Genomic DNA, 144,179 nt, shown 5'->3' on the forward strand with positions numbered 1-144,179 from the left:
GGATCATGTTTTGGTATATTTATAGAGAATTGTTGTGTGGGAACATGGGTGACGTAGACTTGTGGGCAGAGTCTAACAGCTAAATGTAAGAAGTGTTGGAATAGAGCCCAGGAGAGATTGCTAAATTACTCAAAGATGCATGGATGACATCTAAAACTTCTTCAGACATGTTTTTGATGAGGGAACAACAATATAACACGGTAGAAAGCTCCGAAAGCTCTATTTTGTACGATGCCCCCTCTTTAAAGATTAGCTGTGATGTTTAGTTACTAATAAATGATGCTATAGATCTACATAGGAGGCAGCAGAACATGCAAACTCCACACAAGTGCCTCACCTGGTCCTGGATTTAAACCCAGGACCTTCTTTCTGTGAGGTGAGAGTCTAACTCACCATGGTACAGGGTCTCATTATGGATCCCCATGCTCCACCAACCAGACAAACCACTAGTCTACTGTTAGCATTCACAACTCCGGCAGTTTAGTAAACAGCTGCTCCAGTCATCAGGCCTCTGTTAGACATGTCTCGAGAGCAACTAGCATAACAAAGAACTGAAAAACATGCCACATTTGTCACTATAAGAGTATGTTATGGCTACTGTTTTATATAGAAATACAGCTGTGCTACAACATTAAAGGGCCTATGTCTGTTTTTACCCATGTATTTGAACAAATTGTGTCTTTCCCCTGTACAGATATATGTATAAGTATCTCTTGATGTCAGGTGTACTATCTGCATCTAATTATAATGCATTTTATTCTTTGATAACCAGGAAGTCCACAATAGCATGCTAGTTGTTGTTAGCTTTACCGTGATGACAATGAAGACAGGGGTGGGATTTAATAAGTTTTCTTCTTTCACTCCTTTTTGAGCCTATATAAGGATTAATTTGTGAAATGTACTTTAAGTGTGCCCGATACACACTTATAAACTTGGCTGACAAGAATGCTGAGAATATATAAGGTAAGTGATGAATAACTTTGAGCCACTGGAAACTGTTTAAAATGAACTAGTTTTGTTTTTCACATTTTTAAGACTGTAAAAAACAGGTACAGCACATTTAACTAAAAGGATCTTCACACTTTTTAATATAAGTGTGTGGCAAGTGTGCAAACTCACCATTGTAGTACTCAGACTACACCGGTTGTCCAATTATAGTCTGATTTCTCCAGAGAGCACTTGTCACAGTCTATGCAGGGCAAAAAGCCAAAAGCCTAAAAGACATTCAGGGGCGAGTTGTAATTTACCATTAGTGTTATGACTTTGTAGTTCTTATAAAAGCAGATTCAAGGTCTTAAAGGTCTTATATTACGCAAAATTTACTCTTGTGAGTTATAAGCCATGTTATAATGTTTTGTTTAATTCACACATGTTTGAGTAACACTTTATTATCAATTTGTCTACACCTCCAAAGCTCAAAATGCTCTGTTCCCCCTTGTGATGTTGTAGCAATTTAACAGGTGCCTTTAACGTTTTGTTCAGTAGACTTTGGCAATTCCAGGGCTGAAATTATCCAAATGTGTCTAGTGAAGCTGTATGGAGTTTAAAAACACAGTGGAGCACTTCCTGTATTACCATATGACATCTCTAAGTGGAACAAGTGTGAATTGTATGTTTCCATGTATGTTTTTGATGAGGAAACACCATTATAACATCGATCAGAAATAGGGTAATATGGGCCCTTTAAAATCCTGTCACATTTCTGAGAACTTTAAATGACCTGATTTATGACCTGGTTTTGTTTTGGAGCAGTTCCCACAGCTTCATATGAACTCAGCAGTGTCGTAACAGGGTTATAACATGTGAAAGTGTCAAAAACAGACAGGATAGCAGTATTTATGTAAAGCAAAGGGGAGTCAAGTTCACATATGTGTTTATGAAGCTCTGTGGGGAGTCAATGGCCTTGTGTTCAGTTTGAGAGGTTTCTTCTACTTGACCTACTCCAGAACTGAGCATCAGGATCTAAATATTACTGGGACTATTACTTTAAATTTGTTTATAGTGTAAGATTATCTAAACTGTATAAAACCGTGCATTATAAAAGTAGCGCTTATAAACACCTAAACGTGGGGTGGACACTGGGAAATTAGAAGAACGTTGACAGTTTATAAATTGTGAAAGCTTTCTGTTTAAATATGTAACAGCACTTCCATGTCACACCGTTACAATTTCAGTTTAAGTGCTCACATCTCTGCCACTGATCTGAAAGAATTTGGAGGAGCATGTTGCATAACTTGTGACCTGTTTCTCTCATTTGGATGACTGACGATATCCACAGACAATGATCATTAGGATGCGTTCACACTTGCCTTTGTTTGGTCTCGGTTTAGTCCTGAGGTAGACTTGCTTTTTGACTAGTCCAAGTTTAGTCCTAGTCTAGTCCTGGTCTAGTTCTGTGTTGTTTAGTTCAAATATTGATTTAGTGTGTATGCAAGTATAAACATAGGTTTATTTCTCTTCTTCTAAGAGGCTTTTAAGGTCATCTAAACAGTAAAACAGTGTGCCTAGTATGTCTACAGTTCAGAATATTCTTTATACAGCTCCAAGCCAAAATGAGTAATAGACAAATGGACCATGAGAATGAATAGTCTAGACTTAGTTCCCATATTGATACTCACATGAGGTCAGCCATGTCATATATACTGCACTAATTAATTAATGTATTCGTCAGTGAGATGCAAAGTAATATAGTTTTAATACTGAAATTAAAACAGAAGCGCAAACGACGCGTTAATACACTGAAACTAAAGCATGTACCTCTTTAAATGTGGCCACACAGAGCAATCAATATTCCTGCAGACCACTTGCATAATAATTAAGGACTGCAATCACACAGCTACATGTTTAAACTACTACCGCCATGTACAGAAACGACATGGTTGTCAGTACTAAAACTAAATACTCCTTTGAGCAGGTATCGATACTAAAAAAGTCACATTTGCAAGACAGAAATGAACCTTTCCTGAATAGGTTTAGACTGCACTTGAGCTGTATCAGAAGTATAAAACCACACAGAGTAGTACACGCTCATGGATGGCTGAGGGATAAGACCACATGGTAATATGAAAGAAAGTAGTATTATTTAATGTCTATTCCTTAGTATCGCAATCGAGTGTGAAATTTAGTATCATTACAACACTAACAGAAACTAGTTAGATTTAGGATATACAGTAGTTCTTACTTATTATTATAGGGCAGTGCAGTTAATGTTAATCTTAATTAGTCAGCCAGTCAATCCTGCATTAGTAAAAACATGTGATTTGGAGCAGAATTTGAACTTCAGAAATTGGCTTTTTTTTTTAAATTAACCTTATTATTAATTGCCATATTAATTTGTGTAGAAATAACTATGATAATATCAGTTTAATCAATATGAAGGGGGAAAGTGTTTCTTAGTGATGTCACGATAGAAAAAATTCTCAATTTCAACTCAGTACTGATTCTGATACCACAATGATAATAATTCAGTTCAATTTATTTTTGTAAAGCCTGAAATCACAGCAGCAGTTGCCTCTTAGGGCTTATAAACACACCCTCTGCACAATAGAATCTGATTTTCAATATTAAATCGTAGCACTTTCTTTTATATTACCATGTGGTTTTATAATCCTTCAGTCTTCCAGGTAGGTTCCATAGTGGTCCATGGGTGTATATAGTTATATGTCTTATACTTGTTCTGATACAGCTCAAGATCACTCTGAAGCTATCCAGGAGAAGTTAATTTCTTTCCTGTGAATTTATCCTTTTTAGTATCAATACTTGTTCAAATGAGTATCTAGTTTCGATACTACTTATACACCGTTGATGTCAAAACATTACTTCATAAATTATTCACTGATTATTTTCCTTTTTTCTGAGTGAGTGAAAGAAGTGCGAGTTGAGCGTTTTACAGACAGACCTAATGCCGTCAATCACAACATTGAACGAGCTGATTCATGCATCGCTGCATGAGTCTTTAAAGTGAGATGTCACAGAGTTCAGTCTGTGTGAGCACAACACAAAGAGACAGAATATGGTGTTTTTATTCAATATGAGGCTTTATAAACCAGTTTGAATAAAGCAATAAAGCAGGTGATGCGGCTGTGCTCCTGTCAGCAACTCCCCGTATAGATAGACCTTTATTTTAAGATAATGGTGAACGGATTCAGAATCAACAGTGCTAAAGTTTATCAATTTAAAAAAGACAGGACACCTGTGGAACATTATGTTATAATTTGCACATTCTGAATCGCAATATTCATTTAAATCGACTTCATACAATTTTAAATTTCATTTATACCAAAATGTCTATACGACACTGTCAAATCCTACATGTATCAGCGAATATGAATTAAAACTGGAGCAAGTAGAGAGCAGTGGATGTATGCTGGTTGCAATGAAAACTGGGATTGATCTGCAATATAACGTGAAACCTTGAAAACTTGAAAAAAAAAAAAAATTATTATAATTATTATTATATATATTATATATATATATATATATATATATATATAATAATTATATATATATATATAATAATTATATATATATATAATAATTATATATATATATATATATATATATATATATATATATATATATATATATATATATATATATATATATATATATATATATATATATATAATTATGTCTCATGCTCCCTAAATATAAATATATGGGCTATGAAATTAGCCACAAAAGTGCCAAAAAATGCTATTCAAGAATCTTACTTTCTTTTATTGACAATTTCTTTAGGATGAATTTCCCCAGTTAGCTCTTTTATCAGCCTAAAAATTGTTTATACTTGATATTCTAATTTTGCACTACTATAAATCAATTGTTACAATATCTCCCACTGCAAATGCATGCCTTCTATTATATGTTTATTACTATTCATTGTTATATATTTGCAAAGTTTTTGTTTGGGAATTTTTATTCACTGACAATGCTGACACAATCCATTCCATTTATTCATCCAGGGCACAAAACGTACTTTGGCTTGTGACTCATTGTACCTTGTTATAGATGCAGTCCACCCTCATCACCTGATTATTTCCCCAAATCAAACCATCTGCAAATCAAAACAACACATAATACAAGACACAGATCTGATGTAATTATTTGCTGCTGTATAAAAACTGATTTGGCCCAATATGAGGAGTTCAAGGTCTAACCAGAGACAGCAAGGATTCTCCACCATCTGCTATGGATCTGCAGGAGGGAACCCTTACTATGGATTTTATTTTTAGCTTTCTTTCTATCTTTCTTTCTTTCTTTCTTTCTCCCTATCTCCTTTGACTATCTAGGATGCCACCCAGACAAGACAACCACTCATCGGATTACCACAGAGACGGATTGCGGTGAAGAGTCCACAGGGATGCATTTTATAGCAGGTGTGGAGGTGATGCTGGTTGAGAACAGGCCTTGTATTTAATAGTATGGAATCCATGGATCGATATGGCATTTCAGTCTTGCATTACGCATGGCCATATAGCGCGCGGTGCGTAATGTGCTGGCACGCTTTTGCCTTTAGCCTGGTGTCTCCTCTCATCTCTTTGAATGTGATTGGGGAATGTGTTTGCATGAATGGGCACTAGACACAGACCACGCAACGGGCCAAACGCTACGGCTTTGGAGGTTTGTAGACAGCGCACTCCGCTTGTCTCTTTGTCCACGTCGGTTGCTTTGGACATGCAGTTCTAGCTCACTGCTGCAACTAATTACATTTATCCATTTGAGAAAGTGGACCAAAATGTAGCTTGTGTGATAAGACGGTCGCGTTAGTCTACTCTGGGCAGCTCTCCACCTAAAACAACTCAATTTTTACTTGTTGTTAGTTGTTATTTCAAGTCTAACCCACATGCGCGTTATAGCTTACAAATCTGATGTTTTGGCAGCAAATTTGGATTTAATCATGTCATTAAAGTGTCAGGGAGTTTGTAATTAGCATGCTATCCAAGTCTGCACGCGAGTCATCTGCATATGGTTTGAATATGTGCGTCTTGTGCAGGAAATGTCTTTTTTTGAAACGTGTTAAAAATAAACTCGCCTAATTCTGTCATTCCCGTATCCAAGATGTCGTTTGGATAATAAGAACTAGCATACACGCTACTCCACAGGTTTTATGGAGGTTATGCAAAGCAGTGATGGCATTATGAGCTCCAGGAGTATCGCGACGCTTACCTCCTCCAAGCGGGCAGCAGCGGTTCTTGTATCCGAGCGCAGAGCGTCAGAGGCCGGGGAGATGCTGCTGCTGCTTCCACCGCCGCCGCTAGCTCCCCTCCCGGATGAATTCACACGCAAAAGGCACGCTTATCCTCCACGTTTTCTTCTCATTAAACGACAGGGATGAGAGAAGGAAAGGCGAGTAATGAACTAGCCTTTTAGCCCCCGAAGAGAAGCGGGCAGAGCATACGGCGTGTTGCTCCGTGGAAATGGCTATCCCAGCGCCTCTCTCTCCCTCTCTCCCCCGCTTACAAACCCCCCACCAACTCACCGCCTGCCCACCCTCCTCCCTGACCCTTTTCTCTCGCTTTCTTTCACACTTTCTTTAGCTTATTCAATGCAAAGCTCCCACGCGTTATGAATCCAAGTCTAGGCAGTGCAGTAGTCTAGTGTGGTAAGTGGAATTTCGCTGTTGGTTTTACGCGCGGTTAAAACGTGGATTTTTGCGGTAATTCAGGGCGTTCACGTGCTTGAAGATTTTCAGTAGAGAGTCATTCATTTATTCCACAGAGGAAACACGCTAGTATTTTACGTAACCAGCCGCAGTCGGTGTAATGTATACATAATCCACGGTAGTACGCGCACTCCTCCCCAGAAACAGCTGGAGCAGCGCCGGGGAAAAGGACGTCACATCTGGGGCTTAGGTTTGACAGTGTCTCAGCTGGAGCGACGGGCTTGGACAGGCCAAAGGTAGAGTTTAAGGCAAAACAAACGCTTTGGCACAATAACAAATCATATTTTCCAAACAAATGCATTATGGGCAGTAATGCATTTCTGTCTGTTATGAAGTTGTGAAAATTCGATTATAGGTCTTTACATTGTGGAATGTAGAGAGATGCTGGTTACATAATAACATAACAAGAGACAATTGAATTGTAGTTGTAAACTGATTTAAACTGAACTTTAAACGTTTAATAGCATCCGCATCACCAAGTAGCCAAATGTGCCATGGGGCTGAGTGACCAAAATGTGGCTGCATATCTGTGCCAGTGGCCTCAGGAACCACACACACTCACATAGAAAATTCAAGTGGAGTGAGGTGTCTTGCCCAAGGACAAAACAAGCTTGTGATCTTTAGATCCAGTGAGCAGTGTGACCAGAGGCAGTGAGGGAAGATGGTATCATCCTCACAGAAAAAGCTTTAGTCAGGCTGTCTCTTCTCCTCTCCAAAAGCTGCTCTGCTTTGTGAGCACTGATTTACATAATTGTATAAAGTCTCCGAACTGTCAGTTTACCATTTCATCTGTAAAGTGTTCATCTTGATTTTAAAATATAAACATAGAATCACGGTTGCAATGGCAGAATCAATTAGACATCACAAGTCACATTACAGCCAGTCCCCTGGTACAGCATGGGCGTGTCTGTGTGTTTTGGTATGGGGTGCGCTGGAGGTGGACTGGGGGCACATGGTCTGGCCTTTATTCATGATAATCCAGGTTCCTCTTCATCGAACACTGACTGCAGCCGCAGAGGATTATGGGAGATTTAATCAAACAGCAGCAATTGGTGACACACGGCACAGATGTCAGCAAACAGAGGGTAAAGGTCAATGAGAGAATATATCAATTATAAGAGTGTTTTTCTTTAGACTAAAAACGATGCTGCATGTAAAGGTACCAGCAACACAGGTCCAGCCAGACACAAATGGGCCAAACTGCACATTTGATGTCCTGCAAATAGATCCCTCCATAAATTTGTAACAAAATTGCTAATACAAAACTTGATTTAGTTAAAGAGTACCTTATTTTGTTTGGGGTGTAATCAAGTTAAACTAATGTAACAGTATACAGTAACGATCCTGTGACCAACGGCCTTTCTTACCACCAGCAATGGCACACTCATGGCAGGTGAAATGTCTTGCCCAAGAACACAACAATATAGGATATACATTGGTCATATCTGGGATTGATCCTGTACTTTTGAGGGATCTAAATAATCCAAATTTCAAGGTTTAATGTAATATATATAGGACAGAGAATATTAACTTTTATTGTTGTTGTATTAAAATCCCCATAAGTTATAATGGGTGCTAGTCTCTGTGGGGTTCTCTTGTTAATTTGAGTGAATCACACATTTTGTTTAGTTTTTACAATTCCAAAGCACTGATTTCCCACTGTCTATGTTAATGTCAAACATCCTTCATTTTCACTATGAACTGTTTGACCATTAGCTTTTAGTTTAACAGGAGAGCTCTGTCTCAGCTACTCAACACCTGAGACAAAAGCGACAGTGACCGACATTTTGATATTACACATCTTAAGTGAAGTTTTGTATCAAAGCAACCACTCAGATGAATTAAAACAATAGTTAAACCTTACAAAAACAATGAACTAACCCCAATGGAAAATCTTTTGCTGTACACCTATTATTAGACTGTGCATTTTTATTAATAGCTTCATATTTATCTGATTAACTTAACCACATGTTCCAATTTCCAGGATTTTTTTTTATGGCTTTGGATTCACTATTTTGTCCAAGCTTGTGGTGCCATCTAGTGGAACTCACTGCCAAACCTCCTCATAACTCACTTAATCCCTGTAATTGAATTGAAGATGTCAAAGAGGATCCATGCATTTGGGTCTCATCCTGACGGTCCAGTGTCTCGTGGGAGTGTTTATTTGCCAATAGACTCCAGCGGTTCACTAAAACTAGGTCAGTGGGTTAAAACGAAGCTGGTTCAATGTCCATTTAGACTTAGCGGGCCATAGAAAAAGCAGTAACAGGTTTAAACAAGGTTATTAAGTGAAATGCAGGCAGGCTATAGAGACAAATGGATACTGAGGTTTTCTATTTAAAATGAATGCATATACTGGAATGACTAAAGCAACAGTAATGCTGAAAAAGCATGCTGTAACGTTTCAATAAAATTAAAGTTTAGGGTTATGAGGTGAAATCTGTGAAATGGACTATATTGGCATAGTATTACCATATAAAGATTCGCTGCAGTGGACTAACGGAAGCAGAGATTAGAGTAGGCAAACAAAAATTAAAAATTACACAATGCTTTTTAGTATTTTAGTAATTAAGTTTAGGCTTGGAGAACTTAAATTACCAACAATAAAAATCTAATATTGGTCAAAAGAGATAACTTAAACTTATATAACCAACATTTACAAAGCAAAAGTTATATTTTTTTCCTACATATTGATCATAATATATTATCTTATTTTGTCTTATTAAAACATAAAAATGTATTTCAATATTAATTTCCTGAATATAAACAATCCAGACTTTTAATCATTGCCATTTAATAAAAAACAGTCGATATTATTTGGACCACATGCTTTTACCCTCTTCTTGATTCTTTGCATAACCCTAAGTAAACTATATAAAACATTAGCCTGTGCTGCATATCGCATATTCTAACCTTTTGTCACAAAATACAATTTGTTTTCTGATCCCAAAGCAAAAGAATGACATAAATTGGAGAGATAGGACATTTATTTGCAATGGAAAGTGATGACAGTGAATCATTATTTACTATACAAATGTACACGGGTTGAAGAGTTACTGGCCCTCTCCTGTGTGGCATGGAGGAGGCTTGTAGGTGCCTTCCTTGATCATCTTGTCTCGCTGCTGACGGATTGTGTTCAGCCTTTGTTGCTGCAGAGAAGAAGAAAGGGACATTATCTAAAACCTGTAATGCGGCAGAGAGGCTGTGTCGCCTTTAAGTAAGAAAGTCCTGGGGTCTATCTGAGTGGAGTTTGCAAATTTTCCCTACAGTACACAACTTGCATGTAATGACACTTGAATGACATTTGATTGACTCTCTGGGCATGTACAGTGGAAAGAGTGAATAAAAACGGGTAAAAGGATGCTGAGGTTAGAGCTGCTACAATACAGGAAGCCGAGAGGATGATCAACAAGGAGATTTATAGATGTAGCAAAGGGGGGTACAAAGTTATGCTCCAAAACATGTCATATGGAACATTTGAGTTCCAGCTGGTCAAATAATCATTAATAACTAAACTGTGTAACTAGTGACACACTGTCAAGAGCTTCAGGCCTCTGATACAATACATAATGCGGGGACATTGATTTTCCCCATCAATAAAGTTCCATATATGGTTGTAATCAATACCACAGAATAGAGAGCATATTAAAGAGGGGGTGTTTTACTTCTATGGAGTATTAACTGCTAACACATAATATATTTTGATCACCATCTTACCTTTTATTTTTATTTACTCATTTAAATGCCATATTTGCTGAAAACAAAGTATTAACATTATAAAATTAACTTTGTTTTTGAATCTTCCCTTCCTTTGCTCCCTGCGCAGTCACCCGCCCTTCAGAGAGCTATCATAATACAATCAGCGTAATAATAATAATAATAATAATAATAATAATAATAATAATAATACATTTATTTGAGGCACCTTTCAAGACACTCAAGGTCATGGTACAAATTAAACACAAAATACTATTTAAAAAAAAAACGTAGAAAAAAATACTGTAAAATATACCATGTTAAAATATTCAAAGATAAAGATACATAGGCAAATGAGGGGGCAGTATAAGATTGTCTGAACAAGTGGGTTTTGAGCAAAGATTTGAACTGGGTTAAGGACTAATGGTTTGAATGTTGAGTGGAAGGAGTTCCAGAGTCAAGAGCGGTGTAAGTGAAAGCTCTGTGGCTCATGGTGGCTAAGTGAGCAGGAGCAGAGTGCGGAGAAGGTCCTGGGAAGAGGAACGGAGCTGTCAAGAAGGAGTGTAGAATGTGAGGACGTCACAAAGGTGAACTTGAGCAAGGCTATGTAAAGCTTTGTAAGTGAGCAAGAGACTTTTCATGTGAATTCTGGTTTGAATAGGCAGCGCAGTTGGTATAGGATTATGGTGATATGAGCAGCAGATGGGGTCTGGGTTATAATTCGTGCAGCATTGCTTAAAAAAGTATCAATATTAAACTTTTTACAATAATTTGGCAGCTGGATGAGATAATGGGAATTGACAAAAAAATAAATGAACAACATGTAATTTACTCAATTGTGGTACAATTCAAATAACTGCAATACTCAGGTGGTAACTTTAAGTTCAGATTAAAAAAAAAACCAAAACATCCTTTTCGACTATCCTAGTTAATAGTTTAAAATAATAAACAACAACATAATATTTTGAGGTACTTTGAAGGGTTAGTTAGGGTCAGAAACACCCAGAATTTATAATTCACAGCAGAATTTATAATTACATTCTGGGCATATTTTGTTTCACGTGGACAGAAATTAATGAAAGCTCCAAAAAACACAAAGGAATGTTATCACTTTCAGATCTGCCCTAAATTTTAAATAATACAAGTATTTTGAACAAACTGCCTCAATTTTATGACGGCTGATGAATTATGGTGCATTGGCCTACCGTCTTTTGCCTGTGCATGCACTCGTAGAAGTCTTCAAACTCGAGCTGACACTCCTTCTTGGCGCGCGTCTGTCCGATGCCGTGAGCACATTCGATCCACTCCTTCTCAAAGGCATGGCAACGTGCGGCGCGTTTGTTTGGCTGAGGTCCACTCTGCTGCAAGATCCACTGGTCCATGTTTAGGCCCAGCCGAGACTGGAGGTCTATGAACGGCATGGTGCTGAGGAAAGCAAGATAGATTATTTATGAGAGGATCTGTCCAAAAGGCTAATTAAGATAGCCTTCTTCTACAGAGTAAACCACTTAAAAGCATCAGTTTGTTTCAATCTTTGAAGTTTAAGTGTTGAACTTGTTACTTTAAACATTCCATTATGAGGTTTTGTTTATACAGAAATGTACTCAAAAATGCAATTTGAGTTGGCATGATTATCAAAATGCAAAGAATCTAATAATCAAAATGAGGGAATTCATGTATGTATTAATCAGTTTTAGTCTATTTCAGTTTAGTCTATTTAAGTTCATATTAAAATTTCAGTCTTCTCTAAAAAAAAAATAATTCTCCTTGAGTTGTTTACAGTGTGCACTCTGAACTTAATCTTTCTTTTCAAACAAAAATTGCGAAGTTAATCGCAATACTTGTCAGAAAACTATTAACAATTAAATACACAAAAACGAACCATAACAAAAACTAAAGATTAAAAAGTTGAGATATTTTGGCTAATAATTAACTATCTCAAGACAGTATACACTTTAACAGCTTTACCAATAATAAGACAACTTCAAGTCCTAGTGTCTTATTAATGGACATAAAATAAACGTAACATAATGATCTGGGTTTCGCATGCTGACAAGACACGAGTGAATGGTAATTTACTCATTTTTGAATATATAAGAGTCTTTTTTACCATAACAGCCGCAATACAGATGACCCAAAATCATTAAGTATTAGAATAACATAAATGTCACCAGAAGATATGTGAACATTGATAAACAACAAATTATTTCATGTCCCCATCACTTGGCTAGCCGCTAATGCTAACGTCAATCCAGCAAACAGATTACAATCGTCCAAAAGTACTGTTGCTTTATTTTATTTGATGTAGTACAGTTTTAGATTCGCATATCTATCAGTCATAAATCTACCCCAAAGTAAAAAAATACCTGCACAATACGTCAATTTATTTACCGTGTTCGATTAAAGTCACTTTAACCTTCTCCCAATCCGTGCGTCCTTCTTTACGGCAGACCAAAACACGGCCGTAAAGCAGTGGATACAGCCGTAAAGCTTTTCTACAGAATTATACTGCCCTCTGCTTTTGTGTCGTAGATCTACATAGAAAACGCATTTATTTTGTTTTATTCACAGACAATCTATAACGTGAGCTGTTTTGTTTTATGTCCTATCTGTGACTATGTAATATTTATATGTTTTAATTATGTATACATTTTGTAGCTGAATGTTCGTTAACGTGCTGTAATAGGGTAAACTTACTTACTTGTTTTATTTGAATGTAAGGTTCTAAATACTGAGTGTTTTTGTTTTATGGGCATCTTACTGAATCTAATGTATGTAGGCTGTAAAGAGCTATACATTGACCAAACACTAAATAAATTAAATCAAAATACTATTAAGACAAATGGTATAAAACTTTGGAAGTTTGAAATCTGCTGTTAAACTTTTTTTTTTTCAATTCTGTCGCACACATTTTTTTCTATTTTTTTTTTACATTTTTTAAATAAAAGAAAAGAAAATTGGGTTGATTCTTGATTTATGTAATATTTTACTCATACGCTGCAGTTTCGGTTGAACGTAGAGCTATAAAAGCCCAGTAGAGGACAGTAACAGCCATCAAGTCCTTTTTATCCCGAGGAAGAAGAGTCAAAATCGGAAACTGACCACTGCTGCACATGCGCAGAACAAATTAGGCCGCTAGCACAGATCTGGTACCGAATTAGCCATGGATACTTTTACTTTTTATCGTTATTTACAATATTATCAATTACATGGCAAAATGCATGCAAACTTGGACCGCAGATTTAGGAGCAAAGTGAGAAGATCATCGCCAAATTTTGTTCTTAAAGGTAAATGGCACAAAACTTTTAGAGTAACCAGATTTTGCTACTAAACTGGAACTCCTTATTTACATTTGATAAATTAGACTTTAGAAATAACAACATTGTTTACAAACTCAATTATAATTTGAACATTGATTGGGTAAGCATATTTTAAATAAAATTATTTTTTAGTCAAACTAGTATTTGTATACATTTCTGTAAGCAAAAATTTGTATTTTGTTAAAACATTTGGGACATATTTGTGTTTTTGCATATAGAACTGGGCATGAGACTAAAAGCTTAAAAATAAATTAATAAATAAAAAGTTGATGGCTCCCAGGATCCTAGGTAGATTGGTCCAAAGGAGGGCTATAATTTATAATACTGTAATACTACTTTATAAATTTGACCAACCAACAAAATTAAATTTAAAGTTGCACTTTGTAACCTTTCCAGTGGAGTGTCCGCCACCTCCTTGTCTCCATTGAGATGTTTTTGCTTTGCCTGAAATGTTCCACTATATGTGATTAAACTCATTTATCTCCAGATAAGCAGATTATACCACTAGAGCAAGTTACAGATCAGATTTGTGGAGAGGCAACGCAACTCTGTGTAAGAATACATGTTTTCTAAAGTATTTTGAGCGATTAATCAATAAATGCAACTTAAAACCCTATACTGTGGAACATTCCAGGCAGTGCTATAGCATCTTGAAGGACACAAGCAGGTAGTGGACTGTAATTAAAAAAGTTACATAATGCACCTTTTTTGTGTTTTTATCCCTTGTTTCAAACAGATCACAGACTGTTCTACACGGGGCCGAGCCAACAATTCATGCGGCTGGTCGTGTTGTCAGAGGACGAGCGGCGGTCCGCCCTGAACGAGTGCCACATTGACCCCGGCACAGGGACTCACATGGGCAACCGGAGCACCAGGGACCGCGTTGTGTCCGGATACTACTGGAACTCTATCAATAAAGATGTGAATGAATGGGTAATGATTGACTGACTTATAACGATATTTGTTCACTCAGATAACCCTTTTAGACCTGCCATAGAGCAAGTCGGCCTAAGCATTATTTTACATTTTGTAGTAGCTGTAGTGTCATTTTAGGACTATTGAGTTATGTTATTCACTTATAAAATCCTTGCATTTCAAATTCAATCAATACTTTACAATTAAAACCATGTTTAAATCTCAGGTAACTAAAATTGTCCCTCTAGAACACATCTGTGAAACTTAAGGCCCGGGGGCCAAATGCGGCCCGCCATATCATTTTATGTGGCCCACGACAAAGTAAATTTAAATGTATGACTTAAACTGTCATTTTTTCAGGAGTTACACATTTACACAGACATATTTTTTATATCTTTGCAAATTTGAGACGAACCATTTTGCTGATGCGACCCTCGGTGAAATTGAGTTTGACACCCCTGCTCTCGTAGGTCACAAAGCGTTAAAGAAATTACATTATTTCATAGAATTTTTGTCTGACATAATTGCAAGTTATATAAGGAGTGAATTCTAACACTTCAGTAGCATACAATGTCTTGTGAGTTAATGTGACCTTTAAAACTTCCCTATCACAATTTGGCTAATAGAGTAGATAAATATTACTACTTTATTCTCCAGGTGAAATCGTGTCACCAGTGTCAACTAAGGAACGCTGTCAAGACTGTACGACCAGTTCTACCTGTGATTAAGGTAGTGTTTCATGTACCATCAGTGTCTTTTGGCATAAATTATTTCTTAAACAGATTTTGGGATGGGGTTTTTGCTCTAGTCTTATTTAAGTCTTTGCTTTTGTTATAATAATAATCTGGATAGTATTGTTTTCTAGTTGAATCTATATACTCATGTTTACGACTTGTACATTTACGATATGTACTTTATTATGTATTAAGAACTGAATTAAATAATTTTATCAATGAAGGTTAGAATATTTTGATTGCAGTAAAATCTTTGGCTTTTGAAAACATTACAATACAAATACACTTTTTAAAATGGCACTTTTTACGTTTTGTGAACTTTTTTCAGGTGAAAGAGGCCTGGGAAGTGCTAGGCTTGTATCTGATTGGTCCTCTCCCAGAAACAGTTCGACAAAACAAATTTGCTCTGACGCTCACAGATCTACACACTAAATATGTCATCGCCGAGCCTCTGCAAACCAAGACAGCGCCTGAAGTATCTGCCGCCATAATCAACAAACTGTACACATTTGGACTGGTCCGAAAAATTATCACAGACCAAACGCAAGATTTCGTGAACCAGGTAATAATAATAAGAGACATTTAAGGGCAAGTTAAATTGTTAAAACGTGAGAGGAGTATCCAAATTCAGCAGTTGTGCAACAATATTGTGTTTTACTAATGTGTATAGCAGTGTTGTAACAATATGAAAAAATCAAACTCGATTCTGATACTAAAGAATAGACCAATACTTAGAAAGCCCTTTTTGGTACTACTACTGCTACTACTAATCTTGTAGCAGATACTGCCACTTTGATTTCTATTAATACCACATCTCCACATATTATTTTTACTGTATAGTTTTATGAACTACTGCAAAACCTCTGCTCTCTTTTTCCATAAATGACAGCAGAATTGCAGTATAAGTACTAGAGCCACTACTACTACTACTACTGCTGCTACTACTTTTACCAATCAAGTATAACAAGACCATCTACCCCTTGGACACATAAGATATTTTAAAACATACTTAGGCTTGACATTTTCATACAAAGATATACAACACTCATCATATTATTTACAGTTGAATGAAGGCATCTCGTCAACTTTGAACATCAAGAACGCGGTCTCCATCGCTCACCCAAACCAGACAAAAAGACAGGTAACACCCGGCTCATTTGAATACTGTGTATGGTATGAATATTGTAAATATTTTGTGATATATTTAAAAATAATTTGTGTTTTTAGGATGAGAGGACGTGTAAAAACATTAAGCGAGCCATCAGGAGTTACATAAAGGAGGGACACTCAGACTGGGATCTGTACCTCCCAGCTGTGGTGTACGGACACAACATCACAAAACAGGTTGGATTTACACTGGCTACGAAGATTTTATTTTAAAAGTCAAATAAATTATGAAATGTACAAGACTTAGACTAAGAGTCTTAGTGTAATAGTAAAGCAGGTAAACAAGTAAGCAAAAACAATGAAAAATCTTAGTAAATACAATTTTTACAAACCAGAATAACTGACATATTAAAGAGTCTATATTATGCTATTTTCTAATCGATATTCTAATGTTTCCTCATCACAAACAAACCTGGGAGTTGTTTTTTATTGTATCATTCACACATGTTTAACACACAAACCCTGTATATTTAGGCTGAGTTCTTCTCTCAAACTGAAAACAAAACACAGCTCCAGGTATGTTTTAGAGCAGATAACAATGTTCTAACACGGTTGCCTGACACAATATAGGACCTTTTTAAACTAACACAGTGGCTTGGTTTAGTATAATTTGATTTCTTACTGTAAAAATCCATTCATGACCTGTCACATACACCCAAACACACACTAATGATTTGATCTAAGTATTGGGATTTCAGATTACTCTAATTGTATAATCTTTGGATATTTAGTCACTGAACAATTACCCATTATTTTTCTATCTTTAGCGTTCAACGAGACACACTCCGTACTTCCTCTTGTTCAATCGAAACCCTCGTCAGCCTGAGGTCATGAATGCCTGTCCAATGGGAGATGACTTCGTGGTGGCCGGATCTGAGGACGAGGAGGAGAAGGTAAACACCGCAAACAATATATTGCTATCAATATATTCTCCTTTTATTTAATGTTAAATCATTTCTGTATGTTGATATTTGTATTTTTTTGTTATATTTTTGTAGGGTGAGAAGGCAGAAGCGTTACAACTATCAATCTCTGAAGACCACGATTACTGCATGAGTACGGGAGGAGAGAACCTGACTTTGGTTATTTTCTGAACTCAAAATGCTTTAAAAAGTGATACCTTAGCAAGAGACAATGATACTCTCCAATTTACTTTTTTATCTGGTCTGCGAAACAAAAACAGAACTAGAAATGTTAAATTTTATTGGAATATCTAAATAATATCGTATGGTTAAGTTTAAGTGCCGGGGAAGAAGAGGATGACCCAAGATATGTTTTCATGTCTGTGAATTAATGGGGTCATTTTATGCTGTTTTCTGATCTATGTTATACTGTTGTTGTTGTTTTTTTGTTTTTTTGTTTCATTCACACATATTTAACACACTTTACAAGAATCATTTGTATGATTTTGGCCCTGGAATTGCAAAAGTCTACTGAACTAAAGCTAAAAGGTAACTTAAAAACTACCACTGTATGACAATGTGTGAATGAAACAAAACACAACAGGTATGTACATTCAGTCAGTATTGTGCAATATATGACCTTTTAAATCTGAACACTGCATTACGTAACTCTCTGGTGAAGGGTTTTGCACATATTTGTCTCCATGGTTATGTTATTTCTTGCCAGTACAGTATGAAATTATTTGCAGCAGGTGTTTTCATTGCTCAAAAATACCTTGAAAACACCACCTGCATGTTTCCATTGATATAGATAAGTTTAATGCCATACTGTGGAATATTCCTGGCAAAGCAATAACATCTCCATGGAGTCAAGCTTGGATCAGAAAAGTTACATTGTCCACCTTTAATTTAACGGGCAGTTCCAAAGCATGAATATGAATGTTTTGAGTACATGTAAGTTAAAAATACAGTAAAATGTATACCTTTTTGAGGCTGTTGTGGTCTAGATAGATAGTATTATATATTAGATATTTTCATTTCAAACTTGTCTATTTTACTGACAAAGTTACATAGTGTTGCCTTTGTTTAAGAAAGGTTTTTCTTACATATTTTTGAAGGTGACAGATTACAGGCTAACTAATTAAATAACATAAATTTTATGTTGACAATAGTTAGACCAGAGGTGTCAAACACATTTTCACTGAGGGCCACATCAGCAAAATGGCTGCCCTCAAAGGGCCAGATGTAAAATAAATAACTACTTGTTAATTAACTGTTTCTGTATTTACGACTTATTCAAGGTACAAATATTGCATATGCATTTTCCTAGATGTAAAAATATGGCTATGTAACTGTGTATCTCCTGATAAAATGACATTTTAAGACCATCATATCTTTAAATTTACCACATCGAGGGCCACATAAAATGATGTGGAGGGCCACATTTGGCCCACAGGCCTTGAGTTTCACACATGTGGTCTAGTGGTTCAGTCTAACTTGTAATAATAACACAGATTTGAAGTATTTACATATTGGTGACCAGTCTATAGCCCTCAATCGGCCCTGAGCTTTGTCTGTGTTTTTATGTATGGCTCTAAATGAGAAAAGTTTGGACAACCCGGATCTACGCAATTTACCTTGGTATATAACTTATTAAAAGGTTTAGTTTGTTTTTATTCCTGACTACTGTTTGACTGCTTACCAGCGGTCTTCCTCAGAGTGGTCATGTGATGGTCCTGTGACGTGTCCGGTCAGCTGTCCAGTGAAGACAGGACAATAGCACCATCTGCAGTCTGACTTCTTCAGGACAGTATCCCAGGTGTGTGAGAATAAAAAAGCCATCTATGGATTGCCCATGGGACTTTAAACCAGGACAAGGGGGACTTTTTACTCTCACACACCTGGAATACTGTCCTGAAGAAGTCACACTGCAGATGGTGCTGTCGTCCTGCCTCCACAGGTAGGAAGACATCACAGCATCATGTGACTACTCTGAGGAAGACTGCTAATGAGCAGTTGAAACTGTCATGTATGAATACAAACTAACTAACTTTTTTGTTACACTCCAGTAAAATTTTCAGATACATGGAAAACAAATACATAATACAACTATAAACATAATCATAATGCACAAAAATGTTTAAATAATTATCTTCTAAACCGTAATTAATGGGTTTGAACTTAAGGTTTTAAAGGCTAATGAAGGTGTAGTTATTGAAAGTGGCACCCATCTATGTGTAGACTATATGAGGTCCACGGCACTGGCAGGAGTGGGCACTGAATACGCAGTGGGATGCTGTCCCAAAATGTGTATTATCTTTCATTGTGGTGGACACTAAAATCATAGTCTCACACACAGAATATGTTTGACAGCAGTGGAGCACTTTATTGCTGGATGTTAATGCTGCAGTTTTGATTAAAGCAGAGACTTGGACACTTTTGTCATCTCTTTTTGCCAACTTCCACCATCCTGTATTTAAACCCAACCAGGCCCCTAGAATATACCAATTTATTGTATTTTTGTTAATGTTGGAATCTGAGGTTCAACATAGGGTTCTTTCATGAAAAAAACAAAGGTATTAGTATATGATGATTTGCTTCTATGAATGTTTGGGAAAAAATAGGCTAAAAGAACACTCCACATATACTTTTCAACATATAACAAAGTCTGAAATAAACTAAAATAAATACTTTAAATGTAAAAGCCACACAAAGCATTCAAGGAAACATTTGTGAAAGTGAAATTATGATGTAAGAAAATTGTAGCAACATTGGTTTTGCTCCCTGGACCTCAGAAAACTGTGATGTATAAATGAGAGGTGAAATGTTTATTTATTTATTTATTTATTTATTTATTCAATGTTTAACCAGGTGGGTCAATTGAGAACAACTTCTCATTTACAATGACGACCTGGATAGGCAGCAACAATAAAACACATAAAACACAAACACAATTCACAAATCAAAGAATAAAACATTAAAAGGGGAAGGTAAAATAGTGGTTAAAAACATGTGCAATGATCTTTTAAAATTAAACAAATTGAGCTTTTAAAAACAGAGAGCAAAACAAAAGAACCAAGTTTTAAATCCTGCTGTAGATAGTTCCAGTCACTTGCTGCAGAGAACTGAAACGAGCTTTGGCCTAAGGCTGTGCGAGCTTTCAGTACTGACAGCTGTATGTATCTGTTGGAGCGGAGTGCACGACTGGACCTGTGGATATTTAGCAGTGAACTGAGATATGAGGGGGTCATACCCACTGAAGCTTTGTAAATGAAAATGAACCAGTGAGTTTGTCTGCGGGTGTGAAGAGATGGCCACTTGAGCAGAGAGTAAAGCCTACAGTGGTGAGTGTTAAACGCTGCACCAGTAACAAAACGAATGGCTGAATGATAAAGAACATCCAGCTTGTGGAGCAAAGTTTTTGATGCTGATCTATAAAGTATGTCACCATAGTCTAAAATAGGAAGGACTGTAGCTTTAACTACAGCTCTTTAACAGAGTGTGTGAAGGATGCTTTGTTACGGTATGAGAAGCCTATTCGTGATTTCACTTTAGTAAGCAGACTATTGATGTGCATTTCAAAATTTAGGGACGAGTCTAGCCATACACCAAGGTACTTATAATGCTTGACAAATTCTATTTCTGCACCGTCCAGGGTCACAATATTTAGACAGATATTCTGAGGCAGTTTTCTGCCAAAGATCATGCCTTTTGTTTTTTGCACATTTAGAGTTAAGTGAAGTTCAGAAAAAGCATGCTGCAGGAGAGTGAAGCTATTTTGAAGCAGAGATAAACTAGTGTTAAGACAAGGGCTGTGCGTATAAAGGATTGTGTCATCCGCGTACAAGTGTACGTGAGATTCCCCCACAGCATGAATAATATTGTTTATATAAATATTGAATAGGGTGGGTCCGAGAATGGATTCTTGCGGAAGACCTTTAACGAGAGGTAAAGGTCCCGATAAGAGCCCCTCCATTCTCACGGATTGTACATGCCCAGAGCAGTAGCCTTTAAACCAGGCTATAGCACTGTCTGAGAAACCAGTCTCTTTCAGTCTGTCCAGTAAGATGCCTTGGTCCACTGAATCAAAAGCTTTGTAATGGGTTTGGTCCTGTGGGCCATTCCTTTAGGCTTTACAAGCAATTATGATAATTCTGCAGTTGTAGAGCTGTTTCCCTGTTTGGTTCAAACAGGAAGAGATGTACAGTATATACAAAGGGGAAATGTAAGAAGGAAAAGTATAGGCTTACATGATTTCGAATTTATTAATGCAATGATTTACAAAATGCAGTATAAAAAAGTATAAAAAATGGCTATAAAATTTGATTACAAAAATAAATAAAATAAATAATATCATAAAATAAATATATCATAATATAAATATAAAACTTTGAATTGTCATATTGTCTAAAAAAGTAATTTGAATAAAATCATTGCCTAAAACTATATAAAAGTAGGAGCTTCTGTCTCCACTTGTTTACAAGAGCCAAGGGTGACGCAGAAGTTGCTCAAACGAGGGCCTGTCATCAGGGTCTTCGGCCAGGCAGGATTTAAGGAAATGCCGACATTCTGGAACACAAAAAAGGGAAAAGTTTAGGAAATAAATATAAACCCAGTTTTTCATCTCAAAACATTCAACACATGACATGTTTATGTTGTAATATGTAAATGTAATATCTTACTCTCTGACAGGCGCCAGCTGAAGCCCTTATTCCTCCACAGGTAGGAGAGTGTATTAAAGGAGTTTTGATGGAGGAGGCTGTAGAGGAGCGCGCCCAGATGAAACACTGTGGTGGGCTCAGCGCTGTATCCTTTAGAGGAATGCCACTCAGGAGGAGCTTTACCGATTGTCCCTGAAATCACACAACATCAGTTATGGCACTTACTGTACTTGTTACACTTTATTACTCATTACTGTTAAAAATAGTACTTAAGAGGAGATGAAATACCTGAATAGTAATTATAGGGGCCTTCTTTGACCAGACATCCACAGCCAAAGTCAATGACCCGGACTTTAGGGTAGCTGTGGTCCGTCTCCACTAGGATGTTCTTTAGTTTAAGGTCGCGGTGGAACACACCGCTGTTGTGCATCTGGCTGGAGGCTTCCACCATCTGCCTCAGAATGACTTTTGCTTCAGCTTCCTCCAGCACTCCTCCGTTGAACTCTTTGTAGTCATACAGGTCCATTGAGGGAACGGGCCATTCCATCACCAGGATGACCTCCTCTGGAAGCTCGTAGCAATCCAGCAAAGAGATCATGGCAGGGCAGTTCCCCTGGGACACTTTGACTATCATAGCCACCTCATTGATCAGGTTATATTCCACGCCATCCTGAACCTGAACACAAAAGCATTTTACTCATAATGCTTAATGCTTTAATCTTTTTGTTTAAAGGTGTATAATGTGACTTACCACTTTTTTATAGGACACTTTCTCCCGTGGAATGTGCTTGATTGCTACCTGTAACAGATGTACAAATGTTAGTGCTTAATATTTTGGGATATTTTGGTGTAATTTTCAAAGTTATAATAGTCATTTTTGTAAAACCTTAGGTCTTAGCTAAAGATCTATTACGTTGCTCATCTAAAATGGCATAGGCCTTGACTGCCTTTTCTTAGCTAAGACCGAATTCTTTAACACCTGTCCAACAGGATAAATTTTTACCAGACAGATTTTTGAGCAGGAACGTGAACTGTTCCCCTTGCCGCAGATCTCCGAGCTGGCTGCTGTGTCTGGACCTGTTGTTTTGCACGGTACTGGTCTGGGATGCAGAGTTGTGACATGCTGGTTGTTTTTACATACTGTAACACAAACATACAATGTTTGTGTTACAGTCCTTTGCTCTGTGGCTGGCAGAGGAACAGCATTTGTAACAAATGTTCATTTCTTTGAGGATTGCTTTTCTCTCATCTAGAGTCTTGGCTCTGAAACCACGACACTTGCGAAGGGAGTGTGGTTTGTTGTGGAGTGGGCATTGGTTGTCTGGGTCGACCATCTTGTTAGGGAGGTCGCAACTGTTGTCTGGAGTAGTCGTGTCAGTTTTGCAGACAGACACTGCAGGTTTGAAGTTTGCTTTCTTCAGTCTCTCTGGCTTAGAAACATTTGGATAACTAGTAAAGAGTAGCAGAGTCCATATAGCGCGGCTGTGGCATGAATCTGGCATTTTCAAATGATCTTCGGGCATGGGAATAGTTTGCTACATTGTACGAGTTGTATTTTGGAGATTTTTCTATTGGTAACTCTTTGAACTCATATTCATGACCTCACTGACTGGTGTGTTTTTTAGCTTAATTTTGAGCAAACTCACCACTGTCTTTTGTTTGCTGGCATGCTGGTGGAGCTTGTGGGACATGAGCATTAGAAAGTTGGTAACCAACTGGTGGATCAGTTACCAGGTGCTGCATGGCTTCTTGTTTGGAAAACAGACGTCACAGTTTCATCCTCAGCAGCAGCTTCCAGTACCTCAGCTTTGGCGATGGCTGCTGCAGCAGCACCTTTTAGTCATAGTGTGTGGAGGTAAGCACTGATCTCTGCTTTCTTTTTAATAGCTTTGGCTTCAATGTGTACTTGCTCCTTAATCATCTCTGCTTCTTTTTCAGCAGATGATGCTTGTGCTGCTTCTGCTTTGGTGCTGGTTTTTGCTGTGAGAACACTTGTATTGGAACTCTGGCTGGACCATGAAGCACTGGAACAATGTGATCTGGTTTCCCACTGTTCGTCCATGTTCCTTTCTTAAGTTGCAGTGTTGTCTTGCGGTGTGAAAATGAAAGTAGCGTGTCCTGCGTGGTCCTTTGACTTCCTGTCGAGCATGTCTTTTTACTATTCTGCCTCCACTAGTGTTTAAGAACTAGTTCCACAGATGGCGAACAATTTCTCCAATAATGCCCAGGAAGCCTGTTGCTGTATTAGACATTTAACATATATATATATATATATATATATATATATATATATATATATATATATATATATATATATATATATTTACCATATTTAATAATGCCATTGGTGGCGATTAAAGAAAAAGCCTCATACATTTATATGCAGATGATGCATTTTCAAACTGCAGCAAGATTTTAAGCAGAACTGAGTACCTTTTGCAGTAGTGCTCCTCCTACAGGTGGCTTGTGAGAATGCTCTTTTGTAAACTACGCTCTCCACCTCCCAAACACTGTACACAACAAAATGTCTCAGGCGGATCATATTATTTTACTTCTTCTTATACGCAAGCTACCTTAAATGAATTGTGTACGTGCTCCATGAGGCTTGAAACTGATAATGACGGTGGTGTAAATGCACTTTGGGTTTATAAATGTTGTAAATGGGCTGACTTTACATCAGTGATAAAGTTGCTTGTTCCTACGTTTACAGCCTGACTGACAATGCTAATGGCCAACAAAGAACACATCCAGCTGCTAAAATATATAATATTATTGCATACAGATGAAACATCAGTCTGTCAATTACAGAAGTAACCGAGATGTGACAAATGGTTTGATCACACGCAAATGAATTACCCTGTTTGCATGAAGTTAGCCATAGCCAGATATCACATCAGGGGTAAATTTGCACATCGCTCATTTCCAGCATGAATTCACTTCAAACAATGTTCACATTTACACATATACAGTACATTTTGTATGTTTCAACACCAGTACTATTTTTATGTATACATTTAACTGGCTGAGAAAGCAAAACAAGAGACAGATGATTTGTCTTGTGCATCATCCATCTGTTTTATTCTGCAGCTTTACTTCCCCTTCGTGTTTTAACTCCTTTCACTATATCTGATTGTTTCGTCTTATATAGTCTTTACTAAACATTCTTGGCGTTATTGTGACATTTTAGAGCAAACTTGTTTTAATATGGACTCAAGTGTCTAAAATGGCGCCTGTACCGCCTCTCTGACATTTCTGTAGACAGCACATATGAATTTTGCTGTTGAAAGTTTGCATCCACCTCACGGAATTTTGACCAAGACGATGTCACAGCTTTGGAGGAGAAGGACGGCCACCAGCAAACACGACCACGCCTTTCCTGTGGTAGTTTTCATGATCCCTCCTCAGTTACAGGTGTGGACTCAACAACAGACACTATATGTGCTAAAAGCTAAATAATTTCACTGACATGACACGTTATTAGTGAGAAATGCTCTTTGATAGCACAATATGGTAAAGTGCTTCTTTGATAAAAGTTGTGTTACTGTTACTACATTGAAAGAGACATAAATCGTATCTTATCGACTGAACCGGGAAAGAAACCGTAGTGTTCAATAGTGTAATATTATGCTTGATAAGGCCTGCAGAACACTTCAGAACTATACACTATAAAGCTACAGACCCGAGGCTCAAGCACTGCTCCTGAAACTGTGGGTTTTCTCTCTCTCTGGGCTATAATACTACGTCATAATGCTGTGCCATAATACTGTGCCATCCTCCACTGGGTTTTGGCTGGGGAAAGGACATAGGGTCGAGAGGACAACAAAATGTTATTGATTTTGTTTGACGAATCTTAAATGTAATGAAAACGTTACATATTTACCTTATACATTTACACTTACTTGATAAAACTATCAAACTACACTGTCAAGAATTGCAAAGGTGTGTTGAGAAGCTGCCATGAATTTCATTTAATATTCATATTTAATTAATTTTGCTGCAATATTTGTTCATTGTTTAGCTCTTGTAAATATATTTTGCAAATAAAAATTCTATCCAAAATAAACACACAGTATTTTGGTGCAACATTGGATTGTTTTTATTTTTCTTTCAAAAAATCCACAACTTTTCATTCACATTTCCCACCTGGTTCACATAACAGTGATCACACAGACCGTACAGTAACACTTTAATATTGCTATCTAAATACTCCTTTGAAAGTAAGACAGGACCAGTCATGTTTTCAGTGGACATTTCCCAACAGAGTTCAACATTTTTAGGTTTAAGTTTGTCTCATTTGTGATACATTCAGGTGTTATAGGCAAAATTAAGCAGTGGAGTTACATCAAGGCCCCCTGTAGATAGTTTAACGTAGATCTAAAGATGCACTAGAGACCTTTTCTGGTGAGATAATGCCATACGGTGGAACACTCCAATTCTTCTTTAACTACAATTACAATAACCATTCTCAACATTTCATAGTGCAAACCTCTGTTGTGTCACTGGGCAACTCACGTTTAAAGCCACATAATTCCTAGTTGCCACATGAAACCAAAAATATCCACTATTATTAATGTTTACCTAATTTACTACACTCTCAAATGTCGATTTGTTGCATGTACCAGTTATGATCTATAGGGGGCACTAACCTGGTGAAACCTGCTGAACAGAAGCACAGAGGTGATAGAAGCTGAGAGCCATTTTTGTTTGTTTTTTTAAATAATTGTCTCGCTTTACAGAAGACTCTGCAGCTGCGTTCACACTTGCAAATGCACATAGAAACTGGGTCTAAACTGGTACCAAAACCGGAATTAAACCTGGACTAGAACAAGACAAAACCAGGTCTACAACTGGACTAAACTGGACTCAAACCAGGTCTTGACAACTGTGAACGCAGCCTAATCGCATGGTAACTAAAGAGGCATGAACACATTTAGCTGCCCTGTTTCTATATCATAAACAAGAGAATACTAATCATTTTTCTGTTCATTTTCAGTCTCACTGGTTAGAATTAATCATATTATCATTACGCAATAGAATCGAAGTAACAGACAGTAATTACCATGTAAGTATTTTGATTGTAATACAGAGATATTAAACTGCTACCAAGTTAATGCGAGATGTAGGCAGTGCCAGTTTGTGTAATGTCGTAAAATGGCAAGGCGTTTCAAACTAAAAATCGTATATATTTTCATAGTTTGTACAAGGCTTGTGACGGTGATTGTTTTTGGTTGTACCACAGAAATGTTCAGACGAAGCAACATCACAGCAGCAACATAAAGATTCAAGATACATTTGATAAAGTGCAACGAGTGCTCATTTGAAAACTAAACTGGGACAATAATACATTCAAGACAACTACTACGTTTATAAGCACACGGGCAAAGCTGACATACTCTGACTGTAACAGGATTTCCAACTAGAAATCTGAAATCTAATTATAATCGGACAGTGAGCGTACTTGGAGTACTCTCTGTGTGTAAATGTAGTCACTGGCTGGTTACATGCATACTCAAAATCTGATTAATATTGCAGTTTTTCAGGTTTTTTTTAGAGATTATTCATTCGTTTTATTCTGGAAGTTGCCGTGGGCGCTGCCATCGTCATTTGGGTTGTATTATTTTGTATGGGGTGGACAATTTTGACAGCAAATAAGTTCTATTCAGCCCACAGAGCTGTTTTAGCTCCCCAGAGAATGAATGAGGTGTTGGCTTGACTCGTTGGCACACATGAACATTTTGCACAAATCAAGACTATTTTATATCATATTTTTAAGGCAAAACTTTTCCCAGATTCACCATTGAAAAGAATGGGAGTCCCTCTTAATCGGACACAACAAAGAAAGTGTTTATGGGGCAGGGTGGGCGGGGCCAAATAAGGTCAATATAAAAAGCAATCATCATCATCAAAATCATATCTTTCTGATCATCGAGTAATCTTAAAGGTCCAGAAATCAGATTACAATCAGATTTCGGTGTGCACGTAAACAAGGCCAATGACAACCTTTTTTCTCCACTTATTGGTAACACTTCATAATAACCACACCTTAATTACCCTTAATAAAGCATGAAGAAACAGTTAATTCATAATGGACATCTTAATTTAGTGGTTAGGGTTTGAGTATTAATTAAACAGTTATCAAGTCTTACACTATTTATCTTGTCTTACTTCCTTACAAGCGTCATTAAGGTGTAGTTTTTATAGTAAACGGATTATAACCAGGCAACGAGCATAGCCGGAGTACTCTGTGCATGTAAACGTAGTGAAAGACAACCATTTTCTCCATTTGTTTTAAAGTGACTTGCATCCACACACTGCAAACATCCCATAATTTGATTTAAAGCACAAGTCGATAATATAAACACTATGGTTTGACTAGAAACACATGTCTTTGTAAACAGAGATGTCCCCCAAAAACAAAGGAAATTGCACATTCAACATATAATTACAGTGAGATTATTATGTTCAAATTAAAAGTTAGGGGCTTTGTAAAATACTGGTCTGGTCACATGACAAGCCAGAGCCAATCAGAGATGAGAGATTTGACAATGACCAGGATTGGATATAAATTATGTCAAATGTAATGGGTTATACTTACATTTTCTTTTTTTTTTTTACATCTTACAAGTTGAAGGTAAACTTTCAGGTTATTTTGGTAAGCTTTACATTTAATTATTTATCTCTAGATTACATAAATCATAATCTTTTAAGTACAATTTTTTTTTTTTCAAATTTAGAGCTTGATAGTAAAATTGAGGCATAAAATGTATTAATATACTCAAAATCTGTAGTAGTTATTATAAAAACTACAATGCAAACTTTAAAATTAAATGTACAAATATAAGTATATACTAAAAAGTTAAATATAAATTACTTTTCATCCAGCAGGAGCTTCTGTTAGCATCTGTCTAGGCAAGTACTTTTTTAATAGCAACACTAAATATATTTGCCTGAAATGTTTCACAGCAGGGAATTAAATCTCTCAATGGAGACAATCACTATTACAAGTTACAAGTCGGATCTGTGGAAGCCAACCCCGCTCTCAATAAGAATGCATTAGACTGAATTTATCTTTTAGCAAGTACTTTAGACTAGTACTTACTGTATAGCAATAGTAAATATATTAAGAACAATAGCTATTACATTATATAAAGTCTCATTGTAGCTGTTTTTCTGGTCATTATCAAAGCCCGTCTCTTCTCGTTTAAAATCTATTGGTCCGTTTAATTCAAGTGCACCTCATCGTAACAACAGTCTCTCTGTTCTCTGGTCATTCATGCAAACATGCTTGCAGCTAAACACATCGTCAAGGTCATTTTTAAACATAAAAACAAGAAAATAAGAAACTAAAGCGTGTCCAAATCCACTCTCGCGCATTTCATCTCATCCATTTTCTTCAACCATTACTGTGCTTGGTGGCAATTCACCAGAAATTACAAATTCATCTCTATCGTGGAAAATATGTTCCTCTTTTTTGCTTAAAGAGCCAAGGCATTTTTGCACCGAGAAGTAAACTTAGAAACTTCAGAGGTAGAGGCAATTTTTTGACAAGTAAACAATTTAAGTTGTCTTGTTTTTTTTTCTAAATAAAGCAGTTCCCAAAAATGAAAAGCTTGAAAGGGGTAAGTAGACACTGTGGTGAGTGGGCACTGCAAAAAACAAATGTCTAACTAATTAGTTTTAAAGTGCTTTTGACAGGTTACACTGCTCTTTTTACTAAAACACAGTTAAGGTCATTACATAGAAAAAAAATCAGCTTCAGTTCGGTAAATTTTCAGGTTAAAAATTCTACTTCCTGGTTGAAAATTGTGACATCACACTAGGAAATTTCATAACTGATACTTAGCAACCATGTTATACACTCCTCTAATGTACACGCAAAATGTGATTTCACAAATAAGAATACGACAAATCCCTTTATTTTGAAATGATGTCTGCCTAACTTGGATAAAATTCTCCCTAGTGTGATGCCATCCATATATTTTATAACATCTTTCTTCCTATAATTCTCAAAACGCAAATTGCTTATTGAAAAAACTATTGACTAAATTACTGAGAGGATCATAAAAACCCACCACACGCACTTTAATGACTTGAAATCAGATAATTGCAATAATAATCTATTTCTGACAGATTGTTGTCCCTAAATTAAATAGGCAGCATATGCAGTAGGTGGATATGTAGATTTCAGTTTTATCTATGACCTTTCTATATTGGCAAGCATAACATTTGCAGATGATACTTGTAATTTAGACGTTTTTTTATTTATGACTCCACTGGCAGAGAATTAAAGGTGCTATATTTAACTTTTCTGGCTGAGGGTCGTCTACTCCATGGAGACAGTGCGTTGCTAAAAGGTCCCACACCAACAAGTGACTCCACTAGGCCAGTTTATAGGTCAGATTTGTGTGTATATAGAGTTATAAATAGACGTAACTGAACAAATCCAAGATCTAAATACAGAACATTTAATGACATACAGTGGAGTATTCCAGTCAAAATAATATCTTCAAGGTGGACCCTCTGTCAGAAAAGTTACATAGTGTACCTTTAAGCTTAAAATGTATCAGCAGTCAAATATATTCCAAAATAAGTCAAATAATTTTACATAAATTAATCTAAATTAGTAAAAACTATTCAAATAACGTGTTTTAAATTCAAGTAATTTAAGCTTGTGTAGACATTTGTTTTTGCAGTGTGCAGACTCCTCACACGTACAGGATTACATTGTCGGGACAGTGTTGAAGGCCTTCTGTGGGGGGGTGCGTGGCGCGGCAGGACGGGGGGCAGGTTTTGGGTCTGGGCGAGTCGCAGTCGTCAGAGGTAAGTTCTGCGATATCGTCCGACTGAGTGTCTGACATTTCCAAATCGCTCCGGATGCTTTCGGGTTGGGCCAGGGTCACGTCTCGGAGCCCGTCCCGAACCGAGGCGCCAGGGGAGAGGCTGAGGGCTCCCCCCCGTCGAGAGCTGCAGTCCTGGGGCTCGTCTGGCGCGGAGGGGGGGTGTGGGGCGGGCGGGGGCGCGGAGCCGGCCGGAGGGGTCAGGTCCTCTTCACTGGTTAGACACAAGTGACTCGGTTTGGTCTCGATGTCCACCTGGATCTCGAGGTTTGTGCACTCCCTACAGAGAAAGAGAGATGGAGGGAGAGAGGGAGGGAGAGAGAGAGGGAGGGAGAGAGAAGGGGGCAAAGAGAAGGGGCAAAGAGAGACAGAGGGGATCAAAGGGAAAGGCGGGGGAGAGAGGAGGGGAGTCAAGAGAGAGATGGAAGGAGAGGAAAAGAAGGAAGAGGAAAAAGTAGAAGGAGAGAGTGAGAGGAAGAGAGAACAAGAGGGGAGAGAGAGAAAGAGGGGGAGAAAGAGCAAAGAGAAGAAGAAATAAAGACACAGGCAAAGACAGAGAGTGAGACAAAAGGATGAGAGGGATGAGAGAGAGAGAAGGAGAAAGATGTTTTAAAAAAGGTAAATAAACTAATGCCGTCATAAAAGCACATCACATTTATACATTTATCATGTTCAAATTTGTTTTATTTTAACCAGATATGACAACTGGATGATGATAACATTGGATATTAAAATAACATTAAAAAAACCAAAAAAACATTGAACACTAAAGACAACTTTATAATGGACAAAACTGGTTTAAAGGTCCTGTAGTGAAGCTGTAGTTTTCAAGTTAACGGCTGCCTGTGGTTTCTATTTGAGAGACTAAATATGCAGGATTTCTGTGTAAAATGTGTGTGTGTGTGTGTGTGCGTGAACGAAACAAAACACAACTCCGGGTATGTTTGTGATGAGGAAACAACATTATAGCATAGAAAATGAAATAATATGGGCCCTTTAAATGAAGTTAGAGCTAAATATATTATAGACTTGTTTCTTACTTCGCTCATTGAACGATTACACTTTGCAGTGTTATTCCAGAAAGATTTAATTCATAAACAGCTGATCTACACAACTTGTTTTACAACTTTTACATCTCAAGTTGTCAGATGTACGTTTTGAGGTAATTTAACATGACATGTCTCTAGTGTCCTGTGGTGTTACCTGTCGGGCAGTGTGTAGGAGGAGATGATGGACCCAGCCATGCCCCTGGTGCTGGCACAGTCACTGCCTGCACCCAGGCTCCCAGTCTCCCTCTGAGGCTGCTCCTTCAGCTCCCCAGCCTGGACCTCCAGCCTGGAACACACGTTATGATCAAGTTACTTCTTTTTACTATGTGATTTTTTACTGTGATGTACTTTGTATATCACTTTCTATATCACTATGAAAAGTTAAATTCAATCACTGACTGCAGTCACACGCACAATCAATCAACTATTAACAGATTTTTTGAGTTTTAATAATCATAAAAAGTCATAAACAGAGGTGAAGTAACGGTACTCTCACTTGAGTACAGTTTTTGGCTACTCTACCCACCTCTGCATATAAATGGTCAAATCTGAAGCCAAGTGATTACTTGGCTTCAGATTTGACCATAATTTCATTCTGATCATGGTCCATCTGATTACTCACATGACATTTAAAGGTTAAAGGTCCAGAAATCTGATAATAATCAGATTTTGGTGTGCAGGTGAACACAGCCACTGTTCATAGCATATGTTGGGTTTCAATGCTTCTTGGGGACATTACATTGACTTTCATTCATTTCCTGGAGACTGATCCTAACCTTAACCATAGTCACTACTTGCCAAACCTTAACCTAAACTAAACTATTTAAACCCATATCTGAACTTTAAGTCATGTTGTTGATCTAATAATAATGGCTAAGCACATACCATATATAGCTTAAGACTTAATTACATTTTGTTTTATATTTATCAAATTTTAAAACATACTAAACAGAAATAGAACAAAACAATAAGATACAATATCCAAAGAATTAACTACACTTGGGACTTAACACAGAACTAAATGAAGACTGGATCAGGACTAAAGCAGGACTTGAAAGAGGACCAAACCAGGTCTACACTGAGACTAAAGTGGACTTGGACCATATGGTTGTACCTACTTTATTTTTATTATATCAGTAATATCAGAGTGTGTACCTGCTGTATTTGCCAGTGCGTGTGCCGAGAGCGCCCCCTGCCAGTGTGTTGAAGTGCGGCGTCTCATTGAGTGCTCCGGGGGCCACAGACACGGCCTCACTCGGGGTCGTGGTGCTCAGACCGCTCACTGCTCCGTCCAGGCTGCTCTCCCCCAGGCTGGGCGACTTCAGTGCCCTCCATGCATCTGCCACTGAACAGGTACAAGTGTTATTTAAACAGGGGGTACTTTAGTTGTATGGGGCATTAACTGCTATATTATAAAAGTACTTAAGAAATCACTGACTAATCACATAAACATTATTTCTGACGAGTCATCTATTAAAAATCATGATTGGCAGGCTTATAGATAATCTACTTCCACAGTCCTCTGTGTATCCTGACCTGTAATTGGTCCATCGTCTTCGTCAAAGTCAATCCGGACGCCCCGCCCCTTTCCACGGCTCACTCCACAGCCCCCTCCTCTGCACAGAGAGATGGGCACCACCCCATACACATAGGCCAGCATGATCGGGACCCCAATACCTGTGCACAGAAAAGGTACTTTCAAAACACAGTAAAGATTATATGAAAGAACTGTATAATTTCAATATATACAAAATTTGATTGGACATTGTATTATATCAGTGAAGAAAATATAGATGATAAATTATACTATTGAAACTAATTTGTAAAAAAAGTTTCTAATGGCTAAAAAATATGAGCTGCGATAAATAAACAGCAGAATGAAACAGTTTAGTGGCTGTAATGAGTCATAGAAGTTACTTATTCAACCCCCTACAGCTCAAATCTTATTTTAGTACAGAAAAATAATCTCTAAGGGTGTAGTGTTAAGCAGCGTGCACTGGTCTGGAGCAGAGACGTACCCACACTGACGGCTGCGATGACTGGGGCCGTCACGATCGACAGGGCCACGCCTCCTGTGATCGCCAGGTTTCTACGGTGACGGGATGATTTCTTCAGTTCGTAATGAGCATGGATCTGCACAGAGAGAGGGTAAGAGAAACGTATTAGAATTAGCAATAACAAAGCAGTTTAGATTGCATTTGACACAGTCCTGTATAGCTATAGACTTTTAGTCATTTGGTACTGTATGACAACTATTCCTTTTATCAGTTTTATTTATATTACAAGGATTTGTCTGGGACATCAATAGAAAAGAGAAGTTACTGAGTGAGTGAGTAACATGAAGATTTGCTATTTTCTGGTGTTTATATGTAAAAAGGCAGATTCAACTCACAGTTAACATGTCTTTAAAGGGTGCATATTACGCTATTTTCTGATCTGTTATAATGTTTTTTTCTCATCAAAAACATACTCGGAGTTGTGTTTTGTTTCATTCACATGTTAAACACACAAACTCTGCATATTTAGGCTGTGTTCTTCTCTCAAACAGAAAACACTCTTCTGATGTCATGTGGAAAAACAGGAAGTGCTCCACTATGTAAACTCCATACACCTTCACTGGAAACATTTGGTAAAAGGTAGTTAACTTCAAAATTACCACTTCATGACAGGTGGAACAGAGCATTTTGATTTTAGGGGATGCAGACCAACAATCCAGAAAGACTCACACATGTGCAAATGAAACAAAACACAACTCCAGGTCTGTTTTTGATGACGTAAACAACGTTATAACAAGGTTTAAAGCTCAAAACGGTAAATTTTGCTTAATAAAGAACCTTTACATTGTTTTGTAGTACCTTTTTTTTTGGCAAAAATTGTTTTTGCATGAATACCCGGGCAGGTGTAGTCTTGTGGGTGCAGTTTGGATCAGATAAAGATATCTGATATTTGAGAGCTTGGCACAGGCAAAGTAGTCTTGCCTGAATCATTCCTCCTAAAGTGTAGTTATTATAAAGGGGCAACCTATTTTCTAATGGTACATTGGTACAATGGTATTTAACTAAAACAGGCCAAAACTTGTCTTCAAGGAGGAAGAACAGACCTTGGCTCCAATCGTTAGACAGTTTTAAAGTATTAATCATTGATTGAGAACAACAGATCCTTGGAACATTTGGAGAGATTAGGACTAATGCAGACAAACAGTGAGTGGGCAGCCGCCTGAATCAGAGGCTCAAGGAAAATCCATAAAAAAACAAACAATAAACACAACACAGCCAGATGAATGGTGCAGTATGGACATCAACCAGCAGAGGGCACCACTATGTATTGAGTTTTGTAGTGACTGAGTGTTTTTATTGGTCTCACGAAGCACTAGTAAAAAAAAAGTAAAGATAACAAAGTTATTAAAATTATTCAAAGACTGTATGTGTAAACTGTATGTAAAGTTGGCTTGCACTGGTTTGTTAAAGTTGGATTGTTAAACTTTCTGGCAGAGGTCCATCACCTGCTTGTTAAACATTAATTAAAGGCCCTGTACCTGATTTGAATCTATTCTTGTAAAGATAAATGCTCTTTACAGCATACATCGTAAAACCGAGACTATACAATATAAACTATTCACTTAACAAGACGGCTCTTTTGAACGATTCGTTATTGTGAACAGCTGGAACCAGATCTTATTTAAAAAAATAACTAGATCTTTCTCTTTCTAATTTGTATACATTTGTATACACTTATTAATTTTGAATCAACACAAAAATCAGCACAGAAGCAGAGTGGGCAACACACGTGAGAGCTTTGTGGACAAAAACATATTTGCACTACAATAATAAGAAATTAAAAACTAGCTCTTATTATGATGCCACAGTATTATTTTGGAAATGCATAATTCCAATGGCTAGACGCACTCCCACTCTCAGTTTGAAACATTTGACTAAAATCTGAGCCTTGGTCATTTTTCTCTGTAATTAGTTTGTGGATAAAATTAGTTCTCACATTGGCTTCTGTCATATAAACAAATGGTAAAAGAGCCAGTCTTTTGAACAGCTCTTTGAAATGAACTTCATAAACTGCTGGGATATCTCACCTGCTTGTTAATCATTGATACAGGAACATTTAATACCAGATCACATGAGGCTAAGGACCAGCTGCACCAGAAATGAGAAAAAAGGCTTTGGCCATTTTGCCTCACAAAAATGGAATACATTTTAAGATCATGCAAAACTTAATAATCTGGTAATGAACACACCTGTACCTGTTTGTAAGGTTTTATATAGACTTACAGACGTACTTGTTTAGTTAGTTTTTTGTGTGTATTGTATTTTAAACAGGGCACCCATGAAAAAGAGTTGGGGAGTTCTCATTGGGTTCCCCTGTATAGATAAAGATCAAGAAAGAAAGAAAGAACAGATCCAAAAGATTCGGATCCCATAAAAGAGCCAAGTAGTGATGTGACGTTCATGAAAGAGTCGGCTATTTTGAGCGGTTCCTTAACGTGTGCAGATGGAACAGGAACGTTTTTTTTTTTTTTAAAGAGCCAAATTGTTTTCTAGTTTTTATTCTTTTTTATTCCTTATTAACATCATCAGCATCATAATAACCCTGCACTTTATTATTGTAGTGCAACATTTTATGCATAATTTCAAAAGGTAAACACTCTCCCACTCTCTGTTTGAACCATTTTCAACAGATCTGAGCCTTGGTCATTTTTCTTTGGTTAGTTTGTTGTTAAATTGAGTTCTCACATTGGCTTATGTCATATAAATAAATAAATAGAGAGCCAGTCTTTTGAATGGCTCTTTTATGTGAATGGATCCAAAAGATTCAGATCCCATAAAAGAGCCAAAAGTCCCTTCACTAGCATTTTCTCAGGTAATAACTAATACTGAAGGGGTACTGTTTTTCATGCAATCAGGCACATTGTTACTAAGAATCATGGGAAACTAACTGCCTGACACTATCCCAGACATTTGAGTCTCTGTCATGGTGCATTTTCAAGAGTGACAAAAAGCAAACAGTAGGAATCAATTGAAGAACTAAAAGGAAACAACGAAATGACACTAAGTCTAATATGTTTCTTCCATGTAATAATAAATGCTTCTCTTTCCTTTCCTTCCGTTCTTTGTGGTTAAGTGTTTCTGTTCTTTGTGGTTAGGCGTTTCTACTTTCTGTATCACTGTTACAGATAAACTTCCGTGGACCAAAAAAATGTAGAACCAAAACTGGATTAGACCTTATCTGAGTGTGATAAGGTGAAAGTATCTTGTGTTTATGAACTCACACAAAGATATCGATGTGTAAACCATAAACTATTAGTACCATTTCATTCATGTTATCAGTTTGTTTAGTTCTCATATAGGAGAAGCTAGATCAAAATACTTAAAATAACTTGCTTTAAATAAAAAATAAAAAAAACACAGAAAACACAAAACTTTGAATTAAACGTTGTGTCCAAACCTTTGACTGGTTGCTTTCTACATAACAACATTTCAAATTAAAGGTTCACCATTAACTTTTCTGGTGAAGGATCTACAAGCTGCTCGTCTCCATAGTGATGTTTGCATGCCTGGAAGGATCCACAGTATGGCATTTAATTTACCTATGTCCATGGATAACAATAAGGTGATGCCATTAGGCCAAGGATTTTTTAGCTATAAAACACCTTAAATTCAACACATGCAAGATACATAAGTTTAATGCCATATTGTGAGGCATTCCAGGAAAAGCAATGACATCATTATAGTGGCATGGATAACCCACAAAGTGTTACATATTTCTGTGTGCAGATATTTATTTTAACCAGTTTTAGAGTACATTTGATGGGCCGCTCTCACCTTTCGTCCCACATAGACTGGAATTCCGATGACCATGGCGGGAACCGCAATCCCAGCAATGAGCGTGATCCCGACCGGAGCTCCAATCAGGGTCCCCAACTGCCACAGGATCTTCTTCTTCCTGCTCCAAGGCTTCTTCCCCCAAAACGTGCACCCAGAAGGACTGAAGGGGGTGCAAGAGGGTGTGATAGATGAATTTGTTAATTTACTGACTTACATTTTTCTTTGACAAATTTAAAATGCTATACTTTTTGTTTGTTGTTGGGCAATTTTATTTTGAATTAAACATAAATGCACAGATAACCACCGACAAATCATTTTCTTTGAATCTTTTGTTGGAGTTAATTTTGCATACAGTATGTCCCCTTTAAAGTGGAACTAAACACTAAAGCCACCTTTTCCGCTACTAACCTGTGTTATAAACAGCATTATCTATCATTCCTCAAACATTGTACCAATGTACCAATGTATGAGGAAAGCGCTTTACATAAGGGAACCACTCAGCTATTCACACACATATTCATACAAGAGTGTACGGAGACAGTCAGGGGATGAGGTGGGTTAAGTACAAAACAACAGCATTTGTTGAAATCGCAACCTACTCTACCAACGGTAAATGATATCTTTATGTTGAGAGTGGGATTGGAACCGCCAACCTTCAGATCAGTGCACAAACAGTCTAGTACTAGCTACTGTCGCCCCAAAATATAGCAGTAGACACATATGACATTGCTCACCTGAGGTAGTGCAGGTCAGAGATCTCCTTCATACAGAGCCAGCAGAACTCACAGCCACAGACGGCGCAGGTCATGTGATTACAGCTACCGTCGTTCATTTTGATGATGTAAGCGCCACAACGAGGGCATGGTTTGATGTCATCAGCTGAGGATGAGAGACACATGTCAACAACGATCCAGTATTATAAGAAAACCATCCACTTGACCAACAATTCTAAAGCTGTTCTTGAAAGTATAAATGTTTAGGTGATCTCGTAAATTTTTGTTCAATTAAAAACAGGTTTTGAGCTTGGAGTTATGTGTTGAGTGGACGTACGGAATAATTTTGTCACCAGAATAGCCCACCTAAGACTAACTAAGAATATTGTAGTGACATTTAAAAGTGCTGCAGACAGGATACAAAGTGCTGTTGTCATGACAAAAAGGACAAGAAAAAACACAGTATCAGAAAAGAAGGTAAAAATAGATCTTTGTGCTTCGCTGGTCGAGGTTTTCCCTGCGGTGACTCTGGTAAAACGATGCGAGACGTTCTGAGTTGGCAGACGACAGGTGAAGAGAGGGAGGAGGGAAGGGAGAGAGGGAAGAGAGAGAAAGAGGGGATGCGAAGGGATGAGAGATACAGAGAGAGGGAGGACAAGACGGGGGGAGACAGAGATATGAGAAGAGAGGGAGGTGGAGAGACAAAGAGAAGCAGGGTTGAAGGGGAGAGGGAGAAGAAGAAACAGACTGAAAGAGACAGACCAGGGACAGAAAGTAAGAGATGAGACAGGGAGAGATAGGAAGAGAGACAAGAGAACAGAGAGAGAGAGAGGAGAGTGAGATGGGGATATTGTGAAGAGGAAAAAAAAGAAGGCAAGAACTAGGAGAGTGTGACCCGTGTCTGGGGCTGTTTCAGACTGCAGTCAATATAAATAATCCATAGTGCTTTAAGCTATATATAAGCTCTGCCCATATAAACTACTAAAGCGAAAGTACTCTACCCTTTATAATATTGACTAAATATTGACACATTATTATGCAGCATATTGAGCTGTCTAGTTGAGGACATTTAGTTTATTATTATTATCTATATTGATAGCAGTAGTTACTATGGTGACGCAATGCACACATTATCAAAAGCTGCCAAAAAGTTTGAAGATCTGAAAACTGAAGAAAAAAATACAAGCACATCTTCAGGGGCCTTTGTTCAAATGTTCGTAAACCCGTTTAACACTAGCTAGGTTGTAAGCTAGCTTGTGACTTGTAATTTTATGCGTGTGAGTTTTATTGTTTAACAGCACAAATCAGTTCCTGCTAAGTCAGTTCTTTATGGTCAGATTGTGCTAAAACAAAGCTCAGATTAAAGTCTAATTTCTAGACTAGAGTGTTTACTGACTGATTAGATGGAGTTTGTTGTGTCTTACCCGGCCCCTGTTCCTGGGTATAACTGGGCGAGTGGTTGCTGTGCGTGTGTAGAGACTGCGCCCTCTGCTGGCGGGCAGAGTCGCAGGTCTGGTTGGGGTGCCAGGCTTGTTTACAGTGGTAACAGAACTCCGCTCCACAACCCTCTCTGCGACACACCAGCCGTGGACAGCTTGCACATCCAGACGCTATCACCGCAAACCTAAAATATAGAGGAAAAGATTAAAGGTCCTGTACCAGATTTTTTTTGTATCTGAGGAAAATCTGTCTAGCTCCAGTACAGGTATATTATATAAGCTAAGGTCCAAATAAGTCTGCAGTGTACTGTCTGTATTCAATTATAAAACATTTTATTTTTCGATAATCAGAACGTGTGTGTTAGCATGCTAATTGTTGTTAGCTTTACGGTCACAGCAAAACTCTGCTCTGGCCTTTGACAGTTGTGAAAAGTGTCTATAAATAATTAGGTCTATAAATTAATTAAGTGGAGAATAATTAGGAATAATTTTGGACCACTGGAAACTGTTTAAAACGCACTAGTTCTGTTTTTCACATTTTTAAGATGTTAAGTTAAAAATAGAGTCTTTTGTGGTCTCCTAATGTTTTGCATGTCAGTCCTGGGGTTTTTTGAATGTCAGTATGAACCAAACAAGTGATAAAATGAGGTTAGTGGTCTAAACTGTCTAAATGGGTTTTAAAACTTAAGTCTCAAAAGTCCAACCAATAAAGAATAAAAAAAAAAACAGTTTTATAAAATTCAGCTGTGCACTTAGAACATAATTTTGCTGCATCATGAGCCATAGCGGCACATATATATCTCAGATAACGGGAAGCTGAAACCCACGAATAACTGGAAGATTAGCCTAGTCCGGTTCATTGCAGACTAGAAGCTCACCCTCCACAGTTTGAGAAGCAGTAGACCAGACAATGAAAGCCTGCATGGGTCAAAGCTCTGTAATATGTCCAGTAATGGTCTCAGAGAAGAGGGGAAGATAACTCGATCAATGCAGTGAAAGGTTTTGGGGGCAGAGCAGAGAGAGCTGGATGAGGTCAGTCAATGTGGATTTGATGTCTTGAATTTGAGACTTCAGACCAACATCTAATTGGGTTAAATATGAATTAACAGAGAAATGGGACTTGTATATTCTAAAGATGTAGTCTCTAGTCTGCAGAGGCCTTGAAGGGTGGACAACACAATATATCGCAAGTGCACTTTAATAATCTGGTAACAGTTGCACCTGTTTTTAATGTTTTAAATTGACTTGTGTACTTATTTTGTGATTTCTGTTTGCATTTTTCAGTATATAAAGGGAGTCTCATTGGGCATTGTATAAATAAATAATAAATAAATAAATGTACACCCACTCAAACACAAAGGCACAAATGATTTCAAAATGCCCAAATCACTACTGTAATTAGCTGCACAAAAGCCTCGCAATCTGGTTTAAGACGCTGTCACTCAAAAACAAATCACATTGAAAAGCTTGTGTGAAGTTGAGTGGGGGGAGTGTGTTGTGGGAGTGAAAAACAAAAATGATTTTGTGTTTCCAATCATCACTAATTTAGAGAACGGAAAAGACTTCATTTGACATAATTGTTTTTGGTGATCCTCCAATGCTACGCCCCTATGCACCTGGTTAGCACCTATTTGACGAGCTAGTGCATTAGGAACGAATGAATCAGAGGAGCGCAGAGCCATAAAAACAAGATGAGGCAAGAAGAGGAGGCATTCCTGAAGAGGGCTATCCTAAACTAAAATGTTCTTAAGAAACAGCTGGTAAATGTTCTGCCAAAGTACAATAGTCTACTCCAGGATTTGTGGTTTAAACACTAGGTTTGGTTTGGGACACTTTAAGCTAATTATAAGCATAGTTGAGAAATGTAAGAATTTAAGAAGCACATATTTATTTATTTGAGCGGGCTTGAATCTCCCCAAACCTGACTGATTCACTTGGCCTGGAGGAGGGCCCCTTTGGCTATAACATTCCAAAATATGACATCAAACTTCCAAATCTCTAATTTCTATGGAATCATGCAGGCCACCTCTGGGAAATTGCAGTGTGCCTTTAAGTGACAGCATGTGTTATGTTATGGTAACAGCAACATGTCAGTCTACAAACAGAATAGGAGAATAAAAGAGAGAGGTTAAAACATTCAGGAAAAGAAGCCAAAGAGAAAATGAGACAACAGAGACATGGTGAAGTGGAGATAAACAGACACTTGAAGAACAACACAAGGCTCTTCAGCTCCGACAGAACACTCTACACATACGACAACGTCTATGGAAAAATACTATTGGTTTTCTGATACAGCTCATCGTCGTGCGACTATAGATACAGTGTATAAACAATCATATAAGTTGTATTAGCACAGTCATGGCAATACTGAAGTTTAGGACAAAAAGGAGTTTAAACCAACAGTGCTTAGGTGAGAGTATTTTTCCTATTGCTTACTGTTCTGTCTAATGTAGCCTACTCATGGGTTTCAGCTTCCTGTTTTATGCAACATTTTGCATTTTGAGGACTTTTTCCTATTCAATAATTGTTAATTACTATGGTAACGTCCTAATTTTTTGTAATTCTGAAACCTATGGCAATACATAAATAAGTACAAAAATAAATAACACATCTAAAAACTAAATAATTCAAGAGATTTGATTTTAGTGTTTCAAACTACTTCAGAACTAAAGGTGCTCTATGCAACTTTTCTGCTGTTTACAAACAAGCAGGCCAAGTTACAAGTCAGGTGTGTGGAGAGGCGAGCCCACTCAAAGTAAGAAAGCAACTTATTCAAGGTAAGACTTAAGCCATAAAATCAATCACAAGATGATGTCATACTATGGAACATTTCAGGCAAAGCAATGATATCACCATGGAGACAAACAGGTGGTGTACCATCAACAAAAAAGTGACATAGTGCACCTATAAACAACATCCTATCAAAAGTGATTCATTAAATTAACTATATTAAGTATTTGCATTTGGCAATAAGGTTTGCTTTTTGACAGAGCCTGTTCTTGGCACTAGCAGAAGTGTACCAAATATGCAAATGAAAAATACCTTAGACCATAATGACTGATTAGACGTTTTAACTATGTTTCTGTTGCCTAGGAAACACATTTATTTGCATCAAGGAGCACGCAGACAGGCAGGTCCTCATCACCTACAACAAAAGCCTTAAAGTCCAGAGTCCAGCAAGCTCATATCGATCTCGCTAATGAAGTCGCCACTCCAGTTACCCCTGGCAACGCTCCCCCGGTCGCCGTGGAAACTGAGGGAGATGACCTCATGTCCGAGATCCGAGCTGTGGGATTTGTTTTTTTTGTATTGAGCAATAGATGAGCCAGGATTTGTGTTCAATAAGGGAAAGAGGGAGGAGGCTATGAGACAGGGTAGAATCACACCATGGGTCGATACAAAGTCTGGGTCAACAAAAGTACTCCATTTGTGGATGGATCATGAACAGACAGTGGCCTTATCTCGCAATAGTATAGAGCTTAGTCAGGGCAGATATTATATTATTAGCTAGATCTTAATCAGAAATACTACCACTACTGGTTCAAATACTAGTACTAGTACAACTACTACAACTGTTACTGCAACTACTACTAATACTTCAAATACTACTACAACTACTATTGATACTTCAACTACTAGTACCATTTCAAATGCTACTACGGCAAAAACTAGTACTAGTAATAGTATTTTAAGTAGTAGTGGTTATAGTATTTGAAGAAGTCATAGTAGTAATTGTTGGATTAGTATTTGAAGTATTAGTATTAGTTGTAATAGCAGTTGTGGTAGTCATATCTAAAGTAGTAGTGGTCCTCCATATATGAGTGGTTCAAATGCAGAACGAAAATATCTAAGGGTATAAAAACAGTCACCTAAAAATACAATACAATTTGCTTGGACACAGGACAATGCAGGACAATACAGAAAAACACGGCCAAGAACATTATGAGCCAAATGTTTCCTACCTGATCTGAAACATTTCCAACTGTTCAGCTGCTTTTAAATCATGTTCCATTTTTGTTTATTTGCATCATGTCATGTAGAGACGCACAAAAACAGAAACTAGGGCACATTGTATAACTTTCCCTCAAATTGCACTTCACACTTGTAATGGAGACATTCACACCACATTAACAATCAGTTCTAAAAGTGAAATCTTCCATTTGAATTCTCAGACTTTGGGGTATTTCCACCTCTTTGTTTTATGTTCAGCCTACTAAAGATAAGGGATGAGTCAGTTTTAGGCATTTTGTACGTAGGCTGCTCTTGGTGGTTAGAAGTAGGTCATTGGACTCCTATGAAAAATCCCACTGATACAAAAACTAGTTCAGTCCTATCATTACTGCACTGGCCTTTATCAGCGGTGCCGGATTACACTTTCATATAACGTCACTCACAAAATAGGTTTTATAGGTTAGGGCTGACTGCTGGTTTCAATGGGTAATTCAACTACAACAACTCTGCAACACACAAAATCAATTTAAGACTATTTTAATGCTGTCTATAAAAAGCAGGATAAAGTTAAAGACATATTGTGCTTGTGTTTGATATAATTATAAGCTATGACACCATCCAAACAACTTAATAAAAGACATAGGTCCGCTGACTTCTGCGTTAGAAAACTGTGGCACCCGATGGGAGCTGACGTCTCCGTAAACGTCATCATAATAAAGACCCGTGCGGCTGTCAGCACCTCTGATAGATAGCTGCAGGTCACACTAGTGAGCGGCAGACTACGCAACGAAGCTGAATCCTACATGTGTCACAATTAAGAAAATAATCTTAAGGGGAAACAGCAATGATATGGTTAAAAAAAAAGTCAGTTTTGCATAAAAAGGTCCGCTTTAATGCATTCATTGATTCAAATAATGCTATTTCACAATCAAATGAAAATTAAATAAATAAAAAAAAAATTGGAGTAAAAACAGCACATGTAATTACTGGTGACAATAACCCAAAGTGTATTAGCAGTGACAGGAGTACTATATATGTCACAGTTCTGCCTGTTTCCTGCCCGTTTTGTTGCCTGTTTTGTTTATCTCCAGTCCAGCTTCGTTTCCCAGCCTGTTCAAGTCCTCCCTGTTTTCCCCGCACCTGAAGTTCATTGCCAATCAGGGGTGTTCAGTTTGCGTGGCTGGATTGTTGTTTGTTCATTTCTTTTGTTCTTTTCATTTATCTAGAAGACACGTAGGCTCTGTATCGCAAATAAAGCTGATGTATTCACTGAGACAAGGAGTTTGGCTGTGTTCTTGTGTTGCACGTGAGTCCAGTTTTTCGCGTGACAATATGTACAGATGGCTAAAACAAGTAGTGGTCTAGTGTAGAAATGGCTGTGGCCTGAGCTGATTATGAAGTAAGTGAGAATGAGGTAGTAGTTGGTGAGCAGCAGAAGTAGCACTAGGGATGGTAATAATATCCCTGTAATCATATCGAGTACAATAAGATAAATTAGATACTGAAACGTAATAATAAAAAGCTATAGTATGGTCCCAACACATTTTCATGTTAAAAAAAAGAAAAAAAATGTGTCTATCCATCACAGTCATCTCAGTATGGCCCTATTGACCTTATTCTGGAAGTTGCCATGGGCACCGCCGTTATCATTCCTGTTTCACACCACCCAACTGTTGACTTGTTAGTATACATGAACATACAACATTTTACAAAAATCAACCAATTATTGATACTTTGCAGCTGATGTAATCAACATTCCCTGGGGAGGTGAAGCTAGCTAGAGGTACTAAACTGTGAAGCGCTGTTACTCACGTTAGACCTCAATCTGATCTTTGTTTCAGCGCAATCTGACCATAAAGTACTCACCTAGTTTGAACTACAACAGGAGAGATGATTTGTGCTGTTAAACAACTCCCTCTCAAATATTGATCACAGCCTCCTGAAAATGTGTTGTTTACATCCATTTTGTATTTCTTTTCAGACAATCCAAAAAATGTATCAGGCCGTGTTTGCTAATATGTGAATTAATTGTGTCACCGTGGTAACTGCTGAACATTGACACACATGCAGTAACCCCCCAGCATGAAATCACTGCAAAGTATCAATACAATATAAAATGTGGATAGAGTAAAGTGGATTGAAGGAACTTTTGTATAGGGATCATGTATTTCAATAGTGAAACCAGCCAGTGCATGCATGGCTTTCCCCCTGACAGTCAAAACTAAAGCCACATCAGAACTATAACACAACTTTCTGTTTTGAATCGTCCCACTGCAGCCACAAGCACAAAGAGATGCACGAGTTACTCCTCTGCTCTTTCACGCCTCTCATATGTTCCAAAAAACTGTAAATACCAAATATAAAAGTCCTGTCTGTAACCACAAACCTGCAGACCCCCATATACTTTCTCTGCCCACAATAAGAACAGATACTTAGGGGTAAATGAGTGAAAGGTGCTAAATGAAGTATTGCAGTAGTTTGTAAAAGATAAAAGTTATACATTTTATACAAGTTGGCATAGGTTTTATATATATTTCCAAATGTACTATGTAATTACAATGCATATTTTTGCCACTAGATTATATAAACAGTGTTATAATAAAAAAAATAAAAAAAAAACAACTTTGAAAATGTCATTGCTGAAACCAAGCTTGGTAAACTTACATTGCCTTATCTTACAAACCGCATAACTCTTTAGTTTCATTTTTACCATACAGAACCATGTACAAGTGAGGCTATAGTAAAAGAGGAAGTCTGTGAATGAGAATTAATATTCAAGCAGCTAAACTTCTGAAGAATTTTATGGGAAATGCACCTTGCTGATAAATTCCAACTAAAAGGAAGTATGGCACTCTCAAATTTTAGGCTGCATTCACAATTTTCAGTAAAATGACATCATTTATAAAACTATAGTCATTGTTTTTGAAAGAAATAACCAAACAGAAAATCCTTGAATTTTGCTAAATTGAAACACTTTTTATGTGGTTACTGCCTATAAATAAGCTATATTAAAGAAGACGTATTGCGCTTGGGTCTGCTATATACTTATATACTCTGCTATATACTATATAACTTATGACACCTGGACCATTAGGTTATAATTTGGACATTTTAAATTGCAATAGTCATGTAAAACAACTTAATAAAATAAAGTCTGCTGACTTCCTCGTTAGAAAACTGCGGTGCCCATTGGGCACAGCTGTTGGCACCTGTCGGCTCCTCCGATTTATGCTAGCAACCCATAGATTTTTTCATTTGTACCAAAATTACTACGTGCTAACAAAAGACAAATTAATTACTTTGTGTGAACAAAAGATGTTTAACTTCATGCCAGTTTTTGTTTCATGTAGATAGTCCAGTTATTACAGATATATTAACCATAAAAAAGTCAAAACATTCATTTTGACAAATTACTCAATGTCTTCCACTTAAATTTCATAATATTGGAAGTTTAAATATTATGTTGTCACTTGAACACAACATATCATCTACTTCATAGTTACTTCTTTGTTTACCCTAACTACAGAAACACTATTAAACCAGTAGAGTCCTTACTATCTTGCCAAAAACCCAGAAGCAATGTGATCAGGGTTTCATAATCTTATCTGTCCTGCCTTTCCATCAGATAATCACCATAACAAAAAACAGAGGGCGCATCTCCAGCAGTAATAAAGTTCAGGCTGTGTGACGTAAACCGGGTCTAGACCAAGGTCTCATCTCAGTGAAACCCAAGATGCTTCTGGGAAATGACCACATAAAAACTCTACTAGGCTACAAGGCTATTGGCAAAACCACCTGCTGCCTTTGCCCTGCTTTTGCTATTGAAATAAGACATAATAGTAGTGTGGATAAGGTTAATTTTGATGAGGTTTAAAATATTGAAATATGAAAAAGTGCATGTGTTCTAAAGGTTTTCCAAGTTAAAGGTCACTTTTCTGGTAGAGGGTCTACCACCGCTGCCAGGCCAAGTTACAAGTCAGGTCCCTGGAGAGGTGAATCCACTAACAGATACATGTTTCTAAAGGAATTTTTGAGCAATAAAAACGCATGTAATTCAATAAATGTAAAATAAGTGGAGCAATAAAGCAACCATTTGTATTGGCTCTGCCTTCACTCTGATACAACGGGTTCTTTGAAATCAAGTAGCATCATTGTCCTCACTAAAATGCTTACTTCATTACTGCGTTCATTGTTAACTTAATCATCTCAATAACGACATATTTATATTCATGTTCCTGTTCTGACTTGAGGAAGAAGCTGAGTCACTGGTGCAGAATGCAACTCTAAGTGACTCTGTGTCTCCATTTCAAATGTCATCACAACAAAAATCAGTCTATAACACAAATTCATATTCTATTGTACAAGCATAGTTTATTTAATATGAAATGATTATTATCATGTAATTTTATGTCTCAGTCAAGTTCTGTTGACTCACCCACAGTCTGGAGCCGGGCACCAACGACAGTCGGGGTCAGATGCCAAACATCTCCGCAGCAGAAACTCCTCGTACTTTTCCAGGAGGACAGGGTCATCCAAGATGTCTGCCACCTGCCGGGGGACGAGGCGCTCGGAGCACTCAGGACAGCTGAGCTGGACTCTGCTCTCTGTGATCTCGATGCGGAGGTACTGACGCAGGCAGCAGAGGCACGAGCGGTGACTACAGCCCAACAGCTCGGGCAGCTGCTCCGGGGGCTGCCGCACCAGGCACAGGGGGCACTCCAGTAGCCCAGGTTCTGACAGGGACGCCCGGCTACAGGATAGGGGCGCAACAGGGTCCTGGAGCCCTGAGGGTGGAGGGACAGAGGGGAGAGCAACAGAGGGGAGGTCCTGTGGAGAGGTGAGCCCAGAAGGCAGAGCTGAGGGCAGAGCAGAGGGTAGCAGAGGCAGGCTGTGTGGCTGAGACACAGGGGCCACTGGAGCCCCTTTAGGAGCCCGGCCTCGAGAACGTTTTCTGTGGAACAGGCTGTGGAAAGAGATCCGGCCCTGCCGCTTACACTTGGGGTTTGGGACCCCACTCACTGAGGAGTGGGGGGAGTCCGAGTCTTTCTCAGAGCCCATGTTCAGAGTTTATTGGCCCTCCGTGGTTAATGTGTAACAGAAAAGACAAACAGTCAAAACACACAGAGATGACCTGTGGCTCAGAGAGAAGTGCAGCAGGTTTAAGAAGTCTTCCTACTCCTCCTCCTCTTCCTCTTCTTCACAGAAGCACTTTATCAGATCAGCCTCAAATGGAGCAGATGATTGCACAAGTTCAAAGTTAGAGAAATCCCCTCTGCTGCGTGGGCTGCTGTCAGACGGTGGTGAAATTATTCAAAGACATGAAAAAAATCCAAGGCTTTTATTTCCCAGAAAGCAGACAAGGTCAAACATCGCGGCCCTGTGTTCTGACAATACAAAAACACATCTGTCTGAATAAATCTTTTAAAGACCAGATCCAGGTGTTATAGACTGGGCTGTTCCTCCTCGTCAGTAGCACAGAGTGAGTGAGACGCCGGGCTGAGGCACTCCTCTAAAACACTGAGGAAGTCAGTCACTGAGCATGCTCAGAACCACACCGCCCTCCCTCTCCTCTGCTCTGGTTTGATCATCTTTAACTCTTCAGCTCCTGGACACAAGACATAAAAATAACAAAATATTAGATGTTATATTAGAACACGCAGACAGAAGTATATCAAAATTATTCATGTTAACTATGTTTGTTTGATGTTTTACTTATGTTTGATAAGTAAAACCTTTTAAAGTAGGAAACTATGCAGATTCAGTTACATGCCAAAACATTTAGTTTAGCACAAAAAACAAAGGCTGAAAGTAATCAGATACCACATACTCTTCATACATAAAAAAATAAAAAAATCAATACAACTATTTAAAACTTATTCAATACAGCAGTAGCAGACTAATAATAATAGTCATAGTATCAGTTGTGGTGAGCAGCAGCAGCAGTAGCAGTAGCAAGAGTAGTAGTAATAGTAGTAGTCATAGAAATACCACTAGCAGTAGTAATAATTTGTATATAATCAGCATCTGAAAGGGTATCTTTTTGCTTACATGCAACCCTTACCCTGTGTCTTAAAGCACCCAGTAAATAAATCTGGTATGCTTTAATATTTTATTTTGATTTGTTTCACACAGTGACGCATATTTTGTAATAATAATATGAAACAAAAGCAGTACAGCTACAATATGACTCAAACCAAAAGCGTAAGCAAAGTCTTACAACGACCAGCACGATTATACATGTTGAAGCCTGTACTTAACAAATACTGGTGTACACAGAGCCTCACTGCGTAAGCCAACAGCTAATTAACGGGCTCTGGAGTGTGGCCCCATGTAATTATCACCACATAGTAACAACACACTGTTAGAACGTTCTACAGGCACATTTCCACTTCTGAACGGGGTTTTGAAGGCGGCCATGTTGTTACAGTCTGATCTCTTTGTTTGTGTTTTGATGAATCCAGGAGCGCTTTGTGTTTAAGTGGCGGAGGAGTCGGAGAGTGGGTCGGCGTCATGGAGAGAGTTACCGAGGTAACGGCACCAGCCACACAGTGGGAGGGAGGGAGGGAGGGAGGAGAGGATGAGAGGGAGGAGTGAGGAGGGAGGGAGGAGAGGATGAGAGGGAGGAGAGAGGAGGGAGAGAGGAAGGGAGGAAAGAGAGAGAAGAAGAGGGGAGAGAATAAGGGAGAGAGTAGGAGAGGAAGGAGAGATGAGAGGTAGAAGAGGAGGAGGGCAGAGATGGAAAGGAGGGGAGAGAGAGATAAAGAGAGAGCAAGAGAGAAGATAAGCAAAAGGGGAGGGATGGAAAGATAAAGAGAGAGAGAGATAAAGAGAAAGACAGGGAGGGAGAGGAGGAAGAGAGGACAGAACAGGGGGGTAAAAGAGAAAGGGGAGAGAGGGAGAGGAGTGGTGATAGAGGAGACAGGAAAGGAGGGGGGAATAGGAGAGATAGGGCAAAGAGAAGAAAAGGAGGAGAGAGAGAAGAGAAGGGAGGATGAGCCAGTGGCGCTCAGAGGGAGGGATGATGTCATTCTTTTAAGGTCCATTTGCACATTTCCTTTGGTACTGTATTACTCAAAATTGACTGTTGTTAGCTTTTAGCTATGTCAGAATGTTGTTACCTCATCAAAAACATACCTGGAGTTGTGTTTTGTTACTTTCACACGTTTAAATAATTCTTTATTATTAGTGTATCTACATCTTCAAAACTCAAAATGCTCTGTTCCACCTTGTGATGTCATGAAGTTGTAGTTTTCAAGTTAACAGTTAACAGCCACCTTTTTACCTCTTGATCAGTACAGATTGGCAATTCCAGGTCTGAAATTATCCAAATAATTTTAGTGAAGGTGTATGGAGTTTGAAAACACAGTGAAGCACTTCCTGTATTACCGCATGACATCACAAGGTGGAACAGAGTGTGTCTGAGAGAAGAATTCAGCCTAAATATTCATTGTGTGAATGAAACAAAACACAATTACAGGTATGTTTTGATGAGGAAACATTGTAACATAGATAAAATATTAAACTTGTCTAAACAGGATGTTCATGAAAAAGAGTTTGGTGCTTTCACTGGATTCTCCCTGTAAAAATAAAAATAAGTGAAATTCAATGAAAATACTGCTTAAATTGTGTAACATGGGCCCTTTTACAGTATAACAGTGATTTGCACCCGCCTTACTTCTTATAAATCTTCAGAATGTCAACAGCATTTATAAGGCCTATCAGAGGAAGTCTTGAATCTTGTCATAATTGAGTTTACATTCTTCACTTCCTGAAAACACTGACCCCACATACTTTCCAAAACAAATCTGAACATTTTCCACAAAAATAGCCTTGTTTATTCAACCCCTGCCGTTGGTCTGCTCCGTGTCAGATTACATGAAGTGCTGACCCAGAAAACGTCACTGTACAGAGGGGATTGGGAGCACTTATAGGCGAGACAAGGATTCAGGTGAGTGACAGTTGGATCGACCAATCGCAGAACAGCGTTTCTACAAGCTGGGTTTATAGTGTAACGTCATAAGACAGCACAACTAATGCCAAATAAATCTATACAAATATTAGACTGAAATAATAGATTTTTTTCAAGTTAGAATTATGAATGATATCTTATTTGGACATTTGTAAATATAGTTTAAGATACTTGGAACATTATAAGAAGAGGTTAAAACTCTAAAAAGAAAATGAGATAAACACCATAACATAAAGTACAATTTGAAATTGAGATGAGGAAATTGGGAACTGTGTAAACATTCTAAGGAAATTTTAGCGTGTTACTTTAGTATTACTGAATCTATTCCCTGGAAAGTACTGTGAATATATTATAATACATTTAAATATGGACAAATGAGAGAGTAACATGAAGCTTTTCTGTGCATCATTGATTAATTTACTCATAGGATAGTAAAGGGGAAGAAATATCCAACTTTAACTCTGTGCAAATAAACTGATGTTTATATTATGGCAAATTTCGCATAGAAGCGGTTTCTATAGCAACCATAAGGTTGCCATAAGGTCATATCAGGTTTGTCTGTGTTAATTACTTAACTTAACACAGTTAATATTACTAGAATTAAACAAATGTATTTAAATACGATTTCAATGTTCACTAGTGAGATCCACGATGAATTTCCTTTTAAAAGCAGCATTATATAGTCTATTAGTTTGATATTACAATTTTATTTATCTATTCAAAAATATGTCTACTTAGTTTTTCCAAGTAGCTTCCATTAAAGGTATTAAAAACTGATATTGAATTAACTTTCTGTTGAAACAATGTTGCTCCTGCTGTTGTCATGTTCGCCATTTGATCTTAAAATGTTTGTATTAACCCGCTCTATGATCCTCCTATTTTATTTTGCTACTGTGTCCATAAATCAAGATATGAACATTAATAAGAGACAAATCAGGCTCCTTCTTTCGCCGAGGTCGCTCTTGCTAGCGTTAGCAACATTAACAGTGTTTGACTGACAGCATTGGTAAGGGGCTGCTCTCTGCTGAACTAGTGGTGAGGGGGGTAAGGGGTGTTACCTTCAACAGCCTTGCACCGGATTGGCTCTTTGGTTGCTATGATACTGGTGGTCGGAATTCCAAATATGAAACTCAGCTCCAAATTCACCTCTATAAGGGCTAGCCTTGATGAGCTTCATTTGACTGGAGCCGAACACTATGGGTGATGTCACACTCCCTTAGTCCACTTCTTTATAAAGTTTATGATGATAGTTCAATAAGTAATTAGCCCAAATGAAACTGTCTAAAAATGTAATGTATATTTTGATGACCGTTTAATAGCTTGCCTGGATTAAAATGTATCACTAATGTAAATGATCTGTGGATTATTTGGGTGTTTCTATTTAAAATCAATTTCCTGTCCTCCACAAATACTGGCTCTTGGCCTTATCTCAGAGAGGACCATCACATCACCACATTGTAGAATCTGAAAACTACCCATTGTGGACTTTAACTGCCTCCACTTTAAAATCCCAGCGTCACATTTTACTCTGATGCCCTCCCACGCAGCAGCGCCATCTGGAGAGCTATACCACGCAGTCTCTGTCCTGCTTATGAAACGCTCCCATCTCAACTCTTTTCACTGCCAATTTTATCAAAAAGGCTCCAAGTATCATTGGAAGAGCAGTTTGTAGTGGGTTGTAACAGGTTAGGGTAAGAAAAAAACTGTCTTTGGTTTTGAAAGCATGAAAAGATATTTTTTAACTGACTACATTTAAGCACTTACTATAGTAATTGTACAACCTGTGTATTAGCCTACTCAATGTATGGAAATGATACAGAAATCATGGAAATTCACTTGCGTATACTTTGGAATGGGTTGGGGAACAATGCACAGATTAAAACTATTAGAAACATGTCATATAAATAAGAATACAATTTCCTAAAAATACTGAAATCAACATGAATTAATTTGTCAAAAATGGCAAATTTCACACTGCAGGCTCAGTCATTGTTATCATGGCATACATCAGTAGAGGTATAATACTTCCTACAACAGGCGCAAAGCCAGATTGGACTACACTAGACTAGATTGTACAACACTATCACAATGTCTTGAGGTTTCATGTGTCTGGTGCTGGGTCCTGTACTGATGGTAAATAAACTTGTCCTGCATTAGAACTCCAGGGTCATGCCTAACCTTTAAAATAAAGTAAACTGAAATGGTTTTCAGTTCAAGGTGTGCCATGTCAGGATCAAGGAATGCCAAGTGTCTAACGCAGTGATAAAAGCAAAGTGGCTATTTAAAAAAAATCTAAAATCTGAAACAGGTTTTGAGCTATTCTGAGGTAATTTTTTAGTTTACTACATTCCATATGTGTCCATTTATATTTTTGATGCCTTCAATGAGAATCTACAATGCAAATAACCATGAAAATAAAGATGAAACATAAATGAGAAAGTGTGTCCAGACTTTTGAGTGGTAGTGTATGCTTATAACGACATAATGCACACATTAGAATGCACACATTAGAATGCACACAAAAGAGTTTTAAGAAAAAACACATAAGGAATTACGCACAAATTTTCAGGAGCCTCTGATCAATATGAGCATTCATGGACCTGTTTAGGTGTTTGATTATCAACAAAATTATTTGCTAATGATAGCTAGCATGTGACTGTAATTTTATGTCTAAAAGGCTTCTTTAACAGAATAAATAATTTCACCTGTTGTCAACTAAACTAGCTCTTTCTGGTCAGATTGTGTCAAAATAAAGCTAAAATAAAGTCTAACAGAGTCTCAGATAGAGCAGTGCTTACAGTTAGCATCACACTCCAAAGTGTGGATTGCTGATGCCAAAGCACATTATAGTTTGTGAATTTTGCTTCTGATTCTGATTCCAGGCAAATCAACATTCTCAGGGAGACAACAAAGTGATAGACACAACCATCACCAGAAAAGTTACATAGTGCACCTTTAGGCAGTATTTATTTTCCAGTATTATTAGCAATGGCAAGGTAGTGTTCTTTCGGCAAGGTAGTGTTCTGAAAAATACAGGCTTATTCTGACCAAAATCCTAGGTCACTGCTCCTGACATATTACCCAAAGTCACTAATAGATGGGTCAAATGCAGATGTCAAATGTTCCTACATGGGCAATAAAGTCTACAAAGTCTGATAATACTTCATATAGGCGTTATATGAAGTGTTATCAGATTTTGTAGACTTTATCACCCATGTAAGAACATTTTACTGCACATTTTACTGCATTTGACCCATCCATTAGTGACTATTTATATTATATTGGAACATTTTGACTTTTTCACATTCAAAATATATACTGTTATCTTTAAATGTAATCGCAATGGTTCTAATTTGTTATCATTCTGAAAAAGGATGGATAATATTTTCTTGAGCCTGTAGTCTGGTCTCCTGCTGGTCCTGCACTGACAGATGGACTTGAACAGACTGAGGACTTCACACTCTGCTTATGGACAGACATAACCCAGACCAAGAGGATGGTGACATAACAGACCCCCTCCAACCCCCTCCCAAATAACACACTGTTGTTTTTAGTGTCTACTTATCTGTTGCAAGATGAATTGAACTCAAAGCAGAATTGCAATTTATATAAAAACCATTAGCAAATCTCAAATGCTGCGGTTTTTGAAGTACCACAGTTTCCTCCACAAACAACAAATTTCTGCATAATTGTTCATAAAAACTGCTAACCCTGTAGTTTAGATTTGTACCAACATGGCTGCGGTTGCCATGGTCATGGTTTTCTGCTCTGGCTGGCACACTGAGCCATTTATAAACTTTAAAAAAATTGTATGTAACATCCATCCATCCATCCATCTTCTTCCGCTTATCCGGGGCCGGGTCGCGGGGGCAGCAGTCTAAGCAGGGACTCCCAGACTTCCCTCACCCCGGACACGTCCTCCAGCTCCTCCGGTGGGACCCCAAGGCGTTCCCAGGCCAGCCGAGAGACATAGTCCCTCCAGCGTGTCCTGGGTCTTCCCCGGGGCCTCCTCCCGGTGGGACATGCCCAGAACACCTCCCTAGGGAGGCGTCCAGGAGGCATCCTGAGCAGATGCCCGAGCCACCTCAGCTGGTTCCTCTCAACGTGTAGGAGCAGCGGCTCTACTCCGAGCTCCTCCCGTGTGACCGAGCTCCTCACCCTATCCCTAAGGGTGCGCCCGGCCACTCTGCGGAGGAAGCCCATTTCAGCCGCTTGTATCCGCGATCTTGTCCTTTCGGTCATTACCCAGAGCTCATGACCATAGGTGAGGGTAGGAACGTAGATTAACCGGTAAATCGAGAGCTTCGCCTTCCGGCTCAGCTCCTTCTTTACCACAACGGACCGATACAGTGACCGCATCACTGCAGACGCTGCACCGATCCGCCTGTCAATCTCCCGCTCCATCCTTCCCTCACTCGTGAACAAGACCCCGAGATACTTGAACTCCTCCACTTGGGGCAGAGACTCACCACCCACCCGGAGAGAGCAGACCACCTTCTTCCGGTCGAGAACCATGGCCTCGGATTTGGAGGAGCTGATTCTCATCCCAGCCGCTTCACACTCGGCTGCAAACCGCCCCAGTGCCTGCTGCAGGTCCTGGCTCGAAGAAGCCATCAGGACAACATCATCTGCAAACAGCAGAGATGAAATCCTGTGGTTCCCAAACCAGGCCCCCTCCGGACCCTGGCTGCGCCTAGAAATTCTGTCCATAAATATAATGAACAGAACCGGTGACAAAGGGCAGCCCTGGCGGAGTCCAACATGCACCGGGAACAGGTCTGACTTACTGCCAGCAATGCGAACACAGCTCCTGCTCCGGTCATACAGGGACCGGACAGCCCTTAGCAAAGAGCCCCGGACCCCATACTCCCAGTATGTAACATTTTTAACTTAATATTTCGAGGGTGTTCACCAACTAAGAAGTGCAGCATGTGCAATTCAAAGGACAGAAGTTAAGGACTATTGGATTGTGTGATTTGAGTAGTTTGTTTTTCATGTATCCATGGTGACCCTGCTTGGAGATAGCTATGCTAGACAGCTAGCTCTGAAATGATACAGACTTTTTACAACAATGCAACAGGCTTTCTACACCAAATATGGCAGAAGACCTTTCAGGGGAAACAGTTTGAAGGAATGTCCTGTCTCATCATCAACTGAAACCCCAGAGCGTAGAGAGGCTTAGAAGAGGCTTTCCTGTTGTGTTCAGAGTTCACCTGTTGCCCCCTGGAGGCTGCTATGATGCTGCACACTTTTGTCCTGAGAGCTGTTCCTCCTCTCAAACTGCCCTGACACTGGACCTGATGACCCTACCTATTGAGCTGCACTGAGACTTTTGTTTGAGCTTTCATTGTGCTTAAATTGCCCCTTAGACAGACAGATAAACAGATTTCATTTCCATTTCATTTAATTTACAATGTGATTCTTGTATTAGTTTGTCAGTTCATATTCCAGTCTTTTTGTCAGCTCTTCAGTATGCTTTAAAGTCTGAACTTTGAACAGAATCCAAACATAAATCGCAAATCTAATCGTGGTCTCCACATTTGTCAGAAAAATCACAGCTTGATATTTGTCAGCCCTAATCTGGCCATATAGTTTAGAATAGCTACAGGTGCGTCTCTGCCACCAAAGCTAATTATACTTATGCAACAACATGATTCAACTCTGCAGTGGACATGGTCAGGGCACGCTCTGTTCTGAATGGAGACAGGGAAGGGGAAAGAAGGAGGGGTAGATGAACAGAGAAAGAGAAAGAGAGAGAGAGAGAGAGAGAGAGAGAGAGAAAAGAGGGGAGGAAGAGAAAGACAGCGAGAAGAGTAGGGTAGAGATGAAGGAAGAGAGGCAAGATGGGGAAAAGAGAAAGAAGGAGGGAGAGAAAGCTAGAGGGAGGGGGAAGAAAGGGTGAGGAAGAAAGAGAGGAAGAGAGGGGGGAAGAAAAAGGGGGAGGAGGCAAGATAAGGCAGAGAGAAAGAAGGAGGGAAGGGGGAACGAGGGAGGGAGATAGAGGGTGGAAAGCTGGGAGAGAGAGGTGGAAGGAACAAATAAAAAACAGGAAGGAGAGAAGGAGAGAAAGAGAGAAGGGTGGAGGGAGAGAGGAAGGAAGGAGATGGGTACAGAGAGAAAGAGAGAGAGAGAATTGCTGGACACAACAAAGAGAGGGAGAGGTTGTGCTGAGGAAGAATAAGAGAAAGAGCAAAAGAAAGAGGAGAAGAAATACAGAGAGGACAGCTGGACACTGAGGGAGGCCCACATACAGGAGAGAGGGAGGCATTAACATAAAAAGTGACTAACTGATTGATGACCAAACTGATGATGTCAAACATAGAATGAACAAAGAGTTTTAGAGCCAGAAGTCATTTTCTAGTAGGAACATTTATTTTTGTTTACATGCAAAGAGCTGGTAGTGAAAGTAAAAAACAATCAAACCACCAATCTTAGAAGTTTATATGTCACAATTGCCATGACCATTGCATAACATTTGCATTTGGCCTCCTTTTATGGATTGGGACTTAAAAATTTGTAGTAAAACATGGTGTCATATTGTAGTAGTTCCACTAATTGAGTTAACATAACTTAATATTTCCTTCACTTACTGAGGCATAGTTCATTAAAAGGACAACCAGGCCAAGTTACAGGTCAAATCTGTGGAGAGGCGACCCCACTCATGGTAACACTGCATGTCTTACAAGGTGTTTTTGAGTGATAAAAACACAAATTCATTAAATACATGATTGATAGTTAAGTTTAGTGCCAAAATATGCAACATTCCAGGCAACCCTACAACATTTCTCTGGCAGAGCAATCAGCAGAAAAGTCAGCAGAAAAGCACACTTCACTTTTAAATAGTGAAACATAGATTTAGCCCAATTGTCATGAAGTGGGTTAGTAGGTGATAGGTGTGAGGGACAGTTCAGAGCATTATGTTTCGTTGCGTCAAATAAAACTGGACTATCCCTGGTGTCTTGTCTCTGGTTCTGGTTTCACTTGAGTAAATCTAGACTGTGACTGAAGCAGCAGAAGTAGCTCTCTCAAAGCCTCATAAAATAAATATGAGATGGACAGAGACAAGCTTATAGCATGGAGGTACAAGATGAACTATTTTTGGAGCTCAGTATTTTGCCTCTTATCCATGCAAGCAGGACTTCATCCAGACTTCAGATAAAATGTGGATACATATGTACACATTGGTTTATTTATATGAGTTGCTCTGTTATACTTCAGAGTTACAGCCAAAGTATGTTGTAGTTAAGTATGGAACAATGGCACAGTGAGTTGAGAATTTAACTACCAAGAAAATGGCAACTGGTTTAAACCTCCTTCTCTTTTGGAAACTACATTTGACAGGTTAGACTACAAATTTCACTAAAACATATTAACAATATTATATATATAAAGTATTATTATTATTATTATTATTATTATTATTAGTAGTAGTAGTAGTAGTAGTAGTAGTAGTAGTAGTAGTAGTAGTAGTAGTAGTAGTAGTAGTAGTAGTAGTAGTAGTAGTAGTAGTAGTAGTAGTAGTAGTAGTAGTAGTAGTAGTAGTAGTAGTAGTAGTAGTAGTAGTAGTAGTAGTAGTAGTAGTAGTAGTATATTTATTTTTTAATTTATTTATTATTTACAATTTCACTTCCTAATTGGATTCAAGCAAACAGAGGTATTTTGTGTGTTTGTTTGTTTATCTATTTAAGTATCTATCTATTTATCTATTTCTTGTGACATTTCATTTTTGTTGGCATAAATTTAAACAAGGGAAAAAAAATTAACAAAAATACATGTTCCAACCATAATGTGATTTATCATTATTGGCATGAACAAAAGGAACAGGGAGAAGATAAATCTTATAAACTCTGCTCCTTTTACAGATCATTAAATTAAACATTTCTTTAATAATTCCACAGCCAAACCAAGTCCCCAAAGGGCCACATGCAGGTTTAGGTATCCTCTTGTGGTTTACATTTCATACACTTCAATAAATTCCGTGGTCACACAGTCCATTTTTTTTTTTAAATTTAGAAACTAATGCAACATTCGAAGCATCATGATTTAATGAGTTCCATAGCTCGACTCCATACACAGAGACATATGCCTGTTTTAATGTTGTCCTTGAGAATAGAGTTAGGAAACATATATTGTCTCCTATAGTCACAGTACTACGAAATGAAAGGAAAAAGATATTCTACAACTTCTGGTAAATCTCTTTTTTGGCTCTCCACATCACTAATAAAGTTAAGTTTTAACTTTTCTTGATTAGACTTAAAGTGCCCATATTCTACTGTTTTCTAATCTATGTTATAATGTTATTTCATCATCACAAACATACTTGGAGTTGTGAGTTCTTTTCTCAAACAGAAAACACTCTGTTCCACCTTGTGATGTCATGTTGTAATATAGGAATCCACCCACTGTGTGTTTAAACTTTCGGACTGTAAGTCGCTACTTTTTTCTCACGTTTTGAACCCTGCAGCTTATACAATGGTGTGGCTAATTTATAGACTTTTACTGGCTAACGGCTACCGGGGGCACTTTCTAACACTAAATGCAAAAGTGAGACAGATGTGGGGAAAGATTATGTGCTAAAGAATACACTAGTTTTGATGGCGCATTGGTGCCGTACTGCCGATTTTCAGGCACAGTTTTTAAAAAAGTCTGTCTTAAATTAAAAATAACAAAAAAAACTTCTGTGTACAGTCTTCCTCAGATTAACAGAGTTTAGCGCTTGGCTTATTCATTCTGGTTATGTTTTTCAGACCCTTTGATATTTTTTTCCTTTTTTTCCGATAAAGTTGCAGCAAGCGTGGCCCTGATTGGCTAATCCAAGTGTCATTCACGGGATTCACCAGAGACCAGACTGATCTTCGTAAAGTATTTAAGAAGTGTGTATTCCTGATCCCAGGCAACATATAGGCAAAATCATCTAGTGTCATTTTTATGTTTTCAAAATGGCTGTTTTTACCAAATGGAATAAATGCTAATGCTGTATTTCTGAACTACAGAAGAAATAAAAGTCAGATACCAGCCCTTTAATCAAACTAACACAACTGGATAATGCAAATGTTTGTCAAATGTGAACGTCACAGACCAAATTGGCAGTCCCATTACAAACATGTTGGCTCGGATGTCCGCTCATCTCTATGGTTACACCCCCTTCTCTCTGTCAGAGCAAAGATAAACAGATAGTACTCCGTCTCCTTTCCCAAGAACTGTTTTGCCAATTATGTTCGACTGATTCCCTGGAAAGGCGTCTAAACCTGTAGGCTATACTTTATAAAGAAGCAGATGCAGTTTAATTAAAAGTCCCTTAATACTTCTTTAGAAAAATACGTTTCACTCAAAATTTCCATTGGCCAGAATTCATGCTATTTGAGAAATGATTTCATGTGGAACTCCAACTTTGAACAAGAGAATCAGTTTCATATTTAGGCACAAGTTCAAGGCTCTGTTGTATCAAGGATTTGTTATTTGTGTAATTATAATCCTTATTTGAATCATTTCAAGACCACAATACCACATTCTTTATTACAGTGTGTCATTTTCAACACACAGTCAACATTATCACATCTGTATCAGTAGGCCTTCTTGTTCATATTTGTATCTAGTTTTAATACAAGTTTACGTACTGTGGTATAATTATTGACTGATTTTTGTTCAATGCAAAGGACTTAAAAATAATTAAAACATTTGATAAAATGCCTCACATTTCCAGGAAAAGAAGGGAATGATCAATATTCTCTACTTTGCCAAGAAATTATTAGGTAAATCAGGGGATTTCTGACACAGTGAAAGTGAACCGTTTGCAGTCTTTGTCTCTTATTCTGTTAACAAAGCCAAGAAAATGTAAAAATAAATAGAAATCGACCTGTTGGACATAGGGCCTACAAAGGTGTTCTGTTAGTATAGGTCACATTTAGGCTTGATGAGAGGATCTTGCCTTTAGGGGTATATCGATAAATATGAATATTTTGATTTTTCTATGAATAATTATAATGATATTATGTCAATTCAACAAAACAAGTGCTAAAACTTGACTCAATAAAATTAAATCCAACAATAAAAAGCGTCACACTTTGCCTAGAGGACAAAGTAGATAATAAAACTACTTTTACTAAAAACACCAGGCACTATATACCTGGGCATTGTATCATTTTCAATACAACATTAGAGTTTTTAATACAGCCATGCAGCCTTAAAGATCAAGACCATTCAAATTAAGTAAGGTACCATACATGCACATTTTTCAGAACTGATACCTTCTGTATTAGTTTCAGTACTAATTAGGATATTCTTTTAGCCCCAAACATGCAAGAATATTTTACATGTAGGTGATCCTTGTTTTGAGTTTTATCATTACACAGACTCTGTTTAGTGGTATTGTAAAGAGGTTTTCCTCCAGCTCGTGTTAAAGCTGCATCTTATCAGACAGGATTAAAGCAGTGACTGGAGCTTGAGACTTTGACAACAGCCAATGACAGGAGCCCAGCGAGTTATGGGACTACATATTTTAGTTCATCTGCATATATATTCAAATTAATTTTAAATCAGTTTAAGCTTGGGGTAGAGCAAATGCAAACACACCTAGGTGCCATTCTTAGTAAAGTAAAGAGGTTTGAATGCATTTTAATACAAAACTCATTGGTATTGGTATCAGATTGATATCCCTGGTTAGTCTGGGCAGGGGTTAAGCTCGCCTGTTACACTGGCGCAGACCAGGTGGTCCATTAGTTCAGTGTCTTTGGGTTAAGCTCATCAGAGACAACAAGCTGATATCTCTTTAAGTAAACCACTGCAATGCTGACAAATCTGTTGTTTGAGAACTTCAAGCAACTTCAAGCCGGTCTGAGTCCAAGAAAGCTACTTAGTCATCACATCCAAAAGCATCCAACAAATAGGACACCGCTCAAACCAATATATTTTTTTGGCAATTTTGACCGTAAATGAATGAATTCGAGATTATTGTACCTTTAAGAATGGACCATATCATAAATAATGCATGAAGAGCAGCGCTAGATTTAACCTGAGCTAAAACAGGACAGCGCACGAGAGGAGGAATGATCTGTCTCTCTGTGGTCATAGTTCAGTTGGACAAGTCACAGGAGACATGAGGAAGCCAAAACATGGAGTAAAATGCCCAAACAAGGAGTTGTTAATGTGACATCACAGCTCCAAACATTCCAGGCTCCACAGACAGACACAGCAGAAAAAAGGAGGTTTTATCTTTAACCTTAATTGTGAAATAACAGACAAAGTAGTATTATGGTATGTGAATCATATTTGTTGTGAATATTATTATGATTTCAAAAAAAAATAATGTTCAGGCATCGTTATTCTACTGCAAATGTTTGTGTATTTTGCAGTTCCAACACTGCAATTTCCTTATATCTATACATACATATCAGATCATTACACTTCTAGTAAAAACTGCGTTACTATTTTTTGTGAAATGCAGTGCAGTTGTTCAGATACATGCTTAATTTAATACTTAAACATACTTAATTAATACATAGAAGGCTTATGATAAGCTACACAGGAAGTAGAATCCTGTTTACTGTCACTAATCTGCAGCAGCTTCACCCCAATTCTCAAGATTGCGGTGAAGCTGCTGCAAGATTTATGTAAACAGACACACGCTTCAAACTTAACATATAGTGCTGTTTTGGGGATTGGGTGTCATTATTTGCGGAGGATAAATTCTATAGATCCGGCCTAAGTCGAGCAAATGAATCTGTAGTGTGTGGTGGGCTTAAGGCTGTATAGAATTCCATTTAACTCTGAAATGCAGTGTTACCAACAACAATCAAAAAGACAAGATTAGGAAATAGCTCTCTGTCTTATGTTGCATCAACTTAATCCACCCCAAAATACATCTAAAATCGCCCCTCTTTATAATTGTAATACAAAAGCCTATTTAAGGGCATTTATTGAACCCGCACCTATTGCCTGAGTTACAGTACAAAATGTTCACAGTGTAACAGACTGACGCACCCACGCACTCACTGCAGATACACATTTAGGAGAAATTAGATTTGGTGTGGACTTGTGGGCGGGTTTTGACTGATAGCAGATCTAATGGTGCTTCATTGGAAAAGCATTTTCTGAACAGGACTTCCCAGGAATTGAGGCACAGAGAAGAATGAATGAGGATATGCACTGAAATATGTAGAGGAGTTTTATGAAGAAATTCCATGGTAAATAATGTCTTCATATCCAACTAAATCTGTTTTTAATACTTGTCATATACATTTTTCACAATGACTCTGTCCTTGTTGAGTATATGACAGTAAAGTTTAAAGGGTGCACAAACTTTTCTGGTGAAGGATCCGTCACCTGCTTGTCTCCGTGGAGATCGGTTTACACCGCTTTGAATGTTCCACAGTATGGCATTATACTTATCCATCCACAGACAAGCAAGAGAGAGGGCAGATCTGTGGAGCATGTACAGGCATTTTTGAGCATTAAAACACCTGTAATAAATTAAATGTTAGATTGTGATGTTTAATGTCATACTGTGGAGCATTCCAGTCAAAGCAATAAGATTTCCACAGAGACAAGCAGAAAAGAAAAGTAGAATAGTGCACCTTTAAAACTTCTCCTGTGTATCAGTGGACTGCATGCTTCTGTATTTTATTCGTCATTATTTATAAAAAGGTTACTAAGGTAGAAGAAAATACTCAACATACAACTACTACTTGTTGTCCTACTGCTAATACTACTACTGTAAAACAACCACCTTTACTCTGAGGCGATACATATGTTCATAAAGTACATTTAAATTCAATTTGTTATGACATTTGAGCCTTTCCAAACATTTAAAAATCAAAATTGGGCATGTACTCCTCTACACTCCTCTCAGTATGAGGACCTATCTCTTTTCAAAGCCTGAGAGGAACAGCCGTGGGAGGAGATGGACTCAATCGGACTTTAGCGCTGTCTCTCATTAACACCTCTGTTTGTGTGTGTGTGTGTGTGTGTGTGTGTGTGTGGTGCGTTCAAGGTCCGGCGAGATGCTGCGGAAAGCAGAGTGATTCAGGGAGCTATAATTAGAGCTGTGCTGGAGGAGCTGCACTGCTGAGGTCCTGAAAGTTTCATGTGAGCTGCTTCAGAGGCAAAGCTCCAAGATGCTTAACAAAACTTGAGTCAGGCACGCCCCCCTCCCACCACCAGAGGGCTCTGCTAAATAAAGCAGCTACAGGGGCAGACAGATACTAAGGATTATATCTATAAAGAGTAAATGCTTAAATTATGTAATACGATTTCACAGCATTTACCAAACAATACAGTTAATCAAAATGTAAATGATATAAAGTGAAGACCCACTGCTCTAACCCAAGTAATGGCATGTACTAAACCCTCTGACCTGTAGGCCTAAATACTGACCTTCTTGGGTCAATAAGGTTAAGTCAGTAAACATACATTTTTCTCAGCTTGTAAACATTTAGCGTGACATCTGGAGGCTAAATTGCAGGAACCTCACATCTGATTGAATAGATATTATTGACCTTAATCACTTGATTTCTCTCATGAAAAAATTATTGCATTAAAAAAAATCTGCATCATATACGTGTTTGCGCACTACTACATGCAGTAAACAGGCCAATTGGTGTAGTGTTTCAGAGGAAGGAGACACAGGGCAGTGGGTTAGACAAAGTAAATGCATGTAAAACCTGCTCATTATAGTGTGAAAGAGGAGACCCGTGATGGGACATTAACTCTAACCTGAGTGAGGTAATGCTAAGACACAAGACATAGCCTCCACTCCGGTTACACACAGAAGATGAACCATATTTGTTACTGTACTGTACAAAATGTTTTCATAGACACAAATGTTCAAAAACAAAATGTTTTCATAGACACAATGGAAGCAAGGAAAAGAGTCTATCAATCCTAAAAGTTTCAATGAATACATTATCATTATCACATTATTACATTATCATGATTTGAAATTGCTATGCAATTAATTGAATTTCAAATCATGATAATGTATTCAATTACAAACATTTTGTTGAAAATACAAAGATATCCGACATTTGGCTGCTGCCATTTTTTGCCAATACTGATATTTATATATATTATATCAATAGTGAGGTCCAAAATATATCTTAAATTGAAGTAACGATCGCAAATGAATTTGACTTTTGTAAAAATAATAACAAAATGTATTTATCTGGGATATAAAATAATTATTAGTTCAATGTTTCTGTAAACATACAGCCATATTAAGTTCTTATATTTGCATTTTTACTCATAAGTCTGTACTAAAACACAAATCTGATGCAATGAGGACAATCTGGGAATGACACATGGGCAGAGATAGAATTGGGCAGCAAGGAAACATTGTGCAGTTATGTAGGCAGTATAGCTACATAAATATCCCCATTTCATTATGAATGAAACCTGTAACTTTACTTTTAAAAATAGCTATTGCTGGGTTTCAGATGACATCACAACATTCTGTCGGCCAATAATATTTAATACAGATGTGGCAGATAAAATGAATATTGTTAAATGCAGATATATGTGGTAATACAGTGAGTTCTTGGGTCTAGGTTCAACATTTGTGAATTTACCCTCTGGACATTTCATGGAAAAGCACAATGTAAATGGTAGGCAAAAGTGCCGCTTGTCCCCGTCTGGGAGAATGACATTAACACAATCTAGAATCTAAAAACCATGAATTGTTAAAATGATAGAAGTTGAGTGGATATGCACCTGTATATTTCTTTCCGTTTGGGAACTTCAGCAAGTCATCAGAGTCCTGGTGCAGCCATTTAATTTTATATCTCTATTATATATAATCATGGGAAATTATGACTGTTGTTGCCACAGCAATTTACAATTTAAAACAAATTATTATATATTTTGAGTGGGAAAGTCCTCAAAATGTTACATATAACAGGAGGCTGAAACCCATGAATAGAGACACTTTTGGCAAAAACACAATTGAGGAGAAACTTCAAAGGGCCCATATTACTCAATTTTCTGATCTATGTTATTATGCTGTTTCCTCATCAAAAACATACTTGGAGTTGTGTTTTGTTTCATTTATACATGTTTAATATACAAATCCTACAGCAGGATTCCCTGAAGTCCTCAGAGTGCAAGATGGTTCATGGCACTAATATGTCATAGATGCACTTTGGTGCTAGGCTATGGAGAGACTTGTTTACAAGCAGAGCTGCTTTAAAGTCTATTCTCTGAGTCACATGAGCCAGTGCAGAGACCTGAGCACAGGACTTATGCGCTTGTACTTCCTGGTTCTAGTCAGGACCCGAGCAGCTGGATGTTCTGCAACTGTCTTAATGCTTGTTTGGAGTGGCTAGGTCGTTACAGTAGTCTAACCTACTGGAGACAAATGAATGGATAAGTCTCTGTAAGTCTGGTTTTGACAATATACCTTTGATTTTTGCAATGTTTTTAGATCATAAAAAGTGGTCGATGTTATTGATTTGATGTGGCTGTTAAAGTTCAAGTCTAAATGTCTAGCCTGATTTGAAGGTTTTAGAGAGAGAGACTGGAGGTGCCTGCTGACACTTTCTTCCACTAGGTTTCTGTGGGCCAAAGATGATGACTTCAGTCTTGTCTGAGTTTAGCTGGAGAAAGTTGTTTTGCATCCACACACTGATCTGTTGGATGCAATGGCAGAGTGAATCCACTGGTCCATACTCACCTGCTGCAGTGAGACATAGATCTGAGTGTCATCTGCAGAGTTGTGGTAGGACATATTACTGCTGTGTATTAACTGGCCTAATTGCAGCATGTAGAGATAGAGATCAGTAATACAGCAAGAACATGACTGTTTTAAAACCTCATACACCTTCACTACAGTCATTTGGATAATTTCAGTCCTAGAATTGCCCACCTCTACAGAAGAAAAGGTAGCTTTTAACTTGAAAACTATCGCTTCATGACATCACAAGGTGGAACAGAGCATTTTGAGCTTTGCAGATGTAGACAGACATCTCCAAATCTCAAAATGCTCTGGATCACTCAAATATCTGTGAATGAAAAAAAACACAACTCCAGGCATGTTTGAGGAGGTATCAACATTCTAAAATGGCTTAAAGCTCACAAGAATCAATTTGCGTAATATAGGACCTTTAACAATAAGATTGTGTAACACAACACTCCATAAATACCCTGCCCAGCTGCACATATCACATTTAGCTGACTTTGGCGTCTTTACATAAAAATACACAATGTCCTGAAACTAGGGAGTGGCAGGGAAATGAATTGGAGAAGAATTTAACTCTTATATGTGCTACAGGAGCAACTCAGTAAGTTATCATCAAAAAGAGCAGACTACACAAACTTGCACTCGCACCACACCAAAATTGGGACTCACTGGGATTAAACCCAGAACTGAACCTGCACTAGGAATGGAACAGGGCTAAACAAGTCTACATCAGGACTAAGATAAAACTACACCAGGACCAAACTATAGGACAAGAACGCAGCCTAAAGATGACCCAAACCAAGATATTAAAAACAACTTTAACTTTAAAAAATCACATATAATATACCTCGACACTTGCTTAATGCTTAATAGTTTCTCCAAAACTATACAGATTGCATGTCTAACAGTATTAGCACAATACGCAATACGGTAGCCTATCATATTCACCTCATTTCGTCATTTGGATTGTGTTATTTTGCATGTGGCTACTGATCTTGACAGCAAAGAAATTCTATATGGACTACGGAGCCGTTTTAAAGCCTCCCAGAGAATCAGTGGAGGGTTGACTTGTTGGTGCACGTGAACATTGAACATTTTACACAAATCAGCCTACTTTGATCAGAATTTAACTGCAAACATCTTCGTTCAAAATGAATGGGATTCCCTTCTTAACCGGAAGTACCACTACAAGGAAAGTGTGATTTAGTAGCATTTAGTGGCAAAAGGGGGTGGAGCAGAATAAGGTCATATCTGATATTATTTACTAAAATATCATGTTATGTAAAACTGGACTATGACCCATCCTAAAGTCCACCAAAACCAGAAGCATTGTTATGTAATCTACTGGTATATAGAAAGTATTTTTGAAAGAAACATTACATAGACTATAGCCTAAACTTCTACACCTGTTGACTACCATATAAAAAGGAACTAAACGGAGAAATACGCAACTTGAGGTACACTGTGTTCTAATATTCACAATACATTCTTAGACTTATATAGTGAGTTAGTTTAGTAGTACACATTTTGTTGACCTAGCTATATTATTTTGCTGCATACTGCTGCTAATTAACTAAAAAAATTGCCTGGCTACAGTATCCTCATGTGTGAAACTTATGACAGTGCACTATGACATTTCTGCTGGATGCTCCGCCACTTGTTCATATTTAGGAGATGTTATTACTTGGTCTGAAACGTTGCTCAACATGGCACTGAACACACAAACATCTCCATGGAGACAAGCAGGTGAGGTTAAATCAGGCTAAGGTACAAGCCTGATCTGTGGAGAGGCAAACCCAGTTGCAGTAAGAATAGCCTAGTTTTTTCCCAAGCTGTAAAAAAAAAAAAAAAAAAAAAAGAAAAACCAACTATAATTTAGATAAGTTGCCATACTGTGAACATTTCAAGCAAAGCATAATAACATCTCAGGTGGCAGAAAAGTTACATAGTGCATCTTTATTATCATTTGTTGTAGGTTTTTCATGCATCACAAGCTGTCACTGCACAACTTACAGACATATGCAGGTTACAATTGTGTGTCACCTGTCATATAAGCAGCCATTATAACGCATGACATTAGCTTGTACCTGAGGCGAAGGCTAGCACTAAAGCCTGCCCGCATAGAGGCTCCATCCCTCGGCCACTCACCTCGCTCCTCCCCGGCTCCCTGCAGTCAGCCTCGCCTTGAATGCCCGGTCCTTTCAGTCCGTTAGGAGGCGTAGGCAGCTCCGTTACCGTCGTCAAGGGATGCGAATCACCAGGGAAAAGGCCGCGTGGAAGTTCCGTGATGTCTTTAGCTCCCACGGAACCGGGTCTAGTCCAGGTTTGGAGGAGCAGGTTGGGAGAAGAGCAGAGGAGGGTCCGGTTGGTTCTTCCGCCGCCTCCGTTACTGCTGTGCTCTGACGTCATGGAGGAAAGCCCCGGTGCGTGACGTCAAGACGCAGACGGTCAACGGAAAAGACAGCCCCGCCCCTTTACGGTAACAGGCTCGGACGGAAGCTAACCGGTAAATGTAAACAACAACAAGCCCGTGTTATTCTAAATGCATCACAGCTGATCAATAATAGTTAACACAATAAAGTGAGATTTAAATTTAAAAAAAAGACGGACTTGTGTTTTTTGTGTGTTTTTTATTGTTTGCTTGAATACAGATGAATAAATAGGCTAATTATGAACTGAGGTCCTTTTTGACAAAGCAGGTCAAGCTAACCCTGAGTTTATATCCTGGCTCAGAGTTATCATACTCAGATAGGGTTAATTTCACAAAACAGGTTTGGAGCAGAGTTGGACCACTGTCAGAGCGTGTTCACTTTCATTGGATCATTGGATCTCAGAAAAGTGGATTCACCATGACAACGGTAAAGCAGAGAGGCTGAATTCAGGACTGATATTAAAAAGGAATGTTAAGTAACACTTTAATGAATAATTAGTGTGATGCATTAAAACACAAATGTTTTTAACTTTTGTAGTTCATTAAATACTATTTTAAAACAAATTTTACACTTTGCACATGTTGCATTTAAAGGTCTGATATATATATTTGAGCATTTGGAGTATAGTAACAAACTGTTTTATACATAAAATGTACTTTTATAATTTTGACCAAACTAATTATATATAAGTATTATATGTTATAAGCGGTAAGCTGTGTTATAAATTACAAATTGAAACAAAATGTTAAAAAGTGTCAAATTATCTTTAGAAAGTTAAATCCTTGATCTAACACTTCCTGTTTCTGTGAATGGGGAAGTGGATTGTCCAGAGCTGTTGTTCAGGAGCAGACTCCTGTTAAACTCGGGGTTAGTGGTCAGTTAGTTAGGTTCACAGAGTGAGTTACCATGGTGATGGAGTTACCATGGTGACTGACTCAGGGTTTAGGGTAACTCTCTGTTAAACTGAAAACTCTGGACTGACCTTTTCAGGGTCAACAAACACTGAGTTTGGCCTAAACCTGCTTCTTGAAACAGGGCCTTGCTGTACCACTTATGACGCTTCAAATGGTTTCAAAGGCAAACTATGCATTTTTTTCTTGTCTTACTGCAAGTATGAGCAGACATTCCTCATTACGGACATGTCCTGAAAAGTTACATATTGCATCTTTTCTGCTCAACCATTACTGAAATACATGCGTACATGTACATGCTAGCTATATTAACGGCCTAATATTATTAGCAGATTTAAGCAATTTTAGACTCATATCACTGTCATATTGTAACACCCATTGTCAAGATTGTTCTATTTTCGTTTATGCAGAAATTCTGTGTTATAATATTGCACAGGACAAATACATGGAGTTGTTTTTGTTCCATTCACACATTTAACACATAAACCCTCCATATTTAAGCTTTGTTCTTCTCTCAACTATACAAACAGGAAGACAAAAATATTAAAAAATAAAAGCTAAAACTTAAGGCTATTCTAGAGTAATGAAGAGTGCATTTATAAGCCAACATTAACCAAACGTCACCAAACATAAATTGTTATAGAAAAGCATATTTATTTGAGGGGAAAGGGTGATAACTGTAGTGATGCTGGTATAATGGACAGTTAATAGAAAACATGATCACATTAAAGAGGCTCACTGGAAATCATTAAAGCTTTGTAAACTATGAGGATTCAGTGTCACTGTTTTTCTGGATTCTCTCCCTCGATCTGTCCATCTCTGAGTCCAGGTCTGATCCCGGTCCATGTCCAGTCCTGGGAGCAGGTCTAGACTCAATTTGCTGAAACAAAAAGTAGGGAGGGAGAAAGTCAATAGCATATTAGGTTTGCGCTAGCATTTTCAGATGACATTCTATGTGACAGGAGGGTGATTTGAATGGGGGCAGGCAAAGTAACTATAGTTTTCATGTTAATTTGGGGTGTGGTTTGATAAATATATCAAGATTATTTTTGATATTTTGATATTTTTTTCATATTTCCCAATCAGGTTCAACATTTATATATTTTCTTTCAGACATTTACTTTTGAAAATCCCTCATAATTGATAAGGGAATGCTGTTAGCTGACCTCATCCAAGGAGCTTTTTCACTTTTTACCATTTAAAGAAATATTATTATTTAGGTTATGTTAACACTGTTTTTTGGTAGGTTTCGCTTTGGTTCCCGTTTAGGTTTCTAGTCTGAGTTTAGTCCTGGTTTAGTTTTAAGTGTAGATTACCTCAACATTTTTATACATACCACAAAAAATTTACTAAACTAGGACTAAACCCAGAACTGAACTAGACCATGACTAAACAAAGACTAGAAGAGGACCAAACCAGCTCTACATCAGCCCTAAACCACTAATGTTTCAATGCAAATATCAAGGGGAAAAAACCCAAAACATCTGTACTTTTCAGTTAGACAAACTAATTTTGATAACTTGACAAATAAAAATCACTGAGTCCCAAGAGTGTAATCTAGGAAAAGCATGCAACTGCCTCATTTTGTTAAATACATTGTTAAAGAGGGGGTATTTCACTTCTATGGGGTATTGCACAGAATCTTACAGCCAACCTTAAGGAGTGCTTGGGAGAAATCCCTTAATTACTGAAACATGGATGGATGACATCCAAAACCTCTTCAAGTATGTTTTTAATGAGGGCAACAACGTTATAACGTGGTAGAAAGCTCAAAATAGATTTTGCATAATATCCCCTCTTTAAACTCTGCTTGGTGGGACAGCTGAACATCTGGTTCTGTATTGATGTCTTTGGCCTCTCAAAAGACACATTAGTATTCAGGAACATTGGCTCACAGGGCACCGTCTGCATACAAGGCGTCAGCACTGCACCAGGAGAATACAGGAGCAGAGGACAACTTAACAGGTATACTGGAGCCACTGTAAAAGCCAAATGTAACCAAACATTTTTGCCTTTAATTTGCATTGGTTTTAAAACTAAGCACACAAACATGTTCATGTCTAATTTAACCATATAGTTTAAAACAAAGTACATAAAGTGGAATGGGGAAACAAGTGTAAGGTGCATTACATAACTACATCATCTATAAAAGAAAAAAGGCTTCTGTAACATATTCATTACTGAAAAGTGATATTCTTAATACATTTAAGGTTAAACACTCATATTATTTATCCTACAATATGCTGTACTTTTCCAACAAATATATAAATCACCAAGAACACAAATGCAATATTTATCAAGAGACAAGGAGCCCAGTAGAATTCAACTTCTTCTCCGTTACATTCTTCTAACGCACCACTTACTTGCTCTTTTTGGTCACACTTGGGCATAAACAGTTTTAGTCCGACTATGAAACCCTGTTTTCTAGTAACACTATAGAATATTTTCATCATTGCAAACTTAATTCACAGTGAGCAATGGGCAAGGCGTGATGCTATAACATTCAAAAGCGTATATATAGTTGAATATTGCAGTGAAGCGCAGGGCAAAATTCTATGGTAGACTTTGTTACTTAAAATGTAAATGTTTTTCCCTGGTTTAAATATCTCTGTAATTAAAGGGGTTATAAACATAAAATAAATACTAGTGCAAATGTCAACAACAACAACAAGTGGCAAAAAGCTATGGTATTACAAACTATACAACTACATATAAGCACAAGAGTTTTTCCTTTTAAAATTTGAATGGACCCTGCTCTTATGAGATTTTGACTTCCTACATCCTCATTTTGGAACAGGAATGAAACCCACTATGTAAAGTCCCAAAAGAAACAATAAATCAGGCTAACTGGCCTGAAAAACTTGTCTGTGCTAAGGTCACGTTAAAGCATTTGTTTACACAGCCGTCAGGTTGCACTTTAGATCTTTGCTTTATCCATAACTTTCGCAACGTGAAGAGCGTGTTAGCATGATAGTTATCAGCTTTATCATGAGGGCAAAACTCCGCTCTGACCTCTGAAAATTGTGAAACTTATAATTAGGATGCTCAGAATGCAGAAGCTAAATGAGGAATAAGTTTGGACCACGGCAAACTGCTTAAAATTAACTACTTCAATTTTTTCACATTTTTAAAAGGCAGTAAAAAAGCAGATGCAGCACTTAGAACTACATTTTAGATTTTTGGACAGACACGGAAAGAGCAAGAGGATGTCTATAAATGTCCAGGCACAAGAATCAAACAAATACAGAGGAAGTCGGGAGTTATTGACTGAAAAGTAAACCTGTGCTGCAGTAAAAGGCAAACAACTGGACAAAAGTCAATATTCTGATGAAAGGCAACGGCTGAGACATGGAAAATGTCAAATGATTTTTTCAAATTGATCAGTCTGATTTGGGATTTGTGTCCAACTTTGTACCAACAACAGTAAATAGATGTGTTTATTTTTGTTGGCTTCATTGTCAGACATAATGGGCAAATTCAAAAAACAATTTACAGAGTGGCCCATGCACACTAGACTTGCAACTCGGGTCCTGGTGTGAACTGCTGAAACTATGCCGGGTTCAGTTCAGTCTGGGTTTCAATCCAGGAAACAGTCCAGGCTCTAGACCCAGTTTTGTCATTGTTGTTCAATACAAGCCAACAAACCAATTTTGTTGTCACATTTATAATAGAAAACACAATAAAAGATCGTTTAAAAAAACAAAACAAAACAAGACCACATGGTAATATTAAAGCAACCTGCTACTATACTAGTTCTGATAGGGATTGGTAGACCTGCTTCTCTTCATGGCGATACACAAGTTTAATGCCACACTTTGGAATATTCAAGACAAACATAATATATCCATGGAAACAAGCAGGTTAGTTAGTTACAAATCTGGAAAAAATATAAAATACTAGTTTCAATATGAGTTTTAGTACCACGTACTACTGATTTTTGGACAACCCTAAATTCTAAATAAATTAAATTGTCCATTTTTAAAAATGAAGTAACTATTTGTTGAAAATGATCTTAATATCATTATGCAGTCTTATACTAGTTCTGATTCAGACTGCCTTTCTCAAAAAGGTCCAACTTCTTTCAATTAATGTCATTTTTTTATACATCTAGTTTGGATTAGCATCTGTATTGCTTCTAAATTCTAATCAGTTACCAGTCAATATTAATAATAAATACTGGTGCCCGCCTGACACCACACGAACCACCACCACTGACAAAAGGGAGAATTCAAAGGGAAACTATTTCAAATGAAGGACACTTGGTCTTTACAGGCAGCGGCGCGAGAATCCGTGGCGGCAGTGAAGGCAGCAATGATGGAGGCGAACACGACGTTGGGATTCTGTGCAGCGTCTATGGCCTTGTGGATGCCCTGGGCGCTGTAGTACTGAACCAGGGGGGCGGTCTGTCTGTGGTACGCATCCAGACGAGAGCGAAGAGTCGTCTCATTGTCATCACTGCGGCGTATCAGAGGTTCCCCGGTCACCTGCGGGGCACAAGGAAATATGCAGCAAATATTAGCCATGAATATCACTGATGGGAAGGTTTTCCATCTGTTTTCTTCTGCTTATCTGGGGCCATGTCACAGAGGCAGTAGTCAAGCAGGGAAGGCTTTTTAAGACCCAGTATAGTTTGTTTACTTTTGGGCTGCAACAGAATTCGGAGTGAGGAATGGGTAAGTCATCTTTTTAAAAGGACGACCACGTAAGATTTCTGGTACTTTGACCTGAGAGAAGATGACCAGAGAGCACAGGTGAGTCTACAAATATCACTTTTTTAAGCCAATACGATCTGATATTTGGCCAGCTGCGGTGACCAATAACCGATATTTAACTCCAAAAATCCATAACCCAAAAATGTAACTTAAGTTTAAATAACAATCACAAATTAACTTTTCACGTTTGCAAAAATCATAAAAATGTATTTTTCTGGGATATAAAATAATGTATTTCATGTTTGCGTAAATATACAGCCACATCACGCTCATGTTTCCATTATGGCTCATTAATCCATTCAAATATGGACACATGAAGAATAGGGCTGCTCAAATAAATAACAGTATCGAGTTGATGTTGATATAGAAGAATCTCTATTGATATTGGTCAATACCAATACTGGAACCAATATCATTGTCAAGTCAGGTCTGCGGACAGACAAAAACCCCACACCTCTCTAGATCTCCTTTTTGGTCGACCTATTAGCCTCTTGTTTGCTGGCGTTCCATCCAACCCATCTCAATCTGTTCACAATGTGGATCAATGTGTTTAAAAATGAGCATCAGAGGGTTATAATGTTCAAAGAACAGAAACATCGCCAGCTTTTCTCCTGTTTGTATAGTCTCATTGTTGTAACTAATGAAAACTTGATCAGTCGCTAATCAATGCAGTCTGTAAATAAAGAATCTATTTAAAACCAGGTCAAGGCAGGTTTCTGGGCTCATTCATTATTAAACAGCGACTTGATCAGACTCACTTTCCCTGTGCATACATCATGTGATGTTCCTTTGTATTTCCAGTCTCAGGGCTGCTCTAGGCAACGTTCCTGGTGGGGGTTTTGTCTAATATTCCACTGTATAGCATTACATTTGTCTTGGCACTTTTTCCAATAACAAGTGTTTTTGTTTATAACTGTTTAACATACTGTGAAACATTCCAGGCAAAGCAATAACATCTCTATGGAGTGTACCTTCCATCAGAAAGTAGGGATGCATACTGGTACTGCTATCAAATACAGGTGCCAATACTAAGAAATTTGCTGGATTGGCTATCGCTTCCATAATATCGGTCAAGTCAATATCCTGGTTGGGCCTTCTAATTGGATGTGATGAGACCATTTACAGGCTGGTTTTGACTGATTTTAGAATGTCTCATGAAGCTGGTCAGTAGTCACTTGAAGGATAAACACATCTATAAAAGTTCAAATAACAGATTCATAACACAATTGGATCTGTTGTGCCTTAGTTTTAAGGAAAGTGCCTTTTCTGTCCCTACACTGGTATCTGACTTTAACGATCAGCTAATACTTGACAGTAAGTATCAGCATCTGTAACGTAGATGAAAAAAAAAAAAAAGATTGGTGTATCAATACCAGAAAGGCTACATAGTAAATCTTTAAATGAATCCTCCTTTAATTACACCTTTAGGAAAATAAAATGTCATGTTGTGAAAATGGTTCTATGATATAGTTTGGCAACAACTTATTTTTATAAAGAAGAAACCACAAAAGGTCAGACTTATCACGCCATTTGCCCCATCCTCTCATTTCACAGAGCACAAGACATCGCATGGAGACTTTGGTTAAATGATAAGTTACTAGTTATTAGTTCTGATGCAGATTGCGACATTTTCAAAAGGGTCTAACTTTTTCATATTACAAAAGGTTCAGTATGTAACATCTCTGCAGTACGAGATGGTTTATGGTTTTAATCAGTACATTTACAACTCTGCTTCTCGACACTACAAACACTCAACACTTTTTTAAAAATTATTATCATCATCATCATCATCATATCACTATTCACTAAGAGCAGTAACTGTTTTGTGGGAGGGCGTATTGTCAAAATAAACTGTTATGTATTTTACAGGCTGCTGTTCTAACCTGTGGCTTTATTAATTTCCAAACCATAATTGAAAAGATATGTTTCAAGGGAGCAGTTAATGTGCAACTCTTGCTTATGCTTACTCCGCACTGACTAGTAATTAGGGCTGTAAATTCTTGGTCGACTAAAGACATGTCCTGCTGATCGATTTGTCTGTTAGACTATTATAGATCTCTATGCATATGACCATGACCACACCAGACTTGTGCAGACTTCCAGATGTCTAAAGGTGCCACGTTCATCTGTTCAAATTATACGCAAGTATAAACACCATGTGAATGTCCAGTCATAATACTGCTCAGGAAGGAGACGGGTTCTGTGTCCTAGAGACGAACGTGCTTTGATCCAAAATGTGCATATTAACCCAAGAAGAAAAGCAAAAGACCTTGTAAAGATGCTGGCTAAAGCTGGTAAGAGTGTGACATTATCCACAGTGAAAAGGGTACAGAATGGACATGGACTGAAAGGTCACTCTGCCAGGAAGAAGCAATTACTCCAAAAGAAACATAGAAAAGCCAGAATACAGTTTGCAAATGAACACACGGACAAAGACCTTAGTTTCATCAGACCACAGGACATATCTCCAAAAAATAAAGTTGAACTGTTTGGCCATAATGAGCATCGTTACATTTGGAAGAAAAAGGGAGAAGCTTGCAAGCCTGACAACATCATCCCAACTGTGAAATACGGGGGTGGCAGCATCATGTTGTGGGGTTGTTTTTCTGCAGAAGGGACTTGTGCACTTCACAAAATAGATGGAATCATGGGGAAAGAACACTGTGGAAATACTGAAGGACATCAAGACATTATGGGTCTTTCAAATGCACAATGACCAAAATCATACTGCCAAACTGGTTATAAAGTGGCTTAAGGATAAGAATAAAGGTTTTGGACTGACCATCAGAAAGCCCTGATCTCAATCCTATTGAAAGTGTGGGCAGACCTGAAAAGGCACAGGTGAGCAAGAAGGCCTACAAACTTGGCTCAGTTACACCAGTTCTGTCAGGAGAAATGGGGGAAAAAACTATTGGGACAGATGTTTTGGATACCCTTCCACAAGCTTCTCACAAGTCATACAGTTTACACGCTATGGTACCAAATACTAATGAAATGTGTGTAAACTTCTGCCTTTCAGAAAGTAATGAAATTGACATTTAGCCAATAGAAATAATTTTGATAATCCTAACTGATCTAAAACAAGAAATGTTTCATCTGATTTCATGTCAGACAGTGAGAAAAAAAGTGTATGTGTCTTTTTATATAGTGGTTTAAACTGTAGGTAATTTTGTATGAGAAATTACAACCAACATCAGAGATATAAAACAGGTGAAGGCTTAGGATAGTAAAGATCTTCTGTTTAAAGCAATTTGTTTAGTGGGATCATTTTAATACTGCAAGCCAGCTACTTTTTTTTTTTAAACAATCAGACTTCCCTTAAAACCATAAAATAGTCATTGTTCTTATTTCCTAGTAATGCATTTAAAATATATTTCATCTTTGCTTTGCTGTCTTCAATTTTGCATCGAACTGCGTCATTGGTTGAAAATAGCCTGGCCCGTGTGCAATTTGCAGCTCGACAGTGGCCTCAGGTAGGTGGGAGAATAAATGGCCAATATTGAACATACTTACGTCATCTTTCATGGGCTCTTTGGGCGGGTTGAACTCCTCATGGTAGGAGCGGCCACTGGGTTGATGGATCAGTCTGGTAATAAAATAAAATAGAGGGGATGTGTTTAAAGTGGAGGATGAGGAGGTCGAACCAGGGCTCAGAATGACTCAGTACAGGCCCACAGCCCACATGGTGTCCTTGTACAAGTTAGGCAGGATGCATTTTACATTACAGCAAAGTGTGGTGGCAAAGTGTGGTGGCAAAGTGTGGTGGCAAAGTGTGGTGGCAAAGTGTGGTGGCAAAGTGTGGTGGCAAAGTGTGGTGGCAAAGTGTGGTGGCAAAGTGTGGTGGCAAAGTGTGGTGGCAAAGTGTGGTGGCAAAGTGTGGTGGTGATTAATAGACTAGTAAACTTTAAAAGTAAACATAGTTGCATTTTGAAAATTGTAATCGTTATTTGCAGCCCTAGTGCCGATACTGCCCTAGGACTACCAATTCTGATTATCTAGTTTTGATAATAATTTTAGTATCAATTGGCTCAGGTTATACATTTTTTTGGACAACATCAGTAGTAAAGACGAAATTGAATTGGTCACTGGGATAACATGGGACACACACTTTGCTAGATGCTAATCTGGCAGCCCTAGTGAAGCAAAGACCATCAATTTTGAACACAGTTCATTAAAACATGTAGCAGGTTTTGGGCATGAGTCTGCCATTTTATAATTCATACTCAAATAAATGCACAAGTGTTATAAAAAGGTAAAATAATCCCTCGTACCTGCCACAGATCCTGCGAACCAACAGAGAATCATCGACGGCAAACTCAATGACAGAGTCCAACTTCTCCTGCCTCTTGTCCAGAAGGTCATCAAGCTGTGGACATGAAACAGACAACATACAGTGGGAATGAAAGAAATTGAAGGATTTTACTGTTTGATCACTGTGTCAATTATCAGAAATAGTCATGAGCTTTCTTCATAGAATAAATCACGCCACTAAGATTTCATACTGCAACATTCCTACTTGCAATTGTAACTTTAAAGACAAATAATAACTCTTACCCCGTAGAAGTAAAATACCCTATTTAATTAATTTGGCAGATAGGTTATTATCTGCTAACACATACTTAGATCACCACATTACATTTTATTGTTTTGAAAATGCTGTATTTGCCGAAAATAACTTTGACAAATGACAAAAACAAAAGTGAAACTTTGTTCTCTGCATTAAGTCACACCCCCTTCAGAGCTCTATCACAACACAATCAGCGCGAATCCCGCGAATGAAACTATTGCACATCACATCAGCTTTGTAAAGTTGTAGCGTACAGTTTTGTACGTTATGTGTTTGTATACTTATGGAGAATTGTGTGGGCGCGTGGGTGACGTAGGTTTGTGGGCTGAGTATTGCATCGAATCTTACAGCTAACTGTAAGGTAGAAAGCATAATAGAAAGCGTAATACCCCCTGTTTAATTATTTCAAAGTCAAGGTCTGTGAAGGTCTGTGTTAAATTGTTTGGTATAGGGTTGTTATGGATACATGACTAACCATCTCTGCCTGTTTGACTGTTCGGGGGAATCCATCCAATAGAAATCCTTTGCTGCAGGGGGGTGTGTCCAGGTTCTTCTCTATAAGCTCGACCACCATCTCATCACTCACCTACAGAAACACAAAATTCAAATTAGATGCAGCTTTTTCACATCGTGGCATACAAACCATTCGGAAAGGTTTAAAATGGATATCGACTTTCAAATATTGGTTCTGCTGATAACCTGGTTGGCCTTATAAATTGATGTGATAAGGCCATTTCCAGGTTATGGTTGGCCCAGAGACTCTGTGTGTTTGGATTTGTATTTCCTCAAAGTTTTGTCTTTTTAAAATTTAGTTTAAAGGAAATTAAAGGTATTTTCAGAGTGTGCCCTGATATCAGTTAATATTGGGTATCGGCAAATACATAAAGCTATAGTCTCTGAATCTGTATAGGGACTGAAAAACCTGGATCAGTGTATCTCTAAAAAGAAACATCCATGGCAAAAGAAAGACAGCCAGTGATTACATAAACATTCATGATTACTCAACTGTATGTCTTTGTATTTACTGAATAAATTACACTACATTATTAAAAGGCCAAAAAGTCAATCTAGCATATTAAAGTGCCATTGAGCAATAAACACCTTAAAAGTTATTATCTTAGTTATAAGTATTAACTGCTTATGTTGCACTTTATTTTCACACTTATCAACACGAATGTGCAAAAGTGTTACCAGTAAGGCTGTTAAAAGTATCAACAATCAGATGCTAAAACTAGTGCTCATTTGAGCAAAAAAGACAAAAGAATCTTTACTGAACATCTTTAGAATTATCTTGAGCTGTATCAGAACAAATATAAGACCACAAAAATGTCCAATTATGTTATGCAACTGTTACTTCTACTTCAAGTCATTAGGGCTTAAAAGATGTAGACAGACTTTGTATGAATAAAAACTTTATGAGATGTCCTAGGCCAAAATGAGCCTGTAAATAGTCTTATTACATCTAATTAGAGGCCCAACCAGGATATCAGCTGAACTGATATTACTGATATCTGACCCAGCTCATTTTTCAGTATCAGTGCAGATATTCTACACTAGTATCGGTGCATCTCTAATAGTATACGTCCATGGACCACGATAGATACCTGGATGACTAAAGGATTACATAGGTAGAACACCACATGGTAATGTAAAAGAAAATATGATGATTTAATGTTGAGAATCATATTCTACTGTCTAAATAAAGAATTTTTTTTATCATCATCTTGGTATCAGAATCTGTATAGAGTCTATTCTTTAGTGTCGGAAATTTTAATTTTAGTATGGTGACAACAGTAGTTACCAGTTTTCCGGCGTCCATAGTCTGTTTGAGTCTTTTCCCGAGCTCAGAACCTGAACCCACCATGGCCCTCAACATGTCTCCGGTGGCCAAGTGACACACGCAGTACTTCTCTGCCAGACGAGGGGCCTGCACAACAACAGCACAAAAATCTATTAAAAACACAGAAGTATGAAGAGAAAAGAGGGACAAACTATGTTTATGTAAGAAAATAACTGCTACTTGATAGACACTCTTGTTTATTTAATCTTCCTTAAAGACAAGAGTGCAGACACATGATCCATAGCCTAGATAATAAAAAATGTTTACAATACTGTAAATACATTGTCAGTGAGTATTATAGTAAAGGAATGCGCTATTAAAAGATCCTATTTAAAAAAAAAAAAAAAAAAATACTTATGAGCTTTTAGCCATGTTAGAATACTGTTACCTCCTGTAAACATCCCTGGAGTTGTGTTTTGTTTCATTCACACATGTTTAAGTACCAGTAATCCTGGATTATTAGGATGTCTACATCTCCAAAGCCCCAAATCCTCTGTTCCACCTTATCGTGCCATGTAGTGATAGTTTTCAAGTTAACCGCTACCTTTTACCTTTTGTTCAGTAGAGATTGGCAATTCCAAGGCTGAAATCATCCAAATAATTCCAGTGAAGGTGTATATAGTTTAAAAACACAGTGAAAAATTTCCTGCATTGCCACATGATGTCACAATGTGGATAGGTGTCTTCAGTTTGAGAAAAGAACCCAGTTTCACACCCTAAAACCATACATCTAACATTCCTGTGGCTCCTTTATGCAATTCCATCTGGTTCATCATGTATGTTGTAAAAAAAATGAAGATTACTCCAATCTCAGCATCTCCTACGGATCCATCTCAAACTTACGTTGGTAAATTTGTTTTTTCCTCCTCAGTAAATGGCAGAAACTGTAAGATAAGAACACCGTTTCAGGAAAACCACTTATCTTCTCCAGCTACAATCTCATATTGGGCCAGATTTGTACCAAATATAAGATGGAGCCATGTTTGGTCTCTGACAAAAACTTTTTCTTGACAAAACAAAATTAAAATACTACATCAACAGAACAAATTTTTACTGAAGTTCAAAAAAATATATTGAGGTTACTGGTACATTTTGGAACATGTGTCCTGAAACAGTGGTACATCTATTTTGTCTTGCAATGCCACAAAATGATACTTTCTGCATTAATTTCAAAATTATCTTGGCAAAATACCACATTCATAAAGCTAAATACACACAGTCAAAGCCTACTTTTGCAAATATCCTGTCACTGTCAAACCCTCCAACCATAAAAAGGAATAACATAAAAAAAAAAAAAAAAAAAAATCATTTCATATAGGAGGCAACTCCACATTGTTCTGGACTACAGTAAACTCCACCTACTGTCAGTGGAGGGCGCCAAACTTCCACTCACAGTAGGAATGTTTACAGGTTCTCATTGTTACTGCTATGGTTCTTGCCATGTTTTTCCCCTATTTTTCTCTTCATTTGTCAAATTTACAAATTATCTTTAATCAAATTATCTGCTTAACCACTTACATTGTTTTTATTACCGTATTTTCCGCACTATTAGGTGCATGGGAATATAAGGCGCACCTTCAATGAATGGCCTATTTTAAAACAAATTTCATACATAGGGCATTATAAGGCGCATAGAATAGAAACTACTGTAGTAGCTGAGGTTGTGTTATACATCCACGAGATGGAGCTGCGCTAAAGGGAATGTCAACAAAACAGTCGGATAAGTCAGTCAAACTTTATTAATAAAAAAAAACGTTCTGAAAACTTTGTTCACTCACAAAACAAGTTAATGCATTCACAATACAATAACTCTCGAAATAGTGCAAAGCAATAACAATAACTCAACGTTGTTCAAACGTTAATGTCCATATTCACAATATCTCCCAGCCTTGTTTAGTTGTAAACACGTGAAAGAAACGCGTAAAGCTCACTTTTTCAGTTCATTCCTCATTCACGAATCCGTCAAATTCTTCCTCTTCAGTGTCTGAGTTGAACAGTTGGGCGAGCTCGGCATTCAAAGTGCCCGATTCCGTCTCGTCAAAATCACCATTATCCGTGTCACTGCCTGGCAGTTCAGTGACAATTCCTGCCTTCGTGAAAGCTCGGACTACAGTTGAGACTGATATATCAGCCCAGGCATCCGCAATCCATTGGCAGATTGTGGCGTATGTCGCCCGGCGCTGTCTCCCCGTCTCCCCGTTATCCACGCCCATGTAAATTCAAATGGCATCTCAAAGCGGAGACATGGGGCTATCTAAATATTTTACCGTCATTACGGTAAATCTGCCTCTGTTGTCCCTCGAAGGTGACGAATGAGAGCGCGGGTGCTGCGGGGATTTTCCCAGTAATTTATTCGATGCGTAAAAGAAAAAAATATGGATGGATGTGTAAAATAGAAGTAGTTGTGTGAAAAAATGCAGTAAATTCTGATACTTCGTTTAACATGATTTTTATGGCTAAAAAAGAATAAAAGTTTAGGTCTAGGTAAACTATACTGGCCCATAGTGTGCTCAGTCCTTAAAGGGTTATTACCGCTATTACTTCGGCGATGCCTCCTGACTACGGGTGTCATAATTGACCAATATTTTTCCATATATAAGGCACATCGGATTATAAGGCGCACTGTGGGTTTTTGATCAAATTAAAGGCTTTTAGGTGCGCCTTATAGTGCGGAAAATACGGTAAGTGTTTGCATAATGTTTTGTCTGTGTACTGTTATTTGAAACAGTAACTGACCAGCATTTTCCTCACTGTACTGGTCGACTGTATTGCATGTAAAAAGAGAAATTCTAATCTATCAACAGGACAAAAGGTTTTTTAGAGTGAAGACATTTTACTGCTCATCCAAGCCACTTTGAGTATTGTATGATTTAAAAAAAATGTAATAGCCACAATGCTGTACAGTAGGTCAAATCTTCTTTAAACAGTTTCAATGGTAGTCGTCTGAACACAGTTTATGCGATTAAGATATTTTGGGCTCCCATCCAGAAGCCATTTTCAATTTGATAGTCCTGGCTTGAGGAACTGTGACAAATATCTAATATTACAAAAAAAAAAAAAACTCAACTAATTTAAACCATCTAAAAACAAAGATATTTTGACATCTTAACTCAAATTGAGAGAAAATCAGAACCACCAGTGTCTAGAATGAACTCAATAGATCCAGGTCATGACCCCAAATGCCTGTGTGAGCTGGAGCATTAGTCTGGACACATCAGCAGAGTTACAATCACAAACATTTTAATATGTAAGCCTAAAGCATTTTGAATAATTGTTGTCTATCTGGCATTTGGTATTTAAAGAAGACCTATTGTGCTTGTGTCTGCTATATGGTTATAATCTATGACAACCGTGTATCATCATGTTATAATTTGCACATTTACAAAGCTCAATATTCATTTAAAATGGCTTACAAAAAGGTTAGACAGAAAACAGGTTAGAAAACTGAGGTACCCAGTGGGAACTGACGTTGCTGGAAATGTCATCACCTCCAATGGGTAACTGCACATCACACTAGCAAGTAGTTGATTTTTTTCATTTGAATAAAACTGGCTACACAACAATGGCGAATCCTATGCAAATCACTAATTAAGAAAATTAATTAAGAAAAATAATAAAATTGGAGAATGAAGGAAGTACAGAGCAGTGGGCATGTGCCGGTGGCGGTGAAAATGGCCTTTGATCAGCAATGTGGAGTCTCTAATATAAATGATTAAAGATTGCTCAAACTCTCACTCCAAATGCAACTTAGGGGAGAGGAAATCGTGAGAGGAAACAACTGTAACATGATGAAATTTAAAGCAGACCTATTGTACAGCATTGACATTTTAGAGCTTTTAACCATTAAATTATGCAAATATCAAATAAAAGAATTATATTTACTCCACTTCATGGTCACAAATGGAATCCTTTAAATAAATACTACATACTACACCTAAATGAATGCCTTTTCTATAGTGCTGCATTTGGGCGTAACAACTTTTTAAAAGAACTGGTCAAGCAACATTTTCAGACTCTAATAGGATTTACCTTAAGCTTTTCAACATTTTTTAAAACCACACGTGTCTTGCGTGTCAATTTTACAGTTTTATAATGAACGATCACCTCAGTTGTTGTAACACCTTAGAGCCATATGGCAAAATTCACGCGTTGTTGTCAGGAGGTTTGGCCATTTGTGTGTCATCTTGAACGTCCTGTCCCTGTATTTTCGTCCTGTAACCTGTTGCAAGAAACTACAATGCAGGACAACTTCACTGACAAAGTTTAAAACGGTTAACCTGGACAAACTAGTGTTGAAAATTGAATCGTCTATTAAATATGCATATAGAGCAGGGCAGATATAGTGCTAAAAATGAAAGAAAACGGCTATCAACTTCACCATCTCCAAACACAACTCGCCAATAACTTTGTAGATTACTTGCTATATTACCAATGTGACAATTCAAATCCATCAAATGAAATGATAGACAATCTTTGCCTGTCAACAAAGCATTAGCAATATAAAAGTAGTAAGTAGTAAGCATTAGCAAAGTAAAAGTACTTCCCGTATGAAGGCACAGAATGTAAAATACTTCAATAGGGAGTTTTGACATCTGTTAGCTTTAGCGGCTAACTTGACCATGCGCTGTATAGTAACCGGAGCCAAACGATGCTAATGCTAACAGCCGTAGCTAACACCTCACCTGGGTCCCTTTTCCTGCTCCCGGAGGTCCGAGTAGGATGGCGCGGATGCCCTCTTTCACATCGGCCACTGCCTCTTTGAGCTGCGTAGTTGGAGGCATGTCTGGAGCAGGAGCGCGGCGAAGAAACAAACTTTTACCGAAGTCTGTGCGTGTGGTCCTTCTGCAGACAGCGCAGCCGAGTCAAACCGAAAGGAGGCGCCACAGCCCCCTTTTCCGCACGCGCAGCAAAGCCCGCCCCTGACCGTGACGTTCCGGAATTCTGTTGGTCCTTGGAGCTCAACAGTCACCGCCCACCCACCGGTTCCGGAACTAAATTTTCCATTCATTTTTTCCATAGCCTATTAAAATAACATAGATGGCATACTTTCCAAAATGAATATTAAAAATTCGAAAGCTTGCTCAGGGGTAACCAGCTAGGTGGCAACTAGTGACCAGAAGACCTCTCATTTTATTTAAAATCTATTTCTGAAACTTTACAAACTGCAAAGTTAGTAAAACATTTAGCAGAATCTTGCATTTTAAATGGCATTTTTGAACTTAAAACAGTCGTGTTATGGATATTTATGGTAAATATACTTCTGGAACCTGAGCAGGCTGTCACTAGAACGTGAACATAGAACTACCAGTTCATATTTAATAAAAAAAAATCAGAAGTATGACGTTTTAACATAATACTATCACGTAATTACCTGATACTATCTCAAATGTACGTGATACTATGATAGATTGTGGACATATGGACATATCTAATGCTTTAGTGGGTGCATATAGGAAGTGATCATGGGCGCACCTCCGGCTCCATTGACTGTGGCTCCAATTCACTTTACATTGAAAAATTTCAACTCTCCCTCAAATGCAAAAATTCTCATAACATTCAAAACAATATATAACTTATTTTACCAGGGATAAGAGTATGGTTACCTGGGATCCAGAATACTCACCTCTTCAGTACACAGCTAGAAGCAGCTCTCTGTCGTTGACAAAAACGTATGTCTTCAGTAAATAGATAATACTTTTAATAGCTCCTACTTAAGTGTGCATATTGTCATTATGATCCAGCAATTGGTTTGATGGTCTTCTTTGCATACAATGGAGGTTATGTTAGGATAAATAACTGTGCTAGCTATGTTGTATAACCCCTACAGTCATTATTGTACCAAGGTCATGTGAAGAGAGGGACTGTGATCACAGCTGTGAGACTTATAGATACAGTATGTCAAGACAAATACATGATATTCCAATCTATCTAATTGCAAACTAACATAAATCAGACAAGAACTACTGAAAGAGATGATGTCCTGACTTGTTACCCAGACACACCCCAGAAGGACGCTCATAAGTCTAAACCATGGTAGCCCCACACTATAGTTTGTGTATAAAGCTTATTGTATAAGCATAAACATTGGGCTTTATTTCTATTTCAAGTGTATTCTTTACCGAAGTAGAAACTATCGAACGCAAGAGGAAAAGGCTGTTTTCCTCAACAGTTACGTTTGGATGAATAGTGTAAGTCTCAGTGGGGAGGGGATGTGTGGTTCTCACTTGGCTCTGAACGTTGAGCAGGGATATGCATCCTTAAAAATAAGTTTGACGGTAAAATACTAAACACTGATTCAGATCAGGCAGGCACTACTTTATGCTTGTCTTGGAAAAAGAAAATATTAAGTATATTACTGCCAATGTGGGTTTAACTTGTATAACAATAACAGTGTTTTACTTAAAAATCTGGGAAACTGTGTTCAATTTTGGTTTAGTAAATATTCTGCAGCATAATTGTTCTGTGAGGGGATTTTCACTATTGATTGACTAATTCATCTGGCAATCCCATAAAAGTACTAACTGAAAAAAATGCTGAAAAAAAAACAGATGCTTGGAGAGAAAATCATCCTACACTGAAAACATTCACATCAAAACACAGACTAGACAATGTGGTATAGATTACCAGTTCATCTCAGAAAGTTTGAGAAATACATCAAATTTAAAATCTTCATTATTGGATCATAAACCTGTAACTTTGTCTATCTCACCAGCAGATGGCACCTCCAAAATATCATATTGGAAATTAAACAATAAAGTATAAAAAAAAATAAATAAAATTTTTTTTAAAAAAAAGCGTGCACTCTCTAGTATTATAGATCTGATAAATGTCTGCTGGAACAAAGCTAAAGAACAAAATGCATACAATTGGGAGCTATTAAAGTATAAGACGGCAAAGTTTCTATGTGGATTTAGTAAAGACCTGGCTGAAAAAATAAATAAAATGAAGTAATATTAAAACTTACAAGACTGCTTTCTAAATCAGTAGATGACCTCAGTGAAATGGAAAAGAATGAACTCAACCAACTGCAGCATATGTTAAACGAGATATATAAATATAAAGCTCAGGGGAAGTATGTGTGATCAAAACTTTGACGACTTGAGGAAGGAGAGCAGAACTTTGCCTTTTTTATTCTTGAAAATCAACCAGTAAAATACAATTCAGAGTTTAACAATAAATGGTGCCATTTGTGATAACAAGAGGACAATAACTAAGTACTCTCAGTTTAACAGTCAATTATATGCTTCGTCTTTCAGCCAATCCATGGCTACAGAGTTCTTTAATTAATTTACAAAAGTCAACATGATCTCTGAAGCAAAATTTTGTGATAAACCTTTTTCCTTACAGGAAGTTGAAAATGCAATTAAATCTTTAAAACTCAATAAATCTCCAGTAAATAATGGCCTAAAAGCCAAATTTTACAAGCAACTCTCATCCCACTTGGCTCCTTTCTTGTTAAAAGTTTTTGCTGAATCAATAAGCAAAAGGTCACCCCAATGATTCAAAAAAGTTCTTCCAGAAATAACTGATGAATAACAATCAGGCTTTATGTCAAAAATGAATATGTCTAATCTTTGCATTTAATAGCAATGGATCAGACCTGGACGACTGAGGGTCTACACAGACACCTTGCATTTAATAATTGATATTTTGGATTATTCTGACCTTGTGCTAGAATTTTTTTTAATCCTTTTCCTTGATTTTCACAAAGCATTCAATTCTTTAGAACAGACATTTATTTCACTAGCATAAAATAAATAAATTTGGTCAATCTTTCTGTGCCTCATTTATTAGCCTCAATGCTACATGTGTCAAACTCAAGGCCCGTGGGCCAAATGTGGTCCACAATGTCATTTTATTTGGCCCACAACAAGGTAGATTAAAAAGTATGACTGCCTTAGACTGTCAGTTCGGCCTCATCATACAGCCTTCTCTTAGCAGTAGATTTTTTTTTTATTTATTTATTTTTTTGCATACAAAAAAACAATACCATTGCAAATAGAGAACTAAAAAAAAATTCAAAAGTTGCTACACATGTCTCTCTGGCAGTGGAGGCTAGCCAATCTTTTTCTAGAGCATAGGCTCACTAAACATATAAAAATGTGAGTTACTGCCAATCAAACATTGTAAAGTCAATACATTTGTAATACTCATATAAATAAGTCTGTAATATACTTGGGGCTGCTTATTACCAAAGACTAAAATCACAGATGCTCTTCTAGTTTTTTTATTGAAAAGACCCAAAAGTGTTTATTGCTAGCTGCAGAGACACCTGTCTTTAAAAGCCAGAGCAAAGCAGAGGGCTTATCTCTAATACATGCTGCTCAGGTGCTGGAATTGGATGCAACAATCAGCAAGAAAATTGAAATACTAACAGGCGTTGTGTGGAAAAGAAAAATACATTACATACCAAGATCCTGAATTCATAAAGATGATAATGATAAAGGTGTTACATCTTTACACGTTACTACACGTAACTAGACTACTGAGAGATTGCCTAGATATCATATTGAACAATAAATTTATTTGTTTTATTTTCTACAAAAAAAAAGTTTACAATACAGTAGGCTGCCTAGTACAATTAAAATAGAAGTAACTTAATTGCAGACTAGATAAAGACATCTGTGAACAAGTGCTTTATTTTGGCTTCACTATGGAAAAAAAAGTGATAAGAGAAGTGAGAGTTCTCTCTCTGTCTCTATCTCTCTGTCTCTTTCTCTCTCTGTGTCTCTCTCTCTTTCTCTCTCTCTCTCTCTCTTTCTTTCTCTCGCTCTGTCTCCTTCTCTATCTGTCTCTCTGTCTCTTTCTCTCTCTCTCTGTCTCTTTCTCTCTGTCTCACTCTTTCTCTCTCTGTCTCTCTCTCTGTCTCTTTCGCTCTCTCTGTCTCTCTGTCTCTCTCTCTCTCTCCCTACAACATTAACTAAGTATTTTGAGGAACAGAATGTGACCAAACTTCCTTGCTTGACAGAAGTTCATTTGAAGCTTTGCTGCAACTCTCACTGCCAAGATGTCTGGAGGTGTGGTCTATAGTGAAGTTAAATTTAATAAAAAGCATGCCAAAAACCACGGTAAGACTATTTAAATCATTTAATAAGTTGCTTCATGTGCAATATGTAAGAAATGTAGGCACCTTTTTAATTTTGTGCACCATTTTAGAGCCCAGTTCTCCAAATCAAGACGATGTAACTTACTCTGAGGTCAAAAATGCGATGCCCAAAGCCACAAGTAAGTTGAACAAAAGTGCAACTTAACCTTTATATGCCCAGATGCTACATTTACCCAACCCGTAGAAAGAAATAGACAACTATAATCTCTTTTAATTATAATAGTAAATGCAAAGTAAAGTAAAGTAAAGTCCACTGAAAATGATATAGTAATCTTTCCAGCTTTTTTGATCAATTTCTGCATGATCAAATAATGTTAAGGTGCATTGAGGTAAGCATTCAGAAATGCTAAGGTAAGCAGTTTAAACCATACACTGTATATAAGTATATATATGGACATAGCTAACCTGCTAGCCTCCACGGTCCAAATTAGAAGAGAGCATGGGCTGCGCTTCCAGCTCCATGGACTCCAATTCACAGTATTGTGCCCGTCTTACCAAGATATGAACATTAATAAGAGACAAATCAGCTGCCTTCCTTCCCCAAGGTCGCTCCTGATGGTGTTAGCAACAGGTTTGATTGACAGCATTACCTTCCACAGCTTCACTCCTCAATGATGCTTCATTTGACTGGATCCAAACATTATGGGTGAGGTCGCAGTAAACTAGTGTGACGTCACACTAGTCCACTTCTGTATACAACCTATAGTTTAAATCTACTAGGTGTGTATCTGGACAAGGCAGTCATAGTTTGTAGTTGGATCCAAATTCATGTCTCTAGCCTGTTTGTGGCAGATTTTTTCGTTTATCATTATTTATGCAGGGAGAGCCAATGAGAGCACTCAGACTGTCCTTGTTGTTCCCTGTTCATGTACAGAAAAATACAAACAAAAGACAAAACAAAAAAGTACATGGGTCCATTTAAAACATTAAAAATAGATGAAGGTATGAGTACAACTGTGAGCAGATTATTAAATTGCACTTGTAGGAGAAGTTTTGTATGTCTTTGAAATATATTCAATTTTTGGGAAGCAAAATGACTAAAAGCTTTTTTCCCCCATTTCATTGCAATAGCAATGGCATCTGGAATAATAAACTAAAGTGAAAGATAAAAAAAAAATACTCAGAACAATCTGTGTTTTGTTTGTGTAATAAGATTAACTGAACTGCATAGACAAGTTGAAAATGATGTACTTTTTGTTTTGTGCAGGCACTTGTTCACTGCAGAGCAACGATGTCACCTACTCAACGGTCACCATAGCAACGACTCCACGAGAAGCACCAGGTGAGTGCAACAACAACAACAACAACAAAAACATACAAAATATGGACATTTCAACAGCCTTATCTTATACACACTGCTGTACTAATACATGCTAATGAAGTCATCTGTAAATATCCTCAAGAAATAACAATACGACTACATAATGTGGTGCAGTCTTTTAACTTTTAGGTACTTCCTTATGTAAATAGTCTCTGTTAAGATAAATTATTTGACAATAATATAATGGCAATGCAGTAGACTTAAAAGTTATGGTGATCTATGAGGGAAATTACATGGACACAAATAGCACAAAATACAATATAAAACACATAAATTGCAAAAAAAATAAAAATGTGATGTTAAATTTATTACCTGACCCTATCTCCATCTTATTTTACTTGTACATACAAATATATTACATTGCCATTTTAGCTCCTTTTTTGTTAAAGTCCATTTATTTTCAATTTATTTGCACTTTGAGCTATTGTGCCCAGCTTACCTTCATTGTAGATCAGTTTTTTTTAAGTCTAATTGTCACGTTTTACTTAGGACCCAAAAGCAGCACACAACAGGTCAGTAGTTAAACAGTTTATTATCCGGGCTAGTAATCAGGTAAATGTGGTTAAGTATCAGGCTGGGGGTGGGGGTAGGCAGGTAGACACATTGGAGGCAGCTTCCAAAAATAACGACAGAGGCACCTGGACACAGAAAAAAGCTATTGTAGTAACCAAATGCTGAAAAAAGTCAATGTGTCTTGTGGCGCCAAACACATCTACTAAATGGGAAAGTGTTAACAATGAAGTGATGAGGAGTGCATGAAAAACCAGGCTCTTATACTGTGCAGACAATGATAGAAATTGTATCCAGGCATCTCAGCTGTCAGATCAGATAAGCCAACGCCCAGGAGGGAGGAGAGACAGCACAGAACGGAGGGGAGAAAAACATCACTGGCAGAACAGGAAACCAACATAGGTTATGTTGTTAAAGGCATGAATGTTCACAGGTTTGTCTTTTTGCAGGGACAAGTTCGCACAGAAATGAAGAAGTCACTTACTCGGAAGTCCAAAGAGGTGAGAAGCGCTTCTGACAAAATAGGCTGAATTTAGCATCAGTTTGTCTTCCACATGTTGAGAAAATAGACTCAAAAACAGATAGTGGACTGAGAGTAAAGAAGAACTCTCACTACTAGTGAGAGTAAAAATAAACTAAAATAATACTAAAAATATTTTTAATTACTTCCACATTACCAGTCCAATGTTTGGACACACACACACAAATTATTTCACTTTGTTTTTTTCTTTGATACATAACTGTGATAAACCATGAATTATTTCCAACTAGTTATTGTGAAAAATGTTTAAAGGACCTATATTACGCTATTGTCTAATCTATGTTTTAATATTGTTTCCTCATCAAAAACAGACCTGGAGTTGTGTTTTGTTTCATTCACACATGTTTAACACATAAACCCTGCATATTTAGACTGACTGCTTCTCTCAAGCGGAAAACAATCTGTTCCACCTTGTGATGTCATGTGGTAAAACATTAACTGCTCCACTGTGTTTTAAAACTTCATACACCTTCACTAGAAACATTTGGGTAATTTCAGCCCTGGAATTGCCCATCTCTACAGAACAAAAGGCAAAAGGAGCTGTGAACTTGACAACTACCAGTTCATGAAATCACAAGGTGGAATAGAGCATTTTGATCTAAGATGTAGACAGACTAATAATAAAGGGTTACTCAAATATGTGAATGAAACAAAACACAACTATGTTTTTGAAGAGGTTGAGAGTGGATTAATTTAATGTAATATAGGACCTTTAATGTGCAAGTGCTCTATGTGTAGAATGTTTCAGACAGACAGGTTATTTAGTTCCGCTTTTAATTCATATCTGATTGTGTATTGAGCATTGTACTATTCAAGCCACACACTTATCTTATGCTTAGCACATCTGTAAGAAGAGGTCACATTTCCTTTTTATTGTTCCTTTTTCATATTTAAATATACTTTAATGTGAGCCATTTTTAATATGTTTTCTTCTCTTACAGGTCCCCAACACAAAACACCTTCACAGGGAATTTCAAATGTGACCAAAGGAGTAGTTATAGGAATACTCACTGCTGTGCTTGTGCTCACTGTCATTGCAGTAGTGATTGGTGGTAAGTTTCATTTAACTATTGTGGTGTGTGGTAGTTTAAAGTGAGTATCGGCTTTCATATTTTTATAACGTTTTGTTTGTTTCATGGGATACTGGTGAGTGGTATCCCATGAAACTTTTACATTGGTCAAGTGGCAGTTTGAGAAAAAAATTGAAAACTAAAAGTTGCCAATAACAAGAATCTCTTGGCCTTTGTCAACTTATGAGCAAAGAATGCAATTTTCTCAGTTTAACATACAGTTTAAAAAGGTGCTGTTATACATTTTTATTTATGGAATAATAACTAATATGCATAAATGATACAAGCTTTGGCCCTTATTTACAGTGCAGTTGAGAGTGCAGGAAAGAAGTCGAATAAAAACGTAACCAAATTTGTCAAAATAAGGAAAACTGGGAAAGAGATTTAGCAAAATAACATGAATTATGTTAACTATGTTTTACTGATATGAGTAGATTTTCCTGTCATATTATTATTATTAACAACAACAACAATAATAATAATTGTATTAATTTTTTTATGCATTAGTCTTATTTACTATATAGTCTAGGTATTTTGCCCTTTTACTATTTTTCCTGTAGGTCCAGACACGGTTTATCAAGTCAGTTTAATCTCAGTTGGGTATGGCCAGTTTAGTCCTGGTTTTGTTACAGTTATCTTTTTATTACAGAGTTTAAAATAAAATATTTATACTCATTTTATTTTATTGCATAAATCTCTTTCTTTAATCAGTACACATGAAAGAAAGTAAAGAAGCACTTGCCACATCCCCAAACACGACAGAGCTCGCAACTAGTACTGCAACTACTACTGCAACTACTAAAAGTACTACTACCACCTCAAGTACTGGTCAAATCAAAACAAATAAATAAATAAATATAAAGTTAATACTGATTATTTAAGTCTGTCCCCATAGGTTCATGCCCAATGAAACTCCACTGTGACACTGACTGGGAGCTAAATGGAACAAAGTGCTATTATTTCTCCTCAAATAAATTATCATGGAGCCACAGCAAGAAGAAATGTGTAAATATGAGCGGACACCTGGTGAAGATAGACAGCAGAGAAGAGCAGGTACTGTATGGTAGATTTGGCCTTTGTTAAAATATAAATGTTTTGACCTGGTTTATGGTTAATATGTCTGTAATTACTGGGTTTATTCATCTGAAACAAATATTGGCTCCAATTTGAACATTATAGATATCATAAAGTTATGTGATCATATCGAGCAAGAATAACAGGTCACATTTGTGGTTTGTGTTTGGAGATTTCTGTTCTGTGCATCTGCCATCGAGAACAAGAATTCAACCTATTGTTAAGACTCATTTTGACACTAAACACATTTATCACTTACTCCAAAGTCTGGAGAGGCGAGAAGCTCTTCTGACAAAATAGTTTGAATTTAGCATCAGTTTGTCTTCCACATTTGACAAAATGGACTTGAGATGTTTGCATAAGTCCTCAAAAATGGACAGAGTGGATTGCAAATAAAATAGTGATGAAAGTGTCAGAGAGAAACAAGGAAGTCTCTCCAGAGTTAAACACAAGTTAAAGGTAGAAAAAAACTTCATTTTAAACACTTATAAGGCCAAAGTTTGGACACAATTTTTCTTCTTTATTTTTGTGAATATTCAGTCAATATAACTACAAATTAGTTTAATTTTATTTTAGATTCTGAAAAATATCCACCCTTTGCTTTGATCGCTGCTTTTGACTCTTGACATTCCTTGATCCTTAAAGTGAAAAACATTTCAGACGACTTTATTATAAAGATCATTGAGAGAAGGCCAAAGGTTTGCAGCTCTGTCAACAAAGCAAAGGGCGGCTACTTTTAGCAATTTTTATGTAAAATATATTAATAAAGAGTTATTTTACTTTTTTTTTAAACCTTTTGTTAAGTTGAGACTAAACAGTCATTTTTTGTTTTAGATGTTTTTGTCTGATAGATTAAAAAGAAAAATGAGAGAGGATGATGATAAGTTCTGGATTGGACTGACAGACTCTGAAACAGAAGATGTGTGGAAGTGGACCGACGGCTCATCACTGGACCCAAAGTAAAGTTTAACCACTAAAAATACTTTACAGTTGAAATTATTTAGAGTTAAAGAAATGTACAATGGACAAAGTGTGAATATGCCTCTGTGAATGTGCCTTAACTGTCCCTTTTGTTTCTTTGGTTTAGTTTAACGTTTTGGTTTAAAACAAAACAAAACTCTGAACCGGACAATTGGACAGGACATAACAAAGAAAATCTGAATGGAGAAGACTGTGTGCGGATGGGAGAGAAAGCAGATGGCTTTGAGACAAAATGCTGGTTTGACCAAGACTGCAACTCATCACAGCATTACATCTGTGAAAAGAACACAGCATCATCTCCAAACTGTATAAAATGAAGGAACTTGTAAAATATAAGTACATTGTGTACAACATGTACAAATATCACTCTTAACATTTTATTCTTTTTGTCTTTTTAGTGCAAACTATGTTAATTTACAGCTTACACCAACTTTCTCATTTACTCCTCCAGGCACCGTCCACTTTGGGAGCTTGTCTGTGGCTGTGGGTGGAGTTTAGGTGTTTAGTCCCACTTTAATATTTCCTGTATGTTATTGTGGTAACTGGGGTTCAAGATAAACTTGTTAGTATTATGTGTTGTAAAAAGGTTTGTATATATAGAGTATATGTGTAAAAGATTTTGGATGTGGATTCCTCTTAATCAAAAAAAATAAAAATAAAAATAACACTATAACTACTAATGGCCCCATTTTTTCCTCTTAACCCATTACAGTAAACTGATAGACTAGGAAGGGAGGGGGGGTAGGTTGGTCTGGGTGAGTCCAGATGCAGGTGGGGATGGTTGAGTCTTTTTCGCAGTTAAAAGTTAAATAGAAGTATTGTTTTTAGTAATATCATTTTCATGTCATACTGCAGGAACATTCCAAGCACTCCAGTGTCACCATGGAGACAAGCAGACCTCCACCATAAGTTACACTGTGGCCGTTTAACATCTTCTGTTGCAGTACTAGTGTAATGATGACTGTACTATGCAATAGTTTGAATGCTTGCTAGCAATCACTACAGGATGTCAGGTCAAGACAATAATGAAATATGTTCAGGTGAGTTTGAAGAATGAGGTAATGGTAGAACTTTTACACTTGAAGAAAGGTAAAACTACTGTCATACTGACACAGATCAAATGCATTTACACAATGACATTTGATAAGAATATTTTCTTGTCAACATGAAAACACATACATTTCCATCACAATGTTTTCTTCTTTCACGGTTTGAAAATCAGAACCTCCACCAAGTACCAGTTTTAGAGATTACACAATACATTGAAAGGGACAATGTCAGAGGATGCAAGATTTAAGTGTATTTTTAAACCATCTGTGAATAAAATGAGGAAGTGTTACACATGTACTTTTAAGTAATAAGATTTCTGAATCATTTTTAACTATAAATCAGTGAACCTCACCCACTGGCTGTTCTGTTCTGGATCTGTGAGGAGTAAAGATGTCTCAAAATCAACAACCTGCGTATGTCAATGTTCCAGCAACAGCCACTTGACACAGTGGTAAGACTGTAGTTTTTTTTAAATTATTTTACCCATTACACTGGCAATACTTCTACTATATCTGTAGCACTTTGGTTGTAATAGGTTTCTAAAACACATTAATTAACTTATCTTAAGTATCTTATTTCTAAATGGAAAATTGAAGTTTTGTTTCATTTTTATAAGCAATAATGGAAATAATGACAAAGAAAATCATCGATCTAATGTTTCCCTCCTGATATTATGATGAGCTGTTTCATCTGAATATGAAAGATTCAAATGTTTGTTTGTTTTTGTTGAATATTATATTATTATAACTGTTTTTATTGGTCTAGTTCTATAACATCACATTCTCTGGAACTACAGTTGTACATAAGCATTTGGGCAATATCTTGGCACCAGCATCTTTGTGATGGAGCGGGCCAGTTTGGTGTTTCCTGATCACATAGTATCTGAGACATGGGCCACAGAGAGGGCTGGTGCACCAAGGGAACTTTGTTGAAGATATTGGAACAGGGTCATTGTAAAACTGAATGGGTGGATTTGGGTGGTTGTGGCAAGGTTGTGTGTATGTGTGGTCTAAACAATACAAAAAAACAATATTAGAATTTCAATATAAAGTATGAAATATATATGTATAAGTCCACAATTGTTTACATTAATAATAAAATAATATAAACAAATGTATCTGCACTGTTAATTGGTCTATTGTATATATCTGCAAACACAGGGGATAATGGTATGTTAAACTGGTCTTTGGCGCCCTCTATGGGATTATTGGTGTAACTGCAATCCAGCCTTAATTGGTATCGGGTCACACTCAGCTATTATAATGCAAGATGGAGATAAGACAGACCAAGTAACACTTTAGAAATATGGACCAGGGTTAATTTAGCTTATAAACGGCACACATAAAGGACAAAGGATTTCAACTATTCACAGTAACAAACCTATAAATTATAACACACTTATTACGCATGGCTAATTAACCTTCTGAGACCTGGCGTCCTCATAAGTGGACAACACATTTTGGGTTGTCTAGGCCACAATGCAAACTTTTAGAAGAAGAAGAACAGCATACAAGAACAGCAACAATGTAAATATATTCAATTTAGAAATTTTTTAACAGTTTAGAATGTTTAGAATTTTTTTGATCTATTTTCTCCTGCTCCTGTCAGCAGATCTTCACATGAGACACATTGTTCCAAGAGGCACAATTGTTGTTTCTCATTTTGTTTTTACATTTAGGACAAATGTTGCTATGTTCACGGTCTTTATAAATAGGTTTTGCAAATCATTATTCAAATGTTTTATCAAAATAATTAAAATGTCCACATATGAGGACATTCGATTTATCACTTTTCTCAGAAACTACATAATGTAAAAAGATAATTCTTTGTTTTTACACTCATCAGGTCCCAATCAGCCTAAATAACAAAGAAAAATTAATAAAGCATGTCATGAAAGTGCTCTGGTCTTAGGAGGGTAAGGGATGCTGAACAGAATAGATGCACTCATATACACAGACATAACATAGAAGCACAGGACACTAACACACTTCCAGCAATAACATAGCAGGGTGGCAGCATGGAAACCAACCACCATTTAAATCACACTCATTTTCCCTCAAATCATAAGTTTTAATTTCCCCCACTTCTCTAGATTAGTCTTTATTTTCCGGAGGAGAGGCTCCATATTCAATCGCATTATTTCTTCTAGGAATACAAAGTATACCTTAATGTTACATTCCTGATGGCAACCATCTACCAACCATCAAGTTAAATGCAGTGACAAACATAGAGTAGCATGACAAAGAAAAAGGCATGCCCTCACACATATTCCAATTTATCTTATAGCCCGACATTTGGAATAGTTGGAATAAGAGTCAACACATCTAATTAGAGCCGGTAGAGAACGCACCACGTTGGTTAACACCACCACAATGTCACCTGCATAAAGGAACAACTTATGTTCTCTGCCACCCACTGTTACACCTTTAATTCTTGAATCTGCAAATTGTGCACCAATGTTTCTAGAAATATTGTAAAAAATAACAGGGATAAGATACATCCCTCCCTCATTCCTCTGGAGAGATGAAAAAAATCTGATACTAGCCCATTTGTCAGAATTGCAGCCTTTGGAAAGGAACATATGGTCTTCACCCACTTACAAAATGCCTGCCCAAAACCAAACCTAGAAAGGACTGTCATAATAAAACCCCATTCCACCCAGTCGAAGGCCTTTTGTGCATAACATGAACAAGTCGTCTCATGTTGTCTCCAGAACATCTGTTCTTACTGAAGCCCAATATATCAATATATGTTTTTGTAACAATACTTTTTATAATACTATTGGAAAACCATTCATGCCTGGTGAGTTTCCACATTTCATAGAGGAGATTGCTGCCCTAATCTTCCCTGTTACAGGTGCATCCAACCTTTTTTTGGTCACTAGTAAATGTTGGCAACGCTAGCTCTGAGAAAAATGTGTGAATGTCAGTCTCATTAAGAATGCCAGATGATGTATATAAATCCTGCTCATGTTATGTGAAATCTTCAATTATTTCTGATAAATAATTGACATGACATGATCCTCCTTTTTAATCATTGATATGCTGATGAGACTCTCTCGTTGCTTTAATTGTCTTGCCAATTGGAAATAATGCACATTCAGCTCCTCTGTTCTAAATCATGATGTTGAAATTTCATTTTACAGATTATCTGATAATTATCATTTAAATTTATTTTTGCTAGATTTTTCTCCAATTAATGTATTTTCATCTCCAACTTTTTTCTTTATCCAAGTTTTCCTTTTTAATTTTTGTGGCATGTGCAATTATCATGCCCCTTAAATCCGCTTTGGATGCTTATCACACTGTAGTAAGTTTGCCAGTGGAGCCCACATTAATTTTAAATCTTCTCTTCACTAAATGATTTGTTTTGCAGTAGCATAGTGTTAAACCTCCAAAGACTCATCCTTGACTTATCAACATTCAGGTTAACAGGCAGCTCTACTGTAGTATGGTCACTGATGAGTATTGTCCCAATCTCACAACTGATATCAAAAAGAAATCTATCCTGAAATATGTTTTATGACAATGGGAATCAAAAGTATACTCTTCCTCACAAGGATTAACTAGCTTCTATATCCACTAAACCCACGTCCTCTGCAAGTGTATGTATTGTCCCTCTGTCCCTAGGTGAAGACTGACCACTTGGCTTACTTTTATCAATAATCCGGCCATTACCTAATTGAAATCCCTGTCAAAACCACCCGACCCTCCCTGTTTCCTATTACACTATTAATAAAAATGAAATAAATCTGGGTTCTCTCGATTAGGAGTATATCATGACACCATTTCACTTACTCGAATATGAGCTATGCAGTACTGTCCCCACCCAATCCCTTTTCAATTTCTGTGCCTCTTCATCCCCTGCCATTTGAGATTCCTGGATGAATGCTTTATCTGTGTCCTTTGTTTTTACATCTGACAGTCCCTTCCAGACCCTTTTTAAGACCAGCAATATGGACATTATTCCTCCTGGTTCAGTTCTTCAAATCCTCCACTCATGACCACAGCGCCTCAACTCTCTTGTCACACTGATCCAACTTGTTCTTAATGTGCTTGTTATCATCTTCCAGGTCCGATATGTGCCACTCCGCCTCTCCCATCCAGATTTGATTGCTCTCCACTGAATCCTTAAGGTATTTGCTTGCCTTTAAATTGCGACCACATTAGCCCCACATGTGTTAGGATAGAAGTCATCGTCTTTATCTCCTCAGACAATGCAACACTTGTAGACTTTCCACTCTCGTCCAGTATAGGGCCGTCTTCTTCAGTCGCAGGCAGTGTGACATCAGTATCGGCATTAGCCTTGTCTACAGGTGGTGACATTCCTGCGGCGCTAGTTTGCTTTTTAGTAGTTAGCCTCGTGGTAGCTGCTCTTTTGAAAAGCTATTAGGCACAGACTGCAACTGACAGCTATGTCATACGATTTCTTTATTGTCAATCACGATGAGGCCTTGCAGCTCACATAATTAATATAACATGTTTAAGTGAAAATATTGCATACCACATACAGAAACAGAGATAATGACAATACAGTGTGCATGACACACTGTACATGACACTGTTTTTTTTTTTGGCAGGTTCCGGGCTTCTCTGTATCCCTGTCCTGAAACGCCACAGGAGCAGGAGATGCTCGCAGGAGTCAACAGCTGCATCGAGGACCTCCAGATGGAGGATTTGGCATAATAAACAAACTATATACAAACAAACATCAACATAACAGATCCAGGACAAAAGGAATAAAATAAAAGGATTTGTGCACATCTGTACATCAGCATTAAACTTAGGCTTTAGACTTAAATTAGACTCAGTTGCCTATTGTATATATCACAACAAGGTGGTTTTAAGATTAAACACGGTTTGGTTCCAGAGATGAATAGTTTTCTCTTTCGCATTATGCGTGTGCTGTGGACAATTCTAAATCAGCAATATCAATAAATGACAATACCCACTGGCGGTGAGATAAAGAATGAGGGGGTTTCCATCTAAGTGCAACCATTTTTTTCGCAGCTGTTAGGCCAGACAGAAAAACCTTTTCTTGCTCTTTGTGCGAGCCAGGCAGACATGTCATTAAGAATCAAAACCACAGGTGAGCAGGGAATATTACAAGTAAAAGAGACAGGCTGTTGCTTATCACCTTCCAAAAGTTAAAAACACCTGGGCATTCCCATATCATGTGGAAATAGGTCCCTAATGAGTTTGTATGACATAATGTACAATTTAGGTCCGTTCTGCACTGCATGTTGAAAAGTCTGCGGGGTGTCATATACGTTCTGTGAATAAACTTCAAATGTATTTGCTGATGATCCAGGTTCTTAGATGAGCGAAGTGCAGAGTCCCGAATTGCTTCCCAGCTAAAATCCAGAGGAAGATTATGAATATCATTCCTCCATCCAAGATCCAGTTGTAAGGGCACGTATGTCTTTTCTAGAATATGACTATAAAGTTTAGAAATGACACCCTTTGAAACACTACCATCTACAAATTTGAGCAAAGGATGAACCTGGAGTGATGTCTGCTGTGATACCCCTTATGTTTTCATAGCTGTTCTCAACTGGAGGTAAAAAAGAAGAAAGAAGAATGCTCCAAATTAAACTGAATGCATGGATCTTATCTGTTCATTCAGTTTATCACCAATAATATGACCAAAAGAATGTATACCTCTGTCATACTAATGTTTACACTGAGATTGTTTCACAGAGCATTTTTTAATGAGTATACCTTCATTGTTACAGATGGGGAATACGACTTATATTCAATTGCAACACCACATACTTTTTCTGCAGAACACCAGACCGCAATGCTGTCAGATAGAAAAGTGTCAAACTGCACACGACATTTATTCAGGGAAATATTAGCAAATAATATTTCAGTCAAGCCCAATGGGTGTGTCAAGATTTCTCCAATGGTCGCCAGGCCACAGCCATGAAACTGTCAAACCAGGCAACTAAAGGCTGTAGTATAAAGGCCCAGTGATAAAGTTTAAAATTGGGATGTAAAAATCCTCCTGCCACTCTATTATGTTGAACCGTGGATAATTTAAGGTGAGATCGTTTACCATTCCAAGTAAAATTTGTAATAGCTCTTTGCAGCCTGTCCCAGTAATGAGATGGTGGCGGCAGTGGAATCATGAAACTAAGAAAATTTATACGAGGCAGCAAATTAATTTTAATTGTTGAAACACGTGGTCGAACAGAGTTTGGCAAAGAAGACCACCTCTCCAGATCGACTAAAATTTTGGACCACCTTCATAATTTGTTCTAACAATAGAGCCTAAGGATAAAGATATCTCAATCCCAAGATATTTAAACTGCTGAACAACAGGGACTCCTGCAGGTTAAGTGGAATTTCTCATAGAATCATTAAGTGGCAAAAAAGTTGATTTATCCCAGTTTATTCTGTAACTTGAGATATTACTAAAGAGGGTAAATACTGAAAGCAAATTTGGAATTGATTGGGCGCTCCCTACATACAAAAGAACATCATCTGCATACATAGAAATGTAATATTTTGTGCCATTAAGTTCAATTGGAGTAATGTTATCAGATAAACGAATAGTCTGACCCAGAGACTCCAGTGAGAGTGCAAACAGAAGACTTAAAGGACAACCCTGCGTGGAGCCCCTGGCAATAGCAAAAGGTGAGGAACATATTCTGGCAGTGAATACCATCGGTGAAGGCTTATTATATGACACCTGTACCATATGTATAAGATCAGCACCCAAACCAAAAGACTGTAATAAAGACCACAGGTACTGCCATTCCAGCCGGTCAAAAGCCTTCATGGCGTCGAGTGAAAAAACACCCAAGGGCAGTTGAGCAGTTGTTCCGTCGTGTATAATATGTAGAAACCACCTTAGGTTATTCAAAGCAGTTCTGGACTTAATAAAGCCTGTCAGTTAACTAAGTTAGTCATAAAAGGCTGAAGTCTGCGAGCAAAATATTTTGGCAAAAATCTTTATATTGGTTTTAAGAAGAGAGAGGAGCCTGTAGCTGGAGCATTCTTGAGGATCCTTATCTTTTTTAAGCAAAAATGAAACCAATGCAGTATTAACATTTCTCAAATAAGATCCAGCCTTTAAGGTGGCTTGAACCATATCCAACATTAAAGACCCAATTTTGTCCCAAAAAGTTGTATAAAACTCAGGGGGTATCCCAACGAGGCCTGGAGATTTACCTTTGCGCATATCTGAAACAGCATCTTTAAGCTCACTCAAAGTAATTGGGCATTCAAATGAAAAATGAATATACAAATTTATAAGAAGAAACATCAAAACATAGTCCAAAGAGCATAAAAGTCAGTTAAACACTCACCACCACCGCACGTACATCATAGTGACATTATTTATCTTCATTGTGGTTCACAGAGCTCGCAAGAAAAGCCCTGGCCCGCTTGGGCTCTGTGAAAGACTTCTTAACCCCATTCACCTCAAAGGACAAAACTGCAGGGAATGCCATGCCAACCGAATATATTCCACCTGATGACATTAGTGCAGACCGAGTTGAAGGCTCTCCTGGCGAGTCGTACAGAAGGTGGCATGTCCGGCACGATGCGGAGAAGACAGTCCTCATGATGCAGATCGCCCATATATCTTGCAATGGGTAATATCGTGGTTACGTCCCTGGAGTGGTGGAACTTGATAATGACGAGGCACGGACGACCGTCTGCTGCGGGGGCACCAAATCCTTGGTGCACCCAGTAGGCAAGGCAAGGCAATTTTACCTGTATAGCACAATTTGTACACAAAGTAATTCAAAGTGCTTTACAGAATAAGAAGGACATTAAGATCACACAAATAAAAACATAAATAATCACAAATAATCATCATAAAATTAACATTAAAACAGAAGAGTGCAGAATAAAAACCTTTAAGTCATATGCACCACTAAACAGAACTGTTTTGAGCCTGGATTTAAACATTGTCAAAGTAGAGCCCTGTCTCACATCTTCAGGAAGACTGTTCCAGGTTTTAGCTGCATAAAACTGAAACTCCAATTCCCCATGTTTAGTCCTGACTCTGGGCACTTTGGACCTAGGCCATGGAGAGACTTATACACAAGCAGAGCTGCTTTAAAGTCTATTCTTTGAGCTACAGGAAGCCAGTGCAGAGACCTGAGTACAGGACTGAAGTGCTCGTACTTCCTGGTTCTAGTCAGGACCCGAGCAGCAGTGTTCTGGATGTACTGCAGTTGTCTTAACGCACGTTTGGCGAGGCCAGTGAGCAGGCCGTTATAGTAGTCTAACCTACTGGAGACAATTGCATGGATAAGTCTCTCTAAGTCTGGCTTTGACAGTATACTTTTGATTTTTGCAATGTTTTTATGTGGTAAAATGCTGCAGATGTTACTGATTTGATGTGGCTAAAGTGTGATGTGTTAAAGTTCAAGTCTGAGTCCATTATTACCCCTAGATTTCTAGCCTGATTTGAAGGTTTTAGAGACAGTCAATCAAGATCTCGGAAGCGGGCAGCTGCAGGACTGTGGGGATGGACTTTTCAAAAAATGTAATAGGGTTTGCCCCTTCCGCAACCTCCTTCAGGTTTAACCGGCAAATATTATCCTGTCTCGAACGGCTTTCAAGATCCATAACTTTGGCCGCCAACTCTGCATTGGATTTGTCCAGCTCATCCACTCTCCCTCTCAGCGGCATCACGTCGTCCTCCAGCGCTGATATGTGCACCTCCGCCTCGGCAACTTCAAATAGAGTCACAAGAAGCAGCAATTTCATCAATACATTTAATAATGTTGTCAATTTTGCCATCTAGTGACTGTTCCAACTTAGAGATAGACTTATTCATGGCAGCCTGAGTACAAGTTGCTTCTGCTGCAATCGTGTCTGAGATGTGCTTTAGCAAGGCCTCAGTGGAAAGTTCACCCATGGTACTGGCGGAGCTGGCGTCGTCAGAAACAACATCCTCTGTAGACTCACAAGATGGTTCAGCCCGTGTTTGTTTTGTACTTTTAGGCATTGTGCAAGTTGCGTTAATATTCTGTGCCAAAAAAGATGTAAATGAATGTAGCACAACCATGATTCCAGAAGACAGGCAGGAGAGAACGAAAACTCAACCTATCACGCTAACGCATCTTGACAGACCCCAATTAACTTTTATTTGTGCAACATCAAAGTGGGCTTGGTTTAGCACTATTTTATTTCATTCTTTAATTTTTTTTTCTTATACTTATTTTTCATATAAATGGCCTTGTTCGTTATTTACCTAAATGAGAGGGTTATGAAACTTAAATTAGCATAAAGCTTTTATTTATTTATTTATTTGTATTTTAAGCAACACAATACAATTTTTGTTTCATACAAAAGTCACACTCAATAGAATGTGACTGTAATTTTTGGAAGTCTCAGTGAGGAGGGGATGTGTTGTTTTCACTTGGCTCTGAACGTTCAGCAGGGGTATGCATCCTTAAAAATAAGTTTGACGGTAAAATACTAAACACTGATTCAGATCAGGCAGGCATTACTTTATTCTTGTGTTGGAAAAGAAAATATTACATATATTAGTGTCAATATATTCTATTTTAGCTTCCCAAATATCCTGTAGCATCATTGTTCTGGGAGGGAATTATATTGATTTTCATAATCAGTTAGAAAGATGGCCTCCTAAAATGACTGATTCATCTGGTAATCCCATAAAATATTAATTGAAAAAACAGACCTACAGATGCTTGAAGAGAAAATCACCCTACACTGCAGTCATTCACATGGAGTAACAAAACACAGAGTAGACATAGAATCTGCTGTAGATTACTGTCTCATCTCAGAAAGTTTGAGAAGTACATCAATTTTACATTCAATTTCAATTTATTTCTGTAAAGCCCAAAATCACGAAAGCTGTTGCCTCTTAGGAGTGAACATAAATGATTTAACCAACAGAAAGTTAGAAAATCAACAATGAAACAAACAGTTAATAACAGTTAATAACAGACAAGCAGATTTTAACCAAACAGAAAACAAGAAACTGTCTCAGAACATCCCCTGTCCTTAGACACTTCTTCTCTGCAAGAAAATACAAAAAAAAACAAAAAAAAAAACATTGGGAAACAGAGAAACCTCAAGGAGTTGCAGAGTGAAAGAGAGATCCACTCCCATGGCTGGGCAGGCTGCAGACCTGTCCAGGACTAATGCGCACCAATTTGCAACTAGAGTTCTAGTCTGTAGGGCCAGAGCCCACGCAAAAGTAAGGGACAGAGCTCATCCAGAATAGGGTAGAGGTCATCCAGCCAGGTATTGGGTGATCCAGCCAGGTGAGGGAAGGGGAGGATCAGGGTCCATGGACCAGGATGAGGGCATAGGAGAGTCATCTAGGGTCCAATCGTCACCGGGTGGTCAGCAGCCAGGTATCTGAAACAGCTGAGTGGGACAGGGATCAACATGTGAATAGCAATGAACAGGCTACAGGTGAACTGAATAGTGAATGTTGTTGACAGGAAAAGTTGAAGGAAACAGAAGATAGTGCTCAAGTTACCATACTTCCCCCAGCATAGTTGCTCCTTAGGTGGCTCAGGGTTTTTTATTTGTGCTCCTAACTGGCCATAAGCTAATTCAAAGAGGAACGTTTTAAGCCCGGTCTTAGATGTAGAGACTGTGGGGACCTCTTTAACATGGGCAGGGAGCTGGTTCCATAACACAGGTGCTTGGTAGCTGAAAAATACATCAACTGAAATACTTATACTTACTACTTATTGGATCATAAACCTGTAACTTTGTCTATCTCACCAGCAGATGGCACCTCTAAAATGTCATATTGGAAATTAAACAATAAAGTTTATACTTTATTGTTTAATTTCCAATAAAAAAAAAAGCGGGCATCCTCTAGTATTATAGATCTGATAAATGTCTGCTGGAACAAAGCTAAAGAACAAAATGCATACAATTGGGAGCTATTAAAGTATAAGACCTGGCTGAAAAAAAAAATACAATGATGTAATATCGGAAATTACAAGACTGCTTTCTAAATCAGTAGATGACCTCAGTGAAATGGAAAAGAATGAACTCAACCAACTGCAGCATATGTTAAACGAGATATATAAATATAAAGCTCAGGGGAAGTATGTGTGATCAAAACTTTGACGACTTGAGGAAGGAGAGCAGAACTTTGCCTTTTTTATTCTTGAAAATCAACCAGTAAAATACAATTCAGAGTTTAACAATAAATGGTGCCATTTGTGATAACAAGAGGACAATAACTAAGTACTCTCAATTTAACAGTCAATTATATGCTTCGTCTTTCAGCCAATCGATGGCTACAGAGTTCTTTAATTAATTTACAAAAGTCAACATGATCTCTGAAGCAAAATTTTGTGATGAACCTTTTTCCTTACAGGAAGTTGAAAATGCAATTAAATCTTTAAAACTCAATAAATCTCCAGGAAATGATGGTCTAAAAGCCAAATTCTACAAGCAACTCTCATCCCACTTGGCTCCTTTTTTGTTAAAATTTTTTGTTGAGTCGATAAGCAAAAGATCACTACCTCCAATACTGAGCCAAGGTCTAAAAACACAAATTCTGAAGGGCAAGAAGGATCCTTTGCTGTTAGATAACTGGTGTCCGATTTCTCACCTTGCATGCAGACTCACAACAGTTCATCCAGAAATAATCTTATACACAGTGCTATATTAATACATGCAAATGAAGCAATATGTGAATATCCTCAAGAAATAATAATACAAATGAATAATGTGATGCAGTCTTTTGACTCAAGTACTTCCTTAAGTGAATAATTTATCTTAACAGAAATAGACTATTTCACTAATGTTAGATACAGAGCACAAAGTCTGCACCAAGTTACAAAAGTATAATGGTGATGAGGTAGACTTAAAAATTATGGTGATCTATGAGGGAAATTACATGGACACATATAGCACAATATACAATATAAAACATGTAAATTACAAAAATAAAAAAGTCATAAATTTGATTCAGAATGGTAATAGTTACTCATGTGATTATTTAGTACCTGAACGATGGTCGATGATCGACCTCCAACCTTTTTTAAAAGACAGATTACCATTTGCAAATGCACACAGGGACAAAGACTTTAATTTTTGGAGACATGTTCTGTGGTCTAATGAGACTAAAATTGAACTTCAGCCAAGAAGTTAAAGCTTGGGCACAAATGGGTCTTCCAAAGGGTCAATGACCAGAAGCATACAGCCAAACTGTTTACAAAGTGGCTTAACAAAGTCAATGTTTTGGAGTGGCCATGACAAAGGTCTGATCTCAGTCCTACTGAAAATGTATGGTCAGACCTGAAAAGGCATGTGTGAGCAAGGCAGCCTACAAGCATGGCTCAGTTACACCAGTTCTGTCAGGAGGAATGGGCAAAAATTCCTGCCATATTGTGAGAAGCTTGTGGAAGGATATCCACAACATTTGGCTCAAGTTATAAAGTTTAAAGGCAATGGAACCAAATACTAATGAAATCTATTTAAACTTTGAATAAAGTACTGGTAATGAAAAACTGTCTAAAAAATTCTTCTCACATTATTCTGTTATTTATCAAATAGAAATAATTTTGATAATCCTAATTGACCTAATTTTAAACTTAAACGAGAACTATTTGGGTAATTTCAACCGCGGAATTGCCCATCTCTACTGAACAAAAGTTAAAAGGAGCTGTTAACTTGACAAGTACCAGTTCATGAAATCATAAAGTGGAATAGAGAATTTTGATCTAAGATGTAGACAGACTAATAAAGGTTTACTCAAACATGTGTGAATGAAACAAAACACAGGTCTGTTTTTGAAGAGATAACATTCTAACATGGCTTAATTTGGTGTAATATAGGACCTTTAATATGCAAGTGCTCTATGTGTAGAATGTTTCAGGCAGACAGCATGGTTATTTAGTTTAGTTTTTAGCTAATATTTGATTGTGCATTGAGCATTGTACTATTCAAGTCAGTGACTAAGTATCTATATGCTATCTTTAAACTTGCACTTATCTCATATTTATCGCATATGCAAGAAGAGGTCACATATCCTCTTTTATGGTTCCTTTTTCATATTAAAATATATTATAATTTTGGACCATTCTTAATTTATTTTATTTCTCACAGGTCCCCAACACAAAACGCCCTCACAGTTTAATTTCAAATATTACCGAACAAGTAGTTAAAGGAATTCTCATTGTTGTGCTTGTGCTCGCTGTCATTGCAATGGTAATCAGTGGTAATTTCATATAACTATTGCATGCCAAAAAGGCGTTACTCCGAATAATGAAGGGCGATATCTGTTTTGCCCTGTCTGTTAGCAGAACCTCTCAGTATCCTTTAAGTAAATCTAACTGACCTAAAGGGTACTGACAGAAGGGATGGCAATAATATTATCAACCATGTACTGTACTTCCTCATTAAGCAACTTCAGTTTCTTGGGGTGTACATGATAGAAGCGCTGTTTAATAGGGTTTTCTCCACTAACGTCAATATCATGTTTTAACTCATCTCTGTGTGAGGGAGTATTACTGAACAAGCAAAGAGCTAACTGTACTCATTTAGACACCTCCGAATGCAGTAAAGAGCGTTCCAAATTCTCCAAAAAAACATATTTTTATGATGATCCATCACCAGTGCCTCATCAGGGTCCAGTGGCTCCTCCACATCCAGCTCTGCTATACTGAGCATGAACATATTCATCCTTCACAAGGTCACGAGAGACATATGGCTTTAAGAGAATGACATGACAAAGTTGTGTTTTAGATCCACGTTCTGGAGTAGAAATCAAATAATTAAGTTTACACAGTATGATGATCATACAGTTTCTTTATCTTACCCTGAACACCAGCCAACTTAGTCACTTTCTGAGCTTTATACAGTCTGGCACTCCAAATACAGAACTAGAGTCAATGCACAAACTACACTTTTAGTTGTAATACTACGCAGTGAATATGCAGCTGTATACCATGTGCTCGGACACATCATAGTCAACAAATACATGGCACCGGACTTGGCTGGTGGCAGTGGACCAACACAGTCAATCAAATGCTCATGCCCAATAACTGGAATAGGACTAAGAGATACTGGATTCAATATCTGTTTTGGTTTACTTGTCAACTGGCATGTGTGATAATAAGGATACACATTCCTTTTCCCTTAACACCAAGGTGACCACGCTGATCATGCAAAATCTGTAATACAACATTACGGAACTTACAGGCACCAAAACCTGGAACACAGGGTCAACGCTCTCAAAAATCTAGCCGAGGTGTCCACAGTTAGAAGCAACAACATCTTCCTTGCACTCAGCTTTTAACTCTTTTGACCGAGCACTTAAGACATCAGGGGAACTGCACATCATTTTCATCAGGCTTATTAGACACAACAGAAATACTGATGACCTGAGCCGGTGTAGGAACGTCAGCCCAGGACCGACTACCTGCGATGTCATTACCCAAGATCATACTGTCACCATTTAATGGCGATGCTGGACGCACACCTATGGATACTTCACTCTGGAAAAAGTCACAGTGCAGCATCATTTTATGTCATGGAACATTCAAAACATTAAGGTCCATCCCCACAATAGGAATGGTAGAGCCAACAGAGGTTTCATCAGAAAAACGGTAAAGCGGAAGATACGATGAATTAAAAATACAAGTAGTGATAAAGGGCGATCGCAATCCTTCAACATTGTGCTGGAGATAAATGTTTACGGCCCATTGTAACTTTGCAGGGGGTGGTAGAGAGCAATTTTTAAAGATGCAAGTTTAATTCACAAGTCATTTTGTTCAGCTCATCAAAATACATGAACGCTACATTGGAATCTATCTAATGGTGTTTGCAAAAGTTACAGAATTTTTCATGCTTTCAAAATGGCTTCTTCGTTAAGACCTCATGACCACATGCTGGGAATTAAGTAAATTATTTAACAACTTTTGATCCCAGATATGTCCGGATGACGCTGCCTCAGTTTGGAGTCCATCAGAAAAAAATCCTTAGGAAACGTTTGTTAAAATATGAGTGCTAGATTTTGGACATCTGTATAGTTTGATTTAAAATGACCGCCTTCTCATCAGTGTTAGGGTGTGGTCTCCGTAGAATTTTTTGGTCAGGGTTACATAAAGAGTGTGTGTAGCAAATTTCATTAGTCTATGCCAAACAAAAATGTTCTGCCCCATTACAAGTGTACAGGGGCGCCAGAGAGCTATTTTTAAAGGTAGATGTTTAAGCTGCAAATCATTATGTTCAATTACAATACACAAACACCACAAGGAATCTGAAAACTTTTGGAATTTTTTTTTTTAACTTTCAAAATGGCCACTTATAAACTCGTGACCACACCCTGAGACTTAGACAAATTCTTTTAACAGCTTTTCATCCCAGATATGTCCCGATGTTGCTACCTCAGTTTGAAGTCAGCTGGATAAAAACCCAAGTTTGTAAAAGTACATGGTCTAGATTTCGGCCATCTGCATATTTTGATTCAAAATGATCGCATTGGGGATAGAGTGTGGTCCCCATAAATTTTTTTGCTCAGAGTTACATAAAAAAATGAGTGTACCAAATTTTATTAGATTACAACAAGCTTTTTTTTTTCACACTGATTTTTTGAAGCATGGCTATGCAAATGTGGATGTAGGGTGTGGTGTTTATTGGCATATTAAATTTTTTTGTTCAGGATAATATAAAGGGTCTGAGTACCAAATTTTATTTGTATACAACAAACTAAATTCTTCTGCCCCATTTTAACTTTACAGGGGGCGTGGAGAGCCACTTTTAAAAGATACAAGTTTAATTCACATATCGTTATGTCCAGATCATCAAAACACACAAACGCTACGTTTGGTTCGTCCAGATCCAACAATTTTTGCAAAAGTTACAGGGATTTTTAAGCTTTCATTTTAACAGCTGTTCACCCCAGATATGTTCTGTCCTATGATGCTGCCTCAGTTTGAAGCCCATCAAGTCCCTCCTATCTCGTAGTATATTGTAATTTTACAGAGGGCGCCACTGAGCCCTCCTCCAAATTACATTTTTGGTGACAATATGTAAATTAAATTTTGGTTTGATCTCCAATTTTGTGCCAATTTCGAGCATTTTTTCTTTCTTTCTGGACCAATTTACTTGGCAGAAAAGAATAATAATAATCTTTTTTTTTTTTTTTTCCAATGATAAACATTTGAATAATGGGACTTTGTCACATTGTTCCCCATTATGAAGAGCCTCTCTGTAAATTCTTTCACAAGTCCATGACAAATAGATTTTTTAAAATTATGTTTTTTAAATAAAATTTGAAGGGGGCGCTATAGAGCCATCCTAAAAGATATCGGAGAAATTATATTTTAGAAATATAATATAATTTCCTGACATGACCTATTTTTGATACTAAGTTTCATTTGTCTACGATGACATTTTTCTGAGCCGGCCTCCCACTGGTGCAATGTAAACCGATTTTTGAGGTGGCACTACTGAGTTGTCTTTCAAACTTTTTCTCAAGGTCTTCAATTAGACGTCACTGAACTCTATTTTTCAATACCACTTAAATGTCTATATTGTCTTGATTTTGGGATTTTCCTCAAAATTTTACAAATACAATAGGGCTCTCGGGCCCTAATAAGTCAACTGCACCAGTGACACACACGCCGATCGCTCCCCACAAGAGAAACATAACCCTCGGTAATGAACAGCAGAAAAGACTTCAACTCAGGCGTAACCTCTGCAGTAACCTGAGAAACTTTAGGAACCAGGACAGATGCAGCGCACATTGCAGGTTTGTGGTTAGGAGAAGCCTGCTTAAGGTGAACACTTTTCCAATGTTCATGCTTGTGATAATTGCAAACTTTGTCAGAATCACATGAAAACTTGCCACTTATAAACTCAATCTCAGGTGGCTTTCTTGACATGGGCCTGTTTCCACAATAATCAGAAGCATTACTCATAACATGAGTCAAATAATAGTCATCTGCAAGAACAGAAGCAGCGGCAACAGTTTTAACTCCTTCACCAATATAAATAGAAAAGTACCCAGAAACAGTTCTTAAACTGCTCCAAAAAGATAAACTCTTTCAAGTCCTTCAGTGTTTTAACACCAGCTGAAGAACACCTTAACCTTAAGGCATGCGTTGCATCAGACCAACCACGAGTCTCAGCTAGAAACTCAAACAGTGAGAAAAATGTCTCTGGTTCTTTCTCACTGAACCTAGGAACAGGCTTTAAGTCACCAAGTTCATCCTTTGCTCCACGCATCCCCAAAGGGTGGTCACCTTGACTTGAATCTCCATCAAGTTTGCCTTGCCTAATCAACTGGGCTTTTCAATAACCTTTTCCATATCCTGTCTAATTTTTTCCATTTTCCTGCTCCACTTTTAACCATAGCGACAGCAACTCCTTGTGCTGCTCAAAAGATAAACCAGTGTCGCTCTGCAGTAACAGGGAGGCCACACCAACAGGCTGCACATCTGGCTTCATAATGCCCATGCCAAACAGTTTAGCTTTTAAAGTAGATTTAACAACTTCCTTAACTTTTGTGTATATCCAATATCCACCTGATAATACTCTGCACTAAAAAAGCAGATAATTGCACAATTGACTACAGAAGCTTAAGTGTTAACTTGCCAATGTAAACCAACAAAGCCAGGGATATCCTGCCGACTACCAAAGAGCAGGCACTGAGCAACAAGCCCTCCCCTAGAGCCCATACAGCCTGGCCAGTAACAATAAATGTGTGTGTGCATGTGTGTGTGAAACTATACTGTAACTTATTTCCTAGATGTTAACAATCACTGTAAGATTTTGGATGTGTATTTCTCTGATTACTCAATCTGCATTAACCAAACAGAAAATATGAAATACATATAATAACTATTGATGGCCCTATTTTTTTCTCTTAGCACAACTGAGTAGACTGCAATGGAAATGAATATAAAAATGAATGTAAATAACCATAGCATCTCCAAAACTGAAGCTACTGTGGGTTGTTCCTTTTCTGCAATGGTCAAGCTGTACCTGTCCAAGCTGGTTTAGACCTGGTTTAGACCTGGTTTAATCCTGGTTCAGACCTGGTTTAGTCCTGATTTAGTCCTGGTTTAGCCTTGATTTAGTCCTGGTTTAGTCCTGGTTTAGTCCTGGTTTAGTCCTGGTTTAGTCCTGGCTTAGTCCTGGTTTAGTCCTGGTTTAGTCCTGGCTTAGTCCTAGTTTAGTCCTGGTTTAATCCTTGTTCAGACCTGGTTCAGACCTGGTTCAGACCTGGTTTAGTCCTGGTTTAGTCCTGGTTTAATCCTTGTTCAGACCTGGTTCAGACCTGGGTCAGACCTGGTTTAGTCCTGGTTTAGTCCTGGTTTAGACGTGTTTTAGACCTGGTTTAGATCTGGGTAAGGCATGATTTAGTTCTGGGATACGATTGGTTCAGTCCAATTGCAGTGGGGCTTTTTGAGTGTCTTTCACAGTCACAAGCTAATAGTGTAAATGTATTTCCAGTCTTGGTTTATTGTTTCATGTCATACTGCAAGAACATTCCAACCACACTGATAGGTTCACAACCTATATTAAAGTTCAAAAGAGAAGAGAAGACAAGAGAGATTATTTTGTCTCAATATTGAGGAGAAAGAGCGGAGAGGCAAAAAACCCCAGTTACAAACCACCACCCTCTCTGGGGCCCAGACCGTCTTTCACCTCTTTTATTAAAGTTAGGAAACCCTAGTTACATACACATCTGAAGGGGGGGGAGGGGCAAGCAGTGTAAAAACATATGACGAAATTCACAGAGAAATATATTCTGTTTTTGATTTCCACAAGGTCACTCTTTCCCTTCGCACAAAACATCCCATGATGTTTCTGTTTCAGTTTCACAGTGACCTTCTTCCCGTGGGATCCTGCACTTTCAAAAGACATTTTCTGCAAGACTCAAGAACAAACATTAGTGCAGATTACATACTTTACATAGTTGAATATAATGACTAAATAAAGTAGTGAACTGACTATAACTAATAGTAATGACTAAATAAAGAGTGAACATTACATTACAGTACCTTTAAAATGAACAGTGAGATAACATACTTGAATATATATTTTGAATCCATCACACACCAATATCGTCATGGAGATAAGCAGGTGGCGGACTCGCTACCACAAATTACATTTGTTTAACATCTGCTGTTGCAGTACTAGACCACAGAGATAAACATCTCTCACACGTCTCAAATGCCTATTGATCATGTTTTTGAAATAAGGAAGTTCATTTAGGCCTGTGACATGTTCATATGAGGAACAGACTTTAGATCTATTAATAAGCAACATTAAGAACCTTGCCCAGTCACAATTCAGTTTTAAGAGGAGCAGAGATGTCAAAAGATCAAGAGCTCGAATATGTGAATTGTCCAGCACCAACAGCTCAGAGACACAATGATGAGACCATCTTTAAAACTTAGTGGTGAAAAATATCAGTGGTGCTTACTGTTACTAACAAAATTATCATTTTACTTATATTCCTAGTATTTCAAATAGGTTATATTTCAAACTTTTTCAAAGGTGCACTATAACTTTCTGGTGGAGAGTCAGCCAGCAAGTTATTGCTTTGTTTGAAATGTTCCACAGTATGGCATTCAATTTATCTATCTCCATGGAGACAGGCTGGTGACTCTAGCTGACCAATATGTCCTCTTTAATAGTTAAAGTGTAAAACCCCAGTTGTTTGTACAGGAGTGCGTTCTGGGAGGAGGGTGAAGGTGACAGTGCTGAGAGTGGCTGTGGTGCTGGCTGTGGCTCTGATCGTCGCTTATGTCTTTGATGGAGTCGCTCTCTTCTGTGAGTCACACAAATTCATATTTAAAGTGGGACTAAACACTTAAGTCCACCCACATTGCAGTCTGAGCGAGGTGTCGGCCCGACCGCACACACTGACCTCTGCTGTGGCTTTGTGAGGAGCAAATGATTCAGGCTCTGCTAACTCAAACTCTTCCCTTGGTCTTTCCAAAATAAATCTCTCTGCATTGAAGAGCTACTAAAACAGCCTTATTGTGGAAGGTTTAAAGATAACAATTGCACTAACACAATTGCGAAAAACACAAAAGTTTTCCTGTCCAGAGCGACAGTTGATGTCATAGGCATAAAATATGCATTGAATTGAATAATATGTTGTATATGACAAAGTGTGATTTTTGTGTGATTTAATTGAAAACACATTATAATTTGAAGAGAGAAAATTGTAACTTTTCTTAGCATTTGTTGGAAAATGGTCCCTGAAATCAGATATTCAAGGCCTGTAATAAATTTCAGCATTTTCCTAGCAAAATACTGTATTTGTAGGCATACTCATGATACATTATATAAGCCTCTTTCTTTTAAACAGTACACACCAAAGAACGGAAAGAGGCACTTACAACAACTACTACAGTTTCTACTACCAGCCCATGTAGTACTACCAGCCCAGGTAGATATATATATATATATATATATATATATATATATATATATATATATATATATATATATATATATATATATATATATATATATATATATATATATATAAAGAAAATCTCCTCCTCATCCTCCGCGGGTGGTCTCATCCCCTCTTTTCCACACTCGGACTTCTACCAGAGGCCTGGGAGCTTGAGGGTTCTCCGCAGTATCTTTGCTGTTCCTAGTACTGCACTTTTCTGGACGGAGATGTCTGATGTCTTTCCTGGGATCTGCTGTAGCTACTCCTCCAGTTTGGAGGTCACTGCCCCGAGTGCTCCGATGACCACAGCCACCACTGATACCAGGGTGCCCGTGTGCTTCTCTGAGCCCCTGGTATTTCTCTAGTTTCTCATGTTCCTTTTTCTTGATGTTCCCATCACTTGGTACTGCGATGTCCACCACAAAGGCTTTGCTCTGTTGTTTATCCACCACCACAATGTCTGGTTGGCTCACCATCACCATTCTGTCAGTCTGTATCTGGAAGTCCCACATGATCTTGGCTTGAACATTATCCACTAGCTTTGAAGGTGTTTTCCACCTTGATGTTAGGGTTTCCAGTCCGTACTAAGCACAGGTGTTTCCGTACACTATGCCCCTTACTTGGTTATGCCGCTCCATGTATGTTTTCCCTGCAGCATCTTACACCCTGCAGTTATGTGCTGGATTGTCTCAGGGGCCTCTTTGCACAGCTTACACCTTGGGTCTTGTCTGGTGTGGTAAATCTGGGTCTCTGTTGCTCTGGTGCTCAAGGCCTGCTCCTGTGCAGCCAGGATGAGTGCCTCTGTACTGTTCCTCAGTCCAGCTCTCTCAAGCCATTGGTAGGATTTCTTGATATCAGCCACTTCAGTTATGTTTCGGTGGTACATCCCGTGCATGGGCTTGTCCTTCCATGATGGTTCCTCCAGCACCTCTTCCTCTGCGCTCCACTGTCTGACATTTGCTGAGCACGTCATCTGTTAGGGTCTTATCCTTGATGTACTTATGGATCTTGGATGTTTCATCCTGGACTGTGGCTCTCACACTCACTAGTCCTTGGCCTCCTTCCTTACGGCTCACATACAATCTTAGGCAAGTTTATTTGTATTGCACAATTCGTACACATAGTGCTTTACAGCATAAAAAAGGCATTCAAATAACAATACAACAAATTTAAATGTAAATACTCACAAATAACCACCATAAGATTAATATTAAATAAAGAAAGTGCAGAATAAAAACCATATTCACAGCTAAACAAAACTGTTTTGAACCTGGATTTAAACATTGTCAAAGTAATAGATAGATAATAGATAGATAATAGATAATACTTTATTGTCAGATCAGAGATCTGAAATTTGTCTTGCACATAAAACAGTGGCGCCGTTGCTACACATTAACATCACAACACATGCGACACAGACACTATACAAACATTAACATACATTTACTCACTTTCCAGCACTTTGATAGCTATGAATTAAGCTCCTTGTTTATTTTAAGGATTGACTGATAAACAAAAGAATGCTTCAGCCTAACCTTATTAAATCGTGGAACACTGAACTGTCGCCCAGATGGAAGCATTGCATAGTCACAGTTCAAAACAGGGTTAGAGTCAGAAATTATGTTTCTTGCCAGCCGTATTGTGTTATTGTGATAGGCAGACTCATACTGACCTTCTAATGGCTGACCCACAGTCTTGGAACAGATCTTGATCAGGTGTTTAAGTCCAGACTTTACTGATGTGGACAAGCAGCTGTACCACACAGCATTACAGTACTGCAGCACACTGAGGATAACAGCAGTAGAGGCCTGTCTCACATCTTCAGGAAGATTGTTTCATGTTTTAGCTGCATAAAACTGAAATGCTGTTTCCTCATGTTTAGTCCTGACTCTAGGCACCAGCAGGAGGCCTGTCCCTGAAGTCCTCAGAGTGTGAGATGGTTCATGCTGTAACATGTCAGAGATGTACTTTGGTGCTGGTCCATGGAGAGACTTGTTCACAAGCAGAGCTGCTTTAAACTCTATTTTTTGAGCCACAGGAGCCAGTGCAGAAACCTGAGCACAGGACTAATATGCTTGTACTTCCTGGTTCTAGTCAGGACCCGAGTAGCAGTGTTCTGGATGTACTGCGGCTGTCCTAATGCTTGTTTGGAGAGGCCAGTGAGCAGGCCGTTACGGTAGTCTAACCTACTGGTGACAAATGCATGGATAAGTCTCTCTAGGTCTGGTTTTGACAGTATACCTTTGATTTGTTTTGCAGTGTTTTTTAGATGGTAAAAAGCAGATGTTATTGATTTGATGTGGCTGTTAAAGTTCAAGTCTGAGTCCATTATTACCCCTAGATTTCTAGCCTGATTTGAAGGTTTTAGAGAGAGAGACTGGAAGTGACTCTTGACACTTGTTTCTGTGGGCCAAAGACTTTGTCATGTCTGAGTTTAGCTGGAGAAAGTTGTTTTGCATCCACACACTGATCTGTTGGATGCAGTGGCTGAGAGAATCCACTGGTCCATATTCACCTGCTTCCAGTGAGACATAGATCTGAGTGTCATCTGCAGAGTTGTGGTAGGACACATTATTGCTGTGTATTAACTGGCCTAATGGCAGCATGTAGAGATTGAACAACAGGGGTCCCTGGGGCACCCCACAGGTGAGGGACATTTTGTCTGAAACATATTTTCCAATTTCAACAAAGTACTCCCTGTTTTCTCGATAGGACTTGAACCAGTTTAGTGCCGGACCAGAGATGCTGACCCAGTCCTTTAGTCTCTGTAAAAGGATCCCATGATCAACAGTGTCAAAAGCAGCACAGCAGCATCAAGACTGAGACTTTGCCTGCAACAGTGTTCAGGCGGATGTCATTTGTCACCTTGATAAGAGCAGTCTCAGTGCTGTGGTGGGGTCTAAAACTTGACTGGAAAATGTCAAAGGAGTTGTTCATTTGGAGAAAGTTAATGGGCTGTTGGTAAACAACCTTTTCAAGGTCTTTGCCTTAGAATAATAGACTCGAGATTGGTCGGTAATTGTTCAATATTGTGGCATCAAGACTGCTCTTCTTAAGGAGAGGCTTGATAACCTCAGTTTTTAAAGCTCTTGGGAATGTTCCGGATTGAAGTGACAAGAGTATTATACAAACGATTGGTGGGAGCAAACTATTGAGCACAGACTTTAGAAATTTAGTGGGTAACACATCAAGGCAGCATGTAGATGAACTCAGACTGGTGACAATCTCTTGGGCAGTTTTGTCAGTAACAGGTGCAAAGTGAGTCAGCTCTAAGTGTCTAGGTGGCTGCAGAGGTGTTATTTGTGTTGTGGAATTGATGGCATTAAAGAATACTGCAAACTCATTGCACTTTGATGTGGAAATTAGTTCTAACAGGAGCGGAGCTGGAGCGTTTGTTAAACCTATTGTGGCGGATGCTATCGGCGCCGATAGAGCACGGTTGCGGACTTTCCATTACTGTAACTCTGCAACCAATTGTAAAGTAAATTCAAACAGCATCTCAAAGCAAAGGCATGAGGCTCTTTAAATATTTTACTGCAATCTGCTCACGTTGTCCCTCAAAGATGACAAATAAGAGCACAGATGCTGTGGGGATTTTCCCAGTCAGTTATTCGATGCGTCAAAGGAAAAATACGGATGGATATGTAAAATAGAGATAGTTGTGTGAAAAAATGCAGTACATTCTGATACTTCCTTTAAGATGATTTTTATGGCTAAAAAGAATAAAAGTCTAGGTGAGCTGTAATGGTCTATAATCTGCTCAGTCCTTAAAGGGTTAATGTGTTTACTGTTACCAACAGGACACGGGAGTTGTTACTGCAACTTCCAATAATGTCCAAAAAATACCTTTCCCTTGTCTTCCATAAAGTGTGGTTGTACCTGTACATCTTTTCTCTGTAAATCTCATAATGAACCTGGAGCTTTGAGCACTCCCTTTTCTGTGCCCTGTCATCATTCCTCCGTGGCACTTTCTGCTTATCTTTAACCATTTTAACCTTCATCGGGGCAATGGTGTCCAGAACATTCAAAACACTCAAAGTCACAGAGTTCAACAAATCATCAACATTAGAACATGAAGCTGTTTCAAAGTGTATCATTTCCATGAATAGTGCACCTGGATCAACCGCTGGATTTGGGATGGAATCTGCCCTGCATGGTCAGGAGCTGTCGGGTCTTAATGTCTGTGGCCTATATCTTCTCCTTTGGCCAGCCTATGATTCCTACTGGGTATCTGATTACTGGGAGGTCGTTATTGTTTATTGCTTAGGTCTTGTTCTTGCCTTTGAGCTGACTTCTTAGGACTTGACTTACTAGTTGGAGGTATTTGGCTTTGTCCGGTTTCTTTGTTGCCTCTTCAAGGTTAAGAGCCCTCAATTCAGAAGAGCAGTACTAGGAACAGCAAAGATACTGTGCAGAACCCTCAAGCTCCCAGGCCTCTGGTAGAGGACCTGAGCTTGGAAAAAGGATGACACCACCTGCTCAGGGTGAGGATAATATATTTTTTTTATATACAGTGGTCCCTCGCTATATTGTGGTTCAGCTTTTGCGGTTTCGCGGATTTATGTTAGTGTAATTATTTTGCATGTTTTTTTGTTTTTTTGTTGTTTTTTTTTTTTACAGTGTATGAACACGCATTGTCTCTTTTTCCCTCTTTTTCAAATCAGGAAGTTCATTTGGTGTGAGGCATGTTCATATAAGGAAACAACTTTTTTAATTTAAGTTGAGAACCTTGCACAATTCAGTTTTAAGAGGAGCAGAGATGTCAGAAGATCAAGAGCTTGAATATGTGAATTGTCCAGCACCAACAGCTCAGAGACACAACAGTGAGACCATCTTTAAAACTTAATTTTGTGTAGTGGTGACAATATCAGTGTTGGTTACCGTTACTAATAAAAATAATAATTTTACTTCTATTCCTAGTATTTCAAATAGGTTATAGTTCTAACTTTCTCAAAGGTGCACTATAACTTTCTGGTGGAGGACAAGCTGGTGACTCCAGCAGACCAATATGTCCTCTTTAACACTGGTCCTTCCGTGCGTCGCTTCTTTCTTCTTCATCTCAGATCAAAAAGTTCCTCCAGATACTTAATGCCACAAGGCGTGTAACAATTATAAAAAAAAATCCTGTGAAATTCTGAAGGGACTGGTTATTATATCACATTGCAGTACTTTTGTCTGGGTTATTCCTTGTTCTGTTTAAGTTTTATCCTGGAATACTTCCAGTTAACATTTTACTAGGAAGTGTAATAGACAGCTTCAAGTTTTCTTAATTTTGTCTGGAAATAGCCTTAACTACAATACCAACAGGCCATTTGTTACATTTGACTTGAGTGTCTTTTAACAAAACATCACCTTCTTTTACATTAGGGTTTTCTACTTTCCATTTTCTTCTTGCTTGTAAAGTAGTGAGGTACTCTTGCCTCCACCTTTTCCAAAAACAGTCTGCAAGACTTTGAACTTACTCGCTAGTGTGTTGAGTGATATAGCGGCTTCCCTCAACAAACCTTGAAGCTGTGGTGAGAGCCAGAGTGGGTCCTGGTTTTGTTGCTTTGTGACGTGCCAGGAGATTATTGCAAACAAATATGCTGAGATCCAACATGCGTTTTGTGGTGATTTATTTGGTGAACACATACACACAGAGCTATCAGCAGGGCAGCAGAGATAATCGACATGGATCCATACAGCAGATTATGGTAAGATAAGTAAATGGAGGTAAAACTAGCAGAGAAAATGGAGATGGAACTGGCAGTCAACAAAAATCATGGCTACCAACACCTGTGCCCGAGGTGAGGGGCACCGTTACACACATGCCCATGTGAGCCCAGCCCCCTCAGCTCTCGACCAACCAGATGCACTCATGCACTAAACACACAGTGCACCCTTTTCCTGTCTCCTACAGGAACAAAAAAAAAAAAAAAGTATATTAATATTTCAACAGTGGTCATCTGGACATTGTTTTTATGATTAAGGCACTGTTTACTTCCTAACATCATTAAAGAAAGACTAAACAATGACAGGTCAGTTTTACTCTAAAACACCTCCTCTTTGGGACTGGACTTAGTAAATTCGGGTTAGGTTACAATGTCCATATGACCACTGTTGAAACCGTGTCTACATGGAACACTCCTGGACAAACGGGATTACACCATCTCACTATATATTCTCAAATTTTCATATAACGATTTCTATAACAGGTTGCTTATAAAAACTTGTATTACCTAACTTTTTTCACTGTAAATTAGCACTTCTTGTTTGTTTATAAGAGCAGAGGTTTAAAATGATCATATATACATTATAATTGTAATGTAAGTAAGTATATTATCATCATAATCAGTGAGATATTGTATGCTTCGAAATTTTGTGTCCTAAGTGTCCTCATGTAACTTCTCCGCTGGAGGATCTGTTATGTAGTTGCCTCTAAAAAGATGTTACTGCTTTGCCTTAGAATGTTCCACAGTATGCCATTACATTTATCATTTAGACTAATATTTTCATCGCTATTCAAAAGTGCATTATTACTACTCCCTCAGATGGCTCCTGGCACAGTTGTGTTGGAGCGGTTTTGATGCAACGAAAACTCACAGTGCTGCGGCACCTTGTGACGTAATGGGCCTGTGTCCATGGAGATAAGTATGACGCCATACTGAACAACACCCCAGGCAAATCAATAACATCACCCCCAATAGAGAAGTTGCACAGTATCTTTAAAATGGGGTTTGCAAGCATAGGACAGTGTCAAATACTCCGTGTCTCCCTTGTCCCCAGGTTTGGAGCTCATTCGTGCCCCACAAAGGAGGTCAAAGGTCACAGAGGAGAGAGTGGCTCTATGGTGCTCACTGTGCTGGTTTTGGCTACTGTTGCTCCTCTTATTGGGGTCAGTACTAAACGATGTGAACGTAAGACGAGAGGAATGGGGGGAAAAAACACACCTGTGTCAGATAATATTTAAATGTAAAACAATCTGACTCAGAAGAGATTCTCTTGTGTGCTTTGTTAATTTAGTGCAACATTGACCAATACAATTTTAATATTGTCATACTATACATAACTGCTTTACTAATTTATATATCAATGATGTAGCAACACAGCTGGGGCATTGCTACCTCTTTATCACTTAAAATCAGTATTTTGTAGGCATATGCTGGATAAGGAGATGTATAGATTCAAGTTGTAGGAATGCAAACTGTGGTCTTGCGTACTCACATTTAACCCCTCTGACCAATCAGAACGAGAGTATCTAGCGAGGTGCTAGAGCAGAGTGAGTCGAAACGAATGATTAAAAAGCTGTTTTCAAGACAAATGAAGGAATTTACATGATGAGGCATTTCAATTGAAAATGCTGTGCAATCCCGCACAAAGCAAGACATCTGGTCACCCTACCAGCAACAATAATAAAGAGTGCCTGCAAGGAACAGAACTTGTTTATACAAATGCACACGCACTTGCACACGCACGTGCACACGCACATGCATATGCACATGTACACACACACGCAGGCGCACATGCACACACATACGCATATGCACATGCACACGCAGGCAGGTGCACATGCACACACACACGCACATGCATATGCACATGCACATATACACACATTTTGCCTATTATGACTGTACATTGCATAAACCTTTCTATACACAAAAAACAGAAAGAAACACTTGCATGGGGAGCAGGTGGTCATGACTAGAGTGGGTAGAGATAGTAGAAAGGTCAATTGTCTCATTGAATCAGAGGTCCAGAAGCGTATAAGTTTAAAGCGTTCACTCAGTAGGAGTTCTCAGTCTCTGTTGACTCTATTCTAAACAATGAAAAATTTTTGGTGTTTTTTTTAAGAGATATGGTGCTCTCTGTAACCCTTTTACATTCTGCCATTTTGTGTGTTTTAGAAGCAAGGTGTTTGTATGGTGTACAATCCATCAATATTAAGTTAAGGGTACCATCATATTTATCCAGGCCTGTTTCATGAGTTTATTTTTTTTAAATAATTCTTTTGAAGCATGGATGACTTTCATTGATTAATTTAATAAAATGTGTATTTATTATTACTTTTGTCAGATTCAAGTTATTTCTGTGACCATTGTGAGTTTTTCGTGTGTGGCCAAGTCCTTCCTACACAACACAATGCAGAAGGTGTTAGTCAGTCAACCCAGACGCACCGGCTACATATAGAAATTAATGTAAAAATCAATATAAATAAGCAAAACATCTCCAAAACTGAACCATGGAGACAAGCAGGTAGTGGACCCTCCACCACACGTTAAATTGTGCCCCTTTAACATCTGCTGTTGCAGTACTAGATCACAGAGATAAACATCTCTCACACGTCTCAAATGCTTTTTCATCATGTTTTTCAAATGAGGAAGTTCATTTTGATCTGAGACATGTTCATATAAGGAAATGACTTTTTAAATTAAAGTTGAGAACCTTGCACAATTCAGTTTTAAGAGGAGCAGAGATGTCAGAAGATCAAGAGGTTGAATATGTGAATTGGCCAGCACCAACAGCTCAGAGACACAACGGTGAGACCATCTTTAAAACTTAGTCGTGAAAATATCAGTTACTGTTACTAACAAAATGATGATTATTTTACTTCTATTCCTAGTATTTCAAATAGGTTATATTTCTAACTTTTTCAAAGGTGCACTATAACGTTCTGCTGCAGGGGCAGCTACCTGCTTGTGTCCATGGAGAAGTTATTGCTCTGTTTGAAATGTTCCACAGTATGGCATTCAATTTATCTATCTCCGTGGAGACAGCCTGGTGACTCTAGCTGACCAATATGTCCTCTTTAATAGTTAAAGTGTAAAACCCCAGTTGTTTGTACAGGAGTGCGTTCTGGGAGGAGGGTGAAGGTGACAGTGCTGAGAGTGGCTGTGGTGCTGGCTGTGGCTCTGATCGTCGCTTATGTCTTTGATGGAGTCGCTCTCTTCTGTGAGTCACACAAATTCTTATTTAAAGTGGGACAAAACACATAAAGTCGGCCCACACTGCAGTCTGAGGGAGGTGTCAGCCCGACCGCACACACTGGAGTCATAGACATAAAATATGCTTTAAATTTAAACATTTTACTTGGAATAATATATTTAACATGACAATTAAGCTAGAAGAGTCCCACCTACTTTCTTGTATGTGACAAAGAGTGATCTTAGTGTCATTTAATTAAACACATTATAATTTAAAGAGAGAAAATAGTAACTGCCCCTGAAATCAGATATTTAATACAGCTACTTCTACAAGTACTAAAAGTACTACTACCACCTCAGGTATTGGTTAAATAAATAAATAAATAAATAAATAACTTAATATTGATTATTTAAGTCTGTCCCCATAGGTCCATGCCCAATGAAACTCCACTGTGACACTGACTGGGAGCTAAATGGAACAAAGTGCTATTATTTCTCCTCAAATAAATTATCATGGAACCACAGCAAAGTGAAATGTGTAAATATGAGCGGACACCTGGTGAAGATAGACAGCAGAGAAGAGCAGGTACTGTATGGTAGATTTGGCCTTTGTTAAAATATAAATGTTTTGACCTGGTTTATGGTTAATATGTCTGTAATTACTGGGTTTATTCATCTGAAACAAATATTGGCTCCAATTTGAACATTATAGATATCATAAAGTTATGTGATCATATTGAGAAAGAATAACAGGTCACATTTGTGGTTTGTGTTTGGAGATTTCTGTTCTGTGCATCTGCCATCGAGAACAAGAATTCAACCTATTGTTAAGACTCATTTTGACACTAAACACATTTATCACTTACTCCAAAGTCTGGAGAGGCGAGAAGCTCTTCTGACAAAATAGTTTGAATTTAGCATCAGTTTGTCTTCCACATTTGACAAAATGGACTTGAGATGTTTGCATAAGTCCTCAAAAATGGACAGAGTGGATTGAAAATAAAATAGTGATGAAAGTGTCAGAGAGAAACAAGGAAGTCTCTCCAGAGTTAAACACAAGTTAAAGGTAGAAAAAAACTTCATTTTAAACACTTACCAGGCCAAAGTTTGGACACAATTTTTCATCTTTAGTTTCGTGAATATTCACATTGCAGATTCTCACTGAAGGTGTCAAAACTCTGAATGGACACATGTGGAATGTAGTAAAACAAGAAAATTAAGTCAATATAACTACAAATTTGTTTTTAGATTCTGAAAAATATCCACCCTTTGCTTTGATCGCTGCTTTTGACTCTTGACATTCCTTGATCCTTAAAGTGAAAAACATTTCAGACGACTTTATTATAAAGATCATTGAGAGAAGGCCAAAGGTTTGCAGCTCTGTCAACAAAGCAAAGGGCGCCTACTTTGAGCAATTTTAATGTAAAATATATTAGAGTTATTTTACTTTTTTTTTTTTTAACCTTTTGTTAAGTTGAGACTAAACACTCATTTTTTGTTTTAGATGTTTTTGTCTGATAGAATAAAAAGAATAATGAGAGAGGATGATGATAAGTTCTGGATTGGACTGACAGACTCTGAAACAGAGGATGTGTGGAAGTGGACCGACGGCTCATCACTGGACCCAAAGTAAAGTTTAACCACTAAAAATACTTTACAGTTGAAATTATTTAGAGTTAAAGAAATGTACAATGGAAAAAAAGTGTGAATATGCCTCTGTGAATGTGCCTTAACTGTCCCTTTTGTTTCTTTGGTTTAGTTTAAAGTTTTGGTTCAAAACAAAACAAAAATCTGAACCGGACAATTGGACAGGAGAGAACAGTGAAGGAGAAGACTGTGTGCGGATGGGAGAGAAAGTAGGTGGCTTTGAGACAAAATGCTGGTTTGACCAAGACTGCAACTCATCACAGCATTACATCTGTGAAAAGAACACAGCATCATCTCCAAACTGTATAAAATAGAAATTAAGGAACTTTTACTTTTACTAAGTAAAATGTGTACAACATGTACAAATATCATTCTTTACCATTTTATTCTTTTTGTCTTTTTAGTGCAAACTATGTTAATTTACAGCTTACAACAACTTTCTCATTTACTCCTCCAGGCACCGTCCACTTTGAGACCGTGGCTGTGGATGGAGTTTAGGTGTTTAGTCCCACTTTAATATTTCCTGTATGTTATTGTGGTAACTGGGGTTCAAGATACTTGTTAGTATTATGTGTTGTAAAAAGGTTTGTATATATAGAGTATATGTGTGTAACTTCCTACATGTTAAGATTTTGGATGTGGATTCGTCTGAAGCAAAAAAAAAAAAAAAGACACATAATAACTACTGATGGCCCCATTTCTTCTCTTAGCCCAATCCAGTAGACTGCTATAGAAATGAATGTAAAAATGCATTTAAATAAACATAACATCTCCAAAATTGAAGCTCTTGTGTGTTTGCAATTGTCAGGTTTAGACCTGGTTTAATCCTGATTTAGTCCTGGTTTAGCCCTGGTTCAGACCTGGCTTAGTCCTGATTTAGAACTGGTTTAGACCTTGTTCAGATGTGGTTCAATCCTGGTTTAGTCCTGGTTTAGATCTGGTTTAGTCCTGGTTTAGAAATGGTTTAGACCTGGATTAGAGCTGGTTTAGTTCTGGGTTAGGGCTGGTCAAGTCCAGATGCAGGTGGGGGTGGTTGAATCTCTCTCACAGTTAAAAATTAAATGTCTTCATAGTATTGTTTTTAGTAATATCACTTTCATGTCATACTGCAGGAACATTCCAAGCACACCAGTGTCACCATGGAGACAAGCAGGCAGTGGAGAGATACTAGATCACAGAGATAAACATCTCTCACACGTCTCAAATGCTTTTTCATCATGTTTTTCAAATCAGGAAGTTCATTTTGGTGAAAGACATGTTCATATAAAGAATAGACCTTAAATATATATATTTTTAATCAAAGTTGAAAACCTTGTATAATTCAGTTTTGAGAGGGGCCAGAAGATCTTTAATAGTTAAAGTGTAAAACCCCAGTTGTTTGTACAGGAGTGCGTTCTGGGAGGAGGGTGAAGGTGACAGTGCTGAGAGTGGCTGTGGTGCTGGCTGTGGCTCTGATCGTCGCTTATGTCTTTGATGGAGTCGCTCTCTTCTGTGAGTCACACAAATTCATATTTAAAGTGGGACTAAACACATAAACTCAGTCCATACTGCAGTCTGAGCGAGGTGTCACTACCACACACACTGACCTCTGCTGCAGCTCTGTGAGGAGCGGTGTTCTGCTGGATCCTCTAGCAAATGATCAAGGCTCTGCTAACATCAAACTCTTCCCATGGTCCTTCCAAAATAAAACTCTCTGCATTGAAGAGCTACTGAAACAGCCTTACTTTAAGGCTGCTCAAAACACAAAAGCTTTTCTGTCCAAAGTGCCAGCTGATGTCATGGGCATAAAATATGCATTCAATTGAAGAAATGCTTCACTTGAATAATATATTTAACAATACAGTTAGGCTAAAAGAAAGAGCTCCTGACATCAGATATTTAATCCTGCAAAGCCTGGAACAATCATAGAAATATGTGAGATCCTGGAGGCAGGGATGGCCCCAGACTTTAGGGGGCCTTAAACAGAATTTGCCGATGGGGGTCCTCGCCACTCCTCCACTTGGGGCAGAGACTCACCACCCACCCGGAGAGAGCAAACCACCTTTTTCCGGTCGAGAACCATGGCCTCGGATTTGGAGGAGCTGATTCTCATCCCAGCCGCTTCACACTCGGCTGCAAACCGCCCCAGTGCCTGCTGCAGGTCCTGGCTCGAAGAAGCCATCAGGACAACATCATCTGCAAACAGCAGAGATGAAATCCTGTGGTTCCCAAACCAGGCCCCCTCCGGCCCCTGGCTGCGCCTAGAAATTCTGTCCATAAATATAATGAACAGAACCGGTGACAAAGGGCAGCCCTGGCGGAGTCCAACATGCACCGGGAACAGGTCTGACTTACTGCCGGCAATGCGAACACAGCTCCTGCTCCGGTCATACAGGGACCGGACAGCCCTTAGCAAAGAGCCCCGGACCCCATACTCCCAGAGCACCCCCCAAAGGGCACCACGAGGGACACGGTCGAATGCCTTCTCCAGATCCACAAAACACATGTGGACTGGTTGGGCATACTCCCATGAGCCCTCGAGGACCCGATGAAGAGTATAGAGCTGGTCCAGTGTTCCACGACCAGGACGAAAACCACACTGCTCCTCCTGAATCCGAGGTTCGACTATCGGTCGGATTCTCCTCTCCAGTACCCTGGAATAGACCTTACCGGGAAGGCTGAGGAGTGTGATTCCCCTGTAATTGGAACACACCCTCCGGTCCCCCTTCTTATACAGAGGGACCACCACCCCGGTCTGCCATTCCACAGGTACTGTCCCCGACCGCCACGCGATGTTGCAGAGACGTGTCAGCCAAGACAGCCCCACAACATCCAGAGACTTGAGGTACTCAGGACGGATCTCGTCCACCCCCGGAGCCTTGCCACCGAGGAGCTTGCCAACCACCTCAGTGACTTCAGCCAGGGTGATGGACGAGTCCGCCTCTGGGTCCCCAGTTTCTGCTTCCTCCTCGGAAGACGTGACAGTGGGATTGAGGAGATCCTCAAAGTATTCCTTCCACCGCCCGACAACATCCCCAGTCGAGGTCAGCAGCTCTCCACCCGCACTGTAAACAGTGTTGGTGAAGAACTGCTTCCCCCTCCTGAGGCGTCGGACGGTTTGCCAGAATCTCTTTGAGGCCGTCCGATAGTCCTCCTCCATGGCCTCTCCGAACTCCTCCCAACCCCGAGTTTTTGCCTCTGTGACTGCCCGAGCCGCGGCACGCTTGGCCCGCCGGTACTCATCAGCTGCCTCAGGAGTCCCACGAGCCAACAAGGCTCGATAGGACTCCTTCTTCAGCTTGACGGCATCCCTTACTTCCGGTGTCCACCACCGGGTTCGGGGATTGCCGCCGCGACAAGCACCACAGACCTTACGACCACAGCTACGAGCAGCCGCATCGACAATAGAGGTGGAGAACATGGCCCACTCGGAGTCCATGTCTCCAACCTCCCCCGGGATCAGGGAGAAGCTCTCCCGGAGGTGGGAGTTGAAGACCCCCCTGACAGAGGGCTCCGCCAGACGTTCCCAGCAGACCCTCACAATGCGCTTGGGCCTGCCAGGTCTGTCCGGCTTCCTCCTCCGCCAGCGGATCCAACTCACCACCAGGTGGTGATCAGTTGACAGCTCAGCCCCTCTCTTCACCCGAGTGTCCAAGACACGTGGTCGGAGGTCAGATGACACGACAACAAAGTCGATCATCGACCTCCGACCTAGAGTGTCCTGGTGCCACGTGCACCGATGGACACCCTTGTGCTCGAACATGGTGTTTGTTATGGACAAGCTGTGACTAGCACAGAAGTCCAATAACAAAACACCGCTCGGGTTCAGATCGGGGAGGCCGTTCCTCCCAATCACGCCCCTCCAAGTGTCACTGTCGTTACCCACATGGGCGTTGAAGTCCCCCAGGAGAACAACGGAGTCCCCGGTTGGTGCACTGTCTAGTACCCCTCCCAGGGACTCCAAGAACGCCGGGTACTCTGCACTGCTGTTAGGCCCGTAGGCCGACACAACAGTGAGAGACCTGTCCCCGACCCGAAGGCGCAGGGACACGACCCTCTCGTTCACCGGAGTGAACCCCAACACGCAGCGGCTGAGCTGTGGGGCAATGAGCAAGCCCACACCAGCTCGCCGCCGCTCCCCGCGGGCAACGCCAGAGAAATGGAGAGTCCAACCCCTCAGAAGTTGGGTTCCAGAGCCCAAGCTGTGCGTGGAGGTGAGGCCGACTATATCTAGCCGGTAACGCTCAACCTCCCGCACAAGCTCAGGCTCCTTCCCCTCCAGCGAGGTGACATTCCATGTCCCCAGAGCTAGTCTCCATGTCCGGAGATCCGGTCGTCGAGGTCCCCGCCTTCGACTGCTGCCCGGATCTCTCCGCACCCGCCCCTCATGGCTCCTCCCGCAGGTGGTGGGTCCACGGGAGGACGGCCCCACGTCGTTTCTTCGGGCTGGGCCCGACCGGGCCCCGTGGGGAAAGGCCCGGCCACCAGGCGCTCGCTGCCGAGCACCCACCCCAGGCCTGGCTCCAGGGTGGGGCCCCGGTAACGCCAGTCCGGGCGACGTAACTGGCCTCGTTGTTGTTGTTATTCAAGTATCTCGGGGTCTTGTTCACGAGTGAGGGAAGGATGGAGCGTGAGATTGACAGGCGGATCGGTGCAGCGTCTGCAGTGATGCGGTCGCTGTATCGGTCCGTTGTGGTAAAGAAGGAGCTGAGCCGGAAGGCGAAGCTCTCGATTTACCGGTCAATCTACGTTCCTACCCTCACCTATGGTCATGAGCTTTGGGTAATGACCGAAAGGACAAGATCGCGGATACAAGCGGCTGAAATGGGCTTCCTCCGCAGAGTGGCCGGGCGCACCCTTAGGGATAGGGTGAGGAGCTCGGTCACACGGGAGGATCTTGGAGTAGAGCCGCTGCTCCTACACGTTGAGAGGAACCAGCTGAGGTGGCTCGGGCATCTGCTCAGGATGCCTCCTGGACGCCTCCCTAGGGAGGTGTTCTGGGCATGTCCCACCGGGAGGAGGCCCCGGGGAAGACCCAGGACACGCTGGAGGGACTATGTCTCTCTGCTGGCCTGGGAACGCCTTGGGGTCCCACCGGAGGAGCTGGAGGACGTGTCCGGGGTGAGGGAAGTCTGGGAGTCCCTGCTTAGACTGCTGCCCCCGCGACCCGGCCCCGGATGAGCGGAAGAAAATGGATGGATGGATGGATGGTCCTCGCCACTTCAGTGTCACGTATCCATATTTGAAAATTAAGACATCGTCTCAACCAGTTGTAAGACTGAAAATTCTAGAGGCTCACAACAGCAATAGCCACAAGTATAACAGTGTTATACTTGTGGCTGAGGGGCCCTCCCCCAGAGATTTTTTTTTTTTCTAAACAGTCTTTTTCTGGTGCATTTGAATGTATTCCAATTGACTCAAGTGCAGTAGTGGAAGAAGTACTCAATTTTGTCTCAAACAATAATTTAAAAAAAAACTTTTACTTTTCAGTCCTGTTCAAAAATGTACTGGAGCAGAAAGTACAGGTAATCTCAAATCAAGTGAAGTAAAAGTAAAAAGCATCCACTAAAATGTACTTTTTATTTATGTTCAGTACTTTACTAGTTTTACTTTGTTCATCAAATCAAATCAAATCAAACTTTATTTATATAGCACTTTTCATACAAAAAAAAAGTAACACAAAGTGCTTTACAAAGCATTAAAATCAGTCCCACCCACCAAACCCACCCAGCCACCCGACAGCCCAACAACCCAACCCCAACACATCAATAATCATAACCAAACAACCCCCCACCCCAACACACACTCCCACCCCCCACCTCAACACATGTTAAAATACCTCAGTTTCATTTAAAATATGTTTAAGTGGAACAGGCTGGATAAAGATGAACCAGATGAGAGAGCGCCACCAGAGGAACCATCTGCACCAGGAACAGGGTCACCCACAGCCACAGGACACCAGCCCAGGGCCCAGAGAAGAGATGAGGTCAAGACCAAACCTCCAGGGCCCACGAGCCAGGGCCCAGCAGCCACAGCCAACCACAGCTCCCGGTGCAGAGGGCTCCTCAGAGGAAACACTGGCAAATCTAAAATGATTAAAAATAATAAAATAAGTCAAAACTAATAAATAAGTCAATAAATAATAAAATAAATAATAAATACATAATAAAATAATCAATAAATAATAAAATAAGTCAAAACTAAACAAGTAAATAAAACATAAGTAAAACATAAATACACTAGCCAGCCTAAATAAGACTAAATAAACAGAGAAGTAAACTAAAATGATAAATACTAATCAAAAGCTATGCCAAAAAGATGGGTCTTGAGCCTGCTTTTAAAAACCTGAATGTTCTCTGCGGCCCTGAGGTCCTCCGGCAGGCTGTTCCATAGACGGGGGCCATAAAACTGGAAAGAGGCCTCTCCATGCGTGTGTGTCCTGACTTTGGGAATAACTAGGAGCCTGCTGCCGGAGGAGCGCAGGGGCCGCGAGGGTTCATAGGATAAAAGCAGTTCTGTAAGATAAGAAGGCCCAAGACCATTAAGACATTTAAAAACCAGTAAAAGAACTTTAAAATCGATCCTGAAACACACAGGGAGCCAATGCAGGGATTCTAAAACCGGTGTAATGTGGTCCCGCCCCCTGGTCTTAGTCAGGACACGTGCTGCTGAATTTTGTAATAATTGTAGACCTGAAATCGCCTTTTTGGGAAGACCAGAGAGCAGGGCATTACAGTAGTCTATACGACTGGTGATAAAAGCATGCATCAGCATCTCTGTGTTGGCCCGAGAGAGAATGGGACTTTGTTATGTATTACCACTGCTAAAGTGGGCCGACATTTATCATTTCTTTATGTCATAAAATGCAGAATTGGATAGAGTAGCCAAAAGATGCACTTAAGCAAGGGTACACTTAGGCCTACTTCAAAATCGTAATACTCAAGAAGTACAAACTAGTACTCCAAATTAGAGCTACATAAGAGAAACAGTCTGGATGTAACATCAGATTTATAATCATCACATCATTTGGAAGGACTGAACATAAAATAATGTACAAAATCCGGTAACTTCAAAGAACAGACCACAAAAAGATTTGCATTTGATTTTTGGATCACGTTATTTTGATGTTTATTGTCAGGCTTTGGATGCAGAGCTGAGTTCTATCTATCTATCTAAGGCTCCAGCAAAGGGGAGGGGGGCATCCCGTCCCCACGCGTTGAGCCGACCAGGTGAACCAGTTTTTTCCAACGCTGGCGGTCTAGGGCCAGCTGCTCTGCGTCCTCTATGGTGACTCCAAGTTGTTGGAGGTCGCCTGCAATGACGTCACGCCATCGGGTGCGGGGCTTGCCTCGTGGTTGTTTCTAGCCTGCCGCCTTTGGGTCAAACTGGAGGATGGCTCTCGTGGGATGGTCAGCAGGAAGGCGGAGAACATGGCCAAACCAGCGGGTGCGGCATTGCGCAGCCAGGCAGGATGCTCTGGGCTGGAGCGTGCAAGCTCTGAGCCCCTGGTTGGAAACTCGCTGGGGCCACCTGATATTTTCGATGGTGCGGAGAGCTCTGCTATCAAAGCCGTCTACTTTGGCAGCCAGAGTCTTGTTCAGGGGCCATGTCTCCGAACCATACAGCAGGATGGCTGTAGGATGTGCTGAGCAGAATGGTGTCGTCGGCCTACTCCAGGTCGGTCAGATGGTAGTCGCCAAAGGACACTCCGGGGACCCGCTCACAGACCTTGAGCATCAGGTGGTCAATGATGCAGTTGAAGAGGTCGGGAGCAGCCACGCAGCCCTGACGGACGCCACTGGAGATGGAAAACCAGTCAGAGTCTCTGCCGTTAATGCGAACACAGCTCTGTGCATTGCTATAAAGCAACTTGAGTAGGGTGACGATCTTGGGTGGTGCTCCAAGGGCCTGTAGGATACTCCACAGTGAAGCATGGCAGACGGTGTCGAAGGCAGCCTTCAGATCTATGAACCCGATGTAGAGGTGTCGGTCTTAACGGAATTCATAGGTCTTCTCTATCAGCAAATGAACGGCGGAGATGTGGTCGGTTGTGGAGCGATTAGGCATGAAGCCAGCCTGCTGGGGACGGCGACTGCTTCTGATGGCTAGGAGAAGAGCTGAGTTGCATGGCATAAATTTGCATACACATTTGGCGGAGACTTCACTTAAATAGGCATATTAAAGAGCATTCACAACACATTCAGAAGTTGTTCACAGGTCGTTCATTCATCCAACAGACAAAGAGGTTTCTGCCATAATTGACGTTGTTAATCTAACAAGATGTCTGTTTTCGACTGCTGCCATCGACAACAAGAATCCAACCTACTGTTGAGACTAATTTTGACACTAAACACATTTATTTATTGTTTTGAAAGTTTATGCATGATAGATTGAGAAATTTGAGAGAGGTGGATGATAATTTCTGGATTGGACAGACTCTGAAACACAGATCATGAGGAAGTGGACCAATGGCCCATTACTGGACCCCAAGTAAAGTTTAAGTAAAAAAAAAATGCTTTTAGCAATGGCCCACTGCCGTCATAATGAAGATAAGTTCTGAATCGGACTGACAGACTCTCAAACAGAGGGAGTGTGGAAGTGGTCAGTGGTCTTCACTGGAACCAAGGTGAACATTGTGAAAATAATGAAATGAGTCTGTCAGTGTAGCCTGCAGATGAGCTCTGCCGCTTAGGAGCTTCATTTTCATTGATCGTTTACAGCTGTGTCCCAGTTCAATGGCTCCATATTTCGGTTGACGAAGGCTACTCCTCTGTGTAGCCTCCGTGGACCGCAAAAGCCGTGCCGAAATGGGACAAGCACAGTCCACAGAGCCGCTCCCCTCACCTAGCAACCAAGACATGCTGCTAACACTAACGCTAACCACACACACAACGTATATTACACATGGATCGATAAAAAAAAAAATTACTATTACTCTTGTGATCAAATAGTCGCACCATAAGCCCAAGATATAATAAATCTCTTCCAAATGACTAAAAGCACAAAAATGAAAACTAGTGTAACGTCTATAAATATATCCAATTTGACAATGTTCTTAATATGTTCGTAATAAAATAGCCTAAATTACCTTAAAGTTTCAAATAAGGTTTTTCAATTCTTAAAGTAGGATTTTGATCTTGACAAGGGAATACATAAATGGTAAAGGTGCAGTGGGTCAGTTTATAATTAAAGATCTCTGTTTGAGTAAAGTTGGTTTATAAAACAGTCACAAGGGAGAAATGGAAATACTTTGTCAATAATGTGAATAGTCAAACATTAAACCCTTTACACACAAATAGTTGTATGTCAATATACCCGCAAATTGTGTTCCATTTTTACTGAATCATGTGACAGGTGGATTACTAGTGCCTAAACATTCTTTAGTACATGTAAATGGATTAGTTATTATCAAAAGAGACATTAAAGAACTGTCACATCTCACAATGAATCAAAAGTCAGTACAGATAGAAACATCATTAAAACACAAATTATCTAGTGGTCATTATGGACAAATTGTATTTTGGTCTTTAAAACATTCTGCTTCTTCTCACACACTTCTAATGTGAAGTACACATCTATTTTCTGTAACCGTGTATTACCGTGGTACTCTTCCACAATGATAAAACCGTTTAGGTGTTCTTCAGATAAGATTAAAAAAAACTTCCTTTACTCTGTATTTAAATTAAATATTATTTAACTTTTGCTAGAAATTTTAAGTTAAACCTAAACTGTATGGACACACTACACTATTAGGGCACACGAGCATGGGCCTTGATGGAACCATAGATGCCACACAGGTCTTCTGAAGGTTCGACCACCTCCTCCTCAGTGACTCTTGATCAAATGCATTTACACAAAAACATATGATAAGATTTTCTTCACAGCATGATGCACATACATTTCCATGACTTCCTCCTTACACGGTTTGAAAATCAGGAACCCCAAGTACCAAGTAAAACTGTTCTAGAGATTACACAATATATTGAAAGAGACAATGTTTCCAATACTGGCTACAATAAATAACAAAATAAAGAAAAACATAAACAAATATTTAATAGTTTTATGTACCCTCCTTTCTTTTTTTTTTTTTTTTTTTTTTTTTTATAAAATGTCAGAGGATGCAAGATTTAAGTGCATTTTTAAACCATCTGTGAATAAAATGAGGAAGTGTTACACATGTACTTTTAAGGAATAAGATTTCTCAATCATTTTTAACTATAAATCAGTGAACCTCACCCACTGGCTGTTCTGTTCTGGATCTGTGAGGAGTAAAGATGTCTCAAAATCAACAACCTGCGTATGTCAATGTTCCAGCAACAGCCACTCAACACAGTGGTAAGACTGTATTTTTTTATTATTTTACCCATTACACTGGCAATACTTCTAATATATCTGTAGCACTTTGGTTGTAATAGGTTTAAAAAATACATTAATTATCTTTACTTCACATAAAAAGTATCTTATTTCTAAATGGAAAGTTGAAAACAATGTTGTTGTTTTTTTGTTTTTTTTAAGCAATAATGGAAATAATGACAAAGAAAATCATCGATCTAATGTTTCCCTCCTGATATTATGATGAGCTGTTTCATCTGAATATGAAAGATTCAAATGTTTGTTTGTTCTTGTTGAATATTATATTATTATAACTGTTTTTATTGGTCTAGTTCTATAACATCACATTCTCTGGAACAACAGCTGTACATAAGCATTTGGGCAATATCTTGGCACCAGCATCTTTCCTTTGACTCTGTCTTTGTGATGGAGTGGGCCAGTTTGGTGTCTAAAACAAGAACAAAAAATACAAAAAATAAATAAATAAATAAACAATATTAGAATTGCAATATAAACGTATGAAATACATATATATATATAAGTCCAAAATAGTGTACATTAATAAAATAATGTATATAAATATTGAAAACCCACTTGTTTGCACTGGCCTTTAACACGAGCTGAGCGGGACTCTTGTATTTCATTGTATTTGTATTGTTCTATCGTGTTTTTGCATGTTTTGTTTTAGACTAATTAAAGATTAATATTGCACTTTATATTGAAAAGGGAAGTGACATCAGTAATGACTACTGACACTACAAAATAAAATAACTATGTACAGTTATTTAATTTTGTAGCATCTGCTACAGATAGGGCAGCATCTGGGGATCTCCACTTCTGTGATACAGACTAATTCACTGTCCGTTACTATCCAAAGGTCCAGCAGACTCCCACTCCCACTTTTCATAGGTCTTGAATGAGAATCTTAGCCTGGATAGTGAATGGGATCAGATAGCCCAGTGGGTTGCACTGTGTTTCCTTGACCCTGTAGACCTTCCTCAGGGTTGGCTGTGAATACTGTGGTTACTGGTGACAGTAACCAAGGTGACCAATGAGGCAGTTCCAGCGAAGGCCCAAAGCTGGCTCTTATGGGTGTTCCCTGTGCTGAGAAAGCCACAGTTCACTGCCGGCAGCTTTAGATTCCACAAGGAGATGTTCCACAACTGAGCGAACGTTGCTGGCCCACAGTCTTATGTCAAAGCTGTCAGCTGAGAGTAGCTTGCAGATGCAGTCGATGATGGTCTTGGTTTTGTCAGCACTGGTAAGTCTGGTCAAACAGTTGGCAACAAAGAAGGCAGTCTCCACCAGATCTAGGATGTCTTCATGATCTTTGGTGTTGTTCTTAACGTGCCTCTGGAGTATGTGGTACAGCAGGGACTGCATTCCTCTCCAGAGCAAACAGAGAAGGGGCTTGTCTTCTGGCGGCAGACATACCTGGCAAAACATCCCTTTAATGTCACCACTTATAGCCACACTGTGTTCTCAGAACAGAACACCAAGCAAAGAACGGCCAAAGGCTGGTCAGGGCAGGAGCTGGCTGTATTTCTTGACAGTAGGCAGGACTTTAGCCAGGCAGTGCTCTATGCTCTGCAGATGTGGGAGCAGATAGGGGCTTGCAGTGGTGCATACCTTGTTACTCCATCCACTTCCACTTTAACAGTGAGTTGTTTTAACAGTGGCCTAGTACACACAGGAGGACCTGCTCAAACTGGATGCTTGGGGAGGAGCAGATGGGGGAAATCAAAGCCAATGAAAAGTATTTAACTGGACCTTGTCAACTATTAAAAGTGGATGTTTCTGCATGTGGGCATACTTGTGCTGGAGGTTCTTGAGCGGATAACTGTGCTCAGACAGGCTCAGCTCATCAGCAGTGAAAGCATGACGGATGGGGTACCTCGACTTGGGAAAATGAGCTGGGGAGATGTTGAATGTGACAGCAGCTTCATGCAGACAGAGTAGAGAAGGCGTTCAGGCTCTGTGGTTAAGTGGGGGTGTCAGACCGCAGAGGGATCCATCGTCGAGAATGCAAATGCAAGCAGCAAATTCTGAGGTTAGAGTGTAACTTGTGAGTAACTTCGGGCACAGGCTCAGGTACTGCTCTCTAGTGTTTGTAACGTATTTTCTAGCAGTGCAGCACTACACCAAACTGCTATCTTGATTCCTAATGCTGAGGTAAATAACACGTGCCCACCAGTTGATATGGAATGTGTGGGGGATCACCAAGATGCCATGCAGATCAGCGGGGGCTTACAAGGACGTGCGGACAATAAGATAACAGCTATGTTCTGGTCATTTTTGTTAAAGCCACATCTCAGGAATGTATGACCCCCCACTCTGGGACGATTGTAAAACAGTCACCTTGATCGGACCCGCCTTACGCACACACACACACACACACACACACACAGACACATATATATTGAGAGACACTATAAAAGCTGTCAACATCCATATCTCACCTTTCCGGAGAGTCTGTTGCTTCATGTTCGCTTTACCTGCGTGGAACTCTTTAAAACCCATGTTTCAGACTTTATGTTTCAGACTCTTGGTCCTCTTTGATGCTTATGCCAGAAACAAACATTCTTACATGTTGCAGTATGGGCAGTAAGGCTTAACAGTGGGTCTAGGTTTGGGAGACTTACTACAGGGTTTCTTCTGGTTCTTTACCGGCTTTGGTAGATCGTGGAACATGAGTGTTGCTCTGGAGGAGATGTGCTGCCTTGGGCCGTGCATATAGGCTTGGGCACAGTTGTAGGCACTGGGCAGCTTCAAATGATCAAGAAGGATTTGGTATTTGTACTGTTTGTTGAAATGTGCATTGAGCAGATTGTAAAGAGCCATCTTGAGTAGGATAAAGTCTGATTCTTTTCCAGAGGTGAAGTTGAGTAAGGCTAGCCTAGGGAGCCCATAGGATGTGGTGAGTAATAGCTCCATCAAGTCGTTGCCAGGTGCTTCTCTGAAGCCTGAAGGCGCTGTCACCTGAGGTGAGATAGGTGGCAGGGAAAAATAAGGATATGACAGCATGTTCACAGCCTGTGGCATTGGCTGGGGAGGAGGAGGAGACACATGCTGGACTTGAGCTTGGCTGTAGACCATCTGTGCTTGGCTGAATGGGGCAGTATACAGCAACTGGGATGGTGGTGGAGCATGCTATATGGAGTCACTCAGTGCTACACTATTTGCTGTTGGAATCTCTGCTTTCACCTCTAATCAATGTCTCTGCTGCTCTTGCTCTGAGAAGCTCTTCTTTCTTGTTAAGAGCATCATGTGCTTGTGTTAAGAGCATCTCATGCTTGTGCTGCTCATCCACTAGCGTCTACTCCACGACTTACCTTTGTGCCTCTGCTGCTCCATTGTCATCTGTAAGTATTGGTGCAGGTAGAGTAGATGGGACTGTCACTGCAGTCAAAGGTCCAACTTCAAAGTCATCCAGGTGTGGAGGTGGCCATCTCTTCTGCTGGGGTCTAGGACTCACAGTTGGGTCTGTAGACAATTGTTGTGACTCCATGTTCTCTGCAGTTTGCTATCTTATCCGGCTCGAAGGACCATGTGATAGAGTGGGACACTCTGGTAAGTGATGGGCTCAGGTTAGAGAGTTGGCACAGAGAGGGCTGGTACACCAAGGTAACTTTATTGAAGATATTGGAGCCGTTACAGGATCATTATGGAATTGAATGGGTGGATTTGGGTGGGTGTCCAAAATAGTTTACATTTATATAAAATAATATATACAAATATATCTGCACTATTAATTGGTCTACCATATATATATATATATATATATATATATATATATATATATATATATATATATATATATATATATATATATATATATATATATATATATATATATATATATATATATATATATATATATATATATAAGCAAACACTGGGGATATTGGTATGATAAGGTGGTCGTTGGTGCCCTGTTTGGGATCATTGGCACAGCTTCATGCCTTTTCCAGCCTTAATTGGTATCTGGTCACACTCAGCTATTATAATGCAAGATGGAGATAAGACAGACCAAGTAACACTTTAGAAATATGGACCAGGGATAATTTAGCTTACAAACGGCACACATAAAAGGCAAAATATATAAATAAAAAAATGTTTAAGGGCAGGTACTATTTTTTTTTATGTAATTAAGCACATTTTGTCTTGTCACAGCACAGATATATTGTTAAGACAGCTTTTGAGGTCATAATAAGTCTGCTGAGTACTGTCTGCATCTAATATAAAGTGTTGTATTGTTGTATTGTCCGAGAACCTAGAAGTGCATGATTAGCCTATATAAATTGTTTTGTTAGCTTTACTGTAACAAAAACTCCGGTCTGGTCTCTGAAAAAGTTAAAATCATGTATAGCGCCTTTAAAGAGTAAAATGCAGTTGTTTGTACAGGAGTGTGTTCTGGGCAGAGGGTGAAGGTGACAGTGCTGAGAGTGGCTGTGGTGCTGGCTGTGGCTCTGATCATCGCTTATGTCTTTGATGGCGTCGCTCTCTTCTGTGAGTTATACAAATGAGATTAATATCAGATTACGTTTAAAGGTGCAATACGTCCATCTGTCTGTCTCATGTATGGTATTCACTTTGCCTGAAATGTTCCACATATGAAACGTTTCTATGAGGTCTCTGATGTCTGTGTAATCCCTCAGTCGTCCAGGTTCCATAGCAAAAGAAAATTCTAATTAATAATTCTAATTCTATCAACTGAACAAAAGTTTTAGAGTGAAGACATTTTGCCACCCATTCAAATGGCTTCTTCAGTTCTGAATTACATTTTCTTTTGCTCTGTCTCTATCTGACATTTATTCAGTTGTAGGTTAAACCTGTATGCCTGGTTGAGGCATCAGTTACTTGTCTCCATGGAGATAAAGAAGTTTACTTAGAAACTTTCCAGGCAGAGAGACAACATCTTCGTAACAGAGGGCAGTCTCTCCACCAGAATACTTAGGACCTTAGATAATTTAATTCTGTGGGAAACTGTGTCAAATTATTATCATTTTTTGCCTTAAATTATTGCTACCATTTCTCTCTTTCACAGTTCACACCAAAGAATGCACGAGTAGACTTCAGACAACTACAAACCTGACCACAACTGCACCTGTACCAACTCGTACAACTACTTCTCGTCCATGTACTTGTCACCCTCATCCCCGCCCTCCCCGTCCTAAACCTTGCCCCCCTCCCCGAAATTGTCCCCCTCCTCCACCATCTTGCCCTCCTCCTCCCCCTCCCCCTCCTTCTCCATCTTGCCCTCCTCCTCCCCCTCCCCCTCCTCCTCCATCTTGTCCTCC

The 144,179-nt window shown here is 38.6% G+C and overlaps 5 protein-coding genes across 6 annotated transcripts; 1 reads left to right on the forward strand and 4 right to left on the reverse strand.

Annotated features, from left to right (window-relative positions):
* Positions 1-9,630: 9,630 nt before the first annotated feature.
* Positions 9,631-12,836, reverse strand: ndufs5 (NADH:ubiquinone oxidoreductase subunit S5). The gene is made up of 3 exons (XM_033975199.2): positions 12,749-12,836; positions 11,563-11,782; positions 9,631-9,810 (listed from the first exon to the last, which is right to left on the reverse strand). The coding sequence occupies exons 2-3, from the start codon at positions 11,776-11,778 to the stop codon at positions 9,715-9,717; spliced, it is 312 nt and encodes a 103-aa protein (XP_033831090.1). The 5' UTR covers positions 11,779-11,782; positions 12,749-12,836; the 3' UTR covers positions 9,631-9,714.
* Positions 12,837-21,872: 9,036 nt separating this feature from the next.
* LOC117379116 (serine/threonine-protein kinase pim-2-like) lies at positions 21,873-23,656 on the reverse strand. The gene is made up of 4 exons (XM_055225487.1): positions 22,808-23,656; positions 22,345-22,732; positions 22,078-22,248; positions 21,873-21,964 (listed from the first exon to the last, which is right to left on the reverse strand). Exons 2-4 carry the CDS (start codon positions 22,688-22,690, stop codon positions 21,873-21,875), a joined length of 609 nt encoding a protein of 202 aa, XP_055081462.1. The 5' UTR covers positions 22,691-22,732; positions 22,808-23,656.
* A 2,472-nt stretch (positions 23,657-26,128) lies between these two features.
* Positions 26,129-69,876, reverse strand: rnf19b (ring finger protein 19B). The gene is made up of 10 exons (XM_033974997.2): positions 69,664-69,876; positions 48,315-49,484; positions 39,914-40,113; positions 38,511-38,655; positions 37,774-37,936; positions 33,961-34,075; positions 33,479-33,619; positions 33,098-33,287; positions 32,097-32,228; positions 26,129-31,173 (listed from the first exon to the last, which is right to left on the reverse strand). Exons 2-10 carry the CDS (start codon positions 48,935-48,937, stop codon positions 30,762-30,764), a joined length of 2,121 nt encoding a protein of 706 aa, XP_033830888.1. The 5' UTR covers positions 48,938-49,484; positions 69,664-69,876; the 3' UTR covers positions 26,129-30,761.
* Positions 69,877-71,492: 1,616 nt separating this feature from the next.
* Positions 71,493-86,852, reverse strand: ak2 (adenylate kinase 2). 2 transcript variants are annotated; one of them, XM_033975000.2, is made up of 7 exons: positions 86,660-86,852; positions 81,939-82,064; positions 80,613-80,723; positions 79,842-79,936; positions 79,084-79,156; positions 75,129-75,342; positions 71,493-71,738 (listed from the first exon to the last, which is right to left on the reverse strand). In XM_033975000.2, the coding sequence occupies exons 1-7, from the start codon at positions 86,756-86,758 to the stop codon at positions 71,731-71,733; spliced, it is 726 nt and encodes a 241-aa protein (XP_033830891.1). In that variant the 5' UTR covers positions 86,759-86,852; the 3' UTR covers positions 71,493-71,730. The 2 variants fall into 2 exon arrangements, with proteins under 2 accessions (XP_033830891.1, XP_033830890.1); XM_033974999.2 differs by lacking the exon at positions 71,493-71,738 and having other exon boundaries at positions 75,103-75,342.
* A 4,121-nt stretch (positions 86,853-90,973) lies between these two features.
* LOC129456677 (uncharacterized) lies at positions 90,974-102,315 on the forward strand. The gene is made up of 9 exons (XM_055225488.1): positions 90,974-91,045; positions 91,134-91,202; positions 92,291-92,365; positions 93,364-93,414; positions 94,397-94,507; positions 95,237-95,347; positions 95,421-95,475; positions 96,451-96,558; positions 102,210-102,315. The coding sequence occupies exons 1-9, from the start codon at positions 90,985-90,987 to the stop codon at positions 102,313-102,315; spliced, it is 747 nt and encodes a 248-aa protein (XP_055081463.1). The 5' UTR covers positions 90,974-90,984.
* The last annotated feature ends 41,864 nt before the right edge of the window (positions 102,316-144,179 follow it).

Source organism: Periophthalmus magnuspinnatus, chromosome 11 (genome assembly GCF_009829125.3).
Source record: "Periophthalmus magnuspinnatus isolate fPerMag1 chromosome 11, fPerMag1.2.pri, whole genome shotgun sequence".
In the NCBI taxonomy this organism is placed as follows: Eukaryota; Metazoa; Chordata; class Actinopteri; order Gobiiformes; family Gobiidae; genus Periophthalmus; species Periophthalmus magnuspinnatus.

Coding starts and splice junctions, on each gene's coding strand:
- rnf19b (XM_033974997.2), bottom strand. CDS start 48,937: ATGGGCTCTGAGAAAGACTCGGACTCCCCCCACTCCTCAGTGAGTGGG. Junction 34,076..37,773: donor CAGTCTATGTGGGACGAAAG/GTGAGAGCGGCC, acceptor CTCTCTGTGCAG/ATCCATGCTCATTACGAACT. Junction 33,620..33,960: donor CATCGCAGCCGTCAGTGTGG/GTACGTCTCTGC, acceptor TTCTGTGCACAG/GTATTGGGGTCCCGATCATG.
- LOC117379116 (XM_055225487.1), bottom strand. CDS start 22,690: ATGATAGTCAAAGTGTCCCAGGGGAACTGCCCTGCCATGATCTCTTTG. Junction 22,249..22,344: donor CCCCTATAATTACTATTCAG/GTATTTCATCTC, acceptor GTGTGATTTCAG/GGACAATCGGTAAAGCTCCT. Junction 21,965..22,077: donor CAGCTGGCGCCTGTCAGAGA/GTAAGATATTAC, acceptor TTTGTGTTCCAG/AATGTCGGCATTTCCTTAAA.
- ndufs5 (XM_033975199.2), bottom strand. CDS start 11,778: ATGCCGTTCATAGACCTCCAGTCTCGGCTGGGCCTAAACATGGACCAG. Junction 9,811..11,562: donor GCATGCACAGGCAAAAGACG/GTAGGCCAATGC, acceptor TCTTCTCTGCAG/CAACAAAGGCTGAACACAAT.
- ak2 (XM_033974999.2), bottom strand. CDS start 86,758: ATGCCTCCAACTACGCAGCTCAAAGAGGCAGTGGCCGATGTGAAAGAG. Junction 79,937..80,612: donor CAGTCAAACAGGCAGAGATG/GTTAGTCATGTA, acceptor TCATGTCCACAG/CTTGATGACCTTCTGGACAA. Junction 75,343..79,083: donor AAGAGCCCATGAAAGATGAC/GTAAGTATGTTC, acceptor TGTGCCCCGCAG/GTGACCGGGGAACCTCTGAT.
- LOC129456677 (XM_055225488.1), top strand. CDS start 90,985: ATGTCTGGAGGTGTGGTCTATAGTGAAGTTAAATTTAATAAAAAGCAT. Junction 95,348..95,420: donor AAGTACTACTACCACCTCAA/GTACTGGTCAAA, acceptor CTGTCCCCATAG/GTTCATGCCCAATGAAACTC. Junction 95,476..96,450: donor TGGGAGCTAAATGGAACAAA/GTGCTATTATTT, acceptor TTTGTCTGATAG/ATTAAAAAGAAAAATGAGAG.